Here is a 144,179-nt window from a genome sequence, read left to right as displayed (position 1 = left end):
TATTTAGTTTCAACACCCATCAAGCATCTGTCAGTCTGTTGTGCCTATTACCATGATTGATTGTCACACACAGGCGTCCAATGACTCGACAGAGACAGCCTACCACTGTGTCACTCTCAGTGGTTAATGGCCTCCTCAAGGTGTGGATGTGACAGGAATACTAGTTGAATGTCCAGCCTGACCCGTGGCCACATATGAGCATCCCCACCGACACTGACACAAACACTGTAATTAAATGATCAGAGTACAAGAGAAATCCTTGAAGTATTTTTGTAGTCTCTAAATCTCTGTCAAAAGTGTCATGCCTGCTCCCGCTCTTCCCCCGCACCAGGCTCCCCAGCATTACACACTCCTGCCACCATCATTACGCACACCTGTCTTTGACTGTAATGCGCATCAGCAATTACTAGACTCAATCACCTCTGTCATTACCTCCCCTATATCTGTCTGTTCCCCCGCTCTGTTCCCGGCTTCAGCATTAATGTTCATATGTCGTTGTGTTACCCGTGTGCTGAAGCTTTTCCTGTCTTGTTCCATGTCTGTTCCTCATTAAATGTTCAACTCCCCATACCTGCTTCTCTTCTCTGGCATCGGTCCTTACACAAAAGGGTGAATTATATCCCCCATATCGCGCATTCATGACTTGGGCTGGGCTATCAAATGGGCTGGAGGAGATTCATGAAGCAAATAAAGTCTCCTACACACCAATTAGTGAGGATCCATAGGAGTAGAAGCACTGTGAGTCTTCACACGGCACTAATGTCCAGCATGCTGCCATGAATACCTGATGAGACTGAGTGTTAGCTGTGTGACATGGTAGTGATGAGTTGCGAGGCTATGGAGATCACCTGCAGGAGTCACACAGAAATCTGTCACTGTCATGGGTAGAGAGGGGAAAACAGCTGTTTATAGGCTACAACTAGATACAGGCACGCACAGACAAACACTTGCATGCACACAAATGCATATCTTTATGTAGGGTTCATTCACCAAACAACATATAAACAAGCACAACTCTTGGTCTCTGAACCAAACAAATGCTGCTCAGAGAAACAAAACAATCTGAACTTGAAAAAGAAACACACAAATTGAGCCCATGTCAAAATAAAACAAACAATTTAACTTCGAGGTGTCTATACCTTGAGGCAGGTTACCAAGAAGTTCTATCAAACAACCTACTTCATTTTGTCGGCTCCTTGTCTCTGAATACTGAATATATTCCATAAAGTCTGGCAGGCAAGATACACTGAGGCTGAAAGACTCATAGAGATGGAGAGAGAGAGAGAGAGAGAGAATGGTAGAGATCCAGGAACATGTTTCTCATTCCAGGCAGACTTTCCAAATGCCCCTATGAGACCAGCCTTCCATGAGGGTCTGGCTATTGAACATGAAGGGTCTCCTTAGAGCTCTTTTCCACCTGTCAGGATGTTTTCACATCCAGGTTGCCTGTACCAGGCATGCATCCCTGATGGAGAGATAAATTAGAGGGATAGCGTTAGCACTTTCATGACCAGCTTCGGCCTTGTTGACAACATGATGGCGGAGATGCCACTCATCTGAGTGGTCATTGATAAAAAATGTGGCTTGTCCCCTAAAACCCTCACAAACTTTTACAGGTGCAAAATTGAGAGCCTCCTATCAGGTTCTATCACCGTCTGGTATGGCAACTGCACCATCCACAACTGCAAGGCTCTTCAGAGGGTGGTGCGGTTTAAACAACACATCACCGGGGGGCAAACCACCTGCCCTCCAGGACACCTACAGCACCCGATGTCACAGGAAGGCCAAAAAGATCATCAAGGTCAACAATCACCCGAGCCACTGCCTGTTCACCCCGCTACCATCCAGAAGGCGAGGTCAGTACAGGTGCATCAAAGCTGTGACCGATAGACTGAAAAACAGCTTCTTTCTCAAGGCCATCAGGCTGTTAAACAGCCATCACTAACACAAAGAGGCTGCTCCCTACATACAGACTCATAATCATTGGCCACTTTAACAAAATGATCACTAGTCACTTTAATAATGCAACTTTAATAATATTTACATATCTTACTCATCTCATATGTATATACTGTATTTTATACCATCTATTGCATCTTGCCTATGCCGCTTGGTCTTATTCCATCTTATTCCATCCCTTTAGATTTGTGTGTATTAGGTAGTTATTGTGGAATTGCTAGATCACTTGTTAGATATTACTGCACTGTAGGAACTAGAATCACAAGAATTTTGCTACATTAATTTTGCATGCATTAACATCTGCTAACCATGTGTACACTACCGTTCAAAAGTTTGGGATCACTTAGAAATGTCCTTGTTTTTGAAATAAAAGCACATTTCTTGTCCATTAGAATAACATAAAATTGATCAGAAATATAGTATTGTTATGCTCGTCGATGGAAGGATCGGACCAAGATGCAGCGTGGTAGGCGTACATCTTAATTTATTAAATGAACTTCTTGACGCACCCATCCCGTTAGCGGGATCATTTTCATCAACATTCGTTGAATTGCACAGCGCCAAATTCAAATTAAATTACTAAAAGTATTACATTTTCATGAAATCACAAGTGCAATATAGTAAAACACAGCTTAGCTTGTTGTTAATCCACCTGGCGTGTCATATTTCAATAAAGCTTTTCGGCGAAAGCATAACAAGCGTTTATGTAAGAACATCTCTCCCAGTAGACAAAATATTACAAACAGCTAGCAGCCAAGTAGATTGGTCACGAAAGCCAGAAAAGCAACAAATTAAATCGCTTACCTTTGATGATCTTTGGATGTTTGCACTCACGAGACTCCCAGTTACACAATAAATGTTCCATAAAGATTATTTTTATATCCAAAATACCTCCATTTGTTTGGCGCGTTATGTTCAGAAATCCACAGGCTCAAGCGGTCATGACATCGCAGCCGAAAATTCCAAATAGTATCCTTAAAGTGCGTAGAAAGATGTCAAATGTTTTTTATAATCAATCCTCAGGTTGTTTTAACAATATATAATTGATAATATGTCAACCGGAATGTAGCTTCTTCCATAGGCGAGAGAGAGAAAATGGCCGTTGCGCATTAAAAACTCTGCTAACACCCAGCTTTCCACTGACGCGATGGGTTCTCTCTCGCTCATTTTTCAAAATAAAAGCCTGAAACTATGTCTAAAGACTCTTCACAGCTTGAGGAAGCCATAGGAAAAGGAATCTGGTTGATATCCCTTTAAATGGAGGCAAGGCATCCAATGGAACAGAGAGCTTTCAGGAAAAACAGCACTTCCTTGTTGAATTTCTCCTCAGGTTTTCTCCTGCAATATCAGTTCTGTTATAATCACAGACAATATTTTGACAGTTTATGAAACTTTAGAGTGTTTTCTATCCTAATCTGACAATTATATGCATATTCTAGTTTCTGGGCCTGAGAAATAGGCAGTTTCAAATTGGTATGTTTTTTAGCCAAAAACTAAAATACTGCCCCCTACACTCAAGAAGTTTTAAATGAACACCGAAAAAACAACAAATACGTAAGGTCTAGTAGGGCTAAACAGCACAGTACCAACTCTCCAGGTGGAAAAAGGCTGCCTAAGTATGATCCCCAATCAAAGACAACGATAGCCTCTGATTGGGAACCATACCCGGCCAACGAAGAAATATAACCTAACCAAATAGAGAATTAAAAGGATCTCTAAGGTCAAGGCGTGACAAGTGTAGACATTTTTAATGTTGTAAATGACTATTGTCACTGGAAACGGCAGATTTTTTAATGGAACATCTACATAGGCCCATTATCAGATACCATCACTCCTGAGATGTTATTTTGCCCGTCTTTTATTCTTATTAACCTGTCTGAGATATGGCTTTTTCTTTGCAACTCTGCCTAGAAGGCCAGCATCCCGGATTCTGGTTAGAGCCAGTTTGCGCTGTTCTGTGAAGGGAGTGTTGTACGAGATCTTCAGCTTCTTGGCAATTTCTCACATTTCTCAGAACAAGAATAGACTGACGAATTTCAGAAGAAAGTTCTTTGTTTCTGGCCATTTTGAGCCTGTAATTGAACCCACAAATGCTGACGCTCCAGATACTCAACTAGTCTAAACTAGTCTGTTCAGCTGTGCTAGCATAATTGAAAAAGAGTTTTCTAATGATCAATTAGCCTTTTAAAATGATAAACTTGGATTAGCTAACACAACGTGCCATTGGAACACAGGATTGATGTTTGATGATAATGGGCCTCTGTACGCCTATGTAGGTATTCCATTAAAAAATCAGCTACCATAGTCATTTACAACATTAACAATGTCTACACTGTATTTCTGATCAATTTGATGTTATTTTAATGGACCAAAAATGTGCTTTTCTTTAAAAACAAAAAAAATTCTAAGATCCCCCAAACATTTCTAAGATCCCTCAAATCAAATGTGAATTGATTTGATATAGTTCACACTTGGAGAGAACTGACTTGGACATCTGCATGTCTGGAGGGGACTTTGTTTATTTTCCCAACATAGAAAATAATAACTAGAAAACCCCCCAGTCACGCCCTGACATACTTTACCATAGAAAATAAGGTCTCTCTATGGTCAGGACGTGACATCCATTAATAACTGATCAGGTAATGGACTCCGTTTGAACAGTTTGTGAGGCAGAATCCTGATTACAGTATCAAGCAAAATGATTTTTATACATTTCCACTGACAATAGTAGAAAAGTTATAACATGGATTATCTGTACGTCATGGACAATGACATGTGAGACTGACAGGATCTCGAAGTCCCACTTATCTCATGATAACACATTCCTCTGACCGCCTCGAATGCTACATGGACGGCTGAGATTTCCTAGGCATTAGATTAATCAAAGGACCGTGTCAAGTGATTGTCTTGACATATCATCATATGTGTGTGAAACCATCTTCTCAACCTCACTAGGAGGAACCAGAGCCATTTATTTATAATTTCATTTTACTCGTTTCAAAAACATCACATAACAGATAGTAAGACAATTCCATTGAAAGAAAGAAGATAACAACCAAAAGGTTTAATACTGATGTGCCTGTATTTTAGTTTAAAAGCAGCCTAATGAGCGGCAATTAGGAAATCACACATCCCTCATTAGCTCCTCTCTGCCTGGGTTCAATAATTGATGAATTTGTTATATTTTAATATATCACTTTAAAACAGGAAGATATCCACAAGCTCGATCTGCCTTTGTTGGCCTTTTATCTGTCCTCGCAGGACGGAGGAACAAATTAATTACACAGCCATTAGTCATGAACATCCATGATGAATGTCTAATCAGGAAGCCATGTTAATTCCCTGCATTTGGGTTAATGACAAAGCCTGCCATCTGCAGCAACAAGGTAATTTAAGAGTTATGTTTCACCACCATCTCTTGGCACATGCTTTTGCAATGGCATGATCTGTGAATGTGAAGAGTGAGCCGTCATATACTTGATACACTCACTTGACTTTATTGACTGAACCAGGCTTACAGTATGTGTTAATCAACTTGTGACTAGTTCAACTGAACTGTCTCCAGATCTCTACAGGGGTCTTACTTCAGCAAGGCAATGTGTTGTAATTGGAAGAAGGTCCATGCTACTTTTCATACAAAGACAATGAAGGAGAACATACAGTCAGTGTGGCTGATGATATGCATGCAGATTGCTTCACATCAGTCCCATAATGTACATTCTTAGAAAAGAAGGTTCTATCTAGAACCTAAAACAGTTATTTGACTATCCCCATATGTAAACCCTTTGAAGAACCCTTTTGATTCCAGGTAGAACCCTTTTGAGTTCCATGTAAAATGTAAAAAAAACTTTCCACAGAGGGTTCTACATGGAAACCAAAAAAGTTCTACCCGGAACCAAAAAGGTTTCTACTTGGAACCAAAAAGGGTTATTCTATGGAAAGAATGCCTTTGGAACCCTTTCTTCTACATGAGGAGCCTATTATGGCACCATTAGACAGTTTTAATGACCTCTGAATAATACATGCTGAGGGAGATATAGGAAAGAACTGAATGAATAGTAAATGGATAAGATCTAAATGCAGTTGGGAGTGTGAAGTGAGGAGTGTGACATGATTAAAATGTAATCACAAAACGATCTGCAGAGTTTCCTTTATGGCCCCTCCGATGGCTAGTGACCCTCCATCCCCTATGCAGGTTGCGATTACACTCTCCTAAACTGTATATGCTGCACTTTTTTTCACCCCAGGCTGTGCCACTGCAACCAAATCTTTAGTCTTTGTGAAGTTACTCTGTATGGTCTTTCAAATGAGGTTATTCATAAATGTGTGTGCATGCTCGCACGTGTTTGAATATGTGCCTCGTGTTTATCTGACTTTATGGATGTGTATAATTTGTGCTGCAGAGTGCAGGCAGAGACTGGGCTGTTTGCCCCATGCTCAAGGCCAAGTGCAGTCTGGGTCTCCAGTAATCATACTACTCTGGCTGAGTCTTGTCCTCCTCTGGTGAGAGGGGCTAGGAGTGGCGCTTCTCTGTCAGAAAGTTTCAAGTACATGCACAAGTACAGTAAAATGTATTTCATGCAAGCTCTAAACCCAACAATGTATTGATCAATATTGATGTAGTACTAAGAAATAAGAAGAACAGAAGAAAGTAAGAAGCTATATACAGGGTCAGTTCCAATACCCTATTTACAATGTGCAGTGATACTGGAGTAAGGTGACTAGGCATCAGGATGGATGATAGAGTAGCAGCAGTGTAAATTAAGATTGTATGTGAGTGTATGCATGTGTATAGTCAGTATAAATATGTGTGCATGTTATGTGTGTGTTGGAGTGTCAGTGTGCGTGAATGTGCAGAGTCCTGTGAGTGTGCATAGACAGTCTATCAGTGCAGGGGAACCCAGACAAGGATGTAATGGTTGATTAGTTGGTCAGTGGACACCTGTGGAAATACCAGCTCTCCAATCAAGGTTGAAAGGACTGATCTTTGTAAAAAGTAAATAACAATATCATATCAAATAACAATGTTTTTAAATGAAAACACAACTGTGAGCTGATAAAAGCCTATTTCGGCTTCCTACTGATAAACAGAGAAATTAAAATAACTACATGTAGGATGCAACAGAATGAAAAAGCAATTGTTTATAAAAAAAAGAGATAAAAGAGGAATCCCAGCTAGCACCTCTGGTTCTTTGGAAAGTACTTTTTTGTTTTCCCATTTGGTTCTGGGAACAAAGCCATACGTTCCCTGAACTTTAAAACATTTTGAGAACAGAAGTAAAAATGTAACCTGTTTTGGGAACGTTCATTTTTAGGTTGCAGGGAGGTTCTGATAAAGTTTTTCTGTCATTCCTTGGCATTTTTGCTGGGAGGTTTTATTAATGTAAATGATAGGTTATTTGAAGGTAATTAAATAATGTTCTGAGAACATCTTTCATTCAATAAGACTTCTAATAACGCTGCTAGTTTAAGTTTACTGTTTTGTACTCCAATCACAGATAGGACACATGGAAATTAATTTGTTTAGGCATGAATCATGCAAACACATCATTTTTTATTGAGATTTTAACCTATGATCTTCTGCTCTATATCCATGGAATTAGTCCACCGCGCCAACAGGATGTAGCTAGCGTGCCATGTTTTTCGGTTACTCATAAAAAGCTTTTAATTATTTTTGTCTATTCAATCAGACCCTATTTCAAAGGAAATGACTCATTAAGAGGTGTTGCCAATTAGTGGGCGCGGACACATACCTGAACAAACTTAACAAGATAGAGGATAGAGAGTTTTGTTGATGCTGAGAATGGAATGTATATGTTTTTAAATAATGTTCATTTATTTTTTATATTTTTTATTTCACCTTTATTTAACCAGGTAAGCTAGTTGAGAACAAGTTCTCATTTACAACTGCGACCTGGCCAAGATAAAGCATAGCAGTTCGACACATACAACAACACAGTTACACATGGAATGAACAAAACATACAGTAAATAATACAGTAGAAAAAAAAGAAAACAAAGTCTATATACAGTGAGTGCAAATTAGGTCAAATAAGGGAGTTAAGGCAATAAATAGGCCATGGTGGCGAAGTAATTACAATATGGCAATTAAACACTGGAATGGTAGATGTGAAGAAGATGGATGTGCAAGTAGAGATAATGTGGTGCAAAAGGAGCAAAATAAATAAATAGTATGGGGATGAGGTAGATAGATGGGCTGTATACAGATGGGCTATGAACAGGTGCAGTGATCTGTGAGCTGCTCTGACAGCTGGTTCTTAAAGCTCGTGAGGGAGATGGGAATCTCCAGCTTCAGTGATTTTTGCAGCTTGTTCCAGTCAGTGGCAGCAGAAAACTGGAAGTTAAGGCGATCAAAGGAGGAATTGGCTTTGGGGGTGACCAGTGAGATATACCTTCTGGAGCGTGTGCTACGAGTGGGTGCTGCTATGGTGACCAGCGAGCTGAGATAGGGCGGGGCTTTACCTAGCAGAGACTTGTAGATAACCTGTAGCCAGTGGGTTTGGTGACGAGTATGAAGCGAGGGCCAGCCAACGAGAGCGTACAGGTCGCAGTGATGGGTAGTATATGAGGCTTTGGTGACAAAACGGATGGCACTACATCCAGTTTGCTGAGTAGAGTGTTGGAGGCTATTTCATAGATGATATCGCCGAAGTCAAGGATCGGTAGGATGGTCAGTTTTACGAGGGTGTGTTTGGCAGCAAGAGTGAAGGAAGCTTTGTTGCGAAATAGGAAGCCGATTCTAGATTTAATTTTTGATTGGAGATGCTTAGTATGAGTCTGGAGAGTTTACAGTCTAGCCAGACACCTAGGTATTTGTAGTTATCCACGTATTCTAAGTCAGAGCCGTCCAGAGTAGTGTTGCTGGATGGGCGGGCAGGTGCGGGCAATGATCGGTTGAATAGCATGCATTTAGTTTTATTTGTGTTTAAGAGCAGTTGGAGGCCATGGAGGGAGAGTTGTATGGCATTGAAGCTCGTCTGGAGGTTAGTTAACACAGTGTCCAAAGAAGGGCCAGAAGTATACAGAATGGTGTCGTCTGCGTAGAGGTGGATTAGAGAATCACCAGCAGCAAGAGCGACATCATTGATGTATACAGAGAAGAGAGTCGGCCCGAGAATTGAACCCTGTGGCACCCCCATAGACACTGCCAGAGGTCCGGACAACAGGCCCTCCGATTTAACACACTGAGCTCTATCAGAGAAGTAGTTGGTGAACCAGGCGAGGCAATCATTTGAGAAACCAAGGCTGTTGAGTCTGCCAATAAGAATGTGGTGATTGACAGAGTCGAAAGCCTTGGCCAGGTCAATGAATACAGCTGCACATTAATGTCTCTTATCGATGGTGGTTATGATATTGTTAAGGACCTTGAGCGTGGCTGAGGTGCACCCATGACCAGCTCGGAAACCAGATTGCATAGCGGAGAAGGTACGATGTGATTCAAAATGGTCAGTAATCTGTTTGTTAACTTGGCTTTCGAAGACCTTAGAGATGCAGGGTAGGATAGATATAGGTCTGTAGCAGTTTGGGTCTGGAGTGTCTCCCCCTTTGAAGAGGGGGATGACCATGGCAGCTTTCCAATCTTTGGGAATCTCAGACGTACGAGAGGTTGAACAGGCTAGTAATAGGGGTTACAACAATTTCAGGAGATCATTTTAGAAAGAGAGGGTCCAGATTGTCTAGCCCGGCTGATTTGTAGGGGTCCAGATTTTGCAGCTCTTTCAGAACATCAGCTATCTGGATATGGGTGAAGGAGAAATGGTGGGGGCTTGGGCGGGTTGCTGTGGAGGGTGCCGGGCAGTTGACTGGGGTAGGGGTAGCCAGGTGGAAAGCATGGCCAGCCATAGAGAGAAATGTTTATTGAAATTCTCAATTATTGTGGATTTGTCGGTTGTAACAGTGTTTCCTAGCCTCAGAGCAGTGGGTAGCTGGGATGAGGTGCTCTTATTCTCCATGGACTTTACAGTGTCTCAGAACTTTTTTGAGTTTGTATTGCAGGATGCAAATTTCTGTTTAAAAAATCTAGCCTTAGCTTTCCTAACTGCCTGTGTATATTGGTTCCTAACTTCCCTGAAAAGTTGCATTTCACGGGGGCTATTCGATGCTAATGCAGAACGCCACAGGATGTTTTTGTGCTGGTCAAGGGCAGACAGGTCTGGAGTGAACCAAGGGCTATATCTATTCCTGGTTCTACATTTCTTGAACTGGGCATGCCTATTTAAGGTGGTGAGGAAGGCACTTTAAAAGAATAACCAGGCATCCTCTACTGTCGGGATGAGGTCAAATCAAATCAAATTTTATTTGTCACATACACATGGTTAGCAGATGTTAATGCGAGTGTAGCGAAATACTTGAGCTTCTAGTTCCGACAATGCAGTAATAACCAACGAGTAATCTAGCTAACAATTCCAAAACTACTACCTTATACACACAAGTGTAAAGGGATAAAGAATATGTACATAAAGATATATGAATGAGTGATGGTACAGAGCGGCATAGGAAAGATGCAGTAGATGGTATCGAGTACAGTATATACATATGAGATGAGTATGTAAACAAAGTGGCATAGTTTAAGAGGAGAGGCGAAAAGGATCAGAGGACCAATATGCGGCGTGGTAAGTGTCCATGGTTCTTTTAATACGTAAATGCACACATGAACAACTGAATACAAAAACAAGAAACATGAAAACCCAAAACAGCCCTATCTGGTGCAAACACAGAGACAGGAACAATCACCCACAAAAACACAGTGAAACCCAGGCTACCTAAGTATGATTCTCAATCAGAGACAACTAATGACACCTGCCTCTGATTGAGAACCATACTAGGCCAAAACATAGAAATACCAAATCATAGAAAAACAAACATAGACTGCCCACCCCAACTCACGCCCTGACCATACTAAATAATGACAAAACAAAGGAAATAAAGGTCAGAACGTGACAGGTTCTCAGAACATTATGTGCTAGCTGGGATGTTCTCCAAGAACTGTAGGGGCATGATGATACATATTCATGAGCTGATGATGTTTAAGTAATGTGCAACGGTTCAAATGAAATGGTAACACGCCAGATCAGTTATAGCCAGCTACCCTGGGATAACACTCAGTGACAGATCTCAAACTAATGTAAAACCAGGCGTATTATATCTTTCGCCACACGGAGGGCCAGCAGAATGAAATTCAATACATTTTCAATTCTATACTATAATCCTTATGCATGAGTTGTTCTCAATCTCATCCTGAAACATAAGCTGGTGCAAAAGCCCATGTATCATGCAAATACATTTTTATAGACAATGGGTTTCAGGATGAGCCAAACCAGATAAGATGGCCATTACAAGTTTGATCACAAACACTCTGAGATACCCTCTTGCAAGCATAACACACACATACCACACACACACATTTAACTCTTCATCGGCCATCCTTGCAGATGGTGAAAAAGAGTCATGTCCAAACATAATAGCGTAGAATAGTTAAGTGTCCTCTTCCTTCTCCCAGTGAGTTAATAATAGTAGAGACACACTACAGGAGACCCACTACTGAATAACTGTACATGAATATTAAATTATACCTGTCCACACAATGACACTAACTTTGACTCAGAGCCTCTACTTGGAATTCCTTCTTAAGTCACCATAGAATCTTCCAAGTACGAGTCACTGAGAGAGCAGGGACTACCGTCTGAAAACCATTTTTGTGGAAATATAATTATTTGGATGTGATTTACTGACACTCACAGCACTTTCACAGAGAATCCCACAAGGATACCCTTGAGATTGAATTTTTCCTTATATCAGTCAGACTGGTATGAAGTGACTCATCTTAATGTCTCCTGTTTTCATTCTTTCATTATTCCCATCCTGTCCTTTCACCTCTCTCCAAAATAATGATTTCTCTCTGTCACAACTGCCAAACGCTTATCATTCTATGGCCCTATTGGCGTGTCAAAGAGGAGGCTGGCCTATTAGCAGTCACAGTAATGGAGATGTATTTCAGTGTGACAGCTCCCATCATCTCAGGAAATAATGCAACACTTTGATTGATTTAAAAAAAAATCTTATTTTAACACAGGCTACATGCCTGCAGGGCATTCGGAAAGTATTCAGACCCATTGACCTTTTCCACGTTTTGCTACGTTACAGCCTTATTCTAAAATGGATTAAACCGTTTTTTCCCCTCACCAGTCTACATACAATACCCCATAATGACAAAGCATAAACCAGATTTTAGGCATGGCACACTTGTATTTGGGGAATTTCTCCCTATTCTTTGCAGATCCTCTCAAGCTCAGTCATGTTGGATGGGGAGTGTCGCTGCACAGCTATCTTCAGGCCTCTCCAGAGATGTTCGATCAGGTTCAAGTCCGGGCTCTGGCTGGGCCACTCAAAGACATTCAGAGACTTGTCCCAAAGCCACTCCTGCATTGTCTTAGCTTTGTACTTAGCATCGTTGTCTTGGTGGAATGTGAACCTTCGCCCCCATTCTGAGGTCCTGAGCGCTCTGGAGCAGGTTTTCATCAAGGATCTCTCTGTACTTTGCACCGTTCATAGTCCCCTTGATCCTGACTAATCTCCTAGTTCCTCCCACTGAAAAACATCCCCACAGCATGATTCTGCCACCACCATGCTTCACCGTAGGAATGGTGCCAGGTTTCCTCCCGACGTGACGCTTGGCATTCAGGACAAATAGTTCAATCTTGGTTTCATCAGACCAGAGAATCTTGTTTCTCAAGTGGGCTATCGTGCATTTTACTAAGGAGAGGTTTCCATCCAACCACTTTACCATAAAGGCCTGATTGGTGGAGTTCTGCAGAGATGGTTGTCCTTCTGAAAGGTTCTCCCATTTCCACAGGGGAACTCTGGAGCTCTGTCAGAGTAACCATCATGTTCTTGGTCACCTCCCTGACCAAGGCCCTTCTCCCTGGTTGTTCAGTTTGGTTCGGCGGCCAGCCCTAGGAATAGTCTTGGTTGTTTCAAGATTGATGGAGGCCACTGTATTCTTGGGGACCTCCAATGCTGCAAAAACATGTTGGTACCCTTCTCCAGATCTGTGCCTCAACACAATCCTTTCTCGGATCTCTACAGACAATTCCTTCAACCTCATGGCTTGGTTTTTGCTCTGACATGCACTGTCAAATGTGGGACCTTATAAAGAAAGGTGTGTGCTTTTCCAACCCATGTTCAATCAATTGAATTTATCACAGGTGGACTCAATCAAGTTCAATTTCTAGTCTCATAGCAAGGGTCTGAATACTTATGTAAATAATATATCTGTTTTTATTTATATATATATATATTCTCTTTGTCATTATGGGGTAGTGTGTGTAAATTGATGAGGAAAACATGTATCTAATACATTTTAAAGTAAGGCTGTAACATAAAACATTTTGGAAAAGGGAAGGGGTCTGAATACTTTCTGAATGCATTGAACCATTTAATTTCACAATGGCGTGTTCGCTAGAGGCACTCCACTGTCTTTCTGAATACTTTTAAATTAATCACGTTTGGCCCTTTGGTTTATACATTCTAAATTATGGAAACATTTACATTCCCAATCAGATTTCAATCAGGCTATCAGTCTTTTCGAAAGGCCATTGTCACAGGATTCAATGATCAAAAAGGGAAAAAACTGAATCGGTAATTATTATATTATTCACAGACTCATAATGGGTATGCATGATAAGTGTGAAATATATTTTCATTAGAATGCTGATGGGTCCAAACGTACAAGCAATAATAACATTTTTGAGGATATGCAACTTTGGGACCATTTCTAGGTCATCTTGAAATTAAATGTTCCTTCTTTTGTTTCCAAATGAGTGTGTGGTGAAAAGAGTGCATTGTGCCTGCTTATCCTCAGTCATCATTTCCCCTCTTATGATAACGATCTGTCTTCGTCAGGAATCTCTATTTGTCATTGAATATTCAGAAACCTGCTCATTAACATTGTACATTCTATACCACCTAATGGATGATTCATTGTTGTTCATCCTCCACAACTTTCATCTGTTCAATGTTTGAGGGGGAAAAACACTATCTGGTGTCTAAGATCTGTGACAAAACACTGAGATCATTCAAACAACACAAACGAGGTGTGCTTGTTCCCTGGCTGCACCAGTCAATGGATTTTACTCTGAATTTCACCCACTGACTTGAATTACTTACCCACTGACTAGCATTACTTAACATGTTTTCTACACTTGAATATTCATCTAAATTCCCCTCGGGCTTGTCGGTTATCAAGCCAAAATTGAAAAAGTAGTGATAATATTGCTTAAAATGCAATCCACTGTACTCATGTTACTCCATCCAGCAAATGACCGGCATGAGTTAGTAGCTGAAATTCAAGTATATTATTGTTCTGTATCTAGAAGGTAATTGTTTTGAATAGACTGAACCCTCGGTTGCACTTTTTGAAGATCTTTCTCATCGCTTGCATTGCTGCGAAGTGCCAGGAGCACAGCAGAAAAGGATTGTGTAATTTATGTATCTATGCTGTTTTGCCTTTCCCAGTGAGTATGCTGGAAAGCTCCAGAAGGTAACCTAATTGGATACAGAGTGGCTGTGTGCCCTTCACAAACAGAAAAAAAACCCACCCTTTTCAAATTAATGGGAAGGCTGCATTGCTATTTTGGATTTTCTACTCTTTTGATGAAGGCAGGTTTAGAGGGTTTTTTATAGCCACACAGGCACATGCATAGAACGCAATGTTGTCATGTTTTGCCTCAATAAAAGTGAGGGGTTAGGGATTAGGTTGCAGTGTGAATACCTTCTGGCAGTCTGCCACAGAGAGTGAGTCAAATGTCTTCTGTCAAATTCAAGGCATCGATCTGACACTGGATACATACAACTCATGCTGTACTTCCCTTCAACACCCAGTTGATTAAATACTCATGTAATTCCAGTCTCATTACACTTTGAATATGACATATCAACATCCTGTTGCTATTAGATCTAAATAATATAATCTAAATATTATAAACTAACACACTGATTGCAATACAGCCAGGAAATGTAATGTATATCACCTGGTAATGTACAAGTGCAGCAGGCAGTGTGTGTGTGAAAGAGAGAGCTCTATTTTCCAATATTAGAGCAATGCTAATTTCCTCCATCCAGGATTCAAACAGCCACACAGAGCTATAAGTCATAGCTGCCAAGTGAAAGCCTTTACAGTTATTTAATGTAAGTCTGGCTCTGGTGGCTGATGTAGAGTGTCTCTATCTGAATGACCTTGGCTCTCCTGCGCTACAGTGGTGTTCTCTCCCTCCCTCTCTCCCTTGCTCTCTCCCTCCCTCTCTCCCCATCTTCCTCTCTACCTGAGTTTGTGCATAGGAGGGAAAGATAAGGCTCTGTGATGAGACATAGTGATACAGTCCAGGAAGTGTATCGTCAAAGCACAGCTTATACTAAAACAAATAACATTGTATTTGTCACATACTTTGTAAACAACAGGTGTAGAGTAACAGTGTAAAATGCAAAGTTAAAGATAAAAAAAATATATATATATAATATATAAGAGGTGACAAGAGGAATAAATACACAGTGAACAAGAATAAAGAGTAAAAATAACATAGCTATATACAGAGAGTACCAGTACCAAGTCAGTGTGCAGGGGGGTAGAAGTAATTGAGGTAGCTATGTACATATCGGTAGGGTAAAAGTGACAGGATGTATGATAGACAGTAGCAGAAGTGGGTAGCCATTTGATGAGATATTTAGCAGTCGTGTTTAGCACACTTATGGCTTGGGGGTAGAAGCTGTTCAGGGTCTTGTTGGTTCCAGACTTGGTGCACTGGTACTGCTTGCCGTGCGGTAGCAGAAAGAAAGTCTATACCTTGGGAGTCTTTGACCATTTTTGGGGCTTTCCTCTGACACTGCCTCATATAAAGGTCCTGGATGACAGGGAGCTCGGCCCCAGTGATGTACTGGGCCGTGCTCACCACACTCTGTAGTGCCTTGCGGTCGGGGAGCCTTGCAGTTACTGTATCAAGTGGTGATGCAACCTTCTGAGGGGGAAGAGGCGCTGTCGTGCCCTCTTCACAACTGTGTGGGTGTGTGTGGACCATGTTCAATTCTTAGTGATGTGGACACCGAGGAACTTGAAACTCTCCACCTGCTTAACTTCAGCCCCTCGATTTCCTGTAGTGCACGATCAGCTCCTTTGTCTTGCTGACGTTGAGGGAGAGGTTGTTGTCCTGGCACCACATTGCCAGGTCTCTGATATCCTCCATATAGGCTGCCTCATCATCACCGGTGATCAGTCCTACAACTGCCGTGACGTCTGAAAACCTGATGATGGAGTCGTGTGAGGCCACCCAGTCGAACCGGTAAATCACATTATATTATGTTCCATGCATTTTCTTTCTAGTCACACATAAAAAACGCAACAACGCGCCTATGCAATGCCCTCATTCTGTCACTCAGAAACATATTCCAGCTATTGCCTGCAAGTTTAACATCTCTGCCAGTGTGTGTGCGTGTTAGGGCTAAACATAGGCTGACGTTACAAGAGTGATTCAGAAAATAGGGAGAGAGATTTTTAATTAGCTAGAGAAGAAGGGATTCACTTTTTCAATGCTACTTAAGGATACTATGGGCCTAGCTTTCACATTTTTAATTCTGGTACCGCTCGGCACACACAAACTTGGTAGCTAGCGAAGTCAAAGGACATTCAAAGTTCCTCCATAGAAAGCCGCTCCTTCTAGGTATGATTCTGTGGACCTAATACAGATAATGCATGTCATAACAAGATGCCCAGCACCACAAGCCTCCTCCTCACCCTCTCTCGCTCTCTCCCCACCCACAAATGTTCAGTTGCATCTTGTGCTATAGACGACACTTGTCTGTCCATCATGCATGTAAACAACAAGCTTGCCTGTTCTATCCTCACTGATTGGTGAAGATAAATGTAAAAAATGTTTTTTTTTAAACGTTATTTTGTTGATCGGAACAGTGGAACGGAACAAAACAAATTGTGGTTCTGTTCAGAACGAAACTATTGGAAAATAATGTTGGTTCCGCCTCCTGCTAAACACACCCCTGAGGAGCCCCTGTATTCATGGTCAGCATGGCTGATGTTGTTGCGTCGAGGCTGTACTCGAGGCTGTAATCTCTGCCAAAGATGCTTCAACAAAGTACTGAGTAAAGTGTCTAAATACTTATGTAAATGTATTTTTTTTTAAAGAAGGTAAATATGCAAACATTTCTAAAAACCAGTTTTTGTCTTGTCATTATGGGTATTGTGTGTAGATTGATGAGGGGGAAACTATTTAATCCATTTTAGAATAAGGCTGAAACGTAACAAAATGTGGAAAAAGTCAAGGGGTCTGAATACTTTCCAAATACACTGTAGGTATTCCTTTTGTCAGTTTGTCCTTTTAATGGCACATGTTCAAAGTGGATGGCCCTTGATAATGTCTCTCACCTGAGCCGCCACTGTCCTTTGCAGTCCATTATGTCTTTGTACATTTTCCTACCAGTACAGCAGCAGCATGAGAGAAGTTTGGACTGGATCTCTCTCCATGCTCACTCCACATGGACCCCATGTTGCACTCCTGAGAGAAAAAGCATGAGAGAAAAGGCAGTTGAAAGCTTCGACTGGATGCTGTGTACAGGTTGCTGGCTTGGACTCAGAAATGGCTTGGACCATACTGACTGTCATTTTCGTCATTTTCAGCCGGTCACCTTCGCCATAACCTCGAGAGAGGACAGCCCAGAACAACAGTTTAGTTTAGAATAACAACACACAGTTGAACCCCCCACCCCCCAATTGGCTTACACTCCCCTACCATCTTGGCAATCTCACTGCAGGGTTGCAGGTCAGGCAGTCAGATGGCTAATCCTTAGGGAGAAATCCCGACCATCCAGCAGACCCAATCTGGTGAGATTTGTTATTGAAGCAAGACAAAAACAAAGAAAAGAAAACAACAGCAATACACATCTATCACTCAAGGTGGTGGAAAACTTAAATTAATTTGGAGTAATTGTCATTCATTACCAACATCTCTTTTTTCCCTTTACAGGCAGGCATGTGAAGAAAAAACATTTGCATATTTACCAAAGGGCCCCAGGGACCGGTAATTCCCCCTTTGGACACATGACTCACATTGTAATTCATGCATCCCAAAAAAACAACAACACTGCCTGTTAAATCAAAAATAAACAAATTAGAATAACAAATCAAATAATCTCTTGATAAGTCCATAAGGAAATCATTGTATCCCATAAGGTAATGGTAAAATAGAACAGAGACAGCTCTCTCTCTCTCTGTCCTTCTCGTGGTCCGAATCACACATAGGATCATTGATTAATTATAAACTTCTTCCTAATTATTAGTTTTTACATAGCCCATTAATAAAAATGTGAGGGTGATCAGGCCTCATCAGGAAGTCAGGAAGTCAGAACAGAGGTCAGAGGTCAGCCAGCCCTATTGAGTGACTGTTTATTTTCCTGTACCTCAGACATTATTTAAAGATATTTCAAACAAAAAACTCTGCTTGCACAGAACTGGTTGGGGTATCCATTTTTTCACGCACTCAGTAATCCTCTTTCACACTGAAGCTAGTTGCCTGACAGTTCTCATTCACTTTGTACAGTCAGCTTAATATCCACATTTCAATCTCTTAACATCCAAATTTCAATCAATAATTTTTAAAATCAAAATTCCAATGAGCTTAACAACCAAATTTCAGTCAATCATCTTATTTTCCACATTTTAATCAGATTAACACGTCCTTTCCACACTCACAACCGTACACAACTTTCACATCCACATTCACTTAGTAACAAACACAAACAAACACAGTCGGTAATCTCCCATTGTCACACCCTGATCTGTTTCACCTGTCCTTGTGCTTGTCTCCACCCCTCTGCAGGTGTCGCCCATCTTCCCAATCATCCCCTGTGTATTTACACCTGTGTTCTCTGTCTGTTTGTTGCCAGCTCGTCTTGTTCGTTCAAGCTAACCAGCATTTTTCCTGTCAGCTCCTATCGTTCCCAGCCTCTCTTTCCTTGTCCTCCTGGTTCTTGACCTGCTATTCACAGAGAAGTTATATTTGCATGATTTAGCATAATTAATTCATCTTTACCGTTTTGTTTCATTCATGTGACCGACCAATGCTTCTCTCTAAGCTGAGACCTTGAATCTGAGATATCTTTCGTTCTCAAAACAAGGTCTGGGTATCCTGCCAAATTGTCTGGGCATACTGCCTCACTGACAGTGAGGATTCGTTCAGTCAGCCACTAAGAAAAGCACAAACATTAAATTCCCATTACACCCGTTTCTACATTTGAATATAAAAATGGATTGTATCAAACAAAACTATGCTTCATTTTACAGTGAGGGAAAAAAGTATTTGATCCCCTGCTGATTTTGTACATTTGCCCACTGTCCAAAAAATGCAAATCAATTTATAACATTTTTGACATGCGTTTTTCTGGATTTTTTAAAGTAAATGTACTTACATTCAGTAATCTTGATTTGTCATCCTGAGGGTCCCAGAGATACAGTGAGGGGGGAAAGTATTTGATCCCCTGCTGATGTTGTACGTTTGCCCACTGACAAAGAAATGATCAGTCTATAATTTGAATGGAAGGTTTACCTTCAGGGGTGAATGTATCAAACCAGTTGCCGTGATAAATGTTTTGTTGTTGTGTACTATCCTCCAACAATAGCATGGTATTTCTGCTGTAATAGCTACTGTAAATTTGACACTGCAGTTAAATTAACAAAAATGTAAGGTTTCTGCCCATATAGGGCATGTCTATGTCCCGGAAAGTTGCCTGTTGTTTACAACGTCATTCTAGTCACATTATCGCATAATGAGCAACAACTGTCCCGGTTTAGGGACACCGATACTGTAGAGGTTTTAATACTGCCTCTACTGATGCATGTAGATAATATCTTCCATTAACATCTTCTAATTGAACTATGGTTGGCTGTGAGAGCAGACTAAAGGATGAGACATTACTGTAATTTAGCCACTTTTTGAGTTGTCCAACTCTGTCTTGCAAATCACCTTGTTAAAACTGCAACAGCAGTATGCCTACACTCGCTCTCTCCTTTAAGTAAATACAATATCCCTGCCTATCATTCAATCAACTCATCAATAAACTATTCAATCCAACAATCAAGTATACAGTTGATCACACTTGAAGCATCATATGGCTGAATAGTGTAAATAGTAATCATATTATGGGTTAACTTCTGATTGAGTGTTTGCTTGTTTTCATTCACACTAATTACATTTACATTTCAGCATGGCTGCGGTGCTAACATTCACATGTAAATTAAAATGAAGACCACTCCCAACTGATGCGTTAAAAAACCAGCAGGATATACAACAGGTATATTAACTTAATGGGCAATCTTTACTAAAGGGGTAGAAAAGCTTGATGTATTCCAGGCAAATATTGGGCCTAGGCTCTGATTGAGTTACAGTAACAGGGACTGCAGGGTAATCGGATCAGGAACAAAGTGATCCAGGCCGGCTGGAGTCCCTTATGGCTCCGCCAGTCAGTGTGCAGAGGGTGATGGAAGAAAAAAAGGCAGGTTAGATCAAGGTCAGTCTCACACCTTCAGTAATATACAGTACCCACTCGCTCACTTGGTGATGTTTGATAACGCCTCTGCCTAAACACCCTAACTTGTAATGCCTATGTACATCCTTTAACAACATGTTGCAAGCATAAACTCAGATCTTCCACAATCTTCCACAGACACTCAAGTAAACAAGGTTTTGAAAGAGAACCTTTGACTGTTTATCTTCATCCTCAACATATTTTCCTGCAAACACTATTTGCTAATCAGTGGTACAGTAGATGTGGCTGCGGAGTGCTTAAAGCATTTCTTTCACATGACACACCAATTTACACGTGTGTCTGGGTAAGAATCATCTAATATTTATAAAATATTTATACAGTATTTTTATCTGGAGACTTTCTATTTTTGATATTGCTACTATGTAAATATGCAAGTAGCCATTTCACTGTACAGTTTACACCTTCTATATCCTGTGCATGTGACAAATAAACATTGGTTTTATTTTATATAGTGTGTGTTTACCAGAGATGGTAATGTGAAGAACAACATGACCTGCCTCAAAGTCCGATTATGATATTGACTAAGGACAAGATAAAGTCCATTTTAGCTGGAGTTTTTGCTTATTGTAGGCTACTACTTTCACCACTTTTAGTCATGAAATCTTTGGTTGTTTACTATACTACCTTACTCACGTGTGAATCAGTAAAGAGAGGGGTGGTGCTAAAGAGGGTGTAAACGATCCTGAATAGGTGTAGACAAAGAAAAGCTCTCTGGTAGGTGTACCAAAAAATTCAAGGGCCATTTTCTCAAAAGTGTGGTTACAAAATTATCAACTTTAAACGCAGAATTACTTTCCCATTGTTCCTCAACTGTAGTTTATGATATAACATTTTCTAGCTCTGAGTCTCTACTTTAATCTAATGTAAATAAGACCATTTCAAATGTTGCTACGTAAGACCAAATCGAGGCGGTCGGTCAAATATTGGCTGTTCTTTCTCTTTTTCCACCGACAAACTTTGCTCTGAATAAACTGGTTTTAATTGGGCCTTCAAGTGAATCACCTGAAATCAATATGTACATGAATGCCATGTTTGACCCATAATTTGCATTTGATTAGAACCGTCCATTAATAATCTTACTCTATTGTACCTCATGCTGTCAAAGTTCAGAGTTTATAGGGCTATAATGCTGTCAGTATTTCACCATAGTCAAGCTAACAATGACAGGATCATCTGTAGGCTGACTCACAAGGGTTTACTGCTGCATCATTCATCACCACAAACTGCTATGTCATTATTGCTCGTGACACCCACTAAGTCATGCTTAGGGGCTGCATAAAGTAATGCTTAAGAAGAACATCATTTGATGACATATGAATTGTTTCCTATTCAAGCTGTAGGGTCTGTTTGACTCTTTGAGTGATTTTTTTCTATCAAGAGAAACTTCTTTGAGAAGAGGAAGATTGTTAAACCCTCTGTCCCCAATATTGACTCAGCTCATACAAATCAGCTCTATAACTTGGAGCCTAATTGCTTTGAGAGACTAGTCAAGGATCATATCAATTCTACCTTACCTGACACCCTAGATCCAATACAATTTGCTTACCGCCCCAATAGATCCACAGACAATGCAATCGTCTTTGCACACTGCCCTATCCCATCTGCACAAGAGTAATACCTTTCCAAGAAATCTGTTAATTGACTATTGCTCAGCATTCAACACCATAGTACCCTCCAAGCTCATCATTAAGCTCAAGGCCCTGGGTCTGAACCCCACCCTGTGCAACGGAGTCCTGGACTTCCTAACAGGTTGCCCACAGGTGGTGAAGGTAGGAAACAACACCTCCACTTTGCTGATCCTCAACACTGGAGCCCGACAAGGATGCGTGCTCAGCCCCCTCCTATACTCCCTGTTCTCCTATGACTGCGTGGCCATGCACACCTCCAACTCAATCATCAAGTTTGCAGACGACATAACAGTAGTAGGCTTGATTACCAACAATGACGAGACAGCCTACAGGGAGGAGGTGAGGGCCCTGGGAGTGTGGTGCCAGGAAAATAACCTCTCACCCAACATAACCAAAACAAAGGAGCTGATACAGAGGGAGCACGGCCCTATCCACATCGACGGGACCGAAGTGGAGCAGGTGAAAAGCTTCAAGTTCCACAAAGTACACATCTCTGACGACCTGAAATGGTCCACCCACACAGACAGTGTGATGAAGAAGGCGCAACACAGCTTCTTCAACCTCAGGAGGCTGAAGAAATGTGTCTTGGCACCTAAAACCCTCATATACTTATACAGGTGCACAATTGAGAGCATCCTGTCGGGTTGTATCACCGCCTGGTACGGTAACTGCACCGCCCGCAACCGCAGGGCTCTCCAGAGGGAGGTGCAGTCTGCCCAACGCACCGGGGGCAAACTACATGCCCTCTAGGACACCTACAGCACCCGATGTCACAGGAAGGCCAAAAAGATCATCAAGGACAACAACCACCTGAGCCACTGCCTGTTCACCCCGGTATCATCCAGAAGGTTCCACCATCATTTGCAAATAAATTCATTAAAAATCCTACAATGTGATTTTCTGGATTTTTTTCTCATTTTGTCTGTCATAGTTTAAGTGTACCTATGATGAAAATGTCAGGCCTCTCTCATCTTTTTAAGGGGGAGAACTTGTACAATTGGTGGCTGACTAAATACATTTTTGCCCACTGTATGTGGTAGTGGTGGAGTAGGGGCCTGAGGGCAACACTCTATGAGTGTTGTGAAATCTGTTAATGTATTGTAATGTTTTAAAATTGTATAAACTGCCTTCATTTTGCTGGACCCCAGGAAGAGTAGCTGCTGCTTTGGCAGCAGCTAATGGGGATCCATAATAAATACAAATGTACAAATACCCCCACACCCTTCACCCCTACCTACATGTACAAATTACCGCAGCTAACCTGTACCCCCGCACACTGACTCGGTACCGATACCCCCTGTATATAGCCTCATTATTGTTATTTTATTCACTTTTTATTATATTTTACTTTAGTTTATTTGGTAAATATTTTCTTAAATCTTTTTGAACTGCACTGTTGGTTAAGGGCTTGTAAGTAAGCATTTTAAGGTAAGGTCTACACTTGTATTCGGTGCATGTGACAAATAAAGTTTGATTTGATTTTTATTCAGAAGAGCATCGTTCAACTGGGAAGCAATCTGAAAAAACTCCAGAAAAACCTCAAGGCCCTATATTACATCATCTGTTTTTCAACTTGTGTCATGTCGCCTTCTTTTGCATACTGCATCAGATGTTCTTGGTGAGGATATTTTTCTCCTGACTGGCTGACAGGTGCAGAACTCCACATGAAAAACCTCTCCTAAGAAGACACGGTGAACCTATGTTACTCTCACTTCATGAACATGTTAGCTTATTCTGAGTAGTCTTGGAGGCAAAGCAAGTGAATTTTTGTGCAGTTGACTGACGGTATCTATGAGATGTACAGCTAATGCTCATGCAAAACTTCCTGAAGAGTCTGTATTCTCATGGCTCAGCATGAGAATTCCTACAGAAGCTTACATTTCACATTTATGTCATTAAACTGGCTGCCTGTGTGATTTAATGACAGTTTGACAGTATAGACATAAACAACAACAATTAAAAATGTTTCTTTGGTCATGAAAAGCAGAAAGTTGTCTCTATCTAAAAAGTTTTGCGATGCTGACAGCACCCTCAAGATGTTTAATTATGAGCGCTGTGACAACCTACCCGGTGAGAAATAGTCCCACTCTCCCATACTAAAGTAAAGACTGAATGGGCAAGAAAAATAAGCACATCTCCTTGCTGATGATTGTTTGGTTTAGAGAATTGAGCTGAAAGCTCCGGATTTCATTCTCAGTGCATATCTGAGTCATTAAAGGGGTTATTTGATGTGCTGTGTACATACTGTATCATTAGTTCGTCTTAGAAAGACAGGTTCTGTAAGAGTATACGTTATTGTTCAGGTTGGACAAGAAATTATCATTTCAAAGTAGAACACCTATTTAAATAAAGTCCAAAATATATACAATTGTATCCAAACATCATTGTGCCTCATTCCTCTCAAGGCAAATCAAGAGCATACATAAGCTGGTTGTTTAGCATTTGTCACATTGATTACAAACATGGACTGTTTGTAGTTAATAGGCTGTTGTCCCAAACCACCTTACTCTGTGTTGAGATGTATAAGTACGGAGGTATAAGGTTTCTCTTCGCACTTAGCGAACAAATAACTTGATAATAACTACAGGTGAAACCCCTTGTCACCCCAAAATGTTATTGTTTGGTGAAATTAGGCAGAAGTAATAGAGTGCGCCACAGGAAAAGAACACCCTGGCATTCTTCCTTGGCAATGTTAGAGCAAGACATCCTGTGGGTTAACTGTTTAAAGTGGTGTTTAAACTGGTGATGATCACAAGATTCACCCAAGCAACAACCGTGAGTTAGAATTCTGTGTGTAAAGCGAGACAATAGTAATGGAAATTATACTGTAGCTTTTCATTATGCTTATTTAAGGAATGTTAATTATGCTGCTTAATGGTATCATAAATCTGAGGAACATTTGTTCAACACAAACAAATCAGAATCTAAATTAAATTCATTGGTGTCTAACCCAGCGCAATATCATGATTATTGCCCCATAGATATGCAAAAGTGCATTCGGGAAATCTAATTGGAATGATCAATTCAGATGATCTGCTCTCAAGTTATTAATGGTTTAATCCAGACTGAGGGAAAACAAAGACCAAAGCAAATAAAAGTCCAAAATACAAAAGTCTCTTAAATCTTCTCAAATAAAAACCACTTTCACTTTTTCTCTCTCACTTTTGTTGTAAACAAAAAGCTGATTCAGGATTGGATATCAGGATTATGTTACAACACAAAAGTAGTAGTAGTTTTGCCAGTCAACAAATTACTTCAAACAGGGCTGTATTTGGTCAGTCGTGTCACTTCTATGACAATGTTATGATAGTGCAGTGGAAGAGATTTTCTTGAATTGTGATTCAGACTGTGTATATATGATAAATATTACTCACTACAAGGGTACTGGCAGACCAATTCAAGATACGTTTTGTCACATGCTCTGCCATGGGATAAGCCTTGGGGGTGTGTTACTTGGATAATGGACCAGGTTTCATTTGGATCACATGCACGCTGACAGATAAGTGTACACTCTGGAATTGAGGGTCCTCCAGTCAATTACAGAAGAAATCAATATTGCCAATAGAATCGGCCATGAACCTGTTGCAATGCAGGTCCCGTTGATGAGATTTTGGGGGACTTCTTTCTGCTCTGCTAGTTTTACAGATTGCGTTTTTCATGGAGGGAAAATCTGTTCTAGTTTGTTTGTTTAACAGCTGATTTTTTTCTGGTTTTAACAAAATCTCATCAAATAGGTATTTTACAGGAATTTCTTCAACCTCCATCAATGAGCTATTTACCAAAACAACAGAGGTGTAAAGAAATTGAATGGAGTCCACATTGATTTATTTCTCTAATAGATATAGGCCATTCTTATTCACATCAGAGCATTTGTTGGTAACAACTGACGTAAATCTTTGTCGTCGGCTATGGGTGCGTGTGTGTGCTGAATAGTTAAATGTCAAACTTACAACCAATAGATTTTACCTAATAATTCCTATTAGTTTGTTGTGTGTTGTATATGATCTTATGTAATAAATGGGACATCTTAATCAATTTTCAAACTTCTTTAACCTACAGAAATCTTTTCCCCTGTGATAACTAGCATTTCCAGTACGAGCCACAGTGCATTTCAAACACTCAGTACAGAAGTTGGGTAGGTTGATAGCTTTAGGCAAAAGACATGAACAAACAAAATGGTTTCAAGCCATCAAATCCGATCCCTCATCTAGTGGTTGACTAAGAACATTTGTACTTAATCTGCCCTGCCAAGGCATAAAGATGAGGCTGAAATCCCTTAATGGAGGTTTTCTCCCAGCACAGAATGTTTTATATCTAATATGTTCACTCTGAAACAGCCATAAGCAAACCAAATGAATAAGTAGCACTAGAGGTTATTTTGAATGGGGTTATTTCTGTTGTTTTAACACGACTCTACATAATTTCACTGTGACCTCTATCACACTATTGAAGTTCTGACACTATTAAAATTGATACTGACAAGTTTTAGGGGATCTAAGTTCATTGGTTTACTCTTACAAAGAGGGACAGAGTGTTATGTTTCACCTGTGTGTAGTACAAGCAAGGAAATAAATGAAAATAGCAGAAAGTGGTTATATCGACAGATTCTTTCACGTCTTGGTCTCTAACTATGGTCTGAGACCATTAAAGATTTTACATGAACAAAAGATGAACCCATGCTGGCTGATGGATAAAAGCATTCTAGACGTCAAATGCTGTATAGATGTCTGACCTTCTAGTACTGCCCCCGTGCACAAGGGTTTGTATGCTGTTGAGGGGCACCTTTTCTGGTTTGCCCTAAACCTACTCCCTCCCTCACACATAGACACGCACAAACATACAGACGCAAAAAAGCTCATGCAGTGTGGTGCCCACACAGTGAATAAACAACAGGTTTTCAGCATATTTTATCCTAGCAGGGCAGCTGTGACATTGAGAATCAATACATATTTAAAGGTGATGCACTCACTCACCAAACATGCAAGGATGCCTTTGTAAACAAGACACGTACTGTGCAGTGTGGGGGCATTTTGGATGTGATTATCAAACCATGGCTTTCTCAGGGCATTGTGTTAGAAAATCATTAAAGCTGAGCCTGTCTTTCTGGGTTTGAGAGGATGACTCAGGGTCTGAACCATCACATCCATTGTACTGTGGATCGGTTTGGAATGAGAGGTGCCTGTTATTCAACTTTCATAAAGCCTGCTGCTGTCAGAGCCCAGGCAGTGCTCAGACAGAGGCTCAGGGAGGGGCCCAGGTGCAGCAGAGGGAGACAATCCCCCAGCATCCAGAGAGGAATAGACCTGTCAGCCAAACCAGCACTAAAACAGCCCAGAGAAACCATTCAGAGCCCTCACCACAGGATTCTCATTCAACTATGTGAAGAATCCTGACACACAGCCAACAAACAAGTAGTACATAAAAATAAATACACACACATACACTGAAATTGTGAATAATTCTAGTTTCATCTACAGACTTGAGTGATATGCTTCATTGAGTGATGTTTAATTGAAATCACATATTGAAGAACTCCATAAGGAAATGATAGAGGCGTTTGGCGCCACGACGTCAGACTGACATGAGGAAGAGTAGGCAGTAAAGTGCATGAACGTTAGAACGCGCTGTCCTTGGTGCTGGAATCGTATTACGGCGCGCAGCGTTGACCTTCCCACCACAGTAGCTATCGTCCAAAAAGGTCAAACTGAAAATCACCTGTTGTTCCACGGGATCAGCTCTTGCACATTTCAAGTAAAAACATATATATATATATATATATATATATATATATACATATATTACCATATACAGATTTAGCATAAAACTATATATTTATATGGATATACTATAATATTATTTCTCTATCTCTACGTCCATCTATTCATTTACCATTACGTGCCCTAGTACAATATACAGTGACCATCATGTTCAAGCATCACTAAATAGTAAAAAGAGTCAGTCATCAATGTCAACCATGAGAGACACGTTTTGTGTTCAATAAGATAATATATAAAGTCTACCGTGAAAGGGGAGGTGGATGGGGTTGTCATCACTAGAAACCGTGGGGAGCTTGGATTGAGCGAACCCAAATGAGACAACAGTGTGCAGAGCAGACTGCTCAAGGATCAACCTACACACGGAGTGTTTCTCCATCAGAATAAAGAGACAGTGGGTCGACCAGGAAATCCACTTACTATTGAATACCATGACAACTCTTGTTTTTAGTTTTGCTGTTATTTAGTTTGTCTATTTTTGCCGCCAAAAAAAACGTTTCACTGAGAACCTTACCGATGAAAATCTGTTCAATAAGCTACTGGCTGCAGCTGTTTTTGGCTAATGGTTATTTACAGTTGTATCGACTGGTCTCAAGAAGTGAAGATAAAGGAACAGGAGAGGAACGTGTGAGGAAACGGAAGGCATTAGCCTACCTTGATCTATGATTTAACACAAAAATATGTGCATGCTAGCTAATCCTATCAAACAAGAAATAGAAGTCTTTAGTCTCACAATTATGTAATGGCGTGCATTTTAAAGCGGGTGCATACTTCATCTGCGCTCGACTCGGATTTGTAATTCACAAGTTGTGTTTTTATGTATAGTTTTTTCGTATCATTATTTTATTCCCAGATATGCGGAATATTATATGTGGTTTCAAACAGGAGGTTTTGGTGTAACACAGATATTCGCTATGCTTAGGTGGATCATTATTTGAGACAATAACATAGATATAATTACACCTGATAATAAAGTTTCAGCACTATATGTAGCACTTATATCCTTTGGTAATTGTATTGCAGAGTTGGCGTGACATATATACACAAGAATTCTTGTTGTATAGCCAGCCATTACATGCATGAAGCCAAAGGCAGAGACACCTGCCACTTTGTCGGGGACTACACGTGCTTCGATTCCGCTACTGTTTTCTCAACAGGCTACACCAAAAAACAGAAAATATCAAGTGACATAACCTGAACAGATTTTTGTTCTCCAAAGTGGACTATAGTAAAGTTTTGTTCAGCAAACAGTGTGCTATAGCCTATGAAGATCGCGACACAGATTTTCCCTCGCAGAAATGCCAGTGCGAATGCCAGTGCGAACCACCAGGTTGATGTACAGGGGAATTTGCACTATTCCAGATATCCTGTCATACCGGGCCCCCATTAACCTGCCTGAGGATGAGGTGGAAGGTGAGTCATGATTGTTATATCTACAGATGTAGGATCTTAATTTGATCACGCTTTTGTTGTTGAGAATTTTCCTGCACAGCAGGAAATACAAACCTATAGTGTATTTGAGGCTTAAAAATGCTTATGAAGTTTGTAATTTCCACTTTGAAATTTCAGACTTGACTTGCACTTGTAAAAAAATGATCAACCCCTACAAAAATGTCCATTATTGTATCAACAAAAAATGTATCAACCCCTAAAAACATGTCCATCAACTATAATAATTTATATTGCTGTTGCTGCTGTAGAAAACTGTCTCAAATTAAAATCTTACATTGTATTGTTTCATGTCTTGCCTAAATCCATTCTGCATGTGGCGGATCAATCCAGCCAGGGTAAGAGAATGACCTTAGACTTGACCATAAAATGAGTCACATAAAATGAGTCAGCAAGTTGGAGAGCGCCTCACAGGGGCTAAATGTTTGACATCAGAATGGTCTCAAGAAAGAGCAGTAATTACAACGTAAATGTACTCACATTTTTGGGTCTGCCGTAATATTCTCTATTTTGGTGATAAAGCCAGAGAAGCCGGTGTTTGAAGGATATATTGGCACGGGTGTTGTTAGGTCCGAGATGAATTTGAACGCCGGCAAACCGTGCCAATATATCCTCCAAACACCGGCTTCGAGGGAATTATACCTTTCATACAATGGGTTACCAACATATTTAAATAATGATTGACATATTTTCATTAAAAGCTTAATTTTGATGAATTTATTCATACAATTTCATCTTTCCACAAGATAAAGTCCCGACACAAATCTAGGGTTGCTAGAGACGCGACAGTCATTCAGTCTATTTGTTCAGTATCTATGGATGTGACCCAGTCGTTAGTTCTAAATGTTCCATTGCCATACTGGCTGGCAACGTTCTTATCCCTTGCTTGCTAGCTAGCCAACTATAATAACAACAAACTAGCCGCATTTGCATTTGTTTAAGCTGTATTCTAGTGACATTTATTTGGATACATCCATAACAATGAGCTAATTTCAAGGCCTACCTTCAAATTCAGTGCCTCTGCTTGACATCATGGGAAAATCAAAAGAAATCAGCCAAGACCTCAGAAAAAAATGTAGACCTCCACAGGTCTGGTTCATCATTGGGAGCAATTTCCAAACGCCTGAAGGTATCACGTTCATCTGTACAAACAATAGTATGCAAGTATAAACACCATGGGACCACACAGCGTCATACCGCTCAGGAAGAATATGCGTTCTGTCTCCTAGAGATGAACGCACTTTGGTGCAAAAAGTGCAAATCAATCCCAGAACAACAGCAAAGGACCTTGTGAAGATGCTGGAGGAAACAGGTACAAAAGTATCTATATCCACAGTAAAACGAGTCCTATATCAACTTAACCTGAAAGGCCGCTCAGCAAGGAAGAAGCCACTGCTCCAAAACTGTCATAAAACATCCAGACTACGGTTTGCAACTGCACATTTTTTTCACCTTTATTTAACCAGGTAGGCAAGTTGAGAACAAGTTCTCATTTACAATTGCAACCTGGCCAAGATAAAGAAAAGCAGTTCGACACATACAACACAGAGTTACACATGGAGTAAAACAAACATACAGTCAATAATACAGTAGAAAAATAAGTATATATACAATGTGAGCAAATGAGGTGAGATAAGGGAGGTAAAGGCAAAGAAGGCCATGGTGGCTAAGTAAATACAATATAGCAAGTGAAACACTGGAATGGTAGATTTGCAGTGGAAGAATGTGCAAAGTAGAGATAGAAATAATGGGGTGCAAAGGAGCAAAATAAATAAATAAATACAGTAGGGGAGGAGGTAGTTGTTTGGGCTAAATTATAGATGGGCTATGTACAGGTGCAGTAATCTGTGAGCTGCTCTGACAGCTGGTGCTTAAAGCTAGTGAGGGAGATACTTTTTTCCAGTTTCAGAGATCTTTGCAGTTCGTTCCAGTCATTGGCAGCAGAGAACTGGAAGGAGAGGCGGCTAAAGGAAGAATTGGTTTTGGGGGTGACCAGAGAGATATACTGTACCTGCTGGAGCACGTGCTACAGGTGGGTGCTGCTATGGTGACCAGCGAGCTGAGATACGGGTGGACTTTACCTAGCAGGGTCTTGTAGATGACCTGGAGCCAGTGGGTTTGGCGACGAGTATGAAGCGAGGGCCAGCCAACGAAAGGTCGCAGTGGTGTGTAGTATATGGGGCTTTGGTGACAAAACGGATGGCACTGTGATAGACTGCATCCAATTTATTGAGTAGAGTATTGGAGGCTATTTTGTAAATGACATCGCCGAAGTCGAGGATCGGTAGGATGGTCAGTTTTACGAGGGTATGTTTGGCAGCATGAGTGAAGGAGTGGTGGGGTAGCCTAGTGGTCAGAGTGATGGACTTGTAACCGTAAAGGTTGCAAGTTCAAACCCCCAAGCTGACAAGGTACAAATCTGTCGTTCTGCCCCTGAATAGGCAGTTAACCCACTGTTCCTTGGCTGTCATTGAAAATAATAATTTGTTCTTAACTGACTTGCCTAAGTAAAAAAAGGAATATTTGTTTGCGAAATAGGAAGCCAATTCTAGATTTAACTTTGGATTGGAGATGTTTGATGTGAGTCTGGAAGAAGATTTTACAGTCTAACCAGACACCTAGGTATTTTTAGTTGTGTACATATTCTACGTCAGAACCGTCCAGAGTAGTGATGCTGGACGGGCGGGCAGGTGCAGGTTGCGATTGGTTGAAGAGCATGCATTTAGTTTTCCTTGTATTTAAGAGCAGTTGGAGGCCACGGAAGGAGATATCGTACATTTTGGAGAAATGTCTTCTGGTCTGATGAAACAAAATAGAACTGTTTGGCCAAAGAGAACATCATTATGTTTGGAGGAAAAGGGGGAGGCTTGCAAGCTGAAGAACACCATCCCAACCTTGAAGCACGGGGGTTGCAGCATCATGTTGTGGGTGTGCTTTGCTGCAGGACGGATTGGAGCACTTCACAATATAGATCATCACGAGGAAGAAAAATGAAGTGGATATATTGAAGCAACATCTCAAGACATCAGTCAGGAAGTAAAAAATTGGTCACAAATGGGTCTTCCAAATGGACAATGACCCCAAGCATACTTCCAAAGTTGTGGCAAAATGGCTTATGGACAACAAAGTCAGGGTATTGGAGTGGCCATCACAAAGCCCTGACCTCAATCCTATAGAAATTCTGTGGGCAGAACTGAAAAAGCATGTGCGAGCAAGGAGGCCTACAAACCTGACTCAGTTACACCAGCTCTGTCAGGAGGAATGGGCCAAAATTCACCCAATTTATTGTGGGAAGCTTGTGGAAGGCTACCGAAACATTTGACCCAAGTTAAACCATTTAAAGGCAATGCTACCAAATACTAACTGAGTGTATGTAAACTTCGGACCCACTGAGAATGTGATGAAAGAAATAAAAGCTGAAATAAATCATTCTCTCTACTATTATTTTGACATTTCACATTCTTAAAATAAAGTAGTGATTCTAACTGATCTAAAACATGGAATTGTTACTAGGATAAAATGTCAGGGATTGTTAAAAACGGAGTTTAAATGTATTTGGCTAAGCTGTATGTAAACTTCCAACTTCAACTGTATATCCGTAGAAATGATGCCAGTTGATTCATGATTTCGACTGGCTGAGAAATGCTGCCTGCCTGTCTGTCTTGTCCCGACTCCCGATTATAATGGGACAGCAGGAGATCAAATTTGAATATTGAATCAATGTTGCCAAAGTCTGAGAGACAGACAGCAAGGTTTTTGCAAATCTCTGCTGTTGAAAACAAAATGTTAGTCTAAAAGAAATGTGAGATAATGTCTAGATGCTTTTTATAGTGGAGCTCAAGTATATACATTTCCTGGCTGGGCTGATGAGACAGTGTATTGCATTGAGTGGATTGCACAGAGTAAATAGGCATTTTAACATCATAGATTTAGCCGGTGGCAACTTGTGGAAACGACACCAGCTGGAATGCGGTTTTAATAACCAATCAGTATTCAAGATTAGACCCAACCGTTGTATAACATATGTTCTTGACCCATTAATTTGTACATAAAACAACTTACATGTGCACAACTGTTAAAATTGGGGGATCAAAGTAGTGTAACGTTTCACCACATTGGGTTGCGAGACATCAGTGGGCACCAAATGTAACGGCGTTCTTCGTTTGTCGAAAGAGAGTCGGACCGAAATGCAGCGTGGTGGTTACTCATGTCTTTAATGAAGAAAAAAGTGACGATACATGAAATAACTAATAAATACAAAAACAACAAACGGAACGTGAAACCTAAATACAGCCTATCTGGTGAAACTACACAGAGACAGGAACAATCACCCACGAAAGACAAAGCGAAACTCAGGCTACCTAAATACGGTTCCCAATCAGAGGAAACGAGAATCACCTGACTGCTGATTGAGAACCGCCTCAGGCAGCCAAGCCTATACAACACCTCTAATCAGCCGCGATCGCAAATACTACAAACCCCAATACGAAATACAATAACGTAAACCCCTGTCACACCCTGGCCTGACCAAATATATAACGAAAACACAAAACACAATGACCAAGGCGTGACACCAAAGTGTTGTTATTGTTGTTAATAATGATCCTGTTTTGATGGTAGTTCCACCATTAGCAAAATAACTGAAATCCTGATCATTTAAATCCTTCATCCTGCAGCATGTGACAGACAAAGAGAATGGGTGCTAGTATGCATGCAAATCTGAATGTGTGCTATGAATATTATTATTCTAAGGCTTGCAGGCCTGGAAAAACATGCTGAATATAGCTAGACAATATTTGTTTGAATGTTGCTTGAATGCTCCTAGACAATATTTGTTTGAATGTTGCTATAATGTTGCTAGACAATATTCGTTTGAATGTTGCTAGATAATATTTGTTTCACTGTTGCTTTGAGTGTTGCTAGACAATATTTGTTTGAATATTGCTTGAATGTTGCTAGACAATATTCAGGTTTTTGTACTTCCATTTTTTGTTGTATTCGTTGTCTGATACTTTATTCCTGTATTTAATTATACTTCAATTGACTTCATGCAATCCTGTTTCACAGAAGCCTTGTTGGACCTACATGTCCCAAATATTAGTTATGTCAAGCAGTTAATGAGATCTCTCTCTCTCTCTCTCTCTCTCTCTCTCTCTCTCTCTCTCTCTCTCTCTCTCTCTCTCTCTCTCTCTCTCTCTCTCTCTCTCTCTCTCTCTCTCTCTCTCTCTCTCTCTCTCTCTCTCTCTCTCTCTCTCTCTCTCTCTCTCTCTCTCTCTCTCTCTCTCTCTCTCTCTCTCTCTCTCTCTCTCTCTCTCTCTCTCTCTCTCTCTCTCTCTCTCTCTCTCTCTCTCACTCTCTCTCACTCTCTCGCACTCTCTCGCACTCTCTCGCACTCTCAATATTCCTTCTTTATTAATCTATCTTGCCAAACATGGGCGATTCAGACTGCCTGTGAGTAAAGATGTGTATACAGATATATCTCTCACAGCAATCACTCAATTCACTCCATTATTCTGATTCATATGTATTGAAGCCCCTGCATATTGCTTACTGCAAGCTATTTCCTATACAGGCCACCCAGCATCCACAGACGGTATCTATCTGTTTACTCTAATAACTTTTCTGATTTAATTCAGTAAAGTTATGACTTATCATCAACAGAGTAGCTGCGGATCTTACTATTCGGGACCCTTCGCCCTGACAGCTAAAGTTCCCGAAGCTTCTGCACATGTTTGGGATTCTATTTACGCACAGTCTCTGCTCTATTCGTAGAGAACAAGTGACTCTGGCGAATGGTGCTCATTTAATAAAGTTATATCAAAGCTGAATCAATTTCTGCAAGATCACATAATGATAGTATTTTACATAAAATAACAGAATATAATAGCATAGTCTAACATCACTGTAAAACAATAAAACACCACCTAATTTCTTATGAGATTACAGCATGATGGTCAAATTTTTCTCTCATGTAGCCGAAACTCAACAGCCATGCCACTAGGCAAAATATGTGCTTTGAAACAAAACACAGGTAGGCTATGCTACAGTTTATTAACACCATCTGCCCTAAAATTCAGTCACTTGACACAATTCAAAACAACAAAGTAGGCTGCTTCGAAACAACACTATATAACTCAACAAGATCTAAATGCATATCCCCATGAAACTGATTGAGATAAAATGGTTGGTATGCAGATGCTGCATGGACGTCTCACCGGTTAAACCTGAAGAATTAGCATTCAGGATTGACAGTGAGAAATGTGAAGGGAGGGTGACCACAAAAATGTGTGCATAAAGTAGAGTTAAAGAAACATGCGCAAAACGTGATTCGGATCTTCAGCTCCGGAACGGGATAAAGGGGAGCGGGACAGAGCGGTTACCTATGGATCGCAAACCACTGCCTATCATTAATGCGTTGGTGCTGCAGGGAGGGGACATATAGAATCAGGAGAAAGAGGATATCACCAAGTGTAACTGTGTAGCAGGATAAATCCAAAAATGTCACCAGAATTTCCTAGGAAATGCAATCAGATTTTCCTGAGAGCATGTACTGTAGCTAAAACAAGCCGACGTGTTCAAAATGTGCCACTACCTAAACGTACAAATGACCTTGACTAACCTGTATCCCCGCGTATTGACTCGGTACCGGTACTCCCTGTATATGGCCTCTTTATTGTTATTTATTGTGTTACTTTTGAGAGTTTTTTACTTTAGTTTATTTGGTAAATGTTGTCTTAACTCTTTCTTGACCTGCATTGTTGATTAAGGGCTTGAAAGTAAGTATTTCACTGTTGTATTCGGGGCATGTGACAAATAAAGTTGGATTTGATTTGAATATAATCTGTGTATGTCTGTTTTTTCCCATTTTGAAACACAGAAAACCAAGTACTTAGAATCCAAATAGAAGAAAACTATTTTTGCCAATGATTTACTTCTTCACACTTCCAGAAAACAACAGTCATTATTATACAATGCATGTCCATTCTGACGTTAGAGGGAGGGTCCTCTAACCCTGAAGTAAAGGAAATGGTGCATTTCGGTCCATTTGTGTGCACTGTGTACATGGTATGGCATTGGAACTCTCAATATGTGATGACTGCTGATGATGAGCATGACTCCCAGCTGCCAATTAAAAGTGAAAATATGAATGTCATTGACTGTTTTTATGAAGGTTGATGATTGACAGCAGGCGATGGTATGGGGCAGGGAGGAGTGTCTACTACTTGGAAGGACCAGATAACAATGAGAGGAGCTGCATTGTGAAATCTGAAAACAAGTGGTTCATGGAGATTTGAAATTGAACTAAATACATAGGAATTAAAACAATCAACAAAAGAATAAAAACCTTAGAGAAGAGTTAAGGATTGATCGGCATTGACACATCACTGTTCTAGTTGACCTTCGTTTGGCTATAGAGGTTGCAAATCATAGAGAACCTATGGGTTTGGGTAATATAGAACCTAGTCTTGCACAGGATATTTGGTCCTGGGTGGCGAGATTATAGAACCCAAATATAAATATAGAACCAAATATAAACTTGAGACAATGCTTTGTCTACTACTCCAGGAAGAATGGACTGTGGAGTTGAGTTCATAAGGGATGTTTTCATTTTGAAAAGCCAAATTCTAAAGTTCACATAGGTGCATCTCAGCAGACGGATCATTAAAGAGATCTGGCCTTGGGTAAAAAACTCAACCCTGCCAGAATATTGCAGCCTTCCTCCTGTCTGAAAGGGCAATTTGGTGGTTCCTGCAATGACAAGATACACATTAATTAGAATAAATGTGTTTTCATAAGTTTCCTGGAAGTTAACAATGGAGATTTTGTTGTAACAAAAAAGAGATGAAAATCAGATCAGTCTTTTATGCTGATAATGAAATCCCTATTTTCTGTTCCTGCTCTTGGTTAGACACCCTGGCCTCAGATCTGGCCAAACTGTCTCGCCCTAAAATTCCATCATCGCTTTGAGCAATTCATTTGCTGTCAAACAGCTGTACATTTTTTGGTCCTGAATATGAAACTGGTATACTTTTTTATTCATCACAATTTTCTTTCCCAATTTTGGTCTAAATGTTACTTCAGACAAGTTCCCTACTTTTTCCCCCTTCCACTGGCTTCTTCCATTTTTGCGGTAATGCTGCAATTAGTTGGTTGTAATTTTGAGTAGAGCAGACATTTCCATATGTTTTTGTTAGCTGCATGTGTGACCTAATTCCACAGTCCTATTTATCAAATTCAAATATTGTTTCTCACATGCACCAAATACTTTATCTTGAAATGCCTACTTACAAACCTAACCAACAATGCAGTTTTAAGAAAATAGAGTTAAGAAAATATTTACTAAATAAACTAAAGTAAAAAAGAAAATAAATAACACAATAAAATAACAATAATGAGGCTATATACAGGGGGTACCGGTACCGAGTCAATGTGCGGGGGTACAGGTTAGTCGGGGTAATTTGTACATCTAGGTAGGGGTAAAATGACTATGCATACTGTAGATAATAAACAGCAAGTAGCAGCAGTGTAAAAACAAAGGGAGTGGGGGTGTCAATGCAAATAGTCTGGGTGGCCATTTGATTAATTGTTCAGCAGTTTTATGGCTTGGGGGTAGAAGCTGTTAAGGAGCCTTTTGGACCTAGACTTGGCGCTCCGGTACCGCTTGCCGTGCGGTAGCAGAGAGAACAGTCTGTGACTGTTTCTTCCTCTCACACCTCTTGACAGTTTAATACTTTCTGTGAAGTACCCATTATTTACTATTTTTACACCTACGGCTGCTATACTTTAACCTATTGTATAAGAGATTCACCAAAATGTAAATATTCCAGGCATTTATATATAAATCTCAATCGTACTTTATCAAACGTATTTTCAAAGTCCGCTAAGAATACCAGGCCTGTTTTTCCAGATTTTTCATAGCATTCTATTGTTTTCAGTACTTGTCTTATATTATATCCAATGTACTGTATCGTCCATGTAAAAAACCTGTCTGATTAGGATGAATAATATCCGACAATACTTTTAAATTCTATGCGCTATGCACTTTTCTATCATTTTTTACATCACAACACTGAAGTGTAAGGGGACTCCGATTTTTTTAAATGGATGGGATTTTTATATTTACCACTTGGGTCCTTGTTGCAGTAATAATGAAATCAGACCTTCTTGTTCAGTATCTGATAATCTACCATTTTGATAGGAGTAGTTAAAAACATGCTAATAACAGTCTTCTGAGTACATCAAAAAAGGTTTGGTATACCTCAACTGGTATGCCATCCAGCCCTGGAGTTTCCCCAGACTATAATATATTACACTTGATCTTTCTTGAATAAGTTCTTCCATTTCTTTTTTTCCCCCCTCTAACGTATTCTGTGCCTCTATGGTACTGTTTTGGTTAGTATCTATCTGTACTGTTAGTCCCTCTATTTCCTTTCTTAATATGAATTATTTTGACTTAAATTGCTTTTGTTTTAAAGATGAGTATTGAATTGCATGGCCTCTAAAGGCACATTTAAAAGTGTCCCATACAGTAAGGGGATCTGCTGTACCTACAATATATTATGTCAGAAAAAGCCAGTTATAAATTCTTCTGTCCTGGTTAAAAACAAGCTGTCATCCAATAGGCCTTGATAAAGTACCCAATATCCTCGCTCACTTGGAAATTCTGTAAGATAAATGTATATGCCAAATATTTGATGGTCCGACTGCATTCTGTCTCCTGTCAACACTTTTTAAAACTTTTGGTGCCAGCGAAAATGACATAAGTATTCAATACTACTAACTTGATTGAGCCTCCACCATTTATATCTCACTAGTTCAGGATATTTAACCCGCCATATATCCACTAGTTCCATTATATCAATGATATTCATGATTTATGTAAGTGCAGAAGGGTGATAGTTTGTAGTGTGATGAGGTTAAAAACCTCTTAAGGATCTCTACAGATCGGTGTCCCACCCTCTGGACGGTTGAGCTAATGTGTGCTAATGTGATTAGCATGACGTTGTAAGTAACAAGAACATTTCCCAGAACATAGACATATCTTATATGGGCAGAAAGTTTCAATTCTTGTTAATCTAACTGCACTGTCAAATTTACAGTAGCTATTACAGTGAAAGAATACCAGGCTATTGTTTGAGGAGAGTGCACAGTTATGAACTTGAAACGTTATTAAATAACCAATTAGGCACATTTGGGCAGTATTGATGCAGAATTTTGAACAGAAATACAATGGTTCATTGGATCAGTCCAAAACTTTTCGCATACACTGCTGCCATCTAGTGGTCAAAATCTAAATTGCGCCTGGGCTGGAATAATACATTCTGGCTATAATTGACAGCATGGCCAAATGTTGATTGTTTATCATTTTAAACATTTGGCCGGAAATTGCCTGATATGTAATTATTAAAAGTAGGGGGGTAGCCTTAACAGGTTAATCCCAGATTTGGGACCACACAGCCATTGTCACTGATTCCTTCCAAACCACTCGTTGAATTTGGGATTTCCAACATGTTGTGTCATATTTATGTCCAATGGCCTATCAGCACCGATATGTTTTAACTATCATTTTTCTTCCTTATTTTTCTTCATATAACAAGGATGTTAAAGGATTTGCAAGTAGATTGTCAACTTGATTCATGATGATGACTGCTAGCTAAGATTGTGAAAGTATGATGTTGACATGATCGGTTCAATCAAAGTGATTTGACATCATTTTATCTGTGGCCAATGATCTTGAGCCTTCTTGGATGGGCACTTCATCAGCAGCAGCTGATGGGATAGAATTTTCAATGTCTCCTCTTACACTTGGCAGTGACGTAATGTTCCCATGAGTGACAGAACACTGAGCCAATCATGGCGCAACACTCCGTATTTTCTGCTGGCTTTCCCAACCACCACAGAAAGCACTGACCTAGGCTGAAATACCTGCATTTTGGAGCTGACTTTCTCAAAAAAACAAAGAAAATACCATGTTTGTATGTGGGTTATTAACTCAATGATACTGTATATATTATTTTACATTGTTTGCAAACTGATATGTGCCACTTATTAATGCCACAATAACATGCAAAACAGGCCAGACCCCCCCAAAAAACAAAACAAAAAAGTATTTTATTTATTTATTATTTGCTAAAAACCTGCCCTGAAAGACGGGTGCCACTGCTTGTAGGCTTGATAAATTATTATATATACAGGGCCTTCGGAACGTATTCAGACCCCTTGACTTTTTCCACATTTTGTTACGTTACAGACTTATTCTAAAATGTATTAAATAAAGAAAAAATCCTCAGCAATCTCCACACAATACCCCATAATGACAAAGCGAAAACATGTTTTTAGAAGTGTTTCCAATTGTATTAAACATAAAAAACATAAATAACTTATTCACATAAGTATTCTGACCCTTTGCTATGACACACAATTGACGTCAGGTGCATCCTGTTTCCATTGATCATCCTTGAGATGTTTCTACAACTTGATTGGAGTCCACCTGTATAGATTAATGAGCTTTAAAGATTCAAATAATCCATCTTGGACACCCGAGTGTCGCAGCGGTCTAATTCACTCCGTCACAGCTCTAGAGGCGTCACTAGAGACCCGGGTTCGATTCCGTCTGTATCACAACCAGCAGGTTCAGGAATCCCATAGGGCGGTGCACAATTGGCCCAGAGTTTGGTTGGGGAGGCTTTACTTGGCTCATCGCGTTTTAGCGACTCCTTGTGGCGGGCCGGGCGCCTGCAGGCTGATCTTGGTCGTCAGTTGAACGGTGTTTCCTCCGACACATTGGTGCGGCTGGCTTCCGCGTTATGAAGCACGGTTTGGCGGGTCATGTTTGGGAGGACGCTTAACTCGACCTTCGCCTCCCGAGCCCGAAAAAGGGGTAAAATACAAAAATATATATAAAGAAAATCCATCTACCTTGCGGATCTGTTTGAACAATTTGCACATTGGGATCAAATTGATTGTAAATTCATATCTTCACCCCTTTTGCCCATGGAAGAGGTATATTTCATCCCACCAGTCCATTCTACACACAACCTATTCTAAAATAGTTGAATGAGTTTCCTGTAAACAATGGATATTATATTCATTCTCTTTTAGCCATGTAAATACCGATAGTCTTTTCTTATTATCTGCAAAGCTATTATAATTATAACGGGCTATACTTATTTCACCCTAATGAGATACAAGTTTAAATTCTATTTATCATAATATATGTTTGTAAACTTACCATTAAAAAGTAACATAATGATTGGTTGCCCATATAGATATACCATTGTATTTGCGCTGCTGAAACCTCCCGCCATCCCAAGTTGGATTGTCGTCCCACTGGGAGACCAACCCTGTCAACTTGTATCCTAGGGCCTTTGAGAGATTGGGACCCATCCTTTAAAAAGAGCACATAGCGCCACCCACAGAATAGAAGCAGATTAACTGCCCAAAACATTTCCAACACCCTCACCTCGATTGTATTGTATACCGTTATTTTAAAAAGTATTTATATAGAAAAAAAAATTGCAAATCTAAATTCATTTCCAAAATTGGCGAATAATATGGGTAATAATGTTGGCAATTCATACGAAGGATTGTTACCTATAACCAGGATTGGCATTAAAAGAATAGCATTTTTGGCAAGCAATTATTGATTTGGCCATGTTCTGTCATAATCTCCACCCGGGACAGCCAGAAGCCACCCCTCAGAGCCTGGTTCCACATTAGGTTTTTTCCTAGGTTCCACACACACACACACACACACACACACACACACACACACACACACACACACACACACACACACACACACACACACCACCCTTCCCCTTCAAACAACCACAAGCTCAGATGTGAGCCCAACTCACGAGAAGGCTTAATGTGCGAATGCATATACAGTTGTAGCTGTTTGAGAAGGCACGCAAAATTGAGCAAGAATGGGGAGATATGATTAACCAATGTCAAGCCTGAGCTGATGGTGCTCAGATACACCCCCCTACCCTGAAATACACTACCCTGAAACACATACACACTGGTCCCCCGTTGTGACCATTTTACCAAGCATCTCTGTGCAGTCAGAACTGTTGATTATTTTGTCACACCAGGGCCACAATAATTTGCCCCCTCTCTGATTGTGACCCCCTCCCCATGGGTTATTGCAGCTAGTGTAGCCAGTACCGCTACTACCTGTGTGGAGGCATCCCACCGGAATCCCCACCAGCTAGGTACAAGGTCATCAAGGTTCTCATTAGCAGCTTTGGCTTTATTGGAGTCCGAGGCTGCCAGGCAGACTACTTTAGTGGGTCTCTGACTGCGTTTATCTTTCTGTCTTGGCTGCATATAGGCTACTTGCAGTAGGCCTATAAAACAGATAAGGATTTCTCCTTAGTGTGTGGGTCACTCAGGTGGGTGTCTAGGGTACAGGGTCGGGGACTGCTCCGTCATGATAAGAAAATAAATAAATAAACTATATTTATAATCTATTTTAAAATGTATATCCCATATCTGCACAAAATTTAAAGCTCTCTCTGTCACTACTCCTGCTCGCAGACACACATGGGCTCTGGCATTTGCAACAATTTTCCTTTTTCACTCACTTAACTCCAGACTTTTCCAAAAACATATACCGCATAAACATATACTCCATCTTCCATCACAATACACCCGCCCATACCCACATACTGTGCCTTCTATGTCCTCTGTTAGCTGTGTTTTTAAAAAATCTCTACCATGTTGATTCCTACCTAATTTTGGGCTTTTAAATACTTTTGTGTTCCAGTTCATTATATTTGAAATATGTATTTTTTCAATAATTATCCTTTCTTCTAATGCTGTTTTTTAAAATCTTTTTATAAATAATATGAATACAAAGTCAAATACAAATTATTTTACAACATGCTATCTTGAATGATAGTGTATTTGTAGTTTATTTCTTTATCAATTGTTGTATTTTCTTGTTTTCCTTTTTTTCCTTGATTACAATCCCTACAATGGATAGTAATGGACGTTCCATTATTCAACTCCTCTTTTCGAACTTTGTATTATTTGGAATAGCCATGGAGTAGTCTTGGTGTCTCGGAACAATTGGTTATCAATGTACAGTTTATCGGCTACGTGAGCTACACATTTCCCTATAAGTCTATTCACCTTGAATACTGGGTACAGAACTTTGCACCGTTCTGCACCATTACAATTTTCGTGCCAGTGAGTTTTTTTGCCCAGGCTTTTAACCATTATTTTATCTTTGTCAACGATTGGGCGCTCATATTGTTGTCCTCTCTATCCGGAACGGTGTACGCGTTCAAAACAAGTTTGCAGTCAGAGTGCAGTCAGAGTGCAGTACACTGCAGTATAAATGCAGTCAGAGTGCAGTCAGAGTGCAGTACACTGCAGTATAAATGCAGTCAGAGTGCAGTCAGAGTGCAGTACACTGCAGTATAAATGCAGTCAGAGTGCAGTCAGAGTGCAGTACACTGCAGTATAAATGCAGTCAGAGTGCAGTCAGAGTGCAGTACACTGCAGTATAAATGCAGTTAGAGTGCAGTCTAACTTCAGTGTGCTGCAAATATTGCATCCAAATAACAAAGTTTTCTTTACTGCAGTAATTTTGCAGTATAACTGCAGTTAGAGTGCAGTAGAACTGTGCAGTTATTCAGTGCAGTTATTCTGCAATTACTGCGTCCAAAACACTACAGTCGACTGCAGTTACTGCAATTTTACTGCAGTTTTAAAACTGCAAAGGCTTGATTTTGTCAACAGTATCGCATGGGATCTGTAGCGCTTCAAGGAGGAATTCTTCCCCATAGTTTCAGGATCTTACACACTCATTTTCTTTAAGCACCAGATTTTCTCTCATGGATCTAGTCTGTATTCCATGTAAGGCTTCTCTTAGAAACATGTTCTCCTTTTTAAGTTCATTAACATCAGATTCAATAGTATTGACTGTACCTTTTAGCTTGTTTGTTTCTTTCTCCATTGTCGCAGCTTTTTCGTCACTCGTTCTCCTTTGTGTTTTTACTGACAAGTTCAAATACTCCCAATTTATAATTTCTTGATTTTAGCAGGTTGGTTTTCACTCTTACCATACCAGGTGGTGAAAAGCAGGTGGTGTCTGTCGAAGAATCGCGTTGTTTTCTCTTGGAGTTTGGTTCTTAATTTTTTCCCTGGTTCCTCTTTGACATGTTTTGATCTCGACTGCATGTAACGAATACGCTGGGAGTCCAAAAGCAGGTGCAGAAGGTGAGTTTAATACGGAACTGATACAAAAGAAGAAACATGGGAAGCGTACTGAACGTGAGAGACAACCAATAACGCCTAAGGACTGATGGTTAGTAAACCGGCGACGTCAAGCACCGGGGTGGTGGAGCGGGAGTAGATGTGACAGTAACCCCACCCCCTGACCCGCGGCTCCAGCCGCAGGACAATGCTAGTCTGGGGGACGGCCCAGAGGGCGAGGGGTGGGCCGATCTGGATGGCAGGGTGGAAATCTCAAATTATGTTGGGATCTAGAATGTTGTCCACTGGAACCCAACACCGCTCTTCTGGACCGTACCACTCCCAGTCCACCAGGTACTGTAGTCGACCCCCACGATGTCGGGAGTCCAGGAGGGATCTGACGGCATAGGCAGGGCTTCCCTCAATGTCCAGTGGTGGCGAAGGGATATCGTGAGGGATGGCATCAGCCAGGGGACCAGGAACCACCGGCCATAAGAGGGACACATGGAAAGAGGGTGAGATCTGGTAGTCAGTGGGGAGCTGCAAACTGTATGTTACCTCATTGACCCTAAGGAGTACTTTGAACGAACCCACAAACTGGGGGCTCAGCTTCCGGCAGGGCAGGCGGAGTGGGAGGTTCCTGGTGGAGAGCCAGACACGATCACCAGGACGGAACACAGGAGCATCACTGTGGTGGCGGTCCGCCTCCTCCTTCTGTCGGCAGACTGCGCGTTGGAGCCTCATGTGTGCAGCGGTCCAAACCTCCTCTGCATGCGAACCACTCGTCTGCTGCTTCGGTCAGGCTCTGAATCCACGGGGCCAGGGCCGGCTGGTACCCCAGGACGCACTGGAAGGGAGACAGCCCAGTGGAGCAGTGACGAAGTGAGTTCTGGACGTACTGCGCCCAGGGAAGGAACCGGACCCACTCCCCCTGCTGGTCATCAAATCAAATCAAATCAAATGTATTTATATAGCCCTTCGTACATCAGCTGATATCTCAAAGTGCTGTACAGAAACCCAGCCTAAAACCCCAAACAGTAAGCAATACAGGTGTAGAAGCACGGTGGCTAGGAAAAACTCCCTAGAAAGGCCAAAACCTAGGAAGAAACCTAGAGAGGAACCAGGCTATGTGGGGTGGCCAGTCCTCTTCTGGCTGTGCCGGGTGGAGATTATAACAGAACATGGCCAAGATGTTCAAATGTTCATAAATGACCAGCATGGTCGAATAATAATAAGGCAGAACAGTTGAAACTGGAGCAGCAGCACGGCCAGGTGGAATGGGGACAGCAAGGAGTCATCATGTCAGGTAGTCCTGGGGCATGGTCCTAGGGCTCAGGTCCTCTGAGAGAGAGAAAGAAAGAGAGAAGGAGAGAATTAGAGAATGCACACTTAGATTCACACAGGACACCGAATAGGACAGGAGAAGTACTCCAGATATAACAAACTGACCCTAGCCCCCCAACACATAAACTACTGCAGCATAAATACTGGAGGCTGAGACAGGAGGGTCATGACAGTGACTCCTAAGGAATCTTCCCAGCTCCTGGTTGGTCCTCTCCACCTGGCCGTTGGACTGAGGCCGGTACCCGGATGTGAGGCTGACCGTGACCCCCAGTTTCTCCATGAAGGCTCTCCATACCCATGAATTGGGGGCCACGGTCGGAGATGGTGTCCTCCAGAAGGCCATAGTGCCAGAAAACCTGTTGGAACAATGCCTCAGCAATCTGGAAAGCGGTAGGAAGACCACAGAGAGGGATAAAATGGCAGGATTTGGAGAATCTGTCCACAACAACCATAAGAGTGGTGAAACCATCAGACGGGGAAGATCAGCAACAAAATCTATGGACAGATGTGACCAAGGCTGCTGTGGCACAGAAAGGGGAAGTAGTTTCCCTGCTGGAGATTTGGATTGGGTACATAGGGAGCATGAGTTGACATAGTGGGCGACGTCCTGCGCCAAGGTGGGTCACCAGTACTTCTCTGAGAGGGATTGGATAATGTGGGTGTCCAGCGGCGAGGGATGTCTGTGCCCAGGTCAACAGCCGATTTCTCACCCCCGTGGGGACATAGGTGCGTTCTGGAGGGCAGGTAGCAGAAGCAGTTTCCCTTTCCAGAGCCTGACGAGGGCCACATCTACATCCCAAAACATGGGAAGATATAAAACATCAAACATGGGAAGCGTACTGAACGTGAGAGATAATAACACCTAAAGACTGATGACAAATGAGGGCTAAATAAAGGGGGAGTAATCAGGGTATTGATAAAGTCCAGTTGTGCCTAATGATGGTGCGCTGGTGTGCGTAATGAGAGTTGCCAGGTGTGTGGAATGATGGGTTGCTAGGACCGGTGGTTAGTAAACCGGCGACGTTGAGCGCCTAAGCGTTGGAGCGGGAGTAGACGTGACACTGCGTTCGTAATATTTATAAATGAACTTCTCTGTCCTTATAAGTTTTTTAGGGTTATTATCCAGTTTGAATGTTATTGCCCACGAGCAAATGGATCAGTTTTAAATATGTGGTCAGGTGTAGTGCTACTATTTGGTCCGTTTTAGAGATAATGAATATTGCAATTTCTCATGAGGCATTCTGCACCTCCATCTTCAGTCCGCCATCTGCTAAATAGTTAACCAAATAGATAGCCGGACAATCTCTAATTTCTTTTATTGTTTGCCTTATAAAGTAATTGACTTTTGGCTGGGTGACTGGTTTCTGGGACTGATTACACTGTAATACTTTTTTTAAATTTTTATTTCACCTTTATTTAACCAGGTAGGCTAGTTGAGAACAAGTTCTCATTTGCAACTGCGACCTGGCCAAGATAAAGCATAGCAGTGTGAGCATACAACAAAGAGTTACACATGGAGTAAACAATTAACAAGTCAATAACACAGTAGAAAACAAAGGGGGGGTCTATATACAATGTGTGCAAAAGGCATGAGGAGGTAGGCAAATAATTACAATTTTGCAGATTAACACTGGAGTGATAAAAGATCAGATGGTCATGTACAGGTAGAGATATTGGTGTGCAGAAGAGCAGAAAAGTAAATAAATAAAAACAGTATGGGGATGAGGTAGGTGAAAAGGGTGGGCTATTTACCAATAGACTATGTACAGCTGCAGCGATCGGTTAGCTGCTCAGATAGCTGATGTTTGAAGTTGGTGAGGGAGATAAAAGTCTCCAACTTCAGCGATTTTTGCAATTCGTTCCAGTCACAGGCAGCAGAGTACTGGAACGAAAGGCGGCCAAATGAGGTGTTGGCTTTAGGGATGATCAGTGAGATACACCTGCTGGAGCGCGTGCTACGGATGGGTGTTGCCATCGTGACCAGTGAGCTGAGATAAGGCGGAGCTTTACCTAGCATAGACTTGTAGATGACCTGGAGCCAGTGGGTCTGGCGACGAATATGTAGCGAGGGCCAGCCGACTAGAGCATACAAGTCGCAGTGGTGGGTGGTATAAGGTGCTTTAGTGACAAAACGGATGGCACTGTGATAGACTGCATCCAGTTTGCTGAGTAGAGTGTTGGAAGCCATTTTGTAGATGACATCGCCGAAGTCGAGGATCGGTAGGATAGTCAGTTTTACTAGGGTAAGCTTGGCGGCTTGAGTGAAGGAGGCTTTGTTGCGGAATAGAAAGCCGACTCTTGATTTGATTTTCGATTGGAGATGTTTGATATGAGTCTGGAAGGAGAGTTTGCAGTCTAGCCAGACACCTAGGTACTTATAGACGTCCACATATTCTAGGTCGGAACCATCCAGGGTGGTGATGCTAGTCGGGCATGCAGGTGCAGGCAGCGACCGGTTGAAAAGCATGCATTTGGTTTTACTAGCGTTTAAGAGCAGTTGGAGGCCACGGAAGGAGTGTTGTATGGCATTGAAGCTTGTTTGGAGGTTAGATAGCACAGTGTCCAAAGACGGGCCGAAGGTATATAGAATGGTGTCGTCTGCGTAGAGGTGGATCAGGGAATCGCCCGCAGCAAGAGCAACATCATTGATATACACAGAGAAAAGAGTCGGCCCGAGAATTGAACCCTGTGGCACCCCCATAGAGACTGCCAGAGGACCGGACAGCATGCCCTCCGATTTGACACACTGAACTCTGTCTGCAAAGTAATTGGTGAACCAGGCAAGGCAGTCATCCGAAAAACCGAGGCTACTGAGTCTGCCGATAAGAATATGGTGATTGACAGAGTCGAAAGCCTTGGCAAGGTCGATGAAGACGGCTGCACAGTACTGTCTTTTATCGATGGCGGTTATGATGTCGTTTAGTACCTTGAGTGTGGCTGAGGTGCACCCATGACCGGCTCGGAAACCAGATTGCACAGCGGAGAAGGTACGGTGGGATTCGAGATGGTCAGTGACCCGTTTGTTGACTTGGCTTTCGAAGACCTTAGATAGGCAGGGCAGGATGGATATAGGTCTGTAACAGTTTGGGTCCAGGGTGTCTCCCCCTTTGAAGAGGGGGATGACTGCGGCAGCTTTCCAATCCTTGGGGATCTCAGACGAGATGAAAGAGAGGTTGAACAGGCTGGTAATAGGGGTTGCGACAATGGTGGCAGATAGTTTCAGAAATAGAGGGTCCAGATTGTCAAGCCCAGCTGATTTGTACGGGTCCAGGTTTTGCAGCTCTTTCAGAACATCTGCTATCTGGATTTGGGTAAAGGAGAACCTGGAGAGGCTTGGGCGAGGAGCTGCGGGGGGGGCGGAGCTGTTGGCCGAGGTTGAAGTAGCCAGGCGGAAGGCATGACCAGCCGTTGAGAAATGCTTATTGAAGTTTTCGATAATCATGGATTTATCAGTGGTGACCGTGTTACCTAGCCTCAGTGCAGTGGGCAGCTGGGAGGAGGTGCTCTTGTTCTCCATGGACTTCACAGTGTCCCAGAACTTTTTGGAGTTGGAGCTACAGGATGCAAACTTCTGCCTGAAGAAGCTGGCCTTAGCTTTCCTGACTGACTGCGTGTATTGGTTCCGGACTTCCCTGAACAGTTGCATATCACGGGGACTATTCGATGCTATTGCAGTCCGCCACAGGATGTTTTTGTGCTGGTCGAGGGCAGTCAGGTCTGGGGTGAACCAAGGGCTGTATCTGTTCTTAGTTCTGCATTTTTTGAACGGAGCATGCTTATCTAAAATGGTGAGGAAGTTACTTTTAAAGAATGACCAGGCATCCTCAACTGACGGGATGAGGTCAATGTCCTTCCAGGATATCCGGGCCAGGTCGATTAGAAAGGCCTTCTCACAGAAGTGTTTTAGGGAGCGTTTGACAGTGATGAGGGGTGGTCGTTTGACTGCGGCTCCGTAGCGGATACAGGCAATGAGGCAGTGATCGCTGAGATCCTGGTTGAAGACAGCGGAGGTGTATTTGGAGGGCCAGTTGGTCAGGATGACGTCTATGAGGGTGCCCTTGTTTACAGAGTTAGGGTTGTACCTGGTGGGTTCCTTGATGATTTGTGTGAGATTGAGGGCATCTAGCTTAGATTGTAGGACTGGCGGGGTGTTAAGCATATCCCAGTTTAGGTCACCTAACAGAACAAACTCTGAAGCTAGATGGGGGGCGATCAATTCACAAATGGTGTCCAGGGCACAGCTGGGAGCTGAGGGGGGTCGGTAGCAGGCGGCAACCGTGAGAGACTTATTTCTGGAGAGAGTAATTTTCAAAATTAGTAGTTCGAACTGTTTGGGTATGGACCTGGAAAGTATGACATTACTTTGCAGGCTATCTCTGCAGTAAACTGCAACTCCTCCCCCTTTGGCAGTTCTATCTTGACGGAAGATGTTATAGTTGGGTATGGAAATCTCTGAATTTTTGGTGGCCTTCCTGAGCCAGGATTCAGACACAGCAAGGACATCAGGGTTAGCAGAGTGTGCTAAAGCAGTGAGTAAGACAAACTTAGGGAGGAGGCTTCTGATGTTGACATGCATGAAACCAAGGCTTTTTCGAACACAGAAGTCAACAAATGAGGGTGCCTGGGGACATGCAGGGCCTGGGTTTACCTCCACATCACCCGCGGAACAGAGAAGGAGTAGTATGAGGGTGCGGCTAAAGGCTATCAAAACTGGTCGCCTAGAGCGTTGGGGACAGAGAATAAGAGGAGCAGGTTTCTGGGCATGGTAGAATATATTCAGGGCATAATGCGCAGACAGGGGTATGGTGGGGTGCGGGTACAGCGGAGGTAAGCCCAGGCACTGGGTGATGATGAGAGAGGTTGTATCTCTGGACATGCTGGTAGTAATGGGTGAGGTCACCGCATGTGTGGGAGGTGGGACAAAGGAGTTATCAGGGGTATGAAGAGTGGAACTAGGGGCTCCATTGTGAACTAAAACAATGATAACTAACCTGAACAACAGTATACAAGGCATATTGACATTTGAGAGAGACATACAGCGAGGCATACAGTAATCACAGGTGTTGAATTGGGAAAGCTAGCTAAAACAGTAGGTGAGACAACAGCTAATCAGCTAGCACAACAACAGCAGGTAAAATGGCGTAGACTAGGCAACGGGGCCAACAGATAAAACAAACAAGCAGAATGGAGTACCGTGATTTATGGACAGTCCAGCGTGCATCAGCTATGTATCCAAGAGATCAGTGTCCAGGGGGCAGCGGTGGATGGGGAAGGGAAGCTGGACTGGCGAGTGTTATCCAGGTAAAAAAAAAAAAAAAAAACTAACAATGACTAAATAGCTTGTAGCTAGTTAGCTGGTTAGCTTCTGGAGGTTCTTGAGTGTGTTCTAAAAATAAATAAAAAATAATAGCGATTCCGTATCACATTGGGTGAGGCAGGTTTCCGGAAGGTATAAACAAATTAAAAGTCAAAAGAGATAGAAAGTAAATATGGGTCCGGTGGGCGTTTGCGACGCGGCGATTCAGGCGGTTAGCAGGCCTGTGCTAACAAGCTAACAGTTTGTAGGCCCGGGCTAGACAAGGTAGCAGTTAGCGGACCGGAGCTGGACAAGCTAGCAGTTAGCAGGCCGAATTAGCAAGCAGGGAGATAGCGAGGGCTAGAGAGTTAGCCTTTGGGGGACGTCGCGATGGGGTGAGTCTGTTTATTCCTCTTCATGCGGTGACATCGATAGACCGGTCGTGGGCCCGGGTATTGTAGCTCAGGAGTATGCTACGGTGGTAGCGCAGGCCGGGCTAGCTTCAAGCTAAGTGGGTGGAGACGCTAGCCAGGGGTAATCATCCGGGGTTGCGGTTTAGCTAGATAGCTAGTTGTGAAGATCCAGCGTATTTGGAAGCTTAGGTTTAGCAAAATGTTTTTAAAGGGATAGCTATGTAAAAAACGAAAAATATGTAAAAAACGAAAAATAAACAAAATATAAACAAAATATACAGGGACACGACACGACAGGACGACTTACTGCTACGCCATCTTGGATCACATCACACAATACTGCACTGTCCAAGTTTCAATATTAAAAACCTTTGTGCTCCTTGATGATACTGCAAAGTGCTATAATAATAACTGTATCATGTACCATTTTCTCACCAAAATTGTTACAGTTGCTATATGACAGAAAAATTATTACCAGAATAATGCAGAAAAAAATACATTGAAAATATTTTTTTAAATATGTGGTCAGGAGGTGTAACTATATTCATAATCAGGGAACTAAAGGGGATTACAGCGAATGGCACTTTTTGCTATTCTTCCCAATCAATATTCCCTACGAACAAGAGTCAACACCTCAAAATAATCAGACTGAAACAGTTCATTCAAGTGCACCTCAACAGCTATGGCATAGTCAGGAAAGCATTTTAGGACTGCCAGTTCTCGCCCTTGAACAAGTCTGCCGAGCAAGATAAGACCACAGAGCACTGATTTCCTTAGAGTGAGATCCCATTTCTCAGTCTCCACCTCTCTTCCTGTTTCTCAACTCACAACTGACGGAGCTCACAAACGTTCTTTATAGATCACAGAATGTCAGAGAATCCCCAGACACAAGACATTGTTGTATGACTCAGATCACTTTCCATTTTGTATGCAAAGCTGTCTTCATACATGGTTACAAATGGGAAGATAAGCACCTCATATAGAGATGAGGTCTCTGACTACTGTAAATCTGAAAATGAATTAGCTATTACATTTGATACAATGCTAACATTTGACAGAGACCCATAACCCTCTGTATGGCAGCAATGCTCCCCATCAGCTGATTTACACATAATACCTAACACACAGTTGAACACACACTGGACTCTAATTGGGCTATAATAGAGTTCATATATAGGGTGTGTTCGTTAATTCCATCTGGCTATCTAATCCGATTTCAGAGCACTCTCTTCTGAGTGTGCCAGAACTCAGAATAACTGATGAATTTAGGAACGCTCAACATCCATCGAAAATGACCGGTGTCAGTAAACATCTGCAAAAAAAGTGTAGTTAAATTGTTGCCAGCAGCACATTGACGTGTTCTCTCATTTTATGTCTAGAAGTAGGTAGCAAGCTAGCTAACTTTAGCCAGTTAGTCTGGGTGCTTGACTGCCATCAGAATGATATTTCATTGAGAAAGCGTTGCTATAAACAAAGTGGCATGGCATTGTTTGAAGATTGTTTGAAAAAATTAGAACACAGTAGTATACAGTGCTGTTCTCAACAAATACTGTTACCCTACTGTATGTAGGTGGGTCAATTCCTAGAATGGGGAATCCAATGCCAAATGTGGATATATGGTAAGCAGTGGTGTCCTCGTGGACCAGCTGGACCAGCTGTTTAAATTAGTACCAGGAAGGCTTTTCCCACAGCGTTGAATCTGCAGGGTCCCAGAATAGTGTGAACTATAAGAGGGTTTCCATCACCTTACCTCTTACTATGTAGAGTCCACCTCTGGTATATAGCGATATCTTAATTTGATCAGTCTTTTGTTGCTGAGAATTTTCCTGCACTGCAGGAAATGCAGATGGGCTTTGTGATTTACATAGATTCACTGAAAACCCACTCTAAAGCACGGTTATATTAACAGTATTACACTTTTCATTTAGCCTACTTTTGACCTGCTGATAGCCTAACCACCCATCAAGCAACATTATGGACTAAACATTCAAATCCTGTTGCTGCACGACTATTTTGCTGTGACAATATAGGTCAAATTAAGTTCCTAAATCTGTAGCAGACAGCTTGTACTGCAATTGCCTTGGCACATCAGAAGAATCAGAGTTTCCTGTTGAGTCTGTAAAGCTGAATAGATAACCCGGGATTAGTTATTTGTTCAAGCTGAATTATTGAAAATGTCATAACAAAGATCAAGTCATGACTGGAGATTGTGATAATTTCTTGGAGAGCTCCAGGCTCACAGTAAGCTATCTGAAGACGAGGGATCTCTGGAAACCCTCTCTCTCTCTCTCTCTCTCTCAGCCGCAGTCTCACTGAATGCAGAACCAATGTCACAGTGCCAATTCAACTATATATTAAGCCTTTTGAAAGAGAGAGAATTCTCATGAAATGGATGAGCATGTCGCTTAAAATTGAATATCTGACACCAGCTTCAGCAAATACAATTGTCAGTCAGTTGGAACCACACAGTCTTGTGATTTTTCATTTTTGTTTGATTGTTGTCAGTCATTTGTTGGGAAAACATTGGGACAATGCAGAATAGAGCTATATCACCCATACAAGACCTACCTGCAGAGTGAGACAGACAAGCAGAAAAAACTGTCCTCCTCAGAGAGGGAAACTATGGTCCTGAGGCACTGGGGAGGAATAGGGCTCAGGCTCATAGGTGACCTTTTGTTCAGGGGGAACGGAGCAGACAGACCCCTGTAGAGGTCCCCTTTCAGGGCTGGGATCACTACACCAGAGATGGTTTCTTTCTGCTCTACAGAGCAGATTGACTGAGGAGATTTTAATACACCTCTAGATTGGAATCTTTTAAAGTGACTACCAGGTGGAAATGAAGGAATTTACTTATATCTTCAATAATGGAACGTTGTTCAGTGTGTGTTCAGAGTCCTGCCGCTGCTCAGGAATGTCAGCAATTCAGATGTGTATTGTGAGCATAAATAATGGTAGTCGACGTGAGAATTCAACTCCAGTCAAATATCTACAGTTTAGCAATTACTTTGAAGAAAATGGACATGCGCACGCAGGCGACGAGCTAGGCTTTGTAGTATTCCATTCTCAAAGAAACAGATCATGAATTTAACTCATTTGTTAACTAACTGGATTTTTACTAACTGTGGGAAACTAAGGTTTTGACTGACTTTGAAGAAGTTCTGAACATGTAAAATAAATGATATGCCAAGGGAGCTACGGTTTTAAAGTATACCTCTTCTTCGAATAGGAGCAATTTGGTGGCCATAACGTTGACATTAAATGAAGGACTAAGACTTAAAACTACGACCTTCAAGAATCTATGACCTTCAAACTCTCTCACTCATATTAAGGATATCTGTTAGAGAGCCAAGATATACTTGGAGCTGAATCGTAATATTCAGCATTGACAATTAACATATCATAACATCTATATAAAATATGGCTGTGTTGAAAGAGAAAACAAATAGATGAAGTGAATAATCGCTGCCCCAATAACACTCAGTCACTGGTGGCTGTATCTACAGCCACAACACTCCAAGGGGCATTGCATTTATAGTTTATTAGGTACACCACCTCGTTCACAAAAATGGTTCGCTCCCACAGACAGTGAGTCACGTGGCCTTGGCTTGCTATATAAATCAGGCAGACAGGCATGGAAGCATTCAGTTACTGTTCGATTGAACGTTAGAATGTGCAAAACAAGGGGCCTAAGTGACTTTGAGTGTGGTATGATCGTTGGTAACAGGCAAGCTGGTTCCAGTATCACAGAAACGGCCGGCCTCCTGGGCTTTTCACGCATGTCAGTGTCTAGGGTTTACTGAGAATAACAAACAAATAACATCAAGTCAGCAGCAGTCCTGTGGGTAAAAACAGCTCATTGATGAGAGACTTCAATGGAGAATGGCAAGATTCGTGCAAGCTAACAGGTATGCCACAAACAGGCAAGTAATGGGCGAGGTTCAACAGTGGTGTACAGAACAGCATCTTGGAACGCATAACTCGTTGGTCTTAGTCACGGATTGGCTATTACAGCAGAAGACCACACAGGGTTCCACTCCTATCAGCTAAAGACAAGAAGAAGCGGCACCAGTGGGCACGCGATCCCCAACACTGGACAATTGAGGAGTGGAAAACATTGCCTGGTCCAACGAATCTCAGTTCCTGTTGTGTCATGCTGATGGCAGAGTCAGGATTTGGCATAAGCCTATGTCCCCTTCCTGGCTGGTGTACAGGCTGATACCAACTGAGCAACGTTTGAACACCACTGCGTATCTGTAGCTGTTCTGGAGGCAAAGAGGGGTCTGACCTTTATTTAACTAAGCAAATCAGTTAAGAACAAAATCTTATTTACAATTACAGCCTACCCTGGCCAAACCCTAACCCGGACAACACTGGGCCAATTGTACGCTGCCCTATGGGACTCCCAATCTAGTTCCAGGTTGTGATACTGTCTGGAATTGAACCAGGGTCCGTAGTGACACCTCTAGCACTGAGATGCAGTGCATTAGACTGCTGTGCCACTCATGAGCCCCAAGTGGAGGGGTGTACTAGACGTGTGTACATAATAAACTGGCCAATGAGTGTATATCAACAGTAAAAGTTGGCAGTGTATGAGCTGAAAGACAATTGTTCAATCACACCCATTGATCAGGTGGAAGTAAGACGTGTTACTATTATAATAATATCATAAGCCGTCAAGTAGACTGTTTTCTCTAAAGTAACTTACAGTGATACATTTTACATGGGTGATACCAGGAATAAAACCCACAACCCCGGCATTGCAAGCACCATGCTCTACCTACTGAGCTACAGAGGACCATTGTTGTCACGGCCGTCCTCCTCTTCATCTGAAGAGGAGAGGCGAGAAGGATCAGACCAAAATGCGGCGTCGTAAGTGTCCATGGTAAATCTTTAATACCGAAAGTACTGACACTGTATACAAAACAATAAACAAATGACGACCGTGAAGCTACAACATAGAAAATCACCCACAAACAAACAGTGCAACCCAGGCTACCTAAGTATGATTCTCAATCAGAGACAACTAATGACACCTGCCTCTGATTGAGAACCATACTAGGCCGAAACATAGAAAACCCCAAATCATAGAAAATCAAACATAGACTGCCCACCCAACTCACGCCCTGACCATACTAACTAAATACAAAACACAGGAAATAAAGGTCAGAACGTGACAATTGTGAGGCATTGAGAGGGGCAGAAAGATGTCTGATGGCCAGGTCAATGTGACCTCATCTCTCTGTCAGAGCTGATGGGATGTCAATCTGACACAGCTGAGAATTGAAATCGGAAGGGAGAGGGAGGAGGAGGAGGATCTCTCTTTCACCGAAACAATAAAATAAAAAGGCGATGCCCTGACAGCAGATCAAACAACCAGAGCCACGCTGGAGGGAGATGAAGTATAAAGTAACAAACATCAGCCTAGCTGTCCCCTTCCCAGAGAACACACTTAACAATGGCCGAAGGACTGTCAGAGGACTGTCAAGACAGCTGAAGAAGATGTAAGAGTTATTGATCCACACATCATATTGTTAGAACTGAGTATCTCTATGTGTATATATTATGGATCCCCATTCATTCCTGCCAAAGCAGCAGCTACTCTTCCTGTGGTCCAGCAAAGTTAAGGCAGTAAATACATTTTTTTTTCAATTACAATACATCCACAGATTTCACACTTTGTGCCCTCAGGCCCCTACTCCACCACTACCACATATCTACAGTACTAAATCCCTGTGTATGTATAGTGCGTATGTTATTGTGTCTATGTGTGTGTGTGCGTGCGTGTGTGTGTGTGTTTACAGTCCCCGCTGTTCCATAAGGTGTTTTTTTTTTAAATCAAATTTTACTGCTTGCGTCAGTTACTTGATGTGGAATAGAGTTCCATGTAGTCATGGCTCTATGCCTTCCATAGTCTGTTCTGGACTTGGGGACTGTGAAGAGACCTCTTGTGACATGTCTTGTAGGCTATGCATGGGTGTCTGAGCTGTGTGCCAGTAGTTTAGACAGACAGCTCGGTGCATTCAACAGTCAATACCTCTCATAAATACAAGTAGTGATGAAGTCAATCTCTCCTCCACTTTCAGCCAGGAGAGATTGACATGCATATTATTAATGTTAGCTCTCTGTGTACATCCAAGGACCAGCCATGCTGCCCTGTTCTGAGCCAATTGCAATTTTCCTTAGTCCTTTTTTGTGGCACCTGACCACATGACTGAACAGTAGTCCAGGTGCGACAAAACTAGGGCCTGTAGGACCTGCCTTGTTGATAATGTTGTTAAGAAGGCAGAGCATCACTTTATTATAGACAGACTTCTCCCCGTCTAAGCTACTACTGCATCAATATGTTTTGACCATGACAGTTTACAATCTAGAGTTACTCCAAGCAGTTTAGTAATCTCAATTTGCTCAATTTCCACATTATTTATTTCAAGGTTTAGTTGATGTTTATGGTTTAGTGGGTGTTTTGTTCCAAATATAATGCTTTTAGTTTTAGAAATATCATTGGATGTGGTGAAAATCTAATTATTATCAGAAACAGTTTATTACATTGAGGCCCTGGTATTTGTATCAACCTTTCTAATACTGCCAAGATTAGAGACATCCGTGAAACTACTTGGTACGGAAAGAGATAACCTTATTAATCTCCATTATACACAGGATGTGAAGGCTGAACAACTTTCTCATTCATTCAATCATTAATCACGATTTCCTTTGATGTGCTTTCTGGGAAACATAGCAGTTATAACAGCACTCACTGTAATTGTATTGTGTGATTTGTCTTGATCCTGCTGTTGTGTCCCAGAGCAGCAGGGTCAGTCTTACCCTGGCCACAGATTAGACACAGGGACACATCTATTTCAGCATTCAGTACACCAAAGATGTTCCGATATGCCTTTTATCAATTGCATTTAACAGAAGGTTAACACATGCACACAAGTGCTCAAATTATTCATCACAAAAAAGTCATTTGAGTGTAGGCTAATTGGTTTGCATGCTATTTCTATTGCAATTCTCCTGTCAAAAAATGAAGTTGTGTTTTTTTTTACAGATAATTACTTCACTAGCATATTGTAATTCAGATCCCATACATATAACAATACAATATGTATTGGATACTTTGTATGTGATGTGAGTACAAACAAGCCATAGTGAAATCTGCAAATCCTTTGGACTTTGCCTCAACTCACTAAATATAAATAGCCGTTCAATTGTTATACTGTTTAAGTAACAGCCTCCTTGGATTATACATTCAGCAGGGGAATATAAAAACCAGTTCCTCGAAACACATTATCCACTTCATTTGTCATTTTCAAACCCCTTGAGTCTTGTTACAATTGGGTAAGTGCAATATTTAAAGCCTATTTGTCACTGGAAGGACTATTCACCACCAAATGTGGATTTAAAGTGGCATTTGCATGGATTATGCGCAGGTTGAGTTTAGCGTTTGAAATTAATTTAAGGTGAAAGGAAAGCGGTATACCTCATCTGAGCACAGTATTGTTGAAGTTTGACGTGCTGGAATCTTATGACTGACTGTATGCACAATATGCTCAGTTTGTACTAGCTGATTCTGATCTGTTCTTTTACCCAGCCTGGAAAGATGGCTCAAAACCTCAGTGGTGATATACTGTATCTAAGTAAACTCCAGGTCAAGGATATTACAAGCCTTATCCAAACAAACATATAAAGCCCCTTACCATATTGATGAGCATTTTGTTTATTTGCAACCCTCCAGATCTGGTATGGAAACTATTCCTTAACCCCTAGCTACTGCTATTAGGCTTGTAGCCGCTCCTCTTGTGCTACAGTATTCTGTTTGAAGTGAATGAGATACAGTTGGCATCACAGATGTAAAATGTCAGTCCCTCTGCTGTTTGATGCAAACAAACACTCAGCCAACTAGCCGTAATAAGATATGAACATAATACCACATATTTCTCATTCAGCATTATTTACGTGAACATAACGCCACATAACTCTGAGTCTGAGCATTATTAACACATCAAATCAAACTGTATTTGTCACATGTGCCGAATACAACAAGTGTAGACCGTGAAATGCTTACTTTCAAGCCCTTAACCAACAGTGCAGTTCAAGAAGAGTTAAGTAAATATTTACCAAATAAACTAAAGTAAAAAATAACACAATATAATAACAATAACGAGGCTATGGGGGGTATAGGTAGAGGTCATTTGTACTTGTAGGTAGGGGTGAAGTGACTATGCAGTTCTCTATGAGTGGTTTGAGAGGTCAGGACAGCTCTGTTGTGTGGCGGGGAAATGTGAACTACAAATGATCAGTGCATTAGAAATAGAATATCAGACTAGCCTCAACCCTTCTACCCTCCATTTCCCCACAGAGATCCGCGAGGCCTTCAAGGTGTTTGACAGAGATGGAAACGGCTACATCTCAAAGCAGGAGTTGGGGGTGGCCATGCGGTCGCTGGGATACATGCCTAATGAGGTGGAGCTGGAGATTATTATCCAAAGGCTGGACATTGATGGTGAGTTACAAACATACGCAATTTTAAATGAGGTAATAATAATTCAAGATAAACCATTGGCCCCATTACATGTGTAAAAGTGTCTGGCTGACTAAACTATTTACTAAATATCCCCTCTCCTGTCCCTGCAGGTGATGGCCAGGTTGACTTTGACGAATTTGTTGCACTGCTTGGACCAAAACTTATTGCTGCTGGGATGCCTGATAAGTTCCATGGGGCAAACTTTGACTCTGTATTTTGGAAGGTAAAGTATCACTAGTATCACTATCAAAAGCCTCATCTGTGCAGTCTCATTCTCTTCTTTCTCTTTCAGAGTTAATTATGGCTTAATATTTCCTCATCAGAGTGAGATGATTTTCCTGAGGGCTTTTAAAGCTTTTGTGATTATAAACCACAGTCAGTCTAATTAGAATTACCATAAAAACATGATAGGAGCTAAATGAGTCATTAAAGAGAGGCCAATTCCACTGTGGTTATGAAATCACGTATTTTATTCCTAATTGCCATTGCAATCGTTCCCCTGAGATTCAAATTTCTATTCAATTTTTCCATGAGAGAGAGAGTAGTCCAGAGCAATGTTCAGACAATTAATACAAACACTTCCTTAGTTGCTTTATTGTTTAAATTCTTCATCACTCCGGGATGACTGGATCATGACATTGGATGTCATAATAGTCAGGGGGCTGTTCATGATTTTAAACTTCATAACAGTAATTCCCATCAGAAGAGGCTGGTAGGATGAGCTACAGGAAGATAGGCTCATTGTAATGGCTGGAATGGAATAAAAAGGAACAGAATCAAACATGTGGTTTCCATGTGTTTGATGTATTTGATACAGATCCATTAATTCCATTCCAGACATTACAATGAGCCTGTCCTCCTATAGCTCATCCCACCAGCCTCCTCTGATTTACATCCATGTGTCTGTGTAGAGATACAAACCCTTGCACCTCTTATAATTGTCTAACATAGAAATGCTCCCCTGTGTAACCTTGCTCAAACATTCATATGCAGACAGACACCTGTAGTTGTGGTCAGTCACCAAGTTTCCATCTAACCTTTTTATGCGAGTAAAGTACATGTCGGAAAAAATGTCACGACAGGCCTAATGGAAACAGAACATTTGTCAGGAAATGTTCAAATGTTGTCAAAAAAAATACAATAGACAATACAATTTATTTACAAATATTTACAAATACAATTTGTGTCTGTAAAGTTGATTATGCGAGAAATGTCGGTGGAAACGCTTATATGCACAAATATTGATACCATCATATCGAGGTAAATTTGGAGTCACATGATGAAATGTTGTGTGGTCCTCCCAGTATGACTCGTCGGGGAGCATGCAGTTTATTAGGCTACAGATGAACTTCACAGGGTGGTGAAAGTGTAAGTGGATAAGCTTAATGCTCCTTTCCAATAAATATTGAGGGTCTTATTCTGGTGACATGATGATCGTTGCTTTACTGCTGTTTGACAAATAAAAAATATTGTCGCTCTTATCCATAATAATCTCATCATGTAGACTAGCCTACCCACACTGTATCTGTTGATAGATAGAGCACATGTACCAAGACCAGAGTAGGCATGTGCTATTTAACACAACAGTTTTTGTGATAAAACTATTGGTGGTGTGGAAAAATTTGACACGATATATCAACGTTTTTATTCGGTACATGAAAACGTGACTTTTTTGGTGTGCATTACCTCGTCACACACTGATTGTTATCTGCAACAAGTTCCTTTGGTGGAAACACACCACTGGTGGAACATTTGCATATTTTTTATGTGTATTTTTGGAAATTCGCATGAAAATCTGTCGCCTGTTGGATGGAAACCTAGAAGGTGTTTGTGTCTGGTACTATCCCCCAGTGTGACATGTCGAAGCTAACGGTAGATGAACTGAAGAGGCTCCTGTATGACACGTTCTGTGACCATCTCACCATGAAAGACATCGAGAACATCATCATGACCGAAGAGAGCCACCTGGACAACCAAGTGTGCCAAGTGGACATTGACAGTAAGAGCTTCAGCCAGCACAATCATGTTTAACACATTGCTGATAAATACAGCTATGCAATATTTCTGATGAGCAAAATTCATGCTACCGTCTTAAGAAGGCTTGTAATCGATGAAGTACAATGTATTGTGAACTGTTTTCCTGATAGATTTCTCTCTCTGTCATTGTCTCTCTATTTTTCTCTCTCTCTTCACAGCGAGCCCGACACAACAGGTGAAGCACACTTGTGTGCGGAAGAGTCTGATTTGTGCTTTTGCCTTTGCATTTATCATCAGTGTAATGCTTATTGCAGCTAACCAGATGCTCCGTAGAGGTATGAAGTAGAAAGTCCTTCACTACCAGAGGGGAAAATAGTTTTCTTCATTGTCCTTTCACACTCAATCCAGTGACTAAGCAGAGACAAATTAAACTGGAAAAAAAGAACCAAAATGACATGGATTTTCTTTGATTTAGAGACATACACTGAGTGTACAAAACATTAAGAACACCTTCAATATATTAAGTTGCACCCCCAGAACAGCCTCAATTCATTGGGGCATGGACTCTACAAGGTGTCAAAAGCGTTCCACAGGGATGCTGGCCTATGTGGACTCCAATGCTTCTCACAGTTGTGTCAAGTTGGGTGGATGTCCTTTGGGTGGTGGACCATTCTTGATACACACTGGAAACTGTTGATTGTGAAAAACCCAGTAGCGTTGCAGTTCTTGACACAAACCGGTGCACCTGACCCCAACTACCATACCCAGTTCAAAGGCACTTCAACATTTTGTCTTTCCCATTCACCCTCTGAATGGCACACACACAATCCTTGTCTCAATTGTCTCAAGGCTAAAAGATCCTTCTTTAACCTATCTCCCCCACTTCATCTACACTGATTGAAGTGACATCAATAAGGGATTATAGTTTTCACCTGGGATTCATCTGGTCAGAAAGTCATGGAAAGAGCAGGTGTCCTTAATGTTTTGTACATTCAATTACCATTCTGTCCTGAGATCCATTTAGAGCCAGAGCATAGACCGAACCCTGTTACTAAAACCGTCAACTTGAGGAATGGGCATTCAGTGATGTAAAGTAACTAGTTTTAAGTTTCAAAATGTATTGGTCGTATGTACAGGATACACATGCTATACACCGTCCAACCAAATGCTAACTTGCAAGTTCCTTCTCGACAATAAAACAACAATAAGAAATAATAAAAGATAAGAATACAGGCACCGTTTCAAGTAGATGTCCTGGATGGGTGGGAACACGGTCCCAGTGATGTACTGGGCCGTCTTCACCACGGGACTTGTGGTCGTGGATGGAGCAATTGCCGTACCAGGCCGTGATGCAACCAGTCAGGGCACTCTCAATGGTGCAGCAGAAGTATTTGGAGAGGACCCGGGGTGGCATGCCAAATTTCTTCAGCCCCCTTAGGAAGTAGAGGCGATGTTGTGGTGGTGTAGCGGTCCATGTCAAGTCCTCGATGATGTGGATGCCGAGGAACTTAAACTGCTGACTCTCTCTATTGCAGTCCCGCTGGATGATGTGGAACTATACTGAACAAAAATATAAAAGCAACATGCAACAATTTTAATGATTTTACCTAGTTACAGTTCATATAAAGAAATCAGTGAATTGAAATAAACTCATTAGGCCCTAATATATGGATTTCACCTGACTGGGCAAGAGGTGTAGCCATGGGTGGGCCTGGGAGGGCATAGGGAGCTCCCCACCCACTGGGGAGCTAGGCCCAGCCAATCAGAATGAGTTTTTCCTCACAAAAATGCTTTATTACAGACAGAAATACTCTTCAGTTTCATTGGCTGTCCGGGCAGCTGGTCGCCGACGATCCTGCAGAAGCCAGATGTGGAGGTCCTAGGCTGGCGTGGTTACATGTGGTCTGCGGTTGTGAGGTCGGTTGGACGTACTGCCATGCTCTCTAAAATGATGTTGGAGGCAGCTTATGGTAGAGATTCCTGCAATCAACATGCCAATTGCAAGCTCCCTCAAAACATGAGACATCTATGGTATTGTGTGACAAAACTGCACATTTTAGAGTGGCCTTGTATTGTCCCCAGCACAAGGTGCACCTGTGTAATGTTCATATTGTTTAATCAACTTCTTGATATGCCACACCGGTCAGGTGGATGGATTATCTTGGCAAATGAGAAATGCTCACTAACTGGGATATTAACAAATGTGTACACAAAAGTTGATTGACCAACAATTTAAATGTTGCGTTTACATTTTTGTTCAGTATAAGTACAAATAATTTGAAGTACTACTTAAGTATTTTTGGGGGGTGTCTGTAGTTTACTTTACTATTTACATTTTTACATTCTGCCATTGCATAGCATGTAGCCAATGGCAGTCGCTAAAGAAAATGGGATAAGAAGCGAATGAGATTGGAAATGCGGAAATATGATTTTGGTGAACTTCTTAAACACATAAAATATGAATTATCATTATCAAACCTAAGATGGGATCTGCCAATCCGAAGCTATTGAACCACTGTTCCAACTGCTGGCTCACCCCAGTTCTCCTTCTAAACACACAGCACGTGTAAATTACATGTAAATAATACCAAGTAATACCATTTGTTTACTTCCTCTGTGGTGGTTGTACTTCAAAGTCAGATGTGTTTATTACAGTTATTATGCAAATTATAGTTCTTGCAAAAAGGTACATGACAGTTTTCTGTAAATATCTCTGTTCTGTGAGTAACAGGTTTTACGGTATGCTGTGAAGGATATTGAAACATATCATGGATATCAATGTTGTTTTGTTTGGCTGTTGACATGGTCCACCAAAACAACATTCAGCTATTGTTTAGATTTTGACTTGGTTATATTTTCTTAATGGAAGAAGAGACACGATATATCAAAGATGATGATATCAAGAATGTAAACATACAATATTTTTTTAAACCAGGGTTCTAATGTATGATTTTCAGGTTTACTGAAACTGGAATACCATTCTAACACAATGAATGTGTTAATGGCCATTTACTTCATTTTTACCTATTACTCTTTTGTCATGTTTCTTTTTAAGAATCAATGTTTATCATACAGTACCAGTCAAAAGTTTGGACACACCTACTCATTCAATGGTTTTTCTTTATTTTTACTATTTTCTACATTGTAGAATAATAGTGTAGACATCAAAACAATGAAACAACACAAATGGAATTATGTAGTAACCCAAAAAAGTGTTAAACAAATCAAAATGTATTTTATATTTGAGATTCTGCAAAAAAAAGTAGCCACCCTTTGCCTTGATGACAGCATTGCACACTCTTGGCATTCTCTCAACCAGCTTGATGAGGTAGTTTCAATTAACAGTTTCAATTTACAGGTGTGCCTTGTTAAAAGTTCATTTGTAAAATTTCTTTCCTTCTTAATGTGTTTGAGCCAATCAATTGTGTTGTGACAAGGTAGGGGTGGTATACAGAAGAGAGCCCTATTTGGTAAAAGACCAAGTCCATATTATGGCAAGAACAGCTCAAGTAAGCAAAGAGAAAGCACAAGCCATCATTACTTTAAGACATGAAGGTCAGTCAATGCGGAAAATTTCAAGCAAAAACTATCAAACGCTATAATGAAAGTGGATCTCATGAGGACCGCCACAGGAAAGGAAGAGGATAGAAGACAAGTTAATTAGAGTTAACTGCACCTCAGATTGCAGCCCAAATAAATGCTTCACAGAGTTCAAGTAACAGACACATCTCAACATCATCTGTTCAGAGGAGACTGCATGAATCAGGCCTTCATGGTCGAATTGCTGCAAAGAAACCACTACTAAAGGACACCAATGATAAGAAGAGACTTGCTTTGGCCAAGAAACACAAGCAATGGTTATTAGACTGGTGGATGGGTCTGATGAGTCCAAATTTTACATTTTTGGTTCTAACTGCCATGTCTTTATGAGATGCAGAGTAGTTGAACTGATGATCTCTACATGTGTGGTTCCCACCGTGAAGCATGGAGGAGGTGTGATGGTGTGGGGGTGCTTTGCTGGTGACACTGTCTGTGATTGATTTAGAATTCAAGGCATACTTAACCAGCATGGCTCCCACAGCATTCTGCAGCAATACGCCATCCCATCAGGTTTGCACTTAGTGGGACTATCATGTGTTTTTCAACAGGACAATGACCCAAAACACACCCCCAGGCTGTGTAAGGGCTATTTGACCAAGATGGAGAGAGATTAACTGCTGCATCAGTTGACCTGGCCTCTACAATCACCCAACCTCAATCCAATTGAGATGGTTTGGGATGAGTTGGACCCCAAGGGGAACAAAAAGCAGAACAACAAGTGCCTAGCATATGTGGGAACTCCTTCGAGACGGTTGGAAAAGCATTCCTCATGACGCTGGTTGAGAGAATGCCAAGAGTGTGCAAAGCTGTCATCAAGGCAAAAGGTGGCTACTTTGAAGAATCTGAACTATATTTTGATTTGTTTAAAACTTTTTTGCTTACTACATGATTTTATATGTGTTATTCCATAGTTTTGATGTCTTCACTATTATTCTAAAATGTAAAAAATAAACCTTGAATGAGTAGCTGTGTCCAAACTTTTTACTGGTACTGTATATTAAGAATTAAATTATCATTTTGATGAAATGCTATATATTTTGTATGACGAATAATAACATACCAGATAATACTATATAAAGTAAAGTGAAAAGGAATGGGTCGTGCAATAGTCTAGGGCAATTCCAAGGTACAAGAGTGATTCTGAAACTTTTCAGACTTGTTAAAAGTAGTCCTTGAGCATAACGTTGTATGTTTTGCAATCATTGGTTTTTGTTTGATATACATTTTAAAGTGAAACATCTGAGTCTCAGCATCGTTCTGTTAACGTGGAATTACCATCTACCTTGCTGAGGATGACTAAATCTAGCTTGGTTATCTGTTCATATTTACAGTGTACAAAACACTGTAAAAACACAGCTTCCTAACATTAAGTTGCACCCCCTTTTGCCCTCAGAACAACCCTAATTCGTCGGGGCATGGACTCTAAAAGGTGTCTAAAGCGTTCCACAGGAATGCTGGCCCATGTTGAGTCCAACACTTCCCATAGTTGTGTCAAGTTGGCTGGATCCGTTCGGTGGTGGACTTTTCTTGATACACACGGGAAACTGTCAAGCGTGAAAAACCCAGCAGCATTGCAGTTCTTAACACACATCAATGCGCCTGACGTTCAAAGGCACTTCAATCTTTTGTCTTGCCCATTTATACTCTGAGTGGCACACACACAATTCATGTCATAATTGTCTCACGGCTTAAAAATCCTTCTTTAACCTGTCTTCCCCCCTTCATCTACGCCGATTGAAGTGGATTTATCAAGTGACATCAATAAGGGATCATAGCTTTCACCTGGTCAGTCTATATGTCATGGAAAGAGCAGGTGTTCTTAATGTTATGTACAATCAGTGTATATGAGAAATAACTATATGACTACACGCATTTGTGCAAATGTGAAATAGCCAGTGTAATAGACAATACATACAAAAATATTAAAGCAATGATATTGCATATGAACTATTGAAATATTGAGGAGAATATGTTTATGTAGAGTTTGTTGAGAGCTGATTAGATGTTTTACTCATATCCCTCAATGTGTCATATGTAGCAGTTTGGTTCTCTATATGTGACTGTGATTGTCATCAAGTCAAACATAGTGCAGCTCTGATACTTTGTGTCAAACAGAGGAGGAAATCCACATATCAATCATTTCAGAATAATGTGTTTTATGGACCAACCATTCTTGATCGAAAAATAACTTGTAACAAATCTATTTGTCAGAGACGAATGTCTTGCAAATCTAAATTAACACAATATACAGGTGCAGTTGAAGTCGGAAGTTTACATACACTTAGGTTGGAGTCATTAAAACTTGTTTTTCAACCACTCCACAAATTTCTTGTTAACAAACTATAGTTTTGGCAAGTCGGTTAGGACATCTACTTTGTGCATGACACAAGTAATTTTTCAAACAATTGTTTACAGACACATTATTTCACTTATAATTCACCGTATTACAATTCCAGTGGGTCAGAAGTTTACATACACTAAGTTGACTGTGCCTTTAAACAGCTTGGAAAAGTCCATAAAATGACGTCATGGCTTTAGAAGCTTCTGATAGGCTAATTGACCTCCTTTGAGTCAATTGGAGGTGTACCTGTGGATGCATTTCACGGCCTACCTTCAAACTCAGTGCCTCTTTGCTTGACATCATGGGAAAAATCAAAAGAAATCAGTCAAGACCTCAGAAAAAAATTACATACCTCCAGAAGTCTGGTTCATCATTGGGAGCAATTTCCAAACGCTTGAAAGAACCACGTTCATCTGTACAAACAATAGTATGCACGTATTAACACCATGGGACCACGCAGCTGTCACTCCGCTCAGGAAGGAGACGCGTTCTGTCTCCTAAAGATGAATATACTTTGGTGCGAAACGTGCAAATAAATCCCAGAACAACAGCAAAGGACCTTCTGAAGATGCTCGAGGAAACAGGTACAAATGTATCTACATCCACAGTAAAACGAGTCCTATATCAACATAACATGAAAGGCCGCTCAGCAAGGGAGAAGCCACTGCTCCAAAACCTCCACAAAAAGCCAGACTACGGTTTGCAACTGCACATGGGGACAAAGATCGTACTTTCTGGAGAAATGTCCTCTGGTCTGATGAAACAATGTAGAACTGTTTGGCCATAATGACCATCGTTATGTTTGGAGGAAAAAGGAGGAGGCTTGCAAGCCGAAGAACACCATCCCAACCGTGATTCACGGGGGTGGCAGCATCATGTTGTGGGGGTGCTTTGCTGCATGAGGGACTGGTGCACTTCACAAAATAGATGGCATCATGAGGTAGGAAAATTATGTGGATATATTGAAGCAACATCTCAAGACATCAGTCAGGAAGTTAAAGCTTGGTCGCAAATGGGTCTTCCAAATGGACAATGACCCCAAGCATACTTCCAAAGTTGTGACAAAATGGCTTAAGTACAACAAAGCCAAGGTATTGGAGTGGCCAGCACAAAGCCCTGACCTCAATCCCATGGAAACATTGTGGGCAGAACTGACAAAGCGTGTGCGAGCAAGGAGGCCTACAAACCTGACTCAGTTACACCAGCTCTGTCAGGAGGAATGTGGGAAGCTTGTGGAAGGCTACCTGAAACGTTTGACCCAAGTTAAACAATTTAAAGGAAATGCTACCAAATACTAACTGAGTGTATGTAAAGTTCTGACCCACTGGGGATGTGATGAAAGAAACAAAATCTGAAATAAATCACTCTCTCTACTGTTATTCTGACATTTCACATTCTTAAAATAAAGTGGTGCTCCTAACTGACTTAGGACAGGGTATTTTTACTAGTATTAAATGTCAGGAATTGTGAAAAACTGAGTTTAAATGTATTTGGCTAAGGTGCATGTAAACTTCTGACTTGAACCTTTAGGTGTCCTAGAACTGTCTAATGTCGCCTTTGGTTATGGCATTTTTTCAGCATCAGTAAACTCTTCCTATGCTCTTTAGATGCAGAGGCGGTAGGTAGCCTAGCGGTTAAGAGCGTTGGGCCAGTAAGGGGTTTGAATCCCTGAGCCGACTACATAAAAAATCTGTCAATGTGCCCCTGAGCAAGGCACTTATCCCTAATTGCTCCTGTAAGTCACTCTGGATAAGACCATCTGCTAAATGACTAAAAGGTAAATAAATGTAAATGCACATACAGTATGTACCCATCACCACAACAAATATACATTTATAAAAGTGATGTCTGGGAGCATGTTGTCCAATAAACACAAACATAAATAGCCTTGTCAAATGTTTTTATTCCTATCGTACGGATACTGTAACTTTTTAAGGGAACAGACATAAATATTGTAATGTTTTAAGATGTAGTGTGTGCAATTGAAGGCTAGTGATTGTTGGTGTGTATCATATTGTGAGACAACAGGTGATACACACATTCATATAAGACTGCCTCGAAATCTACTCAGGGACGTTACTAGAATTTGATATAAATAAGGAAATGATACAGAAATGTGAAGCTGCATTCTAATTAAGTTTGAATGTAGCACCATTAGTGTTGTGGCTGTAGCTCTATGGTGGAATCTCAATGGGCCAGATGGTGGCCCTACCTTCAGACAGACATCAGTAGCTCTGGTTCCCTGGGACTCAAATCCCAGCATGAGTAGACAGGAAAACTTTAGATACGGAGTAGTAGCAGATATCATTAGACAGGTCAAAATGTTCAGTAAACCAGAAAGAGGTGGACAAGGAGACAGACTGGGTGGAAAAATAATGGTGTTGGAAATCAGAATCTCAATGTTCTTCTGAGCATACCAGAATAATCCCATGGGAAGTCAAACATTTGAGGCCATTTTAGGACCTTCAATATCCTCAGAATTACCATAGAGGAGAGTGAATTGCAAGTTCTGTTTTAGTTGATCATATATATGTTAATAAATGGTTTATATGGGAGATACCAGCAAACCTGCTTGAAATTCCGATACATAGCCTCTGGGGTTTGACAAATACATAATGGCAGTTCTTTCTGCCCTGTTTACTAACAGGAATCAAATAATAAAAGACAGTGAGTACTCAAGTGGGGAATGATAAAGTGATGTGTTATCTGAAGAGAATCAGCAATACAACATATGGTTATGCTGTTGTATGAAAATATATCTTCAAGAGATGATATAATAAGCTGACAGCCAACCTCTAAAGGCACTAATATTACATCAGCATGAATGGAACATCAAGTCTAATCAATGCACATTAATGGCAAGGATCCATTTGAGCACGCAGCTCGATTTTCCATGAAACCATGCAACATGAAAACAAAGCTCCTGCCCAAAGGGTTCCCATACCTCTCGTTGTTTACATGTCAGACTCCTGTTTGATGATATCGTGTCTTGACAAGCTGATGACCTGAGAGGATCTGACATGGAGGCACTTACTGAACTTTAGTCCCAAACAAGACATGTCTTCTCTTCACCCCTCTGACAGTGACAGGTCTATGATTCACACCCAGGGAAGGCACTTCCTTTCTCCCTCGAGGACCTCTAGCTCACAAGAGTCTGGTAGACTGTCTATAACATTCCTCTAGGGGGACTTTGGCAGACACTAGTTGCTGGCTGGCCAAAGATTTCTCAAAGGGGGGGGGGGGACAATTCAGATCGACTTTGGATCATGTTGACGACTGTTTAGTTTATCCCCTGGGAGAAGGACAGAAAAGGAGAAGGACATTTTTCATAGGAACTTTTTTAACTATGGTAAATAGCCAAAGATGCAATAAACTGGAATTATTATGCAATGGATCTAAATAAAAAGTGGTGCTGTTTCAAATGGGTTTCTTTGAGCAGTGCAGATATGCAGAAACTCATTAAAACGTAATGATGGTAATCTATGCCTTTATTTCTTTTCCATCTTTTGTCTTTTGCGTCTCCGGTATCCTAACTCCACATCGCCCTTCATAGACTGTAACACATACCACCACAGCAAAGAGTTGAAATAAATCATATTCTAGGGACCACAAAATCCAATAATATCTACATGCCTTTGAAAACATCTAGGCCGCTTTCCAGACCATGACAAAAAATATCACTGGGACACATTTAGTTTATAATATTGTGTGGGTAGAGTAAGACTCAACAGTTACGTTTTGAACATTCATACAACATGTTATTCTCCTGAGATTTGCCAAGCTGTTTTAACTATTTACATTTGTTAGAAGAGAAAGCTAAAATGGTTGGATGGATTTAAAACAGGATTTAAGTTTAAGTTTGTAATAGTGCCTGCAGTTGCTAAATTACTCAAGAGCAATTGGGGGTAAGCCTGGCACTCGTTCCCCAAAAGGCAATGCAGAACCTTGCACGTCTTAATTAAATGTTACAACTTTTGGTGCGTAATAATAATTAATTAATGCATCTCGGACTGCATACCAATGACAGGTCCAACAAGTAGCTGCATACACTATGAATATATTATCTATTACCCCACTGCATCTTTACAACCATTATTGCTGCATAATGCAAAAATCAACCTTCCTTTTCCATTTATTTTCAAATCAACCTTTCAATTCCAAACAAGGAATTTTAATGTTTATTAGATATGAACGTTTACCAAATATGAATTTCCAGTTGTTTTACATTGCCATTTTCTAGATCTGCATAATGATCTATATTCTTACATGACGCACACTGTAAGAAGCAATCATGACAATTCCATATGTTGAACCTAATTCCAAGCTATCTACTAGGGTGATATCTATTAAATAGCAATACAAATATGACATTAATGATTAATGACCAATCAGTGAAATGAGGTTTGACCTGCCTGGCATGTGCTGGCAACTGAATCTCATCAGTTCCTGGTGCATATGCTTTAAGCAGAGAAGCTGAAGACTTGCTGCTGGGGAGCCATTTCTCTTACTGTGTGTTGCAAATCAAAAGTTAAATTGTAGTGTTGATTTGCTGTTAGGGGATTTTACTCTGCATTTAACCTCAAGCCCATAACAGCCAAATGCAATGCTTGAATGATTGGACTGTGAAAAACAAACCACAGTGAAGAACCTCTACTACTGCCAGGTGCCTACAGCACATAGTCAATAATGGAATATCAGTAGGGAGGGGGACTGTTGTAGAATAACAAAAAATTACAAACTGCTTTCAGTAACACATCTGTAAAACACAATTACACTAGCAACCTGTTACAAAATAGCCTACTGAAATATTTCCAAGACACAGGTGACAGATTTTTATCACGGATTCAAGGAAGACAGACTCGATGTACATTTGTATTCATTTATTTAGTTTATTTAACTCGGCAAGTCAGTTAAGAACAAATTCTTATTTACAATGACGGCCTACCCGCTGGGCCAATTGTGCGCCGCCCTATGGGACTCCCAATCATGGCCAGAGGTGATACAGCCTGGATTCAAACCAGGGACTGTAGTGACAACTCTTGCACTGAGATTCATTGCCTTAGACTGTTGCGCCACTCGTACATTGGGACTCTGCTTGTAATTTTCTTGCGGAGCCTAGAAAGACCGTTGTTAATGTGTCACATTTCAGCAGGGAATGGACTCAGTATTCAGCACAGCAACTTCTCATTGGAGGTGGTTAAGGTCTTAAAGAGCAGTGAGGATGGTAAAAAGAGAAGCAGATCAGATATAAAGAGCACAGTGTACCGGCAATTAAGCAACCAATGCAAGCTGCATACTAATGGTTGGATAGTAGCAAAAAGCTACTATTAATAGCTATAAACTTTTCTACTTAGAATTTTGTTTGGTACAATGACTGTACATTTTGGTGAATAGTTTGAATAAATGCAAAACTACAAGTGTAAATACCAACTTAATTATGTTGAGTTATTTTATGCCTGGTTCAGGGAAACTTATCAGGGCTCTCGGTGGCAGGTAGGCAGACACTAAGGCCTTGTGTCAAGTCAGTAACTGTAGTCCTGCTCAAATTGACCACGTGAGTTTTTATCACAGAGCCCAGAGATGTAATACAGCCAGCATGGCCATAATATTCAGAGTAGAGGAGATACTCACACTGCTGGCCAACCAACCAGCAAAGTATCCCTGTCCTGGCATCTCCCTCAGAGCCAATCTGAAACAAATTGAAAATGTTATTCTAGGGTGTAGCGGTTTGGGTTTTAATCTGTGTCACTGTCACAGGAGCGGCAGATGATGCCGGCAAAGGGTCGCCGTCACATGGTGATGTGACATCCTGCCAAGGCACGGTCTGATCTGGCCCTCAGTTGTGTGGCACATACTGACAGGGCTCCAATTACACACTGAAGTAAGGTCCTGAATAGCACTTGTTCTATTATCCCCTACAAATGAAACGTGGGGAAACACTATTTTATTACCTGAAGATAGGGACACAAAAAAATATGTTTTTACAAATATGGACACCATCTTTTGTGTATGTGGCCAACATCAGTGATGAGGTAAAGTTGTAACATCCATCCACTCAAAATAAATCTTCCCAAAATACACAAACCACTTTTTCACCATAAAGAATAGGTGGAGGGAAGGAAAGCACATATAGTTTTTTTTCTAAATGTGGTTGCCACTCCAGTACTGCTGCTTTCCTGAGGTCATCATTTCAAAAGCATTACAACCTCACATTCTGCAAATGTATAATTCATAATCCATTTTCTTAAATCCAAGGACTTCCTCAACAGGTCTGCATGCACATAACTCATAAGACTAATGTAGACTAATGAACAAACTCAATATGAAGATCAAAAAATACCCTCACCTTCATCAAGTAAAAGTTGGAGGCTTAATAAAAATAAATGATCAAATCTTGCATCACCAAATGGAACTTTTGAGAAATAAAATGGTGAATCTCCTTTAGTTAACCCCATTCAGTTCAGCCAGACTTTCGATCCACTAGGGGGAGGGGGCAGAAGTGAGGGAGGGAGGTCAGGAATTGTGAGGAAATGTGGTGGTATATCATTCTCTGGTTGATCGTCATCATCTTCCTCTTTCAAAACACTGTAGGGAGTAAAATAGATTAACCATTTTAGGAAAAGGAAAAAGAGGAAGAGCTATCGTTGCACTGATGGTATCAAATCTGACGCTGTGCAAGTGAAAATAAAATTTTACCACTAGCATGCACAGTAAGTACTGACAGCCTTTGACCATTTATTTATACGGTACCTTCCACTGCTGAGGGTGGCTCTCCTCTTCTCCCCCCTGGTAAGAAACTCCTCTATGCTCAGCTCAGGGGATGCTCTGTCCTCTGGGTCCTCTATGCTCCGCTCAGGGGATGCTCTGTGCTCTGGGTCCTCTATGCTCCGCTCAGGGGATGCTCTGTGCTCTGGGTCCTCTATGCTCCATCTTTCATCTAGAGTTCAGACTGCACCACTTAATATGGAGCTAATTAACACAAGCACCATGGTAACTTTGAATTCTGAGCAAAATTAGTAATGATGCTTACTATGAGGGATTTCATTAAACCACCTAAATGAACAGAGTGGCATTGTGTGTTCATAATTCAAACATCAGAGTAACTTGCCACCATATTGATGTAAATTTTACTTAAAAATGTTATCATCATGCAAGGCATAACTAAAATGACAATGACGCCATTGCTCATAACTGAATACCCTTCATTTGAGGACCATGTCCATGGCAGACAGTGCCATCTTGTGGAAACAACTGACTTTCAATCTGCATTCTTAGGTTCTCCATTTCATTTATTTATTTAACTAGGCAAGTCAGTTAAGAACAAATTCTTATTTACAATGACGGCCTACCAAAAGGCAAAAGGCCTCCTGCAGGGACGGGGGCTGGGATTTAAAAAATGTATTCAATATAAATATAGGACAAAACACATCACAACAAGAGAGTCATCACACTACATAAAGAGAGACCTAAGACAACATAACAAGGCAGCAAAACATGACAACATGGTAGCAACACATGGGAGCAGCACAAAAACTTTGTACAAACATTATTGGGCAAAGTCAACAGCACAAAGGTCAAGAAGGTAGAGACAACAACACATCATACAAAGCAGCCACAACTGTCAGTAAGAGTGTCCATGAATGAGTCTTTGAATGAAGATATTGAGATAAATCTGTCTAGTTTGATGGTTTGTTGCAGCTCATTCCAGTCGCTAGCTGCATCGAACTGAAAAGAGGAGCGGCCCAGGGATGTGTGTGTATTGGGGACCTTTAACAGAATGTGACTAGCAGAACAGGTGTTGTATGTGGAGGATGAGGGCTGCAGTAGATATCTCAGATAGGGGGGAGTGAGGCCTAAGAGGGTTTTATAAATAAGCATCAACCAGTGGCTCTTGCGATGGGTATACAGAGATGACCGGTTTATAGAGGAGTATAGAGTGCAGTGATGTGTCCTATAAGGAGTATTGGTGGCAAATCTGATAGCCGAATGGTAAAGAACATTTAGCCGCTCGAGAGCACCCTTACCTGTCGATCTATAAATGATGAATCCGTAATCTAGCATGGGTAGGATGGTCATCTGAATCAGGGTTAGTTTGGCAGCTGGAGTAAAGGAGGAGCGATTATGATAGAGGAAACCCAGTCTAGATTTAACTTTAGCCTGCAGCTTCGTTATGTGCTGAGAGAAGGACAGTGCACCATCTAGCCATACTCCCAAGTACTTGTATGGGGTGACTACCTCAAGCTCTAAACCCTCAGAGGTAGTAATAACACATGTGGGAAGAGGGTCATTCTTCTTACCAAACCACATAACCTTGTTCTGAACACTTCCAAAACAAAGGTCAAGAGTAGAGAAAGCTTGTTGTAGAGCATTTAACACAAAATCCGGGGAGAGGCCAGCTGAGTACAAGACTGTATCATCTGCATATAAATTGATGAGAGAGCTTCCTACTGTCTGAGCAATGTTGTTAATGTAAATTGAGAAGAGCGTGAGGCATAGGATTGAGCCTTGGGGTACTCCCTTGGTGACAGGCAGTGGCTGAGACAGCAGATTCTGACTTTATACACATGACTCTTTGAGAGAGGTAGTTAGCACACCAGGCCAAAGACACCTCAGAGACACCAATACTCCTTAGCCGGCCCACAAGAATGGAATGGTCTACAGTATCAAAAGCTTGGGCCAAGTCAATAAAAATATCAGCTTAGAATCAAGGGCAATGGTGACATCATTGAGGACCTTTAAGGTTGCAGTGACACATTCTTAACATGAGCAGAAACCAGATTGCATACCCAAGAGAATACTATAGACGTCAAGAAAGCCAGTCAGTTGATTATTGACAAGTTTTTCCAACACTTTTGATAAACAGGTCAAAATAGAAATAGGCCTATAACAGTTAGGATCAACTTGATCTCCATGTCCCCTTCGGCCCGTCTTTGGACACTGTGCTATCTAACCTCCAAACAAGCTTCAATGCCATACAACACTCCTTCCGTGGCCTCCAACTGCTCTTAAACGCTAGTAAAACCAAATGCATGCTTTTCAACCGGTCGCTGCCTGCACCCGCATGCCCGACTAGCATCACCACCCTGGATGGTTCCGACCTAGAATATGTGGACGTCTATAAGTACCTAGGTGTCTGGCTAGACTGCAAACTCTCCTTCCAGACTCATATCAAACATCTCCAATCGAAAATCAAATCAAGAGTCGGCTTTCTATTCCGCAACAAAGCCTCTTTCACTCACGCCGCCAAGCTTACCCTAGTAAAACTGACTATCCTACAGATCCTCGACTTCGGCGATGTCATCTACAAAATGGCTTCCAACTCTACTCAGCAAACTGGATGCAGTCTATCACAGTGCCATCCGTTTCGTCACTAAAGCACCTTATACCACCCACCACTGCGACTTGTATGCTCTAGTCGGCTGGCCCTCGCTACATATTCGTCGCCAGACCCACTGGCTCCAGGTCATCTACAAGTCCATGCTAGGTAAAGCTCCGCCTTATCTCAGCTCACTGGTCACGATGGCAACACCCATCCGTAGCACGCGCTCCAGCAGGTGTATCTCACTGATCATCCCTAAAGCCAACACCTCATTTGGCCGCCTTTCGTTCCAGTACTCTGCTGCCTGTGACTGGAACGAATTGCAAAAATCGCTGAAGTTGGAGACTTTTATCTCCCTCACCAACTTCAAACATCAGCTATCTGAGCAGCTAACCGATCGCTGCAGCTGTACATAGTCTATTGGTAAATAGCCCACCCTTTCTCACCTACCTCATCCCCATACTGTTTTTATTTATTTACTTTTCTGCTCTTTTGCACACCAATATCTCTACCTGTACATGACCATCTGATTATTCATCACTCCAGTGTTAATCTGCAAAATTGTAATTATTTGCCTACCTCCTCATGCCTTTTGCACACATTGTATATAGATTCCCCCTTTGGTTTCTAAGGTGTTATTGACTTGTTAATTGTTTACTCCATGTGTAACTCTTTGTTGTCTGCTCACACTGCTATGCTTTATCTTGGCCAGGTCGCAGTTGCAAATGAGAACTTGTTCTCAACTAGCCTACCTAGTTAAATAAAGGTGAAATAAAAAAAATAAAAAAAAATAAATGTGAGAGAATCTGCAGTTGTTGCCGAACACACACTGGCCTGATGCAAAGGCATCAGTAAGGGTCTTTAATTCACATGACATGTTCCTTGTATCTTTAATTGTAGTCTTTAGAAACCTCCTGCATGGTTTCTTAGTCCGTTCATCATCGAGGATAGCTGCTGTATCTGTGATGAGAGAAGAAGTGTCAATGTGTACATTCAAATCTACAACCACAAGTATATCAGGTGATAAAAACAACTGCAGAGATAGGGTCACTGTCAATTATTTTTAGAAAAGGACTTAAACTGAATTGCATTTGATCACATCCATCTGAATATAACCCCAACCATCTCTTTTTGCTGTTATTTTGTAATTATATTACGTCTTCTGATTGGTTACTGTGTCAAACCTTTACGCCCTGATCTGATGTAGGAAACCATGCCTAAGCAAATTCCATGTAGCTTCATCGTATGGGCAGGTGGGGGAGTCCTATTCATCTCTGTGTTAGTTTCCTGGTTCGTTATCTATATGTTTTGTGTATGCAATGTGTGAGCTATGACAAGATTTTCCTAATGTAGGACAATAAACGTGATTCTGAAAACACATTGGCAACTTGATGTGGGTCCTGCTGTCTGCCAAAATGCCAAGTAAATAAAGCCTTTTTAAAACAAGAAGTTCCTTCATCTGTTCTTCAAAAGTACATTGATGGGAAAAGTAAGCCAAGTGATAGCTATCATTCCCTCATTTTTTTCTGCCAGTCCATAGAAAACCCTTTTTCTAAAAGCATCTTATACCAAGTCTCCATGAACATATAGTTTTAACTTTTACACACTTGAGTGCACCAACACAATGTTTCTTCAGACCGAGGACCCAACTATGTCGGACTGAAACGCTTGGGAAATGACATTTCTTACCTCTGAAATGGTCAAACCAGGCTTTTTTAGATCTGTGGTGTTGAACACCGTACAAGTGGTTTTTCCTGTTGTGCATGTTGTCCTGAAAGGGCCGGTCACAGTCACAGTAGTCACAGTAGTCACAGTAGTACCGCTTCCCCACGGTTGAGATTCTGTCTTCAGTTCAGTCAGCTATAGAGTCACCTCATATCTCTGAAACCAAACAGTGGCTGTGTTCAAGAGCATCAAAACCGTGATCTATCATAAATTGTGACGGACTGACTGATCTACAAATAATTATGAGTTGTTAGATAATGAGTTGTTAGATAATACGTGATTTGTAGATCAGACAGTTGATAGCACTGTTGAATGCAATGTCGAACAAGCCCAATGATTGAAAATATGACCGTCACATTACAGGCCCCAATTGAAGTGCCAAGACCTTCAAGTGCTTACCCTGCAGTGAGTCAAGGGTTGGCAAACCCTTCTTGTGTAGAGCTACTGGGTGTGCAGGCTTTTGTGCCAACATGACTCTCTACACATCTGATTGCATAGGCTACTAATCCTCCAACCCCCTGCTCATCCAGACTTTAGTTAGCTAAAGCAGGGCTGGAGAAAGGGTCGTTTGAGAACCCAAGGCCATACAGCCGTGATACAAACTCGGTCTAGAACCTACATTCACTCCAGCCACCATGGTTGACCAATGAACAGACCATCCTTGTCTAACGTTACTAGCTATAAAGAAATAAGCAATACAAACCTTTTTTATGTGAGGATTGGGACACTCAGTCATAGTATTCAGCTAAAATAACATTTAACAAATGGTTTAGCTGTTAAATCGTTGTGACTTCGATGCGAGCTTGTTTTCTTGAAATGTAACATTTCTTCTTCGATGAGGGTTAACGGTGGTTTGCATCCAATATACGTTGCATTACCACCCCCTACTAGATTGGAGTATAACTCTGTTATACTTTGCTTACATTTTTTTTATAACAATATATTAATAAATAAATACCCTACCATCTAACACTATACTCACTAAAACCCACCACCCTACTCCACTATTTAAATCCATTTGGTTCTACCTCAGACCAACAGCCTGAAAGGATGGGACACCACCACTTAACACACCCTGTAACTCTTCTGACGTCAAGTCTTGCACACCCATATACCTCTCTGCAGATGCCACCACCATCTCAATTTTCTGTGACTTCTGTTCCATCCCTGCAGTACAGTTGATAACCATTGCTATAAATGCTAAAAATCCAATCTTCATGAAACATCCAGTACAAGTCAAAAGTTGACACACCTACTCCTTAAAGGGTTTTTCTTTATTTGTACTATTGTGTAGAATTATAATGAATATATCAAAACTATGAAATAACACATATGGAATCATGTAGTGAGCAAAATAGTGATAAAACAAATCAGAAATATATTTTATATTTGAGATTCTTCAAATTAGCCACCTTTTGCCTTAATGACAGATTTGCGCACTCTTGGCATTCTCTCAACCAGCTTCATGAGGAATGCTTTTCCAACAGTTTTGAAGGAGTTCCCACATATGCTAAGCAGTTGTTGGCTGCTTCTCCTTCACTCTGCGGTCCAACTCCTCCCAAACAATCTCAATTGGATTGAGGACGGGTGATTGTGGAGGCCAGGTCATCTGATTCAGCAATCCATCACTCTCCTTCTTGGTCAAATAGCCCTTACACAGCCTGGAGGTGTGTTGGGTCATTGTCCTGTTGAAAAACAAATGATAGTCCCACTAAGTGCAAACCTGATGGGATGGTGTATCGCCGCAGAATGCTGTGGTAGCCATGCTGGTTAAGTGTGCCTTGAATTCTAAATAAATCACAGACAGGGTCACCGGCAAAGCACCCCCACACCTCCTCCTCCTTGCTTCACAGTGGGAACCACACATGTGGAGATCATCCGTTCAACTACTCTGCGGCTCACAAAGACACATCAGTTGGAACCAAAAATCTAAAATTTGGACTCATCAGACTAAAGGACAGATTTCCACCGGTCTAATGTCTATTGCTCGTGTTTCTTGTTCCAAGCAAGTCTTGTCTTCTTATTGGTGTCCTTTAGTAGTGGTTTCTTTGCAGCAATTTGACGATGAAGGCCTGATTCACGCAGTCTCCTCTGAACAGTTGATGCTGAGATGTGTGTTACTTGAACTCTGTGAAGCATTTATTTGGGCTGCAATCTGAGGTGTAGTTAACTATAATGAACTTATACTCTACAGCAGAGGTAACGCTGAGTCTTACTTTCCTGTGGCGGTCCTCATGAGAGCCAGTTTCATCATAGCACTTGATGGTTTTTGTGACTGCCCTTGAAGAAACTTCATATTATTCATCTTCAAGTCCTTCAAATTTTCCAGATTGACTGACCTTCATGTCTTAAAGTAATGATGGACTGTCATTTCTCTTTGCTTATTTGAGCTGTTCTGGCCATAATATGGACTTGGTCTTTTACCAAATAGGGCTATCTTCTCTATACCAACCCTACCTTGTCACAACACAACTGAATGGCTTAGACACATTAAGAAGGAAAGAAATTCCACAAATTACATTTCAACAAGGCACACCTGTTAATTGAAATGCATTCCAGGTGACTACCTCATGAAGCTGGTTGAGAGAATGCCAAGAATGTACAAAGCTGTCATCAGGGCAAATGGTGGCTACTTTTAAGAATCTGAAATATATTTAGATTTGTTTAACACTTTTTTGGTTACTACATGATTCCATGTGTTATTTCATAGTTTTGATGTCTACACTATTATTCTACAATGTAGAAAATAGTAAAAATCAAGAAAAACCCTTGAATGAGTAGGTGTGTCCAAACTTTTGACTGGTACTGTATTTCACTTGTTGGCCTAACCCTCTGTACTGGTATAGCTCTGCTACTCACACTCCCCTCTACATTATTCATTGCCTCAGCATACAACAACTTCTGCACTACTCTAACCCTGGAAATCTCAACCTGCCTCTCTTGCACCAGAAATGTCTGATTCCCGGGCTCATGGGCACCCCTACAATTAACACATACCACTACTTTCCCCAATGCTACACATTCCTTTGTCTCATGCCCTTCTGCACACTTCTCACACCTAGGAACCTCCCTCCTACACACTGCTGCCACATACCCATAAGCTTGACACCTATAACAACGTGATGTATTTGGCACAAAAGCTCATACAGGATAACTTATATATCCTAACATCACCTTGTTGACTCAACATCAAAACTCAAAAGGACAGACAATGACTCTCATGCCCCCGTCACTACTCACACCACCCTGTCTGTGTCGCACCAAACGACGAGCATCACAAACACCGGGAATCTTCCCCTTCAGGTGGTCAACTTTCACATTTACCCCTACCCCAGTAATCACTCCTCTCAATGGCGCCCTTCCGATGAGAGCAAAATGAAAGTTATGTATGTAACCACGGTTATGTGAGCTATTGGATCACTCCAATATCGTATCCTTCTGCTCGACAGGATACATTCCGAGTAAGAATTTCTTATTAGTCCCGTGTTCTGGGTAGTGCTGCAGCTGACACCCTTAAATAGCTGCAGACGCACTACTCCCACCTCAAGTTCCTTTCGAGGCGTAGTAGATCACAAGAGGATTGGAGTGATCCAATAGCGCAAATAACTGTGGTTGTATACGTAACCTTCTTATGTAGCACTATTTTGGATCACTACAATATGGTATCACAATACCAGATTAAATCAGTGAACTAGGCATGGCCAGACAATACCAAAACCAGGCCTATGATGTAGCTACTCTTCTAGTAGAATGCGCCACCAAAGCAGATGGCAAAGGCCAGCCAGCTAGCTGAAATGCTGTAGTAATAGTGTCCATAGTCCAATGTGAGAGTGGTCATGCGCTTAGCAAGCCTGGAGGGGATGAGGGCCACATTACAGTCCTCCCCATCTGATGACCGTATTCCCCCCCTGGGGTGATGCGTTGTCACTGCAGCACTCCTTCCGCCACTTTGGGGGCCCTCCTCCAAACTCAGTATGGCTGAGGAGTTGATCCGTCTTGAACGTCAGGCGGAAAGGATAATGACGGCGACGACGCCCTCTCTCCACGCTGGAGACGAGTTGGAGTTGGATGACAGTGCATCAGTGTTCCGAGCACATCAATGATCGACCCAGTCCACATCGCCATCTGTAGCTGGGAGCACCGCTACAGAGGCACCCCTGGTGGTGACGGAAGCAACACAGGAGTTTTTAGCGAGAGTGGCTACCGCTTTTGATATCAAGCTGGAAGAAGCACCATCTGATTAGCTTCTTATACCAATCTGCCCCAAGTTCGCTTTGGCAGTCCGCGAATACTGGAGCAAGATGGGAGGTCGCTTCCATTGCGACATCCAGACCAGGCCGTTGACTCTCCTAAGGGATGCAGAGTCCTTGGGGCTAGACCACTATCGGGTGATGGATGACATGGTGGCTGCCTTGATCCTCCCTGACAAGGAAATTGTTGGCAAGGTGCCTCGCCTCAAACCAGGACCTGAAAGAGTAAGCAATGGGACCCTCTCCATCATGGCATGCCTTGTAAACACGGCTACGATGCTGTAATCCTACCTCTCCCTGTTGATCCCTCACCTCCCAGGGGGTGGTGACGAGCTTCTTAAGGAGGTCACAGAGGTGTCAAGGCTTCTCACTATGCTCCAGACGGACATAGCACGTGCCAACGGCAAGGCTTTGGCTTCAGTGGTGACTTCACACCTCCATCTTTGGCTGGCACAGTCTAAACTATCAACGCCAGTTCAGTAAAGCTCCCCTTCACGCCAGGTTCCACCTTTGGGCCAGGGGTGGATAACATCATACAGCAGACTACAAAACTATGCAAAGGCAGAGACGTTGCAGGAGTTATTGGCAACTGCGTGCCCTACACCCGCCCCTCAGAGGAGCTGGAAGACAGGGCAGGGCGCTCTAGCAACATCTTGGCCCCCCGCCTCTCTCGCCTAGACAGGGAAATGGGAACCAGCGTTTCACACCCCAATAGCACAAGGACAGGCGTCGTGACAACCCTTACAAGCGGAGGCAAGCAGATAAGAAGGATGGGCCTCGGCTGTCTCTCCCATGCCCAAAAGACAAACTGTGGGAGGCAGGTGGAGTCTCCCTGGGTACTGGGCACAGTCCTGGGGGGATAAAAACTACAGTTCCGATGCCAACCACCGTCCTACAGTGCCACCTGGGTCACCTCGGTGGCAGATGGGTTTTGGAAGGAGGTGCTCCGGTTGGAGATAGCCTCGCTCCTGAGCAAGGATGCAATAAGGAAGATAGAGCCACTAGAACGGCTAAGTGGGTTCTGCGTATTACTTAGTTCCGAAAAAGGACGGCAGCTTTCAGCCAATCCTGTACCTGCGCGGCCTCAACAAATGTTTAAACAAGCTCAATTTCAAGATGCTCTCACCAGTGCGGGTGTTGCAGGCAGTCTTAAGAGGCCAATGGTTCACCACTCAACCTGAAGGATGCGTACTTCCACGTTCCAGTTAATCAAGATCACTGGAAGTACCTCCCATTCGGCCTCTCACTGGCGCGGTGTACAAAGTGCATGGACGCAGTCTTAGCGCCTATCACGTCCTAGGGCATACTAGTGCTGAACTACCTGGACGACTGGCTGGTGTGTGCTCAATCAAGTGAGCAAGCTACAGCAGACGCAAGGATAATCTTGAAACACATTCAAGACCTGGGCCTCACCCGAAACAGAGAGAAGAGCAACCTGACTCCCTCACAAACGGTGGTATTCCTGGGAATGTTGATCGACTCAACTCTTATGAGAGCATTTCTCCCTCAGGTGAGATTGGAGAAGATACAGGCCGAGTCCGTATTGGAGTGCCAGAAGTTACTCGGTCTACTCACGTCGGCTTCTCTGTTGATTACGCTGGGCCTTCTTCACCTCAGGCCACTCCAGCGATGGTTCAACTCTCACCATCCACACCAGAGACGACATAGACATAGTCAACTATCGGTGACAAATGCATGTGTGAAGACTCTGTTATAACGGCCCTCTCCCTCCTTCCTGTTGGAGGGAGTGATACTGAACAGAGCCCACAGAAGGAAGCTAGTGTGCACCGTGGAGCTCTTGCTGTGGGCTCAGACTTAGCATCCCTGCGGGCTGCGCACATCCCCAGGGTCTTGAACCGGGCAGCGGACATGCTTTCGAGAAATTGCCCACCGGAGGGGGACAAGAGTCTACACCCTCAAGTGGTGTTACAGCTGTGGGAACGGTTCGTGAGAGCGCAGGTGGACCTGTTTGAATCTCAGGAGAACACTCATTGTCCCAGCTGGTTCTCAATGTCGGACCCTGCAGGCCCTCTGGGTTTGGACGACCTTGCTCACAATTAGCCGGCAATGACACTATGTTCCCGCCATTTCCCCTAATCACAGCTAGGCTAAACAGGGTCAGTTTAAAGGGCCACCGTCTGCTCCTGATAGCCCCATACTGGCAGAGACGACTATGGTTCAGCCTTCTGTTGTCCCTCCTCTCTGGGATCCCATGGCAGATGCCAATGAGGCCCGATCTGCTTTCTTAGGCTTGGGGGACGCTCTGGCATCTGGACCCACATCACCTCCAGCTTTGGGCTTGGCCCCTGAGAGGCGTAAATGGGACAATATGAATTCAGGACAATGTGGCGAACACATTGCAGAAAGCCAGGGCTTCCTCCACCAACGCATCATATCAAATGCGGTGGGGCATATTCTGTTCTGTGTGGGTCATAATATTGCCCCCGAGTCGTGTGATGTACAAACGGTTTTACACTTTTTACAATCACTGCTTGATGCGGGCCGAGCGGCATCTACTTTGAGAGTGTATTTGGGAGTGTGTTTAGTCCTGCTCTTGTTAAGCTAACTACTGCAGAGCTCATCACCGTGGAACACACAAGAGTCTAGGCAAGATGGCTACGCCCTTTGAGAGATAAGCGTGTTGCGCCTAGGAGCACGTGACTCACTCTCTGGGTAGAACTGCAAGCCTGCCGGAGTGAAACATACACAGACTCCCGATCTTGCGGAGTTCGGCGCGGTCCCTGAGTTCGAAGGCTAACCGGGAGGGTTCCGATGGACAAACCAGACACAGACAACTTGCACCGCAATACTGGTCGACCAAACTGATTGTCGCCCAGGTTGGTACACAAGTAATTAAATACAAGGATAAAACCAAACCAAGTGGGGGGGACAGCAGAGGACCCAGCTAGCTAGCTAGCTGCTCCAAGCTATTGAATAGCTGCAGGTATACTTCTGCGCTTATAGACTAACATAGAGCTCTTACCAAGCACATCCTCTCTGGAATGAGCCGAGAAAATGAAGTGGTGGGAGTAGAGAGGCAGCAGCTATTTAAGGGGGTCAGCTTCAGCACGACCTGGTACACAGGACTAATCTGAAATTCTTACTCGGAATGTATCCTGCTGAGCGGAAGGCTACCATATTGGAGTGATTCAATATAGTGCTACATAACAATTAAACTTTTTTTGTCCCCATTAGTTTAACACGGAGCGCCTGCTCCCTCTTACCAACAGAAACACAAGACCACTTCTGGTTACCTTCACCAATTCCACAGCACCCAACTCTGTTTTCACCCACCTTGAAACAACAAATGGATCAGCCAAAAGGATCCACTTTTTCAAAAAATGTCACTCCTACTGTCACAGACTCTTTATCCTGACCACACCTACCACCTCTGATACTTCACCCTCATTTACTTCCATTTCTCCCCGTCTTCGATCCGGCATTTACTCTGCTTACACTTTGTACCATTCTTCTTGAACAAATCATCTCCCCTTTTCCCACCATTTTTAACCAACTCTCTCTCTCTCTCCCCTCTCCTCCTCTGCCTCTCTTTTCCCCTCTATTCCTCCTCCGTATTCACGTCTCCTTATGATAATACTGCACTACTCCTGACATACATCTTGTTCTTGCCCTCTCAAGGGATGCCATTTAACCAGCTGCCACAATTTCTGTACAATCAGAACAAACCCCTCAGAATGTAGGAATCCCACACTGTAAAGCAGCTGCTTTGTCTTGATGTTCTTCTTTGTCAGTAGCTACCAAGAAGCTTTACCATTTCAAATAAGCGCGCTCTTCCAACCACCATCCAGCCACTTCCTCCCCAACAGCCTTCAGCAAAGATTGTCACTGTCCAAATGTATAATTTATTTTTCAGGTCGTAGCTATATCACGTGATGTTCTTCTTCTTTAAATTTGTATTGGCGAATCGAGAGGTGCAAACATCGCCCCTTATTGTACTGGAGTGTGAGCCCTCTATCAGAGAGGATGAGGTAGAGGCCCAACTCGGAGGAAAATCTGTCTCCCTCCAGCAGGTGGCGTTTTTCGCCCACTAAGCAAAGAGTATTTGTTTGGAAGTCAACCAAAGAATGTATGGTTTATATGATTGAATATAAGTTTCGTAATGCTTAGGTTGTTTGCAGTGTAATGATATAAGTAGGACACGTGACATCCCTGCAACTTTCAGAAAAAACACTATTTCGTAGTGGTCTCGAGATGGCTATGCATATTTATGTTATGAGGCTAGTAGCATAGTATCTCTCCATGGAATACAGGCATACATTTAGCAGTGTCGTTGGGGTTAAGGTTAGGTTCAAAATCATATTTTAACAAGATTAATTGTAGAAACATGCGGGGTTTAGAAATAAGTATCACTTTGTGGCTGTGGTAATTAGTGACGACCTCGAACCGCTAGTAACTGCAACAACAGGTTGGGTGTCCTCTAGCGGGTTTGCTGTCTCTCCAGCTTAGCCACTCCGCAGTTTGCCATCATTATATTTGTATGATATGTAAGTGTTTACTCTCAAAGACCATGTATGTCATATCGTCAGTATTTTGTTTTCACGTTTACTTTGGCGCACATTGATATGACGCACATGTTTAGAACTACTTTTCCCATCATACTTCAGTTTAATTTAATATGTCGTCATTTCCTCCTTTCTCGAAATCACCATCAGTTAACATGTCGCTCGCTAAAGGTGTCTACAATTTGCTCTTCAGGAGAACATCTACTTTTGCCGTTACCATCATGGTCGGAGCAGTGTTTTTTGAACGAATGTTTGACCAGGGAGGCGATGCCATATTCGAGCAATTGAATCGGGGGGTAAGTCAACTGACAGATCTTCCCGCAGCATACGTCTGACCTTGCTAAGGACAAACGACCGCCTGCCTAGGCTTTTAGCTAACCTAGCTAGCTAGTTTATGTCCATTAGCTATTTGTTTAGCTAGCTAGTTCATTTAACTCTTCATAGGAAGGATGCATCATAGGTCGTTACACGTATAATTCAACTTGAAATGTTGTATTTTGTTTGTAGAAACTATGGAAACACATCAAACACCAATACGAAACAGAGGAGGAATAGAAGTGGCCTGGCGATGTTCCGGTGGAAAAGAAGCTCACGCCACTCTTTAGTGTTCTATTCCCCGGATTCGGTCTTCATGGACCATCCGCTGCATGGACATTGATCTGTCACGACGAGGCTGACTACTGGCTACCAGGAACTTCATGGGCGTTAGACTTGTCAGAACTCCGAAAATCATGGAAGTGTTTCCTATCAATTGTTATTGTCATGCCCTCCTGTTCCTCACAATTTGTAAATGTACTGATAAGTTAAAACTGTTAATAAACTCAACATAAACCTACACGTTTTGAATTGTAGAATCAGAAAACTAGCAAGCATTTCTTGACATTCTCTTGTTTGATAATATTATTCCCTGCCATGACTGATGTTACTTTAGTGTCATTCCATTGTACAAAATAACTCACTGTATCAAAGTTCTATAGTATAACTTGTTGACACAAACAACTCAAACTTGAAGAATTGCACCAATCCACAAGTATCAATGCTCAAGTCTAATACAGTTGATGTCAAAAGTGGGCACTGCCCTTCAGTCGGTCCCAGTAAGAACCAAAAGTGTTCTACCAGAATACTCAATACAAGCTATCAGTAGCCCTTCTTTAACAAGGCATTGCTGTCCTACGTTCCCCTCACTGGGAGAAGTGGTCAATGGCAGGGAGGAAGAGAGAGTGTTCACTCGTCAATCTGACCATGAATAGCAGACTTTCTGCCTTCCTGCCATTGGGACTTCAACCCCCATTGTTGGAGCGGAGACAAAACCATCTCGCCATTATATACAGTATCAATTTGAAGGGCTTTATTGGCGTGGGAAACATGTTTACATTGCCAAAGCAAGTGAAATAGATAAATGAACAGGAAACATTACACTCACAAAAGTGTCACAGGAATAGAGACATTTCAAACATCATACATTGTCTTAGGTACAATGTTATAATGATGTGCAAATAGTTAAAGTACAAAAGGAGAAAATAAATTAATGTAAATATAGGTTGTATTTACAATGTTTGTTCTTCACTGGTTGCCCTTTTCTTGTGGCAACAGGTTACAAATCTTGCTGCTCTGATGGCACACTGGTATTTCACCCAATAAATATGGGAGTCGATCAAAATGTGACTGTAATATGAATATGCGGGATTGTATCTCTGGTTTCATGCCACATTCAAAACTACGGGGAATACGAGGTCATATCATGACGTCAGAAGCTCTAGAAAGAGGTCCGAGTTGGAATATCGAGGTGGATGACAGGTTCAAATCGATTTTTTCAGTAGGAGCTCGTTTTTTCCCAGTTTTGAAAGTGTCATTCATGTCTGGTCACAAGTGTGACAACCAGGTCCTGCTCTATGTTGGGAACACAAGATGGAGCTATTTCCTCTATATGGAGAGTCCATCCAGCATCATTCTATCCATGTCCTGTTTATGTAATACTTTATATCCCACATCCAAGGTCGGCAGTAGCGGTGCGTGGGTAAAATCACCGGGAAAGCAAGCAAGCCCCCCATCCCATAAAAAGCAATATTACAAAATATGTGTCAATTGCATTGTTTTTTCTGTAACTTGTTAGTTCACATGCTTTGGCAGTAGGCGCCGTTTTAAGATGTGTATTTATTTCACCTTTATTTAACCAGGTAGGCAAGTTGAGAACAAGTTCTCATTTACAAGATGAGGGAGGACAATTTTTTGTCTCATGAACATTGCCTTATTTCTATTACAGCATATTGGATGACTGTCATTCATATTCCATTTACCCAGTTCAATGTAACATCGATAGGTTTAGGGTACTACATGATACTCAAATTTTCCCTATACCCATCAAGCCCATCAACCTAGCCTATGAATGAAAGTTTATCATGTAAGTGCACACAGGTCAATAGAAATTTGACAGTGACCCATTCAATACCGCCTTGCGCGCACTTGCCTGCATCTAGTTGATCTAGGGTGTAATCATTAGTCCATTAGTGGACAAATCCGGGTATGCTTATCCCTGTTCCGTTTAATTCTGTTTAATAACAGAATTGGCCGAATGAATACACCCCTGATCACACATAAACATAGTTCCTTCTCACATATATGTGCTCTCCTACATCATTGTCACTATGTAAAGTAATGTCATAGTCAACATATCTAATAGAACTAACGCACTAGTAAACCTGCTACAGTCATGCAGTAACGTTAGTGTGCAGTTCAATAAGCAGTTTAGCAGTTACACCGATGAGCCCCACTGGCATTAAATTAGTAAACAGAAATCTTACCTTCAATTGGAAGGGTTCCAGTGTTGTGTTGGATAGTCATAGCCAGCAACTGTAGCTAACATAGCATCCCTCAATTTGAGTAGACTTGGCTAGCTAGCTGCATTTGCTAGCTAAGTAAGTGAAAGCAACAACAAAAAAATCTCTCTTGCTTCTTTATTTAAAAATACATGTAATTTGTTAACTGTTCAACTATTGTCACATTTTTTGAGTCAACTACTTACCAAATGTTATGCACTGCAGTGCTAGTTAGCTGTATCTTATGCTTATAATAGATTAATTATCTGATCCCTTGATTGGGTGGACAACATGCCAGGTCATGCTGCAAGAGCTCTGTTAGGTTGGAGAACGTCCTCTCGAAGTTGTCATAATTACTGTTTAAGTCTAATGAAGGGGGTGAGAACCATGAGCCTCCTAGGTTTTTTATTGAAGTCAATGTACCCAGATGAGGACATAAGCTAGCTGTCCTCCGACTACACCATGGCACTACCCTACAGAGTGCTGTTGAGGCTAAAGTAAACATTCATTGTAAAACCATGTGTTTTAATCAATTATTCGGTGAAGTGAATATATTTAGCATAGTTTTATCAAAAAAGGATAACTTTTAAAATGTTTTACTATTTTTTATTATGAAATTCTCTGAGGATGGTCCTCCCCTTCCTCCTCTGAGGAGCCTCCACTGCTTGACATCGTGATATATAAGCCTAAGGCCGAGACAATAATTAGGCAGTGGGAGAATAAATTCAACCACACATTTGTTTCATTACAAAACCAGATAGCAACATCTGTCCTGCTGAATCGGCACCTGGACCTGTCTTGGATGGTCGCCCACGAGATCCTCCCGGTCAGGGCCGTTATGCACTCCCGGGGCATGGCGAGGACATCCACGTGCACCGACCAGGCTGCGGCCAAGATGAGTCGGTGAGGCACTTGCTCCGGGAGTGCAGAGCAGCCAGGGACCTGTGGAAGGAAGGAGGCCACCTGATCTCCCCGTGTCTGCCAGCAGGGGATGACCTGACGCCCCAGCTCGTGCTGTATGGGGTGGGCCGAAGGCCTATTCCACCGAAGGCCTTCTCCAAGGTCCACCTTCACGAGTCTGATGGAAGCCCTGTGGTCCTCCCACAACCTGCTGGTAGCGAAACGAGTAGAGACCACCCCCCAGGCAGCGGCCATGGCAGCCACGGAAGCCCTGGGGTGGTACAGAAGAAAGGGGGCCTCGACCCCAGACAAAGGGTCCCCACAACACCAAAGGTCCTGGCGGCCACGGCCTGACAGAGCTGCGGCGCCTAGGGGAGGGATCTCTTCTGGGCCCCGACGGACAGGACAGACGTTTATTCGGAGGAGCAGGAGGAGGCGAGTTTGATAACGACTCACCCCGTTCCTGTACAAAAGACCGAAGACAGCCTTTTAACAAAGTGACTTTTTAACATGTTTTCCATGTCTTAAGTCATTTTATTTCTGGTTGTTTTTATTGGTTTTAACAACATTTACTTTTTAACAAACTTTTTTGTAATACTGAAATGCTGTGTTTTATGCTTTTATGCCATTTTTATGTGTATAAAATGATGTGCAAAAATATATGAGCTGTTTTAAAGGAAATACAACAATAGAACTTCTCCAAAATAAAAATCAATAAAATCTGTCCTGTGAAATCCACAAAACATATTGCATGTAACACGGGCTCCCAAGTGGCACAGCGGTCATATCCCTGCATCTCAGTGCTTGAGGCATCACTACAGACACACTGGTTCAAATCCAGGCTTTATCACAACCACCTGTGATTGAGAGTCCTATAGGGCGCACAATTAGCCCAGCGTTGCCCAGGTTTGGCCGGTGTAGGCCGTCATTGTAAATAAGAATTTGTTCTTAACTGACTTGCCTAGTTAAATAAAGGTTAAAAATGACCCTACAGCATGGTCAAGCAAGGTAATGTTTCTGACATTTTCAGACTACTGAACAACTATTGATTTAGAACCATGGAGAGTTACAGCAAGTCGCAAAGAAAACAGGAACAGCCTCCACTATTCCAGCACCATTTCAACTTCAACATTTCTGCATCATCTAATCACCTATGTTTAGTCTAATACAGTGACAAATAAAAGATACCAAAAACGATTTAGTCCAATCAACGTAAGCTAAATATGATGTGTCTGTCCATGGTACTGATTTGTGTGTTTGTATATAGAAAAAACATGTTGACTCACCCTACTTGTAAAGAAACACCAATGCCAACTTCCTCTTTCATGTTGCCTAAACGGTCTATAACTCTGTCATCAGTACACAATTGTAGTTTTTGTTGTCCTAGGCTATTTGCTAGAATGCTTGCTTGCTAGGCCAACTTCCTTTAATGGGCAATGATGCATCAGGTGAGCTAGTTAACATTAGCATGCTACATCTGGCTACATATTGAACTTCCATCCTCTCAGGCCATGGGCACAGTGTATTAATTTATAGTTGGATTAGAATCGTCATTAGAATCATTGGCCAGTAACGAGAATTAAGTAAAATTACAAGTCCAAATCCCTATCTCCATCTATGGCTAATTTAGGAAAGGGACGATTTTAGCTAGCTAGTTAGCCACCGGAGAACAACAACACAACAAGATGCAACAATTCAAGTTTTTTTTTCTGTCAATGACGTTTGGCTTCTGATGTGATGTCATGTGATTGGTCTGAGGCCAAATCCAAACAGGCTTCCCTTGACACCTTTTGGTGCGCCAGGACCATTCACAGCTGAGCTCACCCTCTTAAGATCAATGTCTAATTTCTGACACAAAAAAAAGCAACATTTGGAGAGAAAAAAATGCAGGTGGATGATGGCTGTGCTTAGGTTAACGCAACAAAGGAAAATAAATGGCTACAGTTGACAGATTTTTAGTTATATAATACAATACATTTTTTAGGACGGGCATTTTGCCAAGCTAAACTGTGTGTAATCGGGGTAAGATACTTAGCCCAATAGAAGATTATGCCATAGGATTTCACAGAAGTGTCCCTATTTTTTACCTCACCTGCACATGAATTCTCCTTCTTCTTTGACCTTTTCCTTACACTCCATTATGTACAGTTAAACTAAACTCATAGTCTTTAAAATGAAATTTCAAGAGCAAATGGTTTTCAAAAGTTTGTAATAATTAGATTTGGGAAGAAATTCATCGGTATATATCTAATTAAATATCGATTACACACACACAGAGATACACACACACCCGCACATTAAACATTTCATAACAATAACTTAACACATTGGCATTTTCCCAGATTTTTTTATTGACACAGAGGTCGCAAATTAATCCCACCCCAGTTAAATTTGAGCATCGTGAGCCCACCTGACACTGCCACAGGTAACAGAGAGGAGCCCTTTACAGAACAAGCATTCTGCATCCCCTTCTTTTAGAGTGTTTGTTGTGGTTTTTGAACCTGGAGGAACCTTTTTTAGAAGCTGTCAGGACTGTAGCCGGCTCAACCTTTCTTTTCCTCGCCTCGTATATCCTTGGCTTGGGGAACAACCCCAATATGACCCCTACCTCTGTTTGTTGTTGTAGAACTGGTACTTAAAAAAACAAATAAACAACAAGAACTCATGATTATTGGTTCAATAAACACATTTATAATCACTCTATATCCTACTATATATTTCCTAAAATGTGTGCTGACATTTCTTTCTCTTACCAACATCCGGAGCAAGGTCACTGGAGACCTGTGGGTGCTGGGTAGGCTGTGGGGTGGAGGTTGTGGCGGAGGTTGATTCACCAGGTCACATTCGAAAGAGCCAGTGAAGACTGGTAACCCACCCAAATGGCTGTAGCCTGGGATTTTGAACTGCTTGTCTCGGTGGCGCCTCAGAGTTTTGGGTGGCACTTTAAAAGCACAGGCAGCTGCCTTAATGCCCTACCCATTTTCAATCATATTTAGGGAACAACTCAGTGCCTCTTCGCCATAGCCACCACAATCAGATAATTCTTTGAAAACTCACATCTGAAAAGGAAGTAGCTATGCTAGCAGACATTAGCTTATGCCAACTAGCTGGCTAGCATTTATTTATCTTCAGACTTTCTGCTAGTGTGGTTGCTAGGTAGCTAACTGGGCTAACCAGTGTCTAAATAGTATTTGTGAGATGCATATACAGTGCCTTGCGAAAGTATTCGGCCCCCTTGAACTTTGCGACCTTTTGCCACATTTCAGGCTTTAAAACTGATAGAGACATACCCCAAGCGACTTACAGCTGTAATCGCAGCAAAAGGTGGCGCTACAAAGTATTAACTTAAGGGGGCTGAATCATTTTGCATGCCCAATTTTTCAGTTTTTGATTGTTAAAAAAGTTTGAAATATCCAATAAATGTCGTTCCACTTCATGATTGTGTCCCACTTGTTGTTGATTCTTAACAAAAAAAATACAGTTTTATATCTTTATGTTTGAAGCCTGAAATGTGGCAAAAGGTCGCAAAGTTCAAGGGGGCCGAATACTTTCGCAAGGCACTGTATTTGGTAGCACTTATTTGTTTTTCCTTTACCTCCAACCCCTTTCCATGCATGGAACAGATGTGGGTGGGGCTAGGTCTACATAAGGGTGCTAATTTAAAAAAAATCACAAAAACTCTGACGGAGGCCGTGAGGCCAATGCGTAAGCTTATTAAATATCAGTGATACTACCAAGAGCAGTGTGCGGTTTCCTTTTTCCTTCATCTTGTTCAACTGTTGCCATGCACCTGCAAAGAGATTGCTCAGATGTGCAAGTGCCTTTTGAATTTCATGAAAACAAGCATGAAATGAGTTGCAAAATGAATAGGAAATATAGTCAAGATGTTGACAAGGTTATAGATAATTTAAATAATAATGATTGTGTCCTTCAAACTTTGCTTTCGTCAAAGAATCCTCCATTGGCAGCATTTACAGCCTTGCAGACCTTTGGCATTCTAGTTGTCAATTTATTGAGGTAATCTGAAGAGATTTCACCCCATGCTTCCTGAAGCACCTCCCACCAATTGGATTGGCTTGATGGGCATTTCGTACTTACCATACGGTCAAACTGCTCCCAAAACAGCTCAATAGGGTCGAGATCCGGTGACTGTGCTGGGCACTCCATTATAGACAGAATACCAGCTGACTGCTTCTTCCCTAAATAGTTATTGCATAGTTTGGAGCTGTGCTTAGGGTCATTGTCCTGTTGTAGGAGGAAATTGGTTCCAATTAAGCGCCATCCACAGGGTATGGTAATGGCATTGCAAAATGGAGTGATTTCCAAGATCAAGATCCCTTTTACCCTGTACAAATCTCCCACTTTACCACCACCAAATCCCCCCCAGACCATCACACTGCCTCCACCATGGTTGACAGATGGTGTCAAGCATTCTTCCAGCCTCTTTTAATTTTTTCTGTGTCTCACGAATGTTCTTCTTTGTGATCCGAACACCTCAAACTTAGATTCGTCTGTCCATAACACTTTTTCCCCCCAATCTTCCTCTGTCCAGTGGCTGTGTTCTTTTGCCCATTTTTATTAGCCAGTTTGAGATTTGGCTTTTTCTTTGCAACTCTGCTTAGAAGGCCAGCATGCCAGAGTCGCCTCTTCACTGTTGACGTTGAGACTGGTGTTTTGCGGACACTATTTAATGAAGCTGCCAGTTGAGGACTTGTGAGGCTTCTGTTTCTCAATCTAGACACTCTAACGTACTTGTCCTATTTCTTGCTCAGTTGTGCACCGGGGCCTCCCACTCCTCTTTCTATCCTGGTTAGAGACAGTTTGCGCTGTTCTGTGAAGGGAGTAGTACACAGCGTTGTACGAGATCTTCAGTTTCTTGGCAATTTCTCGCCAAAGGGGGAGGAGATGCAGTTTACTGCAGAGATAGCCTGCAAAGTAATGTCATACTTTCCAGGTCCATACCCAAACAGTTCGAACTACTAATTTTGAAAATTACTCTCTCCAGAAATAAGTCTCTCACGGTTGCCGCCTGCTACCGACCCCCCTCAGCTCCCAGCTGTGCCCTGGACACCATTTGTGAATTGATCGCCCCCCATCTAGCTTCAGAGTTTGTTCTGTTAGGTGACCTAAACTGGGATATGCTTAACACCCCGCCAGTCCTACAATCTAAGCTAGATGCCCTCAATCTCACACAAATCATCAAGGAACCCACCAGGTACAACCCTAACTCTGTAAACAAGGGCACCCTCATAGACGTCATCCTGACCAACTGGCCCTCCAAATACACCTCCGCTGTCTTCAACCAGGATCTCAGCGATCACTGCCTCACTGCCTGTATCCGCTACGGAGCCGCAGTCAAACGACCACCCCTCATCACTGTCAAACGCTCCCTAAAACACTTCTGTGAGCAGGCCTTTCTAATCGACCTGGCCCGGGTATCCTGGAAGGACATTGACCTCATCCCGTCAGTTGAGGATGCCTGGTCATTCTTTAAAAGTAACTTCCTCACCATTTTAGATAAGCATGCTCCGTTCAAAAAATGCAGAACTAAGAACAGATACAGCCCTTGGTTCACCCCAGACCTGACTGCCCTCGACCAGCACAAAAACATCCTGTGGCGGACTGCAATAGCATCGAATAGTCCCCGTGATATGCAACTGTTCAGGGAAGTCCGGAACCAATACACGCAGTCAGTCAGGAAAGCTAAGGCCAGCTTCTTCAGGCAGAAGTTTGCATCCTGTAGCTCCAACTCCAAAAAGTTCTGGGACACTGTGAAGTCCATGGAGAACAAGAGCACCTCCTCCCAGCTGCCCACTGCACTGAGGCTAGGTAACACGGTCACCACTGATAAATCCATGATTATCGAAAACTTCAATAAGCATTTCTCAACGGCTGGCCATGCCTTCCGCCTGGCTACTTCAACCTCGGCCAACAGCTCCGCTCCCCCCGCAGCTCCTCGCCCAAGCCTCTCCAGGTTCTCCTTTACCCAAATCCAGATAGCAGATGTTCTGAAAGAGCTGCAAAACCTGGACCCGTACAAATCAGCTGGGCTTGACAATCTGGACCCTCTATTTCTGAAACTATCTGCCACCATTGTCGCAACCCCTATTACCAGCCTGTTCAACCTCTCTTTCATCTCGTCTGAGATCCCCAAGGATTGGAAAGCTGCCGCAGTCATCCCCCTCTTCAAAGGGGGAGACACCCTGGACCCAAACTGTTACAGACCTATATCCATCCTGCCCTGCCTATCTAAGGTCTTCGAAAGCCAAGTCAACAAACAGGTCACTGACCATCTCGAATCCCACCGTACCTTCTCCGCTGTGCAATCTGGTTTCCGAGCCGGTCATGGGTGCACCTCAGCCACACTCAAGGTACTAAACGATATCATAACCGCCATCGATAAAAGACAGTACTGTGCAGCCGTCTTCATCGACCTTGCCAAGGCTTTCGACTCTGTCAATCACCATATTCTTATCGGCAGACTCAGTAGCCTCGGTTTTTCGGATGACTGCCTTGCCTGGTTCACCAATTACTTTGCAGACAGAGTTCAGTGTGTCAAATCGGAGGGCATGCTGTCCGGTCCTCTGGCAGTCTCTATGGGGGTGCCACAGGGTTCAATTCTCGGGCCGACTCTTTTCTCTGTGTATATCAATGATGTTGCTCTGCTGCGGGCGATTCCCTGATCCACCTCTATGCAGACGACACCATTCTATATACTTTCGGCCCGTCTTTGGACACTGTGCTATCTAACCTCCAAACAAGCTTCAATGCCATACAACACTCCTTCCGTGGCCTCCAACTGCTCTTAAACGCTAGTAAAACCAAATGCATGCTTTTCAACCGGTCGCTGCCTGCACCTGCATGCCCGACTAGCATCACCACCCTGGATGGTTCCGACCTAGAATATGTGGACGTCTATAAGTACCTAGGTGTCTGGCTAGACTGCAAACTCTCCTTCCAGACTCATATCAAACATCTCCAATCGAAAATCAAATCAAGAGTCGGCTTTCTATTCCGCAACAAAGCCTCCTTCACTCAAGCCGCCAAGCTTACCCTAGTAAAACTGACTATCCTACCGATCCTCGACTTCGGCGATGTCATCTACAAAATGGCTTCCAACAACACTCTACTCAGCAAACTGGATGCAGTCTATCACAGTGCCATCCGTTTTGTCACTAAAGCACCTTATACCACCCACCACTGCGACTTGTATGCTCTAGTCGGCTGGCCCTCGCTACATATTCGTCGCCAGACCCACTGGCTCCAGGTCATCTACAAGTCTATGCTAGGTAAAGCTCCGCCTTATCTCAGCTCACTGGTCACGATGGCAACACCCATCCGTAGCACGCGCTCCAGCAGGTGTATCTCACTGATCATCCCTAAAGCCAACACCTCATTTGGCCGCCTTTCGTTCCAGTACTCTGCTGCCTGTGACTGGAACGAATTGCAAAAATCGCTGAAGTTGGAGACTTTTATCTCCCTCACCAACTTCAAACATCAGCTATCTGAGCAGCTAACCGATCGCTGCAGCTGTACATAGTCTATTGGTAAATAGCCCACCCTTTTCACCTACCTCATCCCCATACTGTTTTTATTTATTTACTTTTCTGCTCTTCTGCACACCAATATCTCTACCTGTACATGACCATCTGATCATTTATCACTCCAGTGTTAATCTGCAAAATTGTAATTATTTGCCTACCTCCTCATGCCTTTTGCACACATTGTATATAGACCCCCCCTTTGTTTTCTACTGTGTTATTGACTTGTTAATTGTTTACTCCATGTGTAACTCTTTGTTGTATGCTCACACTGCTATGCTTTATCTTGGCCAGGTCGCAGTTGCAAATGAGAACTTGTTCTCAACTAGCCTACCTGGTTAAATAAAGGTGAAATAAAAATATATATATATATTTTTTCTCAGAACAAGAATAGACTGACGAGTTTCAGAAGAAAGTTATTTGTTTCTGGCCATTTTGAGCCTGTAGTCGAACCCACAAATGCTGATGCTCCAGACACTGAACTAGTCTAAAGAAGGCCAGTTTTATTGCTTCTTTAATAAGCACACAGTTTTCAGCTGTGCTAACATAATTGTAAAAGGGTTTTCTAATGATCAATTAGCCTTTTAAAATAATACACTTGGATTAGCTAACATAACGTGCCATTGGAACACAGGAGTGATGGTTGCTGATAATGGGCCTCTGTACGCCTATGTACATATTCCATAAAAAATCTGCCTTTTCCAGCTACAATAGTCATTACAACATTAACAATGTCTACACTATATTTCTGATCAATTTGATGTTATTTTAATGGACTATTTTGTTTTGCTTTTATTTTAAAAACAAGGACATTTCTAAGTGACCACAAACTTTTGAACGGTAGTGTATTTTGATTTGTCTAACACTTTTTACTACATGATTCATAGTTTTGATGTCTTCACTATTCTACAATGTAAAAAATAGTAAAGATTAGAAAAACCCTTGAATGAGTAGGTGTGTACAAACTTTTGACTGGTACTGTATGTTTGTGTGTGTGTGTGTGTGTGTGTGTGTGTGTGTGTGTGTGTGTGTGTGTGTGTGTGTGTGTGTGTGTGTGTGTGTGTGTGTGTGTGTGTGTGTGTGTGTGTGTGTGTGTGTAAAACTAGATGTCATTTAATTGGATTATATCCACAGCTGTTTCTAAATGACAATGTTTTTGATAAATTTACCTCAAAATCGTTTTGATTTTTAACAAGATTAGTAGCAGCCAGAGGAACTGTTTAAAAATAATGGAATCAGGAGGAAATAAGCATGATTTCCAGGATCCTACAATCAGGATTTTTTGAAAACCTGGGAATTTGGGGAAAGTTACCAGATTTTTGAAACCCTAGTCACATCATAAAACTCTGATCGTGTCTGTTCATTCTGGGTCGTTTTATGGCTGTGTTTCCAATCATTACATTTCATGTTGTCTGCATTTTCCATTCCTGTTTCTGCAAACAGTAAATGAAAAGAACATGTTGTAGCCTACACAGAAGGTCCACAATGTCCTATTCATACCACAGTGAGTATAGACTAGACACTTACAAACAGGTAATCATGCCCACAGAAAAGTCCTGCCAATTGCTTGCGGTGTGAAATACAGTCCTTTTGGAGCCATGGCCCATATCCAAAGAATATTAATTTATGCTACATTTCAGAAAAATACAATTATCAATGAATGATCCTGTACCGTCTTGGCATTCAAAAGACATTAAGACAACAATTTCAACCATATTTAGGTAACAAATTTTGTTTGTTACTGTGGTCTAGTTTTCCAATTAGGCCGTTCTGACAGTTAGGTGTATATATCACTCTAGGTTTTCTGCTTTGCCTAGCAGAAAATATTAGCTTTTTTCCTCAACTCCAGCGATGTAATGGCTACCAGATGTTAATGCTTTCATAGGGTGTCTATGGTAGCCACTGTCTCCCAATAGTATTCTGGGACATGGTTGAGTTGGCAGTTGCTTCTCAATGCTTGGCATTCCGTTATGGACCAAGCTCCAGGGAGATGTTTAAACAGGCAGTCAAAACATAATTCTAGTCCTCATCCCACCACTAGGCCCCATACTTTTTCCGCAGTAAAACTTATAGAATTAAATAATGATGCGATAGTGCCTATGCATGCAGCCATGCACCCATTCATGTCTTGAAAGCATCAATATGATCGACCTTTCACAACAAGGCAGCTGGTCATCTGCCAGTCTTACTGTGTGGCTTATGTTAAATTATTTTCAGGACTTTGTTGCTCTTAAATGGGTCTTTGCTTTGTCTGAGAGCGAATGAGAGATGTTCCTGTCTAAGCAGGTCACAGCATGGATTCAGGATGACCGGCACCAACAGTCTGTAATCAATTAAACACCATCTGATCTTCTGTAGCCTTTACAGCTGCATCAAAGTCTACCATTCCCCCAAAAAACTGCACACACAACTGCAGCACATGTGTCAGACAGCCACAGGGCCCTCAACACAGACCCCAAGCTGTTCTACCATCAACACAACACACCTCTTGTTTGTCTGAGGCGCTGATGTGGCTTCACAGTTCTGGGCAGTGGGATCGGCTTTCCAACTTAAAACATTTAGGAGATGCAAATTCCAGGTTTTTGGGGTGTTTGGTTTATTCAATATGAGCAAATTAGCAAATGTTGGGTACAATAATGACGATTGATCAAGGTAAATAAGTATTCAGACCTCCTAGCACTCACTGTTATACAATACATGGATTTGAGAATAGCTAGGAAAATAAAAAGTTAAAATAGAAAGACTACTGCATTATATCATAACATTTCTCAATATGAAAAACACCCACAGAAGGGAAAATATTCCATCGATATTCGATTTGGTGCAAAACACAATAAAACAAATGTGTCCCAAAAAATATTTCAGACATCTCAACATGTGCGTTGTTTTCTCAGAATTGAAAATCAACAACACTGACCACACTAACTTGCAGCCTGAGGTGGCGTCACTGCAACCCTTGGAGCAATAGTCTTTGTTTTTGAGTCTATATTTCCTTCCCAGTTTTTTTTCGAGGAGGCTTTGTCATTGGGTCCTTCTTTACTGTGGAGTCTCCCTTCTCTGAACTGCTTTCAGAGTGGTGAGAGTCCTGTTTCTCTGGGATTTTGGCTTCTTTAGATGGCGTATCTGGCAGAGGCTTCTGTGAACTATCGGATGTGGGAAGCAGAGCCTTTGCTCCAGTCTTTTGGGGCAAGGTGGGCTTCTTTCTATGGGACTGGAGGTGAGACAGGCTCTCCTCACAGCAGCCTGTCTCACTCCTGTTCAGGCGCTGAGTCTTTTCCTTCAGCTGAGCAGCTAAGAGAGAGGCTGCCTCCGAGTGTATGTTCAGTTGGTTAACCTCCCTGTTTAGGGATAAACTGGGGCTCTTCTCTGCGGACTCTCTTTGGTTTTCAGGCTTCCGGTCACCACGGAAGTTGCCCATTTTCCTGAGGACACTCTGCACTGCCCCGTTGATGTGCTCTATCTGCAACATACCAGATCTGCTTTTAGTTGGCTTCTTCTCCCCTTGGAAGCCAGCCCCATCTGTACATGCAGCCTCTGCGGCATTGGGAGCTTGCTGCTTGTTGGCTTTCTTCCTGGAACTCGTTTTCTCCTCAGCCACAGTCTTTTCCTGACATATATTATTCTGTTTCGGCCCAGGAGATGCATGGACCCAGGATAGCTTTGGCTTTGTGGAGGAGTCTGGTGGTCGAGGTTTAACTCTCTCAGCAGCTGTAGGCTTTGCATTGTCTTTGACAGTGTTTGACACTACACTGTTCTCCTTGCTGGACTGCTGGGGTGGCTGCGGAGCATGGGCCCGGAGGAGGATGCTGTTGGCTGACTCTGTGCCACTGCAGGAGCCCTCATTCTCTGAGGACTTCTGGAGTGGCAGCTCACTGATGTTAACTGAGACCTGCATAGTCATGGCCATGTTCTCCGGCAATGTGTCTACCTCAGAGATATCATCATAATCAGCCAGTACTCTAGTCTCTGTTGTGTCGATTCTGTTCCCTTTATTTTTGTTCTGTTCTCCAGGTTCTAGAGAGAGGAGAGAGTTCAAACGACAATCATGTTCTTTTCAAATAAATAAACGACAAGCAGAATCAGACTCCCCTTTCAAACCTGAGATGTTGAGGAAATAAAATACAATGCTCTGGGAATGTTTTAAAAGCTGTATTTCCTGTTGATGTTTACTCTTGAAACTAGGGCCTTAATTGGATGACATGGCAGCAGATTAGTAATTGTATTTGGGGTAGATCAGCTTTAATAGTGCTGATAGATTGTGGCTTCCATCAATGTAATTGTCTGTATCATTTCCAATCCCCCATATATATTTAAAAAAAATACATATACACATATATACACTGTTCAAAAAAATAAAGGGAACACTTAAACAACACAATGTAACTCCAAGTCAATCACACTTCTGTGAAATCAAACTGTCCACTTAGGAAGTAACACTGATTGACAATACATTTCACACGCTGTTGTGCAAATGGAATAGATAACAGGTGGAAATTATAGGCAATTAGCAAGGAGTGGTTCTGCAGGTGGTGACTACAGACCACTTCTCAGTTTCTATGCTTCCTGGCTGATGTTTTGGTCACTTTTGAATGCTGGCGGTGCTTTCACTCTAGTGGTAGCATGAGACGGAGTCTACAACCCACACAAGTGGCTCAGGTAGTGCAGCTCATCCAGGATGGCACATCAATGGGAGCTGTGGCAAGAAGGTTTGCTGTGTCTGTCAGCGTAGTGTCCAGAGCATGGAGGCGCTACCAGGAGACAGGCCAGTACATCAGGAGACGTGGAGGAGGCCGTAGGAGGGCAACAACCCAGCAGCAGGACCGCTACCTCCGCCTTTGTGCAAGGAGGAGCAGGAGGAGCACTGCCAGAGCCCTGCAAAATGACCTCCAGCAGGCCACAAATGTGCATGTGTCTGCTCAAACGGTCAGAAACAGACTCCATGAGGGTGGTATGAGGGCCCGACGGGGGTTGTGCTTACAGCCCAACGCCGTGCAGAACGTTTGGCATTTGCCAGAGAACACCAAGATTGGCAAATTCGCCACTGGCCCCCTGTGCTCTTCACAGATGAACCAAAGGCTCAGATGAACCAAAGGCTCTCCATGGTCAGGGCTTGACAGTACCCCCCCCCCCCCCCCCCCCCCAAAGGTGCGGACTCTGGATCCGGCCATCGCGCCGGGCTGAACGCCGTGCCTGGACTGGGTATCGGCGCAAAGGAGGACTCCGGGCATGGAGTTGGGTTGGACGCCGTGCCTGGACTGGGCACCGGCACAGAGGAAGGCTCTGGCCATGGAGCTGGGTTGGCCGCCGTGCCTGGACTGGGCACCGGTGCAGAGGAAGGCTCCGGCCTTGGAGCTGGACTGGATTCCGTGCCTGCACTGGGCACCGGCGCAGAGGAAGGCTCCTGCCCTGGAGCTGTACTGGGCACCGCTCCTGGACTCTCTGGACCATTGACCGTTACAGGAAACTCCGGGCTGTTTACCATGCCTGTTAGCTCCGGACCGTTGACCGTCACAGAAGGCTCCGGACCATTGAACGCCGCCTGGAGGTTCCGGACCGTTGACCGTCGCTGGAGGTTCCGGACCGTTGACCGTCGCTGAAGGTTCTGGACCGTGGACCGTCGTTGGAGGTTCTGGACCGTTGACCGTCGTTGGAGGTTCCGGGACCCCGAAACGTCGCCGAAAGCTCTGGACTGGGAACCGTTGCCGGAAGCTCTGGACTGGGAACCGTCGCCGGAAGCTCTGGACTGTGAATGCGCACTGGAGGCCTAGTGCGTGGAGCCGGCACAGGTGGCACCGGACTGGTGACACGCACCTCAGGTCGAGTGCGAGGACCAGGCACAGGACGTACCGGACTGAGGATACGCACTTCAGGGCGAGTGCGAGGGGCTGACACAGGACGTACCAGACTGGGGAGGCGCACTGGAGGCCTGATGCGTGGAGCCGGTACAGGTGGCACTGGACTGGTGACACGCACTTCAGGGAGAGTGCGGGGAGCTGGCACAGGACGTACCAGCCTGGGGAGACGCACTGGAGACCTGGTGCGTGGAGCCGGCACAGGTGGCACCGGACTGGTGACACGCACTTCAGGGCTAGTGCGGGAAGCTGGCACAGGATGTACCGTACTGGGAAGGCGCACTGGAGGCCATATGCGTGAAACCGGTGCAGATGGCACTGGACTTGTGTCACACTCTTCAGCATGCCTGTGCTGCAGCATTCTCATCGCGACCACCTCTCTCCGGAATTTTTCATCAAATTCCTCCTCCGACTCCCAAACAGGCTCTGGCACTCTTCGCTGCTCAACCGCCAGCTCCATGTGCCCCCCCACAACAGATTATTGGGGTTTCTGTGGCCGCAGTCCCCGTCGTCGCTGTCCCCCTATGCTCCTTGGTGACTCCCACAAAGGAAGGGTCTCGTTTCCTCTCATTGTCCTCCCAAAAGTCCAAAACTCCCTTACCTCATTTTCACACTGCTTGGTCCTTTGTTGGTGGGATATTCTGTCACGAACGTGTGGAGAGACGGACCAACTCACAGTGTGATTGGAGTTCCACATCTTTATTTTTTTGTGAAACTTAAAACAAACCAAGAAACAAACAACGACCGTGCAGTACTGAGGTGCAACATGCACTCACTCAAAAACAATATCCCACAAAGCAGGTGGGAACAGGGAACCCTTAAGTATGATCCACAATTAGAAACAACGATAATCAGCTGCCTCTAATTGGGAACCATACTCAATCCCAAAACATAGAAATAAAATGACTAGAACACCCCCCTAGTCACGCTCTGACCTAAACATCATGGAGAACCAAAGGCTCTCCATGGTCAGGGCGTGACACATAATATGGACTTGGTCCACCCCTACCTTGTCACAACACCAACTGATTGGCTCAAACGCATTAAGAAGGAAAGAAATTCCACCAATTAACTTTTACAAGGCATTCCTGTTAATTTAAATGAATTCCAGGTGACTACCTCATGAAGCTGGTTGAGAATGCCAAGAGTGTGCAAAGCTGTCATCAAGGCAAAGGGTGGCTACTTTGAATAATCTAAAATCTAAAATATATTTTGAATTGTTTAACACTTTTTTGGTTACTACATGATTCCTACATGATTCCATATAGTAGTAAACGAAGTAGTACTACTTGCACAAACTCATTTGCTAGTAGAAAATAGTAAAAATAAAGAAAAACTCTTGAATGAGTAGGTGTGTCCAAACTTTTGACTGATACTGTATATATTATTATTTTCCCCTAACCCTACCACCACTCCCTAATTGGAGTAAACTAATGGACAACAACAGAGGGGGTTTTAATGCAGCATGCAGTATCATCCAGGAGTGACAGGGAAGATTTAGTTTGTGACACTCACCGTCAGGGACAGCATAGACATGTCCATCCTCTGTGGTCTCTGCGGAAGAGGAGGCTCGGGACGTCCCGCAGGTGGTGGGTTGCTCCGCTGCGGAGGGGGGCTCGATGAAACTACAGTTGAAAGTATTCTCATGGTCATGGTGGGACACTGTAGAGAACAGAAACAGAGCTTCTAACCCCTAGAACCTACATCCACTAAAGATGTGTACTTATCTGTTGACAATGATAAGACACTGAACTCACTGTCACAGCCATTCAGAGAGAAAGCAAAGCAAAATACCAAGGATGAAGGATGCTACTTTGAATATATTGGGATTTGGATGGTTTATCATCAATCATGCGAACCCGGTGAAAACACACATTAACATGGATGATAAACAATGAACAGCAAGTATGACAGAAATGCAAATGAGTTTGTGCAAGTAGTACATACCATCAACTTTTGGTAGCTTCTGCCGTCTCAGTGGGATGCAAGGAAGCTTAGAGCTGATTCGTGTAAACCCTTCACAGAGTCTTTTGGATTTTTTCTCAGGGCTAAAAGCAAACAACAGACAAACAAAACAAGCAGTAAAGTCTGAGTTTAAATCCAACCAATGTGACAATATCTCATGATGTACTGTGCCCAATACAAACAACAAAGAATCTGTGTTTTCATTGTGTTTCCACTTGACTTACTCGTTCTGTTTGTTCTGTCTACAGATACAGCAGCAACACAACAAGGAGAGGAGCAGGGGGAGGAGACAGGTGACCAGCACCCCTGCTGCCATCACACCCATCCTCTGGTTAGGCTCTGTTTAAAGAGCAGAGGTCACTAATCTGTCACCATTGCCACAGAATAAACATATTTTCTAAAATAAATATTGTCCCTAAGTGTTTTTATGGTGGATACATACGATACCAATAAGCTTTCTGGAAAAAGCATACATGTACATTACAATTTTTTCCCTCATCACATAACATACATCTGTTTCAGGAAAGGTTTTTACGTAGGTTGCATGCTCCAGTCACTGTGTTGCAGTTGTTGTCATGGCAGGAACAGATCTGAGTACACTTAACCCCATACTGACCCGCTGAACCATCTCACATTACAGCTGCATAGGAAAGAGAGGCAAACGACATGGCTGAAAACAATATGGTCTTTGCACTATTTTTGCATGTTGAAATGTTTTGCACTCACTAGGCACCAGAGAAGCCAGGGTCACAGAGACACTCTCCTGTAGCGAAGTGACACATCCCATTGAAACAGCTGTTGCAGTTATTGACACAGTTCTCTCCATAGGTTCCATTCAGGCACTTGAGCTCACATCTGTAAAGACAAAAATGGTTGAAAAAACTCTAATTATAATTAGAGTTTTTTAATTTCCTTCTCATAATTTCTCTACAATCATCTACATTTGATTATTCAAATCAAATCAAATGTTATTGGTCACATACACATGGTTAGAAGATGTTATTGTGAGTGTAGCAAAATGCTTGTGCTTCTAGTTCCGACAGTGCAGTAATATCTAACAACTAATCTAACAATTATACAACAACTACCTAATACACACAAATCTAAGTAAATGGATGGAATAAGAATACATACATATAAATATTGATGAGCAATGACAGAGTGGTACACTTGTAGGCAAGATGCAATAGACGGTATAAAAATACAGTATATACATATGGGATGAGTAATGCAACGTATGTAAACATTATTAATGTGGCATTATTAAAGTGACTAGTGATCTATTTATTAAAGATGATGAATGTGACAGGAAGCTCATAATCCTATTCATACCGATCACCCATCCAACCAGGGTTGCAGTGGGGGCAATTGCCGTCGATGCGGTTGCAGAAGTGTCCATCTTTGCAGGGTGAGCACACATCCTCGCAGTTTCCACCAAAGGACCCAGGAGCACACATCTGGTCACACCTGGTGCCATTCCAACCGCGTTCACATGCAACGCAACGTCCCTCTGCCACCTTGCAGGGCTGTTGGCCTTTACAGTGTCCACACCTGGAAGAACAGTAAGACCAAGTCCTCAGTAGCATTATAACGCAACATGAATAGCATGGACTAACTCAACTCATAACTGTCATACGCATGCTAAACTAGTGTTCCAAATGGTTGGTTCCCTTACAGCTTCTGCCACAGGCTTTCAGCCAAGGCTAGTTCCCTTGTTGCTAGAAACTGGATTGCGGCCATAGGTATTGGTTTTGGTTGCCAACAGCTTTAGGTGGCCAAAAAACTCTAGGTGGGTCACAGCTCAAAACAGTTTGTCAATCACATTCAATTTTACAGCTTCACCACATGTCTACCACAATGGGCACAGTACAGCAGACTGAAAGAGAAAAGAGCAAAGACATGTTTGTCTTATCCAGCTAATTAACCTCTGTGGTTCCAACTAAGTTATCTTTGTCCAACACAGCTGTGTCGCAAACCTGTTTCTGCAATTCTGTCCGTAGAACCCAGCTGGACACGGCTCCCTGCAAAACCTCCCTCTGAATCCTGGCCTGCAGGTGCACGATCCATCCGCCTGGTTACAGCGTCCATGGATACACTGACACATGCGCTCGCAGTAAGTACCCCACAAACGCTGTCGACACCTGCAGCGCCCGGTGAGCTGGTCACACGGAGAACCGTTGCAGGCACATTGAGCACCACAGTTCCTTCCATACCAGCCGGGGTTGCAGTGGCACTGGCCCGTTCCCACATCACACACAGAGTTGATGCTGCAGTGACAGTTGGTGGAGCACTGTGAGCCCCAGAAGCCTGCGTAGCACGTACAAGCGCCTGTCTCCTGGTTGCATTGGCCCTTCTGGCAATCGCAGGCTCTCTCACAGTTTGGCCCCCAGCGATTAGGGTTACAGGTGCAGGCCCCAGTGACATCCTCGCAACTCCCGTTGGGATGGCAGTCACACTTACCCCTACAGTCAGGTCCCCAGAACTGGGACGGACATTCTACAGGGAGGATGAAAGGCAAATATGTATCAATAATGAGATCATTTGTGTACTAAGTTCTCTCTGGACGTAGGCTACGTAGTTCTGAGTAGTAGGCTACCTGGACTGGCTGTATGTGAAAATGGCTAACTTATTAATGCCTCAGGAGCTTAGTTCAGCTGTTGTACCCCATCAGAACCCAAAATATAAGCTTGTTTTACTCCAATGTTTGTAAACAGAGTAAATGTAAACACACATTATATAGCCTCAAAACCAGGTTAAAACTATACTTTTTGGATTGTCAGTCCATGTATCTATAGCTCTGTCTATGAATTGGAGAGTGTTCACATTTCTCCAGCCCCATCCCTAAGCTTTTTGATATTGTTTCAACAGCTGATTACCGCTTTATTGATTGCTGTGAGGTAGTAGCAGGATACTTACTCATGTCACAAGTGGCTCCAAAATAACCAGAACGACAGCGGCATTCGTTGGGTCGCACACAACGAATGTTGTGTTCTCTTTGCAGGTGAAGTTACTCTCACAAATTGCTGAAGGAAAACAATTGAGCGAGTTAGTTCACATTAAATGGTTATTCTTTTAGAAATGAAAGAGGAAATGGTTGTGAAGTCTACTCCCAATGATCGGACTCAGGTTTGTTAATTGCTATAAAAGAGGCGTTCGACTACTCACGTATTAAGCACTCATCTCCTTGCTGTGCGAAGCCACTACAGCATTGGAGCCTGTCAGATATGGGAGGGAGAAACAAATGATCTGTATTTGATTAATATAAACTAACGTCATTTAACTCTTTCTCTCAAAACTAACATTATGATCACATTTCAATCATGACAGATAGTCTAATAAATCTAAATATTAAACATGATCCTAATCAGGTTGAGATGCAAATCGGTCACAGCATTCAAAGTGCAGGGAATTACTGGCACAAAGAAAAAACGCGGCAGTAGACCAAATAAGTGGAGATCTGAGGAAGGTTACAGTATCTGTGTGTAGAAGGGCTTGGGTATTCAGAGAATATCAAACAATGTCGAAAAAATATATATGCATGTTTATCTACATTCACTGACTTAAATCAGGCTGCTGTAATAGTTTTGTCCATCAATGTCAAGCCTAAAACTTATTTAAAACAGGGACACAATCACTTACCCAGCTTCGCATACATTTCTACCTCTGGGATTTAGTTCTTGGCTGTAAATCCAAAAAAAGAAGAAATTTAGAAGCACAATTACAAAGACATTTCTGGTTGTTTCCATGTTGTGATGAACACCATCCCTCCAAGGGCTTTCCCGTGGAATTATGTCTGACTTTCTTCCAAAAAGCACTGAAACTATTTTTCTATGTTGTCCAAAAAGTTACCCATCCAGAGGGTGGCGGTATGCTCTAGTAAATGAAGTAGCCTACCGGTAGGCTGTTAGCACAAAGTCTGTGCTTCAATGACAATTTGCAAATTCGGTATGAAGAAGTAATGGGGAAAAGTTGTAAACCTCTCTGGGACCTCCCCAATGCAACTACATCACCAACTCCCCACCCTCCAGTAAAACAGACTACCATATGAAAACCTGGTCAGTTACAGAGCAGATTCAGTACTTAGTCAATGGCTCTCTCTGTTGTTGAAAATAGGAAGTAGCACATTCTCACAGTACACATACACTATGTCTATGGTCGGATGGATGACAACTAGTTTAACATTTCTTTGGGCCTTGTAGGCATATGTATTGACTTGGGTGAAGTGTTATCTCAAACACAAACCTTTGTGCATAAATGGTTGCATAAATCTGGCTCCCAGACAGTATTGAATTGTAGGATAAATAAACCCATTGATTGCTGTACTTTCTTTCAGGCAGGAGATACCATTAAGTCAAACACACTAGCACACCTTGACAACAATTGTTTACACAACAAAGGTGGGGACTGGGGAGGGGGGGGGGGGGGCAAGGGGAAACGGGTTTTATTGAAGGGGGAGTCCTCACTACACGGAGTTCCTGCCAGAAAGAGTCAGAGTAGGCGTGTCTACTAAAATACGTACCTTGGGTTATAAACGCTGTGCAACAACTAATTCTGGCTTTCAAGCTAGCCAGGAACGAAAAGTGGTGGATCCACGCGCCCTTAAACGCAATAAAACGAGGTTTAACGAATTTAAATACTAAAAGTAAACAACTTTTTTTTTAAATGTCGTACAATAAAGTAGTACCAGCTCTAGTCAAGTCAAGTTCCGATAACATCAAGAGAATATGCTTGTTTCACGGGAGATTTCGCTCCACGGTCGCATCCACGCAACGTGATGAGGTTGAAGGAGGGAAAGAGAAGCAAGTTGATGAGTGCACTGTGGTGAAAGCTGTTCAAGCGGACCTCATCATCCAGCCAAAAAATACCACCGATGCTCAAACACAGAAGATCGAAATCGACTTTGACAATACTCATGAAGCTTACAAAAGTAAAGATAACATTGAGCTGCTTAGAAGTCTGTTGGTCTTCAAGCTTTGCACATTCGACTTCCTCGTTGACAAGAACAAGGAGGTAGGGACATTATTTTGATTAGATTGTTTTTGCTACATTCCTTTGATTAGTTTTTACAGGTGTGGTTAGTAGGCTAACTCCTATATCAGAACTTAATGGACATTTCTGACGGTCAAAAGGGCCATTATTCAACATGCTTGCAGAAGAACAGCTTACATTCATTTCACAGCCTAACATTTCCAGGTGCACAAGTAGTTTAGGCCTATTATCATTAGCCTGGCTGACTGTCTGCACAGCCGTTGTGACTGAGGCAGGTGTTAAAGAAAACTGGGGGGGGGGATCCAATTAAAAGGAACACTACTCTTACTGGCGAGTTGTGGGTCTAACTCAGTTGATTATTTGCTCTGTCCATAGTTGATGGACCTTAGCAAGAAGGTATTTGGCCAGCGGCTGTTTGAGAGGCTGATGAAGATGACGTTCTATGGACAGTTTGTGGCCGGGGAGGACCACAACTCAATCAAGCCTCTGATCCATAAGAACCAGGCCTTCGGCGTGGGGTCAGTCCTGGATTACAGTGTGGAGGAAGACCTGACCCAGGAGGAGGCAGAGAAGAAGGAGATGGAGTAAGTAGTCTCTGCCACCCTAGTCTGCTGTAGTAGTCTGTATCTCATTTGTCACAACCCCAGCTGAAGTAACACTAATCTAGGATATAGGACTCTTGCAGTATCCACACTTCAAAAACAAGCTTTCACATTTTCTATAACTTTTTCATAACTTATTATGGATCATTGATTATTTGTAGCAATGTGATATAGCGTGAGATGCCTATACTTTTACATCAGTAGTCACTATGTAAACATTTTCTGCAATTGACCTATGACAAAAGGCTACAGTCAAAATAATACTAGGTGATCCAATACTATTGGGGAACAAGCCATATGGTCAGTTCCATATGTTGCACTTTTCTCAGACATAGCAGGGAGAGCCTACAATCTGTCTCTCCTATCAAACACCCTCTCTCCCTTTAAAACACACAGGCCTACTCATGTTTCATATTCATAAAAACCTGTGTTTACAACTTCTCAGCGTAAAACATGCCCATCCCATTTTTCATGGTCTCAAATGGATTGTAAACAATGCATCACTTTCAGCATCTGACATTTCCCAGCACTACCCGGCCACCATTGGTTAGTTTAGACATACCCCTCGAGGCTCTCTCCTGATTTGTTAGCTGAAGAAGCATGTTTATTCCAGTCCCTTTGAGAATGCAGTCACATGCGGTGGATTGAGACAAGCCAGCCCTGTTGTTACTTGATGCACCCTTTCAAAAGAGGCCCAAGGCGTGTTATGTTTTCATGTGTTTTGAGAAACAGCCTTCCCTTGTTTGGTTAGGGATTTTCTTATAGCCTGACTATGCACACATTCAAGCTGAACTAATAGGCGGAATAATGAAGAGGGTGGGGTGGTAGATGGGAATGATAGTGAAAAGGTTAGTGACACCATTAAAGACCAACTTGGTAAGTCTGACCCTACCTAATTTCTGTGGAACTCCCCACACCAGACTAATTAGGACTTTTGAAGCCAGCCTACATTGGTGGAGTAACACACAACATCCTGTTCTCTCTTGTTGATAATTGGATGTACCAGAGAGGAAGAGGACTCATTGTGAATTAATCATTGTGAGAGTGTACCAGAGTTGTAATCAACCTTTTATTTTTTCATCAAGGTTGGCAAAGTACATGCTTTAAATTAGTTTCTGAAGTCTATTACTTTCAAACTTCCAGACTCAACTAATTGATGTTAAAACTTTCATGCAAATTGTGCAGTTAGCCTGTGCAAATATTTACCCCTTGATAACATTAAGCCATGGCAATCACTGAAACAACCAACAGCACGGAAAGATGCCAGCAGCATACCACCCTGCATCTCACTGCTAGCTTGCCTCTGAAGCTAAGCAGGGTTGATCATGGTCAGTCCCTGGATGGGAGACCAGATGCTGCTTGAGGTGGTGCTGTAGGGCCATCAGAAGGCACTATTTTCTCTGGTCTAAAAAAATATGCCATTTCCCCAGGGCTGTGATTGGGGACATTGCCCTGTGTAGGGTTCTGTTTTAAACAGGTGCCCTGGCTCTCTGTGGTCACTGAAGATCCCATTGCGCTTGTTGTGAGCGTAGGGGTGTTAGCCACGGTGTCCTTCCCAATCTGGCCCTCCAACCATCATGGCCAGCTAATCATCCCCAGCTTTTAATTGGTTATTCATCCCCCTTCCTCTCCCATGTAACTATTTCCCAGGTTGTTGCTGTAAATGAGAATGTGTTCTCAGTCAACTTAACTGGTAAAATAAAGGTCATTTAAAAAATACAGAAATGTGCTAATGAGACAACAACTTCCTTCATGTTATTCAAGCTTGTGTATTAGGTTCGGTTCTGGACTGGATCTTTCTAGATTAACCTAGGCTACTGTATGTGGGATGCACTGAGGTTTTGAAATAGTCAACAGTCTCAGTGATCAGAAGTCCACGACGGCACAAGAGATCAACTAGCAGGACATTTGCACTTCTACATAATGTTAACATCCTCCCCCCAATCCCACTGTCGTGCATACCATGTATATATATAGTACACTCAACATACTGGCACACACTCTGGTTGTGAAACGCAGAGTTGGAACTGATTTTAACAGCTTCTGGGGGGGCTGCTGCCACAAATTGTGATAATCTATAGTGCATGACCTTGATTTAAGAAATTATGAGTCATAATCCAGTTCATACTGGGACCCCATTTTCCTCCCCATCTACTTACTTCAAAATGATTTCCAATGTCTTATTTGGTACTAAACACCTGAACTATAAGTATCTCTCAATTGTTGTCATGTTATTTCGGTGTCCTCTCTTTCAGTGCCTGTGTGTCTGAAGCTGAGAAAGAAAGTCAAGGTGTGTATTTGTAGACTGAAATGGATTAACAATTCAAAATGAGTTTTCAGTTTGATTTACAATTCATTTATATGGTTATGATTGTGAGATTTGTTGTAAATGATTGGTTATTTATGCACTTCATAATTTATTGCAGTGCCAGCTACAGAATTCTTTGTAACGCAGGAGCATGACAACAGTAATGTTACTTTACATCAGTAATGAAACATTTATGTATCAGGCCTTCTGGTTGGTGGAGGTGGGGGGTGGAACCCCTTTCATACGGGGCACATAACCATGCGTGTGGAAGCAGTGGGGGTGCATTGCCAAAATGTCTGTCGGTTCAGAAATGTTCCTGAATGCTAACTTTCTGGGTCTATGCCAGCGGTCATTTAAGGGTTAATATCGAGCCTCTTACATGATGTTTGTTACATGAGATTGCATGGGTGAGGGAGCAGGTTCGATCTGGATTTAGTCTGGAGGGGTTAATGAGGGCACGTATGTAGGGTTGGTCGGTATCCAGATTTTCATACTCCTGCTGTTTTTGTAACATACCAGATATTACAGTATTACTTAATGTGCTCACCAGGGGCAGGTGAGTGTGTGTACCAGTCAAAAGTTTGGAAACACCTACTCATTCCAGAGTTTTTCTTTATTTGTGCTGTTTTCTACATTGTAGAATAATAGGAAAGACATCAAAACTATGAAATAACACAGATGGAATCATGTAGTCGCCAAAAAAGTGTTAAACAAATTAAAATATATTTTATATTTGAGGTTCTTCAAAGTAGCCACCCTTTACCTTGATGACAGCTTTGCACACTCTTGGCATTCTCTCAACCAGCTTCATGAGGTAGTCACCTGGAATGCATTTCAATTAACAGGTGTGCCTTGTTAAAAAGTTATTTCCTTAATGTTAAAATGTTTTAAAAAATCCTTAATTCCTTAAAGTTCTTTCCTTAATGCATTTGAGCCAATCAATTGTGTTGTGACAAGGTAGGGGTAGTATACAGAATATAGCCCTATTTAGTAAAAGACCAAATCCATATTATGCAAGAACAGCTCAAATAAGCAAAGAGAAATGACAGTCCATCATTACTTTAAGACATGAAGATCAGTCAATCTGGACAATACCACAGCATTCTGCAGCGAAACGCCATCCCATCATGTTTGCACTTAGTGGGACTATCATTTGTTTTTCAACAGGACAATGACCCAAAACACATCCCCAGGCTGTGTAAGGGCTATTTGACTATGGAGAGCGATCGAGTGCTGCATCAGATAACCTGGCCTCCACAATCACCCGACCGCAAACCAATTGAGATGGTTTGGGATGATTTGGACAGCAGAGTGAAGGAAAAGCAGCCCAACAAGTCCTCAGCATATGTGGGAACTCCTTCAAGACAGTTGGAAAAGCATTCCTTGGGAGGCTGGTTGAGTGAATGCGAAGGGTGGCTACTTTGAAAACACTTTTTCTTTTTTAAAACTTTTTTGTTTCATATGTGTTATTTCATAGTTTTGATGACTTCATTATTATTCTACAATGTAGAAAATAGTACAAATTAAGAAAAACCCTTGAATGAGTAGGTGTGTCCAAACTTTTGACTTGTACTGTGTGTATGTGTATATATATCTCACACACACACACTGTACAAACAAACTGTTAAGAAAACCTGCTCTTCCATGAGACTGACCAGGTGAATCCAGGTGAAAGCTATGATCTGGGGCTATTTCAAAATTCCCCAGTATGCGGTATAAACAGTATATCGTCCATGCCTACAGATATGCATGTTAAGTTAAAGAGCAGCTGAATCCCTGGTTCATGTAATGTGTTGGGGCTCTGGATATTTACATAACCCTCTCCCACATATATGTTTTCTGAGCATGGGACTAGGTATCTAGAGATCTTCTTTCTTTTACTTATTTTTATATACAGTATCTTATACCATGGTGTGTGCTGCATCAGATGACCTGGCCTCCACAATCACCTGACCTCAACTGAATTGAGATGGTTTGGGAATGCCAAGAGTGTGCAATGCTATCATCAAGGGAAAGGGTGGCTACGTAAACAAATAGAAAAATCTAAAAAATATTTAGAAAACCTTTTTGGTTACTACATGATTCCATATGTGTTATTTCATAGTTGGTGTTTTCACTATTATTCTACAATGTAGAAAATAGTTCAAATTAAGAAAAACCCTTGAGTGAGCAGGTGTGTCCAAAAGAGAGTGTGTGTGTGTATATATATATACACACACACACTAGCATATATATATATATATATATATATATATATATATATATATATATATGCTGTCTAATATATTTGGTACACGTTGAAGTATTCTGCTGTCACAATTTTTCATTTGATGAAAAACAGATCTCCAGGTATCTATGCCAATTTAGATCTATATTGTTTAGGTGATGGTGGGGAGGGTCATTCCTTTGGAAAGTCTTCTCTTCTTTCCCTCCCAGTGTTCTGTGTGTGTATACTCAAGTCTAGAGGAAAGTCTTGTTACATTAGACAACATTATGTCTCATGTTGTTTTCTGACTTTAGGCGTTGACCACCGTGAGAAGAAGTACAAGGCCCACCGTCAGTTTGGGGACCGTCGTGGGGGCGTGGTCAGTGCCAGGACATACTTCTATGCTGATGAGGCCAAGTGTGACAACCAGATGGAGACCTTCCTCAACTGCATAAAAGCCTCAGGTGAGAACACAATCAAATGCAGTGAGTTCAATTAATTGAGTCAAAAAATAGTTTTTATGCAGATGTTAAATTATGCTTAGTATGATTATTATTATGTATTTATCAATCATGTTATTGCTGCACAAAATGTTATGTTGTATCTCTGACTCTCAGGGGGGGCCTCTGTAGATGGATTTTCTGCCATTAAGATGACTGCCCTGGGCCGTCCACAGTTCCTGGTGAGTTAGACACCCTCTGCCTGTTAGACTCTCTTTTAGCCCTTGATTTAACATTGGCAGTGATCATGACAGAGTGCAGCTTTTTTTGTTTGTTTGTTGGTGTTATGACCTGTTTCCTCCCCTCTCCAGCTCCAGTTCTCAGAGGTGCTGGTGAAATGGAGGAGGTTCTTCAACCTGCTGGCAGCACAGCAGGGGAAGTCTGGCATGGATGCACTGGAGCAGAAACTGGAACTGGAACAGCTGAAGGTGCGTGTCACCTAGAGCAACACTCAAAGTGGAGATGTGACTGAGTTCAAGCAGTTTCCCAGCTAAAAATCACCCAAACCGGCACTCTGCTACTAAGACGACTCTCTAGATCTAACATACTTCATATCTGTGAGAACCTTATGGTTCCTTTGAGACAAAAACACCTGTGAAAACACCATACCAAAATGATGAAACATTATTGTTTTTCCTCCTACTCATTTCCTTGATCTATCTATAATGTTTCATCATTAATAGTTATTGATATTCATTAATAAAATGAAATCCTATTTTGGTATTATATTAGGATCCCTGTTTATCTGTTGCGCAAGCAGCAGCTACTCTTCCTGGGGTTCACACAAAACATGAGCCATGACATAATACAGAATATTAATAGACAAGAACAGCTCAAGGACAGAACTACATATTGTACGTTTTTAAACGGCACACGTAGCCTACATATCAATACATACAAAATATGTAGGTCAAATTGGGGAGAGGCGTTGTGCTGTTAGGTGTTTTATCTATTTTTTTCAACCAGGTTTGCTGTTCATTTGAGCATAAATGGGAGTTTCATGCAATAATGGCTCTATACTTCTGTTTGCTACAGGAGAGTTTGACTCAGCTGGGGGTTGGAAATAAAGATGACATTGAGAACTGGTTTACTGGAGAGAAACTGGGCCCATCAGGGTAAGAGGCTGAACCTGGAATGCATCATGAGCACACAAACAATCAACTATTCAATAGATAGTATGTGCATACAGGACTGAATTTGACTTTGAATATGTCATTTTCATCATGTCCCCCAGAACGATTGACCTTCTGGACTGGAACAGCTTGATTAATGACAGAACATCGATCTCGAACCTGCTCGTCATTCCCAATGTTGAGGCGAGCTAGCCACATATTACACATGCATTCGCACACACATAAATTGACATATCCTTGTCATATTTAACATACAGGCATAGTACTGTAGGATATCTACCTGAATGTGTTTGTACACAGAAACTTATGAAGTGTAGTATGTACCTACACAAATCCATCCATCCATGCAGTGTACATACAGTATATGCATACATACATACATGCATTTTGTAGTTTAGGTCAGGGTTGACTCTAAATAAAATGTGTCTTCTGATTTTCTAGACTGGTCAGCTGGAGCCTCTGTTGAGGAAGTTCACTGTTGAAGAGGAGAAACAGATGAAGAGGATGCTGCAGAGAGTGGATGTTCTGGCCAAGGTAGGGGGATTTTTGAGTGCAACATAGGCACTGTTAACTAGCATGGCTTTAAAATTGAACAACAGTATATTAACCCTTTATTTAACCAGGTAGGCCAGTTGAGAACAAGTTGTCATTTACAACTGCAACCTGGCCAAGATAAAGCAAAGCAGTGTGACAAAAAACAACAACAGTTATACATGGGATAAACAAAAGTACAGTCAATAACACAATAGAAAAAATCAATATACAGTGTTGCAAATGGAGTAAGGAGGTAAGGCAATAAATAGGCCATAGTAGTGAAGTAATTACAATTTAGCAAATTAACACTGGAGTGATAGATGTGCAGATGATGATGTGAAAGTAGAAATACTGGTGTGCAAAAATAAATAAAAACTATGGTGATGAGGTAGGTGGTTGGATGGGCTATTTACAGATGGGCTGTGTACAGCTGCAGCGATTGGTAAGCTGCTCAGATAGCTGATGCTTAAAGTTAGTGAGGGAGATATAAGTCTCCAACTTCAGCAATTTTTGCAATTCGTTCCAGTCATTGGCAGCAGAGAACTGGAAGGAAAGGCGGCCAGAGGAAGTGTTAGCTTTGGGGATGACCAGTGAGATATACCTGCTGGAGCTTGTGCGATGGGTGGGTGTTGCTATGGTGACCAGTGAGCTGAGATAAGGCGACGCTTTACCTAGCAAAGACTTATAGATGACTTGGAGCCAGTGGGTTTGGCGACGAATATGTAGCGAGGGCCAGCCGACGAGAGCATACAGGTCGCAGTGGTGGGTGGTATGTGGGGCTTTGGTGACAAAACGGGTGGCACTGTGATAGACTGCATCCAATGTTCTGAGTAGAGTGTAAATGACATCTCCGAAGTCGAAGAATCAGCAAAATAGTCTGTTTTACGAGGATATGTTTGCAGCGTGAGTGAAGGAGACTTTGTTGTGAAATAGGAAGCCGATTCTAGATTTAATTTTGGATTGGAGATGTTTAATATGACTCTGGAAGGAGAGTTTACAGTCTAACCAGACACCTAGGTATTTACAGTCTAACCAGACACCTAGGTATTTACAGTCTAGCCAGACACCTAGGTATTTACAGTCTAACCAGACACCCAGGTACTTAGTCTAGCCAGACACCTAGGTATTTACAGTCTAACCAGACACCTAGGTGTTTACAGTCTAACCAGACACCTAGGTGTTTACAGTCTAACCAGACACCTAGGTGTTTACAGTCTAGCCAGACACCTAGGTGTTTACAGTCTAGCCAGACACCTAGGTGTTTACAGTCTAGCCAGACACCTAGGTGTTTACAGTCTAGCCAGACACCTAGGTGTTTACAGTCTAGCCAGACACCTAGGTGTTTACAGTCTAGCCAGACACCTAGGTGTTTACAGTCTAGCCAGACACCTAGGTGTTTACAGTCTAGCCAGACACCTAGGTGTTTACAGTCTAGCCAGACACCTAGGTGTTTACAGTCTAGCCAGACACCTAGGTGTTTACAGTCTAGCCAGACACCTAGGTGTTTACAGTCTAGCCAGACACCTAGGTGTTTACAGTCTAGCCAGACACCTAGGTGTTTACAGTCTAGCCAGACACCTAGGTGTTTACAGTCTAGCCAGACACCTAGGTGTTTACAGTCTAGCCAGACACCTAGGTGTTTACAGTCTAGCCAGACACCTAGGTGTTTGTAGTTGTTCACAAATTCATATTCTAATTTAACCATGGGATGTAGTATATATCAGATTTTACAATAATTTTCTCTTACTCTCATCCCTGCCTCAGTGAGCAGTTTATTGGAAATAAACCTTTTGGCAATACTTTTGTTTATTCTTATAACAAATGTTCTGATTTACTTCAGCAGTGTGTCATCATTTTTGGGAAAGGTTGTGTTTGAATTGTAGTTGCACTGCTCCAACAGGACCAAGAGTCTACTATGACGTGTTGTATCCAAAGTCTGTTTGCTCTTAAGTGAATCTCTATAGATACAAGTAAATCCTTGGTCCCTTGAGATTGCATTAGCATGGCTGGACTAGATGGCCAAAGACCTCAACATGCTACGACTATGACTGTGATATGTGTTGTCTCACCTAGCTATCTTAAGATGAATGCAGTAATTGTAAGTGGCTCTGGAAAGCACAGTCTGCTAAAAGACTAAAATGTCAAATGTAACATGCTCTGAAATAGAAGGCTTAGACTCATACATTTCTATAGCCTAGGTAGGAGCAAGATCACTGAAGGGTTTCAGATAAACAACAACATTTTCTGCTCACTTTTCTGGAGCTGACCAGGAGTTGATGCTAACTGATAGAAGTTAACAAAAAGCTTTTGTCCTTCCCTCTATCCCAGCATGCGGTGGAGAACGGGGTGAGGCTGATGGTGGATGCTGAGCAGACGTACTTCCAGCCGGCCATCAGCAGACTGACCCTGGAGATGCAGAGGATCTTCAACAGAGAGAAGCCCATCATTTTCAACACCTACCAGTGCTATCTTAAGGTGAGGCCGTCCGTATTATCTTCCAAGAAAACTCTCCTCGGTTATCGTCACAGCCGTGTATATCGTCCCGCAAGCGGATACCAAGACAGCCATCAAGGAACTTCACTGGACTCTATGTAAACTGGAAACCATATATCCTGAGGCTGCATTTATTGTAGCTGGGGATTTTAACAAAGCTAATCTGAGAACAAGGCTACCTAAATTCTATCAGCATATCGATTGCAGGGTAGCCTCAGACAATAACATTGACGTATATGCTGTATAGGAGATGTTGTACCCACTGTGACTACAAAAACCTTCCCTAACCAGAAACCGTGGATTGATGGCAGCATTCGCGCAAAACTGAAAGCTCGTATGACCGCATTTAATCATGGCAAGGTGACTGGAAACATGACCGAATACAAAGTGTAGTTATTCCCTCCGTAAAGCAATCAAACAAGCAAAGCGTCAGTATAGAGACAAAGTGGAGCCGCAATTCAACGGCTCAAACACGAGACGTATGTGACAGGGTTGACAGACAATCAATCAAACCAGCCCCATCTTTGACATCGACATCTTGATCTCAAACAAATTAAACAACTTCTTTGCGCGCATTGATGACAATACAGTGCCACTGACATGGCCCGCTAACAAAGACTGTGGGCTCTCCTTCTCCCTGGCTGACGTGAATAAAACATTTAAACGTGTTAACCCTCGCAGGGCTGCCGTCCCAGACCGCATCCCTAGCCGCGTCCTCAGAGCAGACCAGCTGGCTGTTGTGTTTACGGACATATTCAATCAATCCCTATCCTAGTCTGCTGTCCCCACATGCTTCAAGATGGACACCATTGTTCCTGTTCCCAAGAAAGCTAAGGTAACTGAACTAAATGACTATCGCCCCCCGTAGCACTCATTTCTGTCATCATGAAGTGCTTCGAGAGACTAGTCAAGGATCATATCACCGCCACCCTACCTGACTCCCTAGACCCACTCCAGTTTGCTTACCGCCCCAATAGGTCCACAGACGATGCAATCGCCATCACACTGCACACTACCCTATCCCGTCTAGACAAGAGGAATACCTATGTAAGAATGCTGTTCATTGAATACAGCTCAGCATTCAGCAACATAGTACCCTCCAAACTCATCATTAAGCTTGAGACCCTGAGTCTCGACCTCGCTCTGTGCAACTGGGTCCTGGACTTCCTGACGGGCCGCCCCCAGGTGGTGAGGGTAGTCCACTTCGCTGATCCACAACACTGGGGCCCGACAGGGGTGCGTGCTCAGCCCCCTCCTGTACTCCCTGTTCACCCATGACCATGGGGCCATGCATGCCTCCAACTCAATGATCAAGTTTGCAGACGACACTTGATTACCAACAACGACGAAACCCGCCTACAGGGAGGAGGTGAGAGCCCTTGGAGTGTGGTGTCAGGAAAATAACCTCTCACTCAATGTCAGCAAAACAAAAGTCATGATCGTGGACTTCGGGAAACCGCAAAGCGAGCACCCCCATATCCACATCGACGGAAAAGCATGGGAGAAGGTGGAAAGTTTTAAGGTCCTCTGTGTACATATCACCGACAAAATGAAATGGTCCTCGCACACAGATAGTGTGGTAAAGGAGGCGCAATAGCCGCCTCTTCAACCTCAGGAGGCTGAAAAAAATTTGGCTTGTCACCTAAAACCCTCACTAACTTTTACAGGTGCACAATTGAGAGCACCCTGTCTGACTGTATCACCGCCTGGTACGGCAATTGCACCGCCCACAACCGCAGGGCTCTCCAAATGGTGGTGCGGTCTGCACAATGCATCACTGGGGGAAAACTACCTTCCCTCCAGGACACCTACAACACCCGATGTCACAGGAAGGCAAAAAAGATAATAAAAGACAATAACCAGAGAGGCGGCTGCCTACCTACAGACTTGATATCATTGGCCACTTTAATAAATGGAACACTAGTCACTTAATAATGCCACTTTAAGAATATTTACATATCTCACATTACTCATCTCATATGTGTATACTGTATCCTTCACTATCTATTGCATCTTAGTTGCTCTGTCACTGCTCATCCATATATTTTATACTTATATATTCTCATCCCATTCCTTTACTAGATTGTGTGTATTAGGATTTGTTAGATATTAGGTTATGTTGTGGAATTGTTAGATATTACCTGTTCGATACTGCTGTACTGTCGGATCTAGAAGCATAAGCATTTCGCTACACTCGCAATAACATTTGCTAACCATGTGTATGTGGCCAATAATATGTGATTTGATTTGTATGTAGAGCTTGGGACTTGTTATTGGGACTACATGGACAGTCTCATATAATATGTATGTAGGGAGGATCCCTGTTATGTATAGACTAGTGAAACAGGTTTTGTAAGCCTTCCATATTTGACTCATAAAAGCCCAACCTAGTATATAATCCATATAAACCTTCCATAGCCATGTTTGTTTTTTGACATAAACCTGAAATGAAACTTTTTAAACACGATCGTGTTACTTATCAACCCTTTATAAGAGGTGTTCTGGACAGCCTGGTGCCAAAAATGTCAAGATGTTTGGTGTTAACCATAGCGTTATAGAATTGTGTTTCCCTTTACTACCTGTAAAGGAAGCCTATGACAATGTGTCTGTGGATATGGAGCTGTCCCGGCGTGAAGGTTGGTACTTTGGGGCCAAGCTGGTCCGCGGGGCCTACATGTACCAGGAGAGGAGCAGGGCGGAGGAGATCGGCTACGAAGACCCCATTAACCCAGACTACGAGGCCACCAACCGGATGTACCACAAGTAAGACCCCCTTCTGTGCTTTGGGGTGACGTTTCCCCTAGGTACAGATCTAGGATCAGCTTCCCCGACCCCCAATCCATTCGTGTGAAAAATGCAAAACTGATCATAACCATTGGTGTTATGCGTGACTTTAGTAAGTGGGTATTTTCATAGTTGAATTTGGATGCATTATGTGATGAAGTTATCATATCAGCTGAATGGAATAGCCAAAGTTCCTTGTCTTTCCCTGATTCTCCAAAGATGTTTAGAGTTTGTGTTGGAAGAGATCAACCACAACAGGAAGGCTAATGTCATGGTGGCGTCACACAACGAGGACACTGTCAAATTCACTCTGGAGAAGTAAGACCAGCCTCTGGGCTTTATTCAAATCAAGAGGTGGTTAGACTAGTTACTAGACTTTTTCTACAGACATTTTGCAACACAAAGCACCAAACCAGTAGTAAAACCACTTCACAGAAACCAAATGTATTATATCAATGGGCATGTTGCAAGTGGTTAAGAGCGTTCGGCCAGTAACCGAAAGGTCACTGGTTCGAATCCCCGAGTCGACTAGCTAAAAAATCTTTCTGTACCCTTGAGCAATTCACTTAACCCTAATTGCTTCTGTAAGCCCTTGATAAGAGCGTCTGCTAAATGACTAAAACGTAAATGCATTCATTAGTGAGGTGATGTTTATTTTTGCACAGGATTATTATGTTTTTATTATTATGTTATGTTTGTTTTATTTTATATTTACATTCCGTCTGTGTTGTCTCTCTGCAGGATGAACCAGATGGGTCTGTCACCCACTGAGAACAAGGTCTATTTTGGACAGCTGCTCGGAATGTGTGACCAGATCAGCTTCCCACTAGGTATTGTAACACCTTCAGAACTGTAGATGGGTGTTGCATAATAGTAATGGGTTTATTGGAGTTCACAATTTATTGATTGGCATTTTGGTCAGAAATCTTGTGCGAAACAAACAACCTCAGGGTCTCACTCCGTCATCAGTCACCTGATACCAAACCATAGCTGTCTTTAGTGTGTAGATCAATTAGGGGTTCACACAGTTCTTAAACATTCTTTTATTATATCATTTAGCTTTTTATAAACTATACAAATTAGTTTAGAGTCCAACTTTTAGACAAAAATAACTTCCATTCCTGTACATGTAATTAGGTTCCAATGTTTTTCTGTGCTTGTGTGAAACACATTGGAGAAGCAACAACCACTAGCAGTCACATAACATCTTCCACTCTCTCTGTGTCTGAGAACAGGCCAGGCTGGATTCCCAGTGTACAAATACGTCCCCTACGGCCCAGTCAACGAGGTCATCCCCTACCTGTCTCGCCGTGCCCTGGAGAACAGGGGCTTCATGAAGGGTTCCCAGAGGGAGCGCAGCCTGTTGTGGAAGGAGCTCAAACGCAGGCTGCTCAATGGACAGATCCTCTACAAGCCTGTGTACTAACTGAGCTGACTGACTGTCTGGCACACCAGCACTCTGCCCCTGTAATACATTCCAATGTCTTAACCAAACTTGCCCTGCGCACAATGGGGTGAATACTAACTTCCACTTAAGTTGAATTTTCACTTAGTCATGCTCTGATGTCAATGGGAGCCTAAAGTGAAACATTGGCTGAAGTGGACATTAGGATTCAACCCCATGGCTTTAGAATGTACTGTAGGTAGGCTTGTCTAGTACTAAGATACTAACCTAATGAGAAAAGACCGTCTGACTGGCTCTGCCTTTTCATCTATTGCTGCCAAAGGTGTCCTTATTTTATATAAGAATATATCTTATCCACTGTGGTTTAGCAGCTTATTCAGTGGCTTATTGGCCATTTTTAAAGTTGAGCTGTAGTTCTTAAGCTAGCATGGAAAGTGTGTGATTTGTTATCACTGCTTATAGAGTCATATCAATATAACTGTAGTTGTCGACAGGATTTTTCTGAATTTATTAAGGCTCCTATTTAATGTGTCCAGTGTCTTTTTGTTTCCTTTCAATGTTCAGGAACGGTATGTTTTGTAAAAATGTTATTTATCATTTTCTTAGACTGCTTTGGAACCCTTGTTTGTTAGCATGTAATGTTTAAAGTTGTCCTTTGTATCTATGTTTTACTGAACTGTGGATGATTGGTCATTTGTAAACACTTTGTACAGGGTTTTAGCTTTGCTGATTTTTAAAACGAATATTTTAATTATTTAAGTAGAAATATATAAAACTGATGTACACAAGGTTGTACAGTATGATGATATTACTGTCTTATTAAAGAAATTGAGTGGTCATGTGATAATGAACTAGAATGTATTGGCCTGAACGTTACACTGTCTCAAATGTCTTTTACCCTTATTGGAATGTATAGGCCACCTGTTTTTTGATCAGTTTAATAACATGCTTAGGGAATGTGATTTTGGGAAAGAGGTCTTCTTAATGGGATATTTTAACATTAATTATGAAGACAAGTCTTGTAGGAAAACCCTCAAAAGGATCATTAATACCTTTGACCTTACACAGCTAGTTAAAGGGCCAACCAGGGTGGCGCTAAAACACAGATTGAGTTGGTGTTCAGTAATAAACCAGAGCGAGTGACTAAATCATTCAATATGGTTACTGGGCTATCTGATCATAATCTGACACTTATAGCCAGAAAGCTGTCTAAGAGCAGGTTTAAGCTCTCTACTGTTAGCAAGTCGGATCAACTAAGAGTGAATTAAACTATTTGAAAACGCAATTAAGGGAATTAACTGGAATGATCTCTTGTCCTGAACAGACGTGGAAGCTGATAGTCAGGTTTTTCTATCCACAATCCAGACTACAATAAATGGTTTCCTAACGAAAATCAAATCCAAACCTGGCCAAAAGAGCACTCTTCCTTGGCTAAATGGAGAAATCTGGAAATTGATGAAAGAATGAGATTATGCTCTAAAAATAGCCCTAAGATCCAAATTAGAGCATGACAGGCGTAGCTTTACCATGTTGAGAAATAAGGAGATGAAAGAAATCAGACAGGCCAAGGCAAACTTTTTTATTAACATAATTGGTGAAGCAAAGGGAAATTCTAAATTGATTTAGGATAATCTAAAAAAGTTAACAGGGAAAGACCATAGTAACACTGCAAAAAGACTAGAAATCATAGTGAATAACAGTCAATCGCAATAGCCTTCAATTCCTACTTTATTGCATGTCCCCAGGACAGTGAGGACAATAAGGGTGCAAATACACCTCCGCTGTCTTCAACCAGGATCTCAGCGATCACTGCCTCATTGCCTGTATCCGCTACGGATCCGCAGTCAAACGACCACCCCTCATCGCTGTCAAACACTCCCTAAAACACTTCTGCGAGCAGGCCTTTCTAATTGACCTGGCCCGGGTATCCTGGAAGGATATCGACCTCATCCCATCAGTTGAGGATGCCTGGTCATTCTTTAAAAGTAACTTCCTCACCATTTTAGATAAGCATGCTCCGTTCAAAAAATACAGAACTAAGAACAGATATAGCCTTTGGTTCACTCCAGACCTGACTGCCCTCGACCAGCACAAAAACATCCTGTGGCGGACTGCAATAGCATCGAATAGTCCCCGCGATATGCAACTTTTCGGTGAAGTCAGGAACCAATACACGCAGTCAGTCAGGAAAGCAAAGGCCAGCTTCTTCAGGCAGAAATTTGCATCCTGTAGCTCTAACTCCAAAAAGTTCTGGGACACTGTAAAGTCCATGGAGAACAAGAGCACCTCCTCCTAGCTGCCCACTGCACTGAGGCTAGGTAACACGGTCACCACTGATAAATCCATGATTATCGAAAATTTCAAAAAGCATTTCTCAACGGCTGGCCATGCCTTACTCCTGGCTACTCCAACCTCGGCTAACAGCTCCGCCCCCCCCCCCCCCCCCCGCAGCTACTTGCCCAAGCCTCTCCAGGTTCTCCTTTACACAAATCCAGATAGCAGATGTTCTGAAAGAGCTGCAAAACTTGGACCCGTACAAATCAGCTGGGCTTGACAATCTGGACCCTCTATTTCTGAAACTGTCCGCCGCCATTGTCGCAACCCCTATTACCAGCCTGTTCAACCTCTCTTTCATATCGTCTGAGATCCCCAAGGATTGGAAAGCTGCCGCAGTCATCCCCCTCTTCAAAGGGGGAGACACCCTGGACCCAAACTGTTACAGACCTATATCCATCCTGCCCTGCCTATCAAAGGTCTTCGAAAGCCAAGTCAACAAACAGGTCACTGACCATCTCGAATCCCACCGTACCTTCTCCACTGTGCAATCTGGTTTCCGAGCCGGTCACGGGTGCACCTCAGCCACGCTCAAGGTACTAAACGATATCATAACCGCCATCGATAAAAGACAGTATTGTGCAGGCGTCTTCATCGACCTGGCCAAGGCTTTCGACTCTGTCAATCACCATATTCTTATCGGCAGACTCAGTAGCCTCGGTTTTTCCAATGACTGCCTTGCCTGGTTCACCAACTACTTTGCAGACAGAGTTCAGTGTGTCAAATCGGAGGGCATGTTGTCCGGTCCTCTGGCAGTCTCTATGGGGGTGCCACAGGGTTCAATTCTCGGGCCGACTCTTTTCTCTGTATATATCAATGATGTTGCTCTTGCTGCGGGCGATTCCCTGATCCACCTCTACGCAGACGACACCATTCTGTATACTTCCGGCCCTTCCTTGGACACTGTGCTATCTAACCTCCAAACGAGCTTCAATGCCATACAACACTCCTTCCGTGGCCTCCAACTGCTCTTAAACGCTAGTAAAACCAAATGCATGCTTTTCAATCGTCCGCTGCCTGCACCCGCACGCCCGACTAGCATCACCACCCTGGATGGTTCCGACCTAGAATATGTGGACATCTATAAGTACCTAGGTGTCTGGCTAGACTGTAAACTCTCCTTCCAGACTCATATCAAACATCTCCAATCGAAAATCAAATCTAGAGTCGGCTTTCTATTCCGCAACAAAGCCTCCTTCACTCACGCCGCCAAACTTACCCTAGTAAAACTGACTATCCTACCGATCCTCGACTTCGGCGTTGTCATCTACAAAATAGCTTCCAATACTCTACTCAGCAAACTGGATGCAGTTTATCACAGTGCCATCTGTTTTGTTACTAAAGCACCTTATACCACCCACCACTGCGACCTGTATGCTCTAGTCGGCTGGCCCTCGCTACATAATCGCCGCCAGACCCACTGGCTCCAGGTCATCTACAAGTCCATGCTAGGTAAAGCTCCGCCTTATCTCAGTTCACTGGTCACGATGGCAACACGAAGCCTTTCGTTCCAGTTCTCTGCTGCCTGTGACTGGAACGAATTGCAAAAATCGCTGAAGTTGGAGACTTTTATCTCCCTCACCAACTTCAAACATCTGCTATCTGAGCAGCTAACCGATTGCTGCAGCTGTACATAGTCTATCGGTAAATAGCCCACCCAATTTTACCTACCTCATCCCCATACTATTTATATTTATTTACTTTTCTGCTCTTTTGCACACCAGTATCTCTACCTGTACATGACCATCTGATAATTTATCATTCCAGTGTTAATCTGCAAAATTGTAATTATTCGCCTACCTCCTCATGCCTTTTGCACACAATGTATATAGACTCTCTTTTTTTTCTTTTTTTTCTCTACTGTGTTATTGACTTGTTAATTGTTTACTCCATGTGTAACTCTGTGTTGTCTGTTCACACTGCTATGCTTTATCTTGGCCAGATCGCAGTTGTAAATGAGAACTTGTTCTCAACTAGCCTACCTGGTTAAATAAAGAAAATTGACTCTGTCAGGGTACTGACACAGAACCCCTCCACTGGTTTCTTGGGCTCAGTGCTAGTGAAGGACGCTCAACCTGTCTTCATCATAAGGGAGGTTTAAAGTCAAAGGTGAACAAGGTGATTAGCTCACTAAAGAACTAAAGCCAAATATGTGTTTGGGCTGGACTCTACCTTTCTTAAAAACCACAAAGAGTCACTCATTGGCCCCATTACTAAGGTCCCCAACACCTCTATTGGTCTCGGGGTGTTTCCAAGGGTATGGAAGTCGGCCATAATAACGGCCATCTTTCAATCGGGCGACCCTGCTGACGTGAGTAACTACAGGCCCATTAGTATACTACCTGTGGTGTCAAAGGTTGCTGAAAAGTGTGTAGCAGAACAACTGATTGCCCACCTCAAAAACAGCCCCTTCACAATACACTCCATGCAGTTTGGCTTCAGAGCGAAACATTCCACAGAAACGGCCAACTGCTTTCTTCTGGAAAATGTGAAGTCCAAGATGGACAAAGGGGGTGTTGTTGGGACTGTGTTTCTGGACCTAAGGTAGGGTTTTGATACTGTTAACCATGAGATTCTCATCACAAAATTGTCCAAGTTCAACTTTTCCCCTGATGCCTTGAGATGGCTGAAATCATACCTCAAAGGCAGGACTCAGTGTCAGAGTGACAAATGAGCTGTCGCCCACTCTTCAAATCAAATCAAATCAAATTTATTTATATAGCCCTTCGTACATCAGCTGATATCTCAAAGTGCTGTACAGAAACCCAGCCTAAAACCCCAAACAGCAAGCAATGCAGGTGGAGAAGCACGGTGGCTAGGAAAAACTCCCTAGAAAGGCCAATACCTAGGAAGAAACCTAGAGAGGAACCAGGCTATGTGGGGTGGCCAGTCCTCTTCTGGCTGTGCCGGGTGGAGATTATAACAGAACATGGTCAAGATGTTCAATGTTCATAAATGACCAGCATGGTCGAATAATAATAAGGCAGAACAGTTGAAACTAGAGCAGCAGCACAGTCAGGTGGAAGTTGAAACTGGAGCAGCAGCATGGCCAGGTAGACTGGGGACAGCAAGGAGTCATCATGTCAGGTAGTCCTGGGGCATGGTCCTAGGGCTCAGGTCAGTTGAAACTGGAACAGCAGCATGGCCAGGTGGACTGGGGACAGCAAGGAGTCATCATGTCAGGTAGTCCTGGGGCATGGTCCTAGGGCTCAGGTCCTCCGAGAGAGAGAAAGAAAGAGAGAAGGAGAGAATTAGAGAACGCACACTTAGATTCACACAGGACACCGAATAGGACAGGAGAAGTACTCCAGATATAACAAACTGACCCCAGCCCCCCGACACATAAACTACTGCAGCATAAATACTGGAGGCTGAGACAGGAGGGGTCAGGAGACACTGTGGCCCCATCCGAGGACACCCCCGGACAGGGCCAAACAGGAAGGATATAACCCCACCCACTTTGCCAAAGCACAGCCCCCACACCACTCTTAGCTATGATGTTGGTGTGCCCCAAGGGTCAATACTGGGGCCCCTCCTGTTCAGCCTGTACATTCATGATTTGCCTTCTGTCTGTACTGGGTCTGAAGTTCAAATGTATGCAGATGATACAGTGATATATGTGCATGCAAAGAGCAAACAACAAGCTGCACAAGAACTCACTACTGTAATGGTCCAGGTTACAAAGTGGCTCAGTGACTCTAGTTTGCATCTCAATGTGAAAAAACTTTGCATGTTCTTCACAAAGATGGCAACAGATGCTACTGAACCAGATGTCTATGTGTCAGGGGAGAATCTCCTGGTGTTATCTGATTTTAAGTACCTTGGCATCATACTTGATTCCAACCTCTCTTTTAAAAAGCATGTCAAAAAGGTCATTCAGATAACCAAATTCAACCTAGCTAATTTCCGATTTATACGAAATTGTTTCAATACAGAGGTAGCAAAACTACTTCAAATCTTTGATACTCCCCCACTTAACATACTGCTTGACTAGTTGGGCCCAAGCTTGCTGTACAACATTAAAACCTATTCAGTCTGTCTACAAACAGGCTCTCAAAGTGCTTGATAGGAAGCCCAATAGCCATCATCACTGTTACATTCTCAGAAAGCATGAGCTCCTGAGTTGGGAAAATCTTGTGCAATACACCGATGCATGTCTTGTATTCAAGATCCTAAATGGCCTGGCTCCCCTCCACTCAGTATTTTTGTTAAACAGAAAACCCAAACATATGGCAGCAGATCCACAAGGTCTGCCATGAGAGGTGACTGTAGGAGGTGACTTAAGGGAAAGCACCTTTAGTAAATCCGCTTTCTCTGTGAGAGAACTGCACCACCTATCACACTTTCACAAAATGTATGAAGACATGGCTAAAGGTCAATCAGATGTCTGAACATAATCCCTAGCTGTGTATTGCCACTTACCATGTTGTCTGTGTGTGGTGTGGAAACAATGTTGCTTTTATGAATTTTGTCTTGCTGCTTTTTGTTCTATATTGCTCTGTCTATATGCTATGTCTTGCTTGTCCTATGTTGCTCTGTCTGTATGCTATGTCTTGCTTGTCCTATGTTGCTCTGCGTGAGCTCACTGCTTAATGATTGTCTATATTGTAATTGTTTTTAATAACCTGCCCAGGGACTGTGGTTGAAAATTAGCCGGCTGGCTAAAACCGGCACTTTTACTGAAACGTTGATTAATGTGCACTATCCCTGTAAAAATAAAAATAAACAAATATTTTATAAAGCATGTCAATGAGAAAAGCACTGTGCATGTTTTAATCTTGATCTCAATGTTTCTTGTTGATAATTAGTTAAAGTTTATCAAAATGTTATTTCTATGAAGATAGCCCTTTTTGTCTTCAGGGGTTGGATCAGCTTTAATATTGCTGGTATGTCTTCCATCATTGTACATGTCTGCATCATTTCCAATCCACCATATATATTTTTTTATAAATATATACAGTACCAATCAAAAGTTTGGACACACCTACTCATTCAAGGGTTTTTCTTAATTTTTACAGTGGAGACATCAAAACTATGAAATAACACATCGAATCATGTTGTAACCAAAAAATAGTTTATATTTTAGATTCTTAAACATAGCCATCCTTTGCTTTGATGACAGATTTGCACACACTTGGCATTCTCTCAACCAGCTTCACCCGAGAAGCTTTTCCAACTGTCTTGAAGGAGTTCCCACATGCTGAACACTGCTGGCTGCTTTTCCTTCACTCTGCTGTCCAACTCATCCCATCTCAATTGGGTTGAGGTCGGGTGATTGTGGAGGCCAGGTCATCTGATGCAGCACACCATCACTCTCCTTGGTCAAATAGCCCTTACACAGCCTGGAGGTGTGTTAGGTCATTGTCCTGTTGAAAAACAAATGATAGTCCCACTAATTGCAAACCAGATGGGGTGATATATCGCTGCAGAATGCTGTGGTAGCCATGCTGGTTAAGTCTGCCTTGAATTCTAAATAAATCACTGACAGTGTCACCAGCAAAGCACCATCACACCTCCTCCTCCATGCTTCACAGTGGGAACCACACATGCAGAGATCAAACGTTCATCTATTCTGCATCTCACAAAGACAGCGGTTGGAACCAAAATTCTCAAATTTGGTCTCATCAGACCAGAGGTAACTCTGGGTTTTCCTTTCCTCTCCTCATTAGAGCCAGTTTCATCATAGCACTTGATAGTTTTTCGACTGCACTTGAAAAAACATTCAAAGTTCTTGAAATTCTCTGTATTGACTAGCCTTCATGTCTTAAAGTAATGATGGACTGTCATTTCTCTTTGCTTATTTGAGAAAAGACTTGGTCTTTTACCAAATAGGGCTATCTTCTGTATACCAGCCCTACCTTTAAGAAGGAAAGAAGGAAAGAAGGAAAGAAATTAAACAAATTAACTTTTAAGAAGGCACACCTGTTAATTTAAATCCATTCCAGGTGACTACCCCATGAAGCTGTTTGAGAGAATTTCAACAATGTGCAAAGCTGTCAAGGCAAAGGGTGGCTACTTTGAAGAATCTGAAATATAAATATATTTGGATTTGTTTGAAACTTATTTTGGTTTCTACATGATTCCATATGTGTCATTTCGTGGTTTTGAAGTCTTCACTATTATTCTGTAATTTAGAAAATAGTTTTTTTTTTAAAACAACCTGTGAGTGAGTAGGTGTATCCAAACTTTTGACTGGTACTGTATATAAAATATGTATATTTTTTAAATATATTTTCCTTTCTTATTTTCCCCTAACCCTACCACCCCTAGCCTAATTGGAGTAAACCAATGGGCAACATACTATATACATTTTACGGACACAATAGTTATCTTTTGTTTGTTTTTAGTCCCATCCTTCAGCTCCACTCAACCCCTCCCGCCTATCTCTGAACACCATCAAGTTTGGATTTCTATTTGCCATATATTTTTCAATTGTGTTGTGATGTTTCACAAAAGTTCTGAACCTTTTCGTTCTCATAGATTCTACATATTGTAAATGATATAAAATCGTTTTTGCAAAGAGAATTATACTATTGATCATTTGACAATTACTTTTAAAATCACCCAGCAGAAGCCCTTTTTAGAAAGGAGAACATCTAATCTTTTAGGGTATTGATGAGAAATGGACCTCCTGTGCTTTGTTGAGTTGTAAATCCAGGACTGTTGTTGCCTCAAATGTCATACAGTTGAAGTCGGAAATGTACATACACCTTAGCCAAATTACATCTAAACTCAGTTTTTCACAATTCCTGACATTTTATCCTAGTAAAAATGCCCTGTTTTAGGTCAGTTAGGATCACCACTTTATTTTAAGAATGTGAAATGTCAGAATAATATTAGAGAGAATGATTTATTTCAGCTTTTATTTCTTTCATCACATTCCCAGTGGGTCAGAACTTTACAAACACTCAATTAGTATTTGGTAGCATTACCTTTCAATTGTGTAACTTGTGTCAAATGTTTCAGGTAGCCTTCCACAAGCTTCCCACAATAAGTTGGGTGAATTGTGACCCATTCTTCCTGACAGAGCTGGTGTAACTGAATCAGGTTTGTAGGCCTCCTTGCTCGCACACGCTTTTTCAGTTCTGCCCACACATATTCTGTGGGATTGAGGTCAGGGCGTTGTGACGGCCACTCCAATACCTTGACTTTGTTGTCCTTAAGCCATTTTGCCACAACTTTGGAAGTATGCTTGGGGTCATTGTCCATTTGGAAGACCCATTTGCGACCAAGCTTTAACTGATGTCTTGAGATGTTGCTTCAATATATCCACATAATTTTCCTACCTCATGAAGCCATCTATTTTGTGAAGTGCACCAGTCCCTCCTGCAGCAAACCACCCCCACAACATGATGCTGCCACCCCCATGCTTCATGGTTGTGATGGTATTCTTCGGCTTGCAAGCCTCCCCCTAATTTCCTCCAAACATGAAGATGGTCATTATTGTTGGTCACTCTTTCCTGAGCGATATGACAGCTGGGATGTCCCATGGTGTTTATACTTGCATACTATTGTTTGTACAGATGAACGTGGTACCTTCAGGCATTGCTCCCAAGGATGAACCAGACTTGTGGAGGTCAACTATTTTTTTTCTGAGGTCTTGGCTGATTTCTTTTGATTTTCCCATGATGTCAATCAAAGAGGCACTGAGTTTGAAAGTAGGCCTTGAAATACATCCACAGGTAAACCTCCAATTGACTCAAATGATGTCAATTAGCCTATCAGAAGCTTCTAAAGCCATGACATAATTTTCTGGAATTTTCCAAGCTGTTTATAGGCACAGTCAACTTGTATGTAAAACTTCTGACCTTCTGACCTTCTGGAATTGTGATACAGTGAATTATAAGTGAAATCATCTGTAAACAATTGTTGGAAAAATTACTTGTGTCATGCACAAAGTAGATGTCCTAAACGACTTGCCAAAACTATAGCTTGTTAACAAGAAAATAGTGGAGTGGTTGAAAAATGAGTTTTAACATCTCCAACCTAGGTGTATTTAAACTTCCCACTTCAACTGTATCTGTGTGTATAGGAAATCAGAACCACATGAATTGTATTGTAGTTCATTTATCAAATAATCTGCCATTCAGATACTGTATTACCAAGTAAAAGTCTTATAAAACCATCTGTATGTAGTGGTTTTCAAATGAATGTGTAAATTATGCATTGTTTGTGTGGTATTGATGTATGTTACCTGTCCAGTGAATCGAACACATTCTGTAATACTTTCACATCAATGTCGCTGAAACATTACAGACGTGTCCAACCTGAGGTGTCCAAACTGGTCACCTGGAGTCGGACTGGGAACAGAAATCGACCCTGGCATTTCTACTGTAACACACCGGCCCATTTTCTTCCTTGAGGCCCCCACACCGGCCCTCTAGACCAACCGGGCAATTTTTTTCTTTGAGACCCCGGTATTAGCCAGATAATGATAATTCTCCACACAAAAACCATGCCCACTAGGCTGGAAATGGACCAGCCCATGCCAGATGGCCACCACCCCTGGCATATTGAATGAGGTAACAATGAGTTAGGCCTACACATACACAGATCCTTGTAGTCTTTCCTGCTCCTTGTCTTCTGTTGATGAGCATGTGCCCATGCAGCCACTTATTGGAGATTGTTATGTAAGTTTGGAAGTTAAAATAAGCCTGCATATGTGTGTAACTGGTTACAGGAACCAATTACTTTGTGTTTAGAGTACATCTCCTGTCTGGCCCTAGTTATATGTTAGCACATTCCACGAAAATGTCCAGGCCATCAGGAACATTCATTTATTTGGGATTTATTTACGATGTTCTGGCCAGTCAATAACTATGCCATTTAAAAACAATCTGTAGACAGTGTTAGCCATGTGACTATAAAATTATGACGCCTCTTCTAAAAAAAATATTGAGTAAGCAGCCATGGCCAACATTTTGGTTTCAATTGTGAATTAGGTCCACAAGAATCCTAAATAACATCTGACATTTCATTTGTGTTGCTCTCTAGAGCTGGTCTAGACCTTGTTATCTCTCTATTCCAGACGTGATTCTAGCCTTCAGACATCTCCTTGACAACAAAGCCATGACAACAAACAGGGCAAACAGGATCTGTCTGCCAATCAAACACAGACAGCAGCAGCTGGTAGAGACAGTACACAAAGCCATTATTTCACTGCTGTGCAGGATTACTAAATGTTCCATGGCATTCTAATGTACCCCAACCATCGTACCACACATGCACCTGCACAGCTTTGTCATAATAGCTTCAGTGCGGTGCATGGGGGCATAACAATTCAAATCAGGTCCAGTTAGATATCATCATGGAGCGACCTTTAATGTGTAAGTCATCACACTCAGTCACCCATGGAGAAGTTATTGCATGCACCAGTGGTTCAAGTCTAAATCTATATTCGGTAAAGAATGGGAGTTGGTGGATTTCAGGGGACAACTGATAAAGACAGAATGAGGGTGTCTGACAGGGCTGTCTGAGAGTGAAATATGTGGGCTGAAATGGGTTTCAGTATATATTACACAACATTGTAGTGTACAGTTTATCATGTATCAGAACGGTGTTTCATGCTGTCAGCGTGGAACATGTTCTCTAGCTTTGTAGTTAACATGATGGTGCACAGTGTGAGAACAGCTATAATAGAAATCAAGTGTACAAAACACGCACGCACACACACACACACACGCACGCACGCACGCACACACACACACACACACACACAGACAGTTCTATGGCAGATTACAAAGAGACTCACAGATGGCAGTGAGAGAAAGTGTTATGCAGAGAGAGGTGTGTTGGAACACTTTTTATTGCATTCTCTTCTGGCAAACTTTCTCTGACTACAGCAGACTACTGGCAGACAGTATTCACAATCCTTTCATAATGAGTATATTCTTTATTGAAGTCCAACTATATGTGAATTGTGATGATGTAAATCATGCCACGTCCTGACTTTTTTTGGACATTGCCGGTAGTCCATGTGCACAAAGTGCTATGCAACCACAAGGTGTCAGTCAAGTCAAACCCAGCAGCTTGCATAGAGAGAGAGAGAGAGAGAGCGAGAGAGAGAGAGAGAGAGAGAGAGACAGAGAGAGAAAGAGAGAGAAAGAGAGAGAGAGAGAGCAGTGTAATGTGAGCCAATCTGAGCTCTGCTCCCTGAGACGATGTGACTGACAGGATATGACTGACAAGATCAAATCAAATTTTATTTGTCACATACACATGGTTAGCAGATGTAAATGCGAGTGTAGAGAAATGCTTGTGCTTCTAGTTCCGACAGTGTAGTCGTATCAAACAAGTAATCTAACAAATTCACAACGGCTACCTTATACACACAATGTAAGGGGATGGAATAAAAATATGTACATGCGTGATGGCCGTGTGGCATAGGCAAGATGTAATAGATGGTTTAAAATACCGTATATACATATGAGATGAGTAATGTAGGATATGTAAACCTTATTAAAGTGGCATTATTTAAAGTGACCAAGAATATGACTTTCGCGAAGCGGATCCTGTGTTCTGCCTTTCACCCAGGACAATGGAATGGATCCCAGCCGGCGACCCAAAAAAACGACTTCGAAAAAGGGGGAAACGAAGCAGTCTTCTGGTCAGACTCCGGAGACGGGCACATCGTGCACCACTCCCTAGCATACTTCTCGCCAATGTACAGTCTCTTGACAACAAGGTTGATGAAATCCGAGCAAGGGTAGCATTCCAGAGGGACATCAGAGACTGTAACGTTCTTTGCTTCACGGAAACATGGCTCACTGGAGAGACGCTATCGGAGTCGGTGCAGCCAGCTGGTTTCTCCACGCATCGCGCCGACAGAAACAAACATCTTTCTGGTAAGAAGAGGGGCGGGGGCGTATGCTTCATGGTTAACGAGACGTGGTGTGGTCACAACAACATACAGGAACTCAAGTCCTTCTGTTCACCTGATTTAGAATTCCTCACAATTCCTCACAGTCTAGATGGGATAGGGCAGTGTGCAGTGTGATGGCGATTGCATCGTCTGTGGACCCATTGGGGCGGTAAGCAAATTGGAGTTGGTCTAGGGTGTCAGGTAGGGTGGAGGGGATCTGATCCTTGACTAGTCTCTCAAAGCACTTCATGATGACAGAAGTGAGTGCTAAGGGGCGATAGTCATGTAGTTCAGTTAGCTTAGCTTTCTTGGGAACTGGAACAATGGCGAACATCTTGAAGCATGTGGGGACAGCAGACTGGGATAGGGATTGATTGAATATGTCCATAAACACACCAGCCAGCTGGTCTGCGCATGCTCTGAAGACGCGGCTAGGGATGCGGTCTGGGCCGGCAGCCTTGCGAGGGTTAACAAGTTTAAATGTTTTCCTCACGTCGGCCATGGAGAAGGAGAGCCCACAGTCTTTGTTAGCGGGCCGTATCGGTGGCACTGTATTGTCCTCAAGCGCGCAAAGATGTTGTTTAATTTGTCTGGGATCAAGACGTCAATGTCCGCGACGGGGCTGGTTTTCTTTTTGTAATCCGTGATTGTCTGTCGACCCTGCCACATACGTCTCATGTTTGAGCCATTGAATTACGACTCTACTTTTTCTCTATACTGCTTGTTTGATTGTCTTGCGGAGGGAATAACTACACTGTTTGTTTTCGGTCATGTTTCCAGTCGCCTTGCCATGATTAAATGCGATGTTTCGCGCTTTCAGTTATACGCGAATGCTGCGAAATGAAATCAGTCAACGATTTCTGGTTAGGGAAGGTTTTAGTAGTCACAGTGGGTACAACATCTCCAATGCGCTTCCTAATAAACTCACTCACCTAGTCAGCATATACGTCAATGTTATTGTCTGAGGCTACCCGGAACATATCCCAGTCCACGTGATCGAAGCAATCTTGAAGCATGGAATCCGATTGGTCAAATCTGCATTGGATAGACCTAAGCACGGGCACTTCCTGTTTGAGTTTCTGCCTATAGGAGGGGAGCAACAAGATGGGGTCATGGTCAGATTTTCTGAATGGAGTGCAGGGGAGGGCCTTGTATGCATCGCGGAAGTTAGAGTAGCAATGGTCCAGTGTTTTGCTCGAGCAGGTAATACAATCAATGTGCTGGTAGAATTTAGTTAGCCTGGTTCTCAAATGAGCTTTGTTAAAATCCTCAACAACAATAAATGCAGCCTCAGGATATATGGTTTCCAGTTTACATAGAGTCCAGTGAAGTTCTTTCAGGGCTGTCGAGGTATCTGTTTGGAGGGGATATACATGGCTGTGACTATAATCGTAGAGAATTCTCTTGGGAGTTAATGCGGTCGGCATCTGATCGTAAGGAATTCTAGGTCAGGTGAACAAAAGGACTTGGGTTCCTGTATGTTGTTATGATTACACAATGAGTCGTTAATCATGAGGCATACACCCCCGCTCTTCTTCTTACCAGAGAGATGTTTGTTTCCGTCGGAAACAGAGAATGTTACAATCTCTGATGTCTCTCTTGAAGGCAACTCGTGCCCTAATTTCGTCCACCTTCTTGTCTAGAGACTGGACATTGGCGAGTAATATACTCAAAAGCGGTGGATGGTGTGCTCTCCTTCTAAGTCTGTCCATGAAGCCACTCCGTCTGCTCCTTCTGCGGCGATGATGTTGTTTTGGGTGGGCCTCTGGGATTAGATCCAATGTCCAGGTTGGAGGTCCGAACAAAGGATCCGCTTCGGGAAAGTCGTATTCCTGGTCATAATGTTGGTAAGTTGACGTCGCTCTTATATCCAATAGTTCTTCCTGGCTGTATTTAATACACTTAAGATTTTCTGGGCTAACAATATATAATACAGTTAAAAAAATACTGCATAGTTTCCTAAGGACTTGAAGCGAGGCAACCATCTCTGTTGGCACCATCTTGCATTATTGTGTGACTGACAAGATGTGCAAGTGTCCTGAACAGCAACAACTGGCTTCAGTCAATCCAGGGGATAATGTTTAGGGTAGCATGATGACACAGAGTGTGCGGGTGTATGTTTGTATGTGTGTGTTATCGTGTCATGTGTGTGTGTATATGTGTATGTGCTTGTGAAACGCTGTACACCTCATAAACACTACAGGCAAAGCTCTCATTTCAGTCCCATCATGATCCCAATGATGAATTGCATTATACCCGCTATAAGTTTCCTATGGCCGGAGAACAGTGGGAAAATGTGATACTTTATTTAATCTAAATTGTATGAAATGGATTCTGATACTGAGCAGGTCATGGAAACAGCTGTCCCTGAATAATAGTACTGGACTGGCCTTTGCGAACACTGGAAAAAAAGGCTTTGAAACCTCATAACCGTCATAGTTGCACCCCCCTTTGCCCTCAGAATAGCCTCAATTAATCGGGGCATGGACTCTACAAGGTGTTGAAAGCGTTCCACAGGGATGCTGGCCCATGTTGACTCCAATTCTTCCCTCAGTTGTGTCAAGTTGGCTGGATGTCATTTGGGTGGTGGACCATTCTTGATATACATAGGAAACTGTTGAGAATTTTTAATTTTTAATTTCACCTTTATTTAACCAGGTAGGCTAGTTGAGAACAAGTTCTCATTTGCAACTGCGACCTGGCCAAGATAAAGCATAACAGTGTGAACAGACAACACAGAGTTACACATGGAGTAAACAATTAACAAGTCAATAACACAGTAGAGAAAAAAAAGGGGAGTCTATATACATTGTGTGCAAAAAGGCATGAGGAGGTAGGCGAATAATTACAATTTTGCAGATTAACACTGGAGTGATAAATGATCAGATGGTCATGTACAGGTAGAGATATTGGTGTGCAAAAGAGCAGAAAAGTAAATAAATAAAAACAGTATGGGGATGAGGTAGGTGAAAATGGGTGGGCTATTTACCAATAGACTATGTACAGCTGCAGCGATCGGTTAGCTGCTCAGATAGCAGATGTTTGAAGTTGGTGAGGGAGATAAAAGTCTCCAACTTCAGCGATTTTTGCAATTCGTTCCAGTCACAGGCAGCAGAGTACTGGAACGAAAGGCGGCCAAATGAGGTGTTGGCTTTAGGGATGATCAGTGAGATACACCTGCTGGAGCGCGTGCTACGGATGGGTGTTGCCATCGTGACCAGTGAACTGAGATAAGGCGGAGCTTTACCTAGCATGGACTTGTAGATGACCTGGAGCCAGTGGGTCTGGCGACGAATATGTAGCGAGGGCCAGCCGACTAGAGCATACAAGTCGCAGTGGTGGGTGGTATAAGGTGCTTTAGTGACAAAACGGATGGCACTGTGATAAACTGCATCCAGTTTGCTGAGTAGAGTGTTGGAAGCAATTTTGTAGATGACATCGCCGAAGTCGACGATCGGTAGGATAGTCAGTTTTACTAGGGTAAGTTTGGCGGCGTGAGTGAAGGAGGCTTTGTTGCGGAATAGAAAGCCGACTCTTGATTTGATTTTCGATTGGAGATGTTTGATATGAGTCTGGAAGGAGAGTTTACAGTCTAGCCAAACACCTAGGTACTTATAGATGTCCACATATTCAAGGTCGGAACCATCCAGGGTGGTGATGCTAGTCGGGCATGCGGGTGCAGGCAGCGATCGGTTGAAAAGCATGCATTTGGTTTTACTAGCGTTTAAGAGCAGTTGGAGGCCACGGAAGGAGTGTTGTATGGCATTGAAGCTCGTTTGGAGGTTAGATAGCACAGTGTCCAAGGACGGGCCGGAAGTATATAGAATGGTGTCGTCTGCGTAGAGGTGGATCAGGGAATCGCCCGCAGCAAGAGCAACATCATTGATATATACAGAGAAAAGAGTCGGCCCGAGAATTGAACCCTGTGGCACCCCCATAGAGACTGCCAGAGGACCGGACAGCATGCCCTCCGATTTGACACACTGAACTCTGTCTGCAAAGTAATTGGTGAACCAGGCAAGGCAGTCATCCGAAAAACCGAGGCTACTGAGTCTGCCGATAAGAATATGGTGATTGACAGAGTCGAAAGCCTTGGCAAGGTCGATGAAGACGGCTGCACAGTACTGTCTTTTATCGATGGCGGTTATGATATCATTTAGTACCTTGAGTGTGGCTGAGGTGCACCCGTGACCGGCTCGGAAACCAGATTGCACAGCGGAGAAGGTACGGTGGGATTCGAGATGGTCAGTGACCTGTTTGTTGACTTGGCTTTCGAAGACCTTAGATAGGCAGGGCAGGATGGATATAGGTCTGTAACAGTTTGCGTCCAGGGTGTCTCCACTTTGAAGAGGGGGATGACTGCGGCAGCTTTCCAATCCTTGGGGATCTCAGACGATATGAAAGAGAGGTTGAACAGGCTGGTAATAGGGGTTGCGACAATGGCGGCGGATAGTTTCAGGAATAGACGGTCCAGATTGTCAAGCCCAGCTGATTTGTACGGGTCCAGGTTTTGCAGCTCTTTCAGAACATCTGCTATCTGGATTTGGGTAAAGGAGAACCTGGAGAGGCTTGGGCGAGTAGCTGCGGGGGGGGGGGGGGGGGGGCGGAAGAATCAAAGACCCACGTTGGGTCTACGTTGTAGTTCTTGACACAAACCGGTGCGCCTGGCACCTACTACTTTTCTTGCCCATTCACCCTCTGAATGGCACATATACACAATCCATGTCTAAAGGCTTAAAAATCTTTCTTTAACCTGTCTCCTTGTCAGGCTGGTGGGTGTAGCTGGTGTAGAAAGTCAGGCGCAGGAGAGCAGAGATGAGTGAAACAACGCACTTTACTCGACAGCACAAAGTAAACAATTTACAAAGTGCAAAAAGAACGGTTGCCACAAAACATGGGTGATAAACAGCACCCAGTACAAACCAGCCTGAACATTCCGACCTGAACAAATAACAATCACACACAAAGACATGGGGGAAACAGAGGGTTAAATACATGACCAGT

The 144,179-nt window shown here is 42.4% G+C and overlaps 3 protein-coding genes and 1 pseudogene across 4 annotated transcripts; 3 read left to right on the top strand and 1 right to left on the bottom strand.

Moving 5' to 3' along the window:
• Positions 1 to 28,335: 28,335 nt before the first annotated feature.
• LOC109892074 (calcium-binding protein 7-like) lies at positions 28,336 to 62,748 on the top strand. Its single transcript, XM_020484494.2, has 5 exons — positions 28,336 to 29,397; positions 60,053 to 60,196; positions 60,328 to 60,440; positions 62,069 to 62,216; positions 62,413 to 62,748. Exons 1-5 carry the CDS (start codon positions 29,283 to 29,285, stop codon positions 62,538 to 62,540), a joined length of 648 nt encoding a protein of 215 aa, XP_020340083.1. The 5' UTR covers positions 28,336 to 29,282; the 3' UTR covers positions 62,541 to 62,748.
• Positions 62,749 to 88,069: 25,321 nt separating this feature from the next.
• uqcr10 (ubiquinol-cytochrome c reductase, complex III subunit X) lies at positions 88,070 to 88,787 on the top strand. The gene is made up of 2 exons (XM_020484493.1): positions 88,070 to 88,248; positions 88,460 to 88,787. Exons 1-2 carry the CDS (start codon positions 88,108 to 88,110, stop codon positions 88,505 to 88,507), a joined length of 189 nt encoding a protein of 62 aa, XP_020340082.1. The 5' UTR covers positions 88,070 to 88,107; the 3' UTR covers positions 88,508 to 88,787.
• Positions 88,788 to 101,797: 13,010 nt separating this feature from the next.
• LOC109891736 (scavenger receptor class F member 2-like) lies at positions 101,798 to 110,302 on the bottom strand (annotated as a pseudogene).
• A 1,190-nt stretch (positions 110,303 to 111,492) lies between these two features.
• prodha (proline dehydrogenase (oxidase) 1a) lies at positions 111,493 to 126,856 on the top strand. 2 transcript variants are annotated; one of them, XM_020485082.2, is made up of 14 exons: positions 111,493 to 112,036; positions 112,391 to 112,599; positions 114,873 to 114,907; positions 117,446 to 117,595; positions 117,749 to 117,813; positions 117,943 to 118,059; positions 118,667 to 118,746; positions 118,866 to 118,947; positions 119,206 to 119,298; positions 121,627 to 121,773; positions 124,379 to 124,554; positions 124,795 to 124,893; positions 125,317 to 125,405; positions 125,811 to 126,856. In XM_020485082.2, exons 1-14 carry the CDS (start codon positions 111,689 to 111,691, stop codon positions 125,999 to 126,001), a joined length of 1,881 nt encoding a protein of 626 aa, XP_020340671.1. In that variant the 5' UTR covers positions 111,493 to 111,688; the 3' UTR covers positions 126,002 to 126,856. The 2 variants fall into 2 exon arrangements, with proteins under 2 accessions (XP_020340671.1, XP_031682246.1); XM_031826386.1 differs by having other exon boundaries at positions 111,536 to 112,036; positions 117,764 to 117,813.
• The last annotated feature ends 17,323 nt before the right edge of the window (positions 126,857 to 144,179 follow it).

Source organism: Oncorhynchus kisutch, linkage group LG6 (assembly GCF_002021735.2).
Source record: "Oncorhynchus kisutch isolate 150728-3 linkage group LG6, Okis_V2, whole genome shotgun sequence".
Classification (NCBI taxonomy): domain Eukaryota; kingdom Metazoa; phylum Chordata; class Actinopteri; order Salmoniformes; family Salmonidae; genus Oncorhynchus; species Oncorhynchus kisutch.
The sequence above is the reverse complement of the archived record's forward strand: the minus strand, read 5'-3'. Positions and strand labels throughout refer to the sequence as shown.

Excerpts from the sequence above, each read along its gene's own strand:
- uqcr10 (XM_020484493.1), top strand. The coding sequence starts at position 88,108 with ATGTCGCTCGCTAAAGGTGTCTACAATTTGCTCTTCAGGAGAACATCT. Across the intron at positions 88,249-88,459 it reads TCGAGCAATTGAATCGGGGG|AAACTATGGAAACACATCAA; the intron begins GTAAGTCAACTG and ends TTTTGTTTGTAG.
- LOC109892074 (XM_020484494.2), top strand. The coding sequence starts at position 29,283 with ATGCCAGTGCGAATGCCAGTGCGAACCACCAGGTTGATGTACAGGGGA. Across the intron at positions 29,398-60,052 it reads GCCTGAGGATGAGGTGGAAG|AGATCCGCGAGGCCTTCAAG; the intron begins GTGAGTCATGAT and ends ATTTCCCCACAG. Across the intron at positions 60,441-62,068 it reads TTGACTCTGTATTTTGGAAG|TGTGACATGTCGAAGCTAAC; the intron begins GTAAAGTATCAC and ends ACTATCCCCCAG.
- prodha (XM_020485082.2), top strand. The coding sequence starts at position 111,689 with ATGTCGTACAATAAAGTAGTACCAGCTCTAGTCAAGTCAAGTTCCGAT. Across the intron at positions 112,037-112,390 it reads TCGTTGACAAGAACAAGGAG|TTGATGGACCTTAGCAAGAA; the intron begins GTAGGGACATTA and ends CTCTGTCCATAG. Across the intron at positions 118,747-118,865 it reads GAGAAACTGGGCCCATCAGG|AACGATTGACCTTCTGGACT; the intron begins GTAAGAGGCTGA and ends CATGTCCCCCAG.